Genomic DNA, 109,848 nt, shown 5'->3' on the forward strand with positions numbered 1-109,848 from the left:
GCCAGGGATGGGGCAGCCACAGCTTCTCTGGGTAACCTGTGCCAGTGCCTCACCACCCTCACAGTGAAGAGTTTGTTCCTAATGTCTAAATCTCCCATCTTTCATCTTAAGGCCATTACTCTTTGCCCTGTCACTCCCTGACCTTATGAAAAGTCCCTCTTTTTCCTGTAGGACACAAGAGACATTTTATTCCCTCCCCCCCTTTTTTTTTTCTTCTCCATTCAAGGCTGGGGTTGGAGTCTACCTGTACTGTACATTATAAAACATGCTGAGGAGTCTATTTTGAGTAGAATAGTGCACAAGACAGTATAAAGCACAAGTATTTTAGAATGCAGCATATTATGAGTTCATGAAGGAGGAGACTGAAATTCTTCATATGAATGTTTTTTTATGGTTTGTATGAAGCGTTTTATGAAACACGTAACTTGAGCTCAAAGTGTATTTATTGCACATAATTGAAATACCTCCAGGCACACAAATCTCTGTATGACTAGTTTAACTTTGTATTGTCTTACAATAAATTCTGAAGCTAAAGAAAGGCAATGAAATAGATGAGTTAACTGATTTCATGGGGCACTTCTGATTATCTTTAACTGTGGTTTAAAGTCCTTCCTTTTTATTTTTCTCTTTCACACACATTTAAGCAATCACTGTCCTCTGAGAATAGGCGTTTTCTGGTGTTAAGTGCTCAAACTTATATTCCAAGGATTAAAAAAAAAAAAAAAGGCAAAAATCTAAAGGGGTGCAGGTGTTTTTTTTTTTTTCCTTCAACCAGTTACCTCTTCATGCATCACTCTGTGGAGGGTGTTTTCCACCGAGGATGGCTGGCGTGTTGCATCACACTAGCTACCACTTGAGTTACCCCTGGTAGGCAGTGCCTTCTCCAGTCATTCTTGCAGCTGCAATACAACTTAGCTTTATATTTTTGAGGGTTGGCTTTGACTCATTCATCTAAGTGCTTTGCCTTCATTACTGCTTTTATTACCTCACTTTACTACTGGGAGGTGTCCTGAAGTGAAGGCATGCTGCTTCCTGGTAGCGAAGACTTCCTTGCAGAACAAACACACATCTCTTGCGAAATGTTTTCTGGTGGCCTGTTAGGGAATGTGATTTGCTTGTGATGGCCAGTTCCAAAGCCTTCAGTTGTAGCTGAAGTTATACGTGCATCTCAGTACCACTCTTATTACTGTTTAACTTGCCTAGGTTATGGAGCCACTAGTGATTTAGGCTAGTGATTTAGAGAAGCTGAGCTCAGCAGAACGTACTGCAGCAGTGTTGAGCTGCTCACCAGGACAATGCTTTTTTAAGACCAGATGCATCCACTGTTTTCCTAGGTAGCTTTGTGACACTGTGCTTTAGTTGGGTGTTCCAGTGTGCTGCTGCATAGTGTTCTCTCCTCATCACTACTTTTACGGAGCATGCTATTGGTTGCTCTACAGCTCCTCGCTTAGCCACTGACACAAATAGTATTTGGAAAGAAGAACACAGCTTGCAACCTGGAGCTGTTATGAACATCTGTTCTCACATAGAGATATATATCTGCATAGTTCACTACTGCAGCTGAGTACAACGTATGGATATTATGCCCAGGAGAAAGTATCATTTTTTTCCTTACAAATTCATCTAAAATCTCTGTGCTATGTTACTGCTTGAAGTCCTTTTTAATTAGGACTTAGAGTAAGAATGGAGGCTTGAGGAAGTGTGCAAAACCACTGAACTCTGGCTTAGCCGTGTTCATATTTCGCATAATGATAACACTTCTGCAGAGTTTAGCACAACCACGGTTAGCCAGACACAAGAGTCTTATGAATGGAGTTTCTGTAGCAGTACGTTGTAAAGTCCACACGAATCAGTCTTAATCTATTGAACACCTAAGGAACAAACTAGCAGAAGCAATTACATCAGCTGTTTGTATTGATACGTTAACATTTCCACTTCACGTTCTGCCTGTGCTTGTTCTGTAGTCCAGTTGCTTTTGGTCTTTCTCATTTGCAGGTAAAGATACGAAGACATGTCGATTCATACCTCAAAAAACCCACAAACAAAAAAACGAACAAGACCCCGTACCCAAACAATTTCTTTTTACCTCAGAATCCATTGCTGAAGGACATTCTGGTAAGTAAAGTGCTGACTGAATCTTTGTTTTTATTAATACTTGCTCTGGATAATGCTATCTGATGAAAATTCAGTCAAATCTCCCCCAGTGGAGAAAAGAAAGAACCAATTAATTATTCTGAATAGACTTCAGATTAGTGACAAAATTGGTCTTATTTGTTTAGTGTGAAATATAATCTGATAGGACAAGGGGTAATGGCTTTAAACTGAAAATAATAATAACATTATCTCGTACTTTTTCCATAGCAGAAGGAAAGACAAAAAACCTAACAGTGAGAAATTGAGGGTGGCGTCAAACACTGAAGATTTGCACTGCAGTTTTTTCTGTGTACCTGTATTCTCAGGGTTGTTATTCATTAGGTGAGAATGGCACAGTATGAGACCAGTGATACTGGTCTGTCTGCGCAGCCTGTAGTGACCAGTCCAGCAGCTGCAAGACCACTGAAGCATGTAGCATCATATCTTGAACCACCACAACTGATTGTTTGCTTTAAAACACAGCACTGTTTTAAAGTACATTGCACACATACCTGAAGGCAGTAAATCTTACTGGTTGTTCCAGGTTATGCCATTCCTGCTTGAGCATTGGACCTTCTGATGTGAATCAGTTTCGCAACCTGCAGGACTCAGTTTGCCTCAGGGTTGTTGACAAACTAGCCAGATGACAAACTTTGGAACTTGGCATTACTAGATTTTATACTTGATTACACAAGATTGTGACCACATGATGTTTCTGTCTTTCATTTTATGTCCTTATATCTTCAAATTGTGGTCAGTTTTTACCAGTGAAGGTGCAGTATAATGTAAGTAACTGACCAGGATCCTGATTCTCTGAGTAAATATACTGGCAAGAAATTTCAGGGAGCTAACGTTTGAGCTGGGGGCCAATGCAGCACAAATAGATGAAAAGAAGGTTTTGAGACAAGGAGGCACAAAATGAAATGCAAACCTTTGTAAATAAGTAGAATCTGTTCTAAGTAATGTTAAGTTCAACACTAACAGTAACAATGGCAAATAACTGAGGTGCATGTTTCACAGAAAAAAAAAAATAAAGTGCAGATGGGGAACACAATGAAAATCCTTGTATAAGATAAACCGTTGTAGTTGGCATAGTTTTAGGTCCTTATGACCTTAGTGCAAAAATAAGGGTAAGAAAAACAGGACAGAAAAACAGGACGTGTAGATAAAGAGTATCAAAACTAGCAGGTGTCCAGGATGGGCTGCAGCTAAACTAACTGACAAGTAAAAGGACAGGATAATTATGTCTGCAGTGTTACTGAACCAGTTAAGCTGGTGTAAGCATTATCTAGTGCGCGTGCTTCAAAGACTGCCAGAAGTGATGAAGACTGTTGGAAGAAGTAAACGACCCCCAAAAGATCGCTACCACGCTGTTGTGCGCATGTGAAAATGAGCGTGAAATTATGTCAAGCGGATCTCGGATGGTTAATGAATATGTATGACGTTTAATGAATATGCATGTCAAGCAACAATATAACCACAGCCTGCTTGAGGTTCGGCTGAGACACGCTAGGAGGAGCTATCCCCCGTGTCTCCCAGCGCTGCAATAAAGAATACCTGCTTGTCAACCTAAACTTTGTTGGCCAGCTCCTGGAGAATTCTCCGAATCAATTTACAGCTATCAAGTTAGCTTTTTTGTTGTGGCTGTTTTGCTTATCTCCAAGATTTTAAATTGTTGGACTTACTTTGCAACTGCTTATGAAATGCACAGTTAAATGTTTAGCTTCAGCTTGAGTGGGGAAAACACTGAAACAAAATGTAAAGTACAGAAACTGTTGAAACAGATTGTGAAAATTATGGCAGTGAAGAAGAGACCTGTGCACCTCCATAAGTAAATCTCATGCTGACATTGAGATCACTGAAGCTTGCATGAACAAAAGGGGCACATACATTTTTAGCACTTGTGCTTTGCTTTTAGACTCTTTTAGTCTGTATTTGCACGTGGTAGTGATGGCACAATGGCTCATCCATTCAAAGTTCCAAGTTAGCACGTTTCACTTTTCCTAGCTTTATAGATTGTACTGGAAGATACTACTTTACAGTTCTTATACTAGTATGGATTTTGAACTTAAACTTTCCACTGAATTAAGGATTTTTTGTGGTACAGAATAACTCTACTCTTACTTTATAATTTCATTCTGATGTTTGTTTGCTTCCAGACCAGATTATCTTTAAAAGTGAGCAAGTAATTTAACACAGATATTCAGTTATGCTTCTGCATTAACTTCCTTTGGGCCATCAAGAGAAGCTACTATAGACTGGCAAATATGCAGATAATTATACAGGCTGTGCAAATAATACAGGCACCTGGCTGATACAGACAATGCTGTAGGTCTAGCTGTGCAGTGGTGTGGCTGAACATATTTTGGATACCTTTATTTGTAACGATGGTGGGTGAAGATGGGTTTGGCAGGGACCTTCAAAGTCATCTGGTCCAAGCCCCCTACAATGAGCAGGGACATAGAATCATAGAATAGTTAGGGTTGGAAAGGACCTTAAGATCATCTAGTTCCAAGCCCCCTGCCATGGGCAGGGACAGCTCACACTAAACCATGACACCCAAGGTTCTGTCCAGCCTGGCCTTGAACACCGCCAGGGATGGAGCATTCACAACCTCCCTGGGCAACCCATTCCAGTGCCTCACCACCCTCTCAGTAAAGAACTTCTTCCATATAAGGAATCTAAACTTCCCCTGTTTAAGTTTTAACCCGTTACCCCTTGTCCTATCACTACAGTCCCTGATGAAGAGTCCATCCCCAGCATCCTTGTAGGCCCCCTTCAGATACTGGAAGGCTGCTATGAGGTCTCCACGCAGCCTTCTCTTCTCCAGGCTGAACAGCCCCAACTTTCTCAGCCTATCTTCATAAAGGAGGTGCTCCAGTCCCCTGATCATCCTCGTGGCCCTCCTCTGGACTTGTTCCAACACTTCCATGTCCTTTTTATGTTGAGGACACCAGAACTGCACACAATACTCCAAGTGAGGTCTCACGAGAGCAGAGTAGAGGGGCAGGATCACCTCCTTTGACCTGCTGGTCACGCTCCTCTTGATGCAGCCCAGGATACAGTTGGCTTTCTGGGCTGCGAGTGCACACTGAAGCCGGCTCGTGTTCATTTTCTCATCGACCAGCACCCCCAAGTCCTTCTCCGCAGGGCTGCTCTGAATCTCTTCTCTGCCCAACCTGTAGCTGTGCCTGGGATTGCTCCGACCCAGGTGTAGGACCTTGCACTTGGCATGGTTAAACTTCATAAGGTTGGCATCAGCCCACCTCACAAGCGTGTCGAGGTCCCTCTGGATGGCATCCCTTCCCTCCGGCGTATCAACCAAACCACACAGCTTGGTGTCATCGGCAAACTTGCTGAGGGCACACTCAATCCCACTGTCCATGTCACTGACAAAGATGTTGAACAAGACCGGTCCCAACACCGATCCCTGAGGGACACCATTCGTTACCGGTCTCCAGCCGGACATTGAGCCATTGACCACAACTCTTTGCGTGCGGCCATCCAGCCAGTTCTTTATCCACCGAGTGGTCCACCCATCAGATTGATGTCTCTCCAATTCAGAGACAAGGATGTCGTGTGGGACAGTGTCGAACACTTTGCACAAGTCCAGGCAGATGACATCAACTGCTCTGCCCCTGTCCAGCAGTTCTGTAGCCTCATCATAGAAGGCCACCGAATTGGTCAGGCATCTTCAACTAGATCAGGCTGCCTAGAGCCACATCCAGCCTGGCCTTGAATGTCTCCAGGGATGGGGCATCCTCCACCTCTCTGGGCAACCTGTGCCAGTATTTTACCACCCTTATTGTAAAGAATTTCTTCCTTACAACCAGCCTGAATGTCTCCTCTTCTAGTTTAAAACCATCACCCCTTGTTCTGTTGCAATAGGCCCTGCTAAAAAGTTTCTCCCCATCTTTGTTTTAGGCAACTTTTTAGAACTGAAAGGCCACAATCAGGTCTCCACAGAGTCTTCTCCAGGCTGAACAACTGCAACTCTCCCAGACTTTCTTCATAGGAGAGGTGCTCCAGCATTCTGATCATTTCTGTGGCCTGAAATGCAGTCATTTTTATCTTAGAAAAATCCATCGAGGTCATAGTTACAGCACAAAGGAATAGCTGCATTCCATAAATAGTGGGAGCTAAAATGACGCTTCATCTCAAAAATCTCATGTGATCCTTGATGCGTAGATGTGAGCAGTGAGGCGGTGTGGTGGGGAGGGTTTAGTATATGTGTTAGACTTGACAAAGCATGTAATTCAGTATTGCAGGCAGTTATGCCTCCAAAACTGCTGAAAAGCTGGAGATGGTTAAGAGGGAAATGCTGCAAAAATGACAAGGACTATAAAGTGACTCATGAGAGGTGAGAAATATTATCAGTGTGTCTTGCCAAAAAGAAGACTGTGATGTGACATGACTACATACATAAATTCCTGATTTATGTACTCTGTTAAGAAAAACATGCATTAAAACTGTTGACTACAGTCAGAAAACTTGTGTATTACATTAACGTGTAATTCTGGAAAAGATAGATTTATTGACCAGACACAGAGTCTGCTAAAAAAGTAGTGGGCTGGAAAACAGAAAGCAATTATGACACTCAGTGCAGGGCTTTCTGGGTGAACATTAGAATTTCTGTTTAGTTGTGCAGGCCTTGACTCAAAGTTTCAGGAAAAAAAAAAGAAATCTCAAAGTGTTATGTAAGTACTAAGCCACTGTATTTTACGGAACTATGAAATGTAGTGGAAGGAGATGATCAAACTTGATTCTCTCTACCAGTAGAAAAATATATCTGGGGTTTTCTGGATTTCATTTGCTGCTTTTTTTGTGGTTGCTTTCTGTATGTATTAACGTAAACTGAAAAAATGTGGAGGCCAAGTGGATGCTTGAAACAGTGAAATAAATTATTTAATGATTCTGCACAAAATTTGTAATGAAGTTTCAGGGCTTCTTGTTCCTGGATCCTCTAGATGCTAAAAGTTTTCATGGTTGTGAAGGGCAACTAGGTGCATTACTGCAACAAGCATCTGTCAAAGGGTGGTAATAAATTATGGGCCTTTAGCCTCAGGAAACCCCTGAGCTGAAATTGTTGAGACCAAAGAAGTATTTGGAGAAATAGCACTATACACTTGACCTGTTCCTATAGAATTTGCTGCTGGTTGCTGTGGAGATAAGATAATTGGGTAAGATGGACCCCCCATATGCATTTTAATGTTCATATTAGCTGAAGAATGATTGCATGCAGACCAGTATGTATGCTAAGGCTTTTCACTGAGTTTCCACTATGACTAATCCTTTGTTCATAGAATCATCTTCAGGATCTCCCTGTGTAACAGTAAAATAGTACCAGTAAAATTCTGACGTTTCATCTTTTTTCTGCAGTGCAAAGCCTGTAAGAATTTTGCTTTGTGGAGATACAACGTCCCGGGCTGTAACAGATTGCCAACAAGTCGTGAGACAGAAAGGTGAGCAAGACCCTTCATGTGTTCATTCTAGGTGTGTTCTGCACATGGCCAAAGTCATGTTTTTGTGATCTTTCAGAAAGTAAAAAGAAATGTGCATTCAGACCTAGGAGAAAACTGCACAGATTGTTGATACGCATTTTTCAATGCCTGGTACTGAAGGTGGCATACCTGTAACAGACTTATTCTTGAAAGTGCTAGGTATCTTCTGCTTCTCTGATGCAGAAGAACTAGTGTTTGCACAAAAGTCAGAAGGCAGTTGTTATATCTGCAGGTTTGTACAGTGAAAGCTTTAACACTGATGTTCCTTGTCTTTGGTGTGCATAAACCTGTGACACTTGAAGTTCACACCCAAGGGAATTCCTTATGTATTCTCAACATATTTCCCAAAGTAGCTTCCTTCCAGCAGTTGAACCCCTTATATAACTATTCCCCTTCAGTCTTCACATGTACGATATATGCAGCTTTTCTCTAATTCTATTGAACCCTATGACAAGAACAAATGAATACCAGTTTCTGGCACATTTTCCACATTCCTCTCCCAGCTTTAATACCTAAATGGTTTGAACCCTAGTTATCATAAGCAATATAACAAGCTTTGGTGGGGCAGCTTGTAGGATTACACTTATCCTTTCAGTTTTAAGAGCTCAAGTCTGAACTAATACCACTAACTTGCCTAGATCTTGAGACTGTTAGATAAATATGCTGATTGTCTGCTGCTATTAGCAATACAAAACATAGTATAGGAAGCTTACACACTTAGAGTTAGAAAGGTTTTAGCCAAGATAACTAGATAATCCCAAAAAGCTTCTCTGACAATTTATGAACTCTCAAGAATGTATGAACTAACTTTACAAAACTCCCGTCACTAGAACTGGACTGAAAGCCTTGCACAATTTTAATAGCATTAGAATAACAGTGTAAAGAGATCGAGCATGTTGTCTCTCATGGCAAAGTGACAATGACACTGGAGCAGGGGATCAGGTAATGGGACTTAATTCTAGGTGCCTAGTCAAATTTAGTTTCTGCACAAGCAGTTAGAATTGTGTTGGACCAGAGTCTTTCCTTAAAAGCCATTGTGCAAAGTCTAAGAATTGGCAGTTAACTGTGTGCTCTTTTAATCACCAGAAGTGAAAATAAGTAGCACAGCCTTCACTAGTTTCAGTGAAAGTGGCTTTTCCTGTATCTAGTGGTCTTATGGATAGAGCTACAATTAAGGTTTTTATCAGTCAGTGTCAGTTTCTGGTCTTTCAGACGGTTTTGGTAGCCTTGTTTTTCTTCTTAAGCATCAAATGCTGTGTTATTTTAGTTGTCATGTGTGGGGAGAAGACTGAGCAGTCTTTATGAGCTTCATGTCTGTTAAACCTTTGCAGTAGGTTCTTATGGATATTTAAGGTAGAGTCATTCTTGGGAACCAGATCCTGCTGTGACTCTGATTCTTGTGCATGCAGATACATAAATGTTATTTCAGGCTTCTTATATGCCAAAGTGTATGAACTCTGTACCTTTCTAGGTTTGGGTGATTTTAAAGTACTACATGGCAAAGACAGATGCAGAAATGGAAAGAGAATGTGGAAGCAAGTGGCTTATTTCCTTGTTTTTCAATGCAGTTACCTGTTTTTCAATGCAGGGTTTGGTGTTTGGCTATGCCACTGATGAAAGTGAGGAATGTATGCCTTTAACAGTTCTTCTGGCATACAAACTGACTACAAGCATAAAGGCTCTGGAATGGAATGGAACAGAACATGGCCCTGGGTTACGCCAGATAGGAAAACACAGGTTTGTAATGTAGATGCATAAACCATAAGGTTGTGAAACAATAAAAATAATTTATACTGACTGCTATTAAACCAGAATTCATGTTTGTCAAAATGCTGCTGTCATTTATCATGTTCCAGCATGGTGTAAGTTTCACAAGGTATATTTGCATGTAGCACATGTGTTTTTACACAGTGTTCTATCATTATTTTAGCAGGTTTCTTCAAAATAACTCTTGTCTTTAGCTTATTTTCCCCTGGAGATTAAGAAGATTTACAAATTGCTGACAACCAGCTGGATGGGTTTTTTTCTTTTTCCTGGATCTTTTTTTTCCTGACTAAATATCAGCATTCCAGAAGCATGGACTGGGATAGGGCTACAGTTTCTCAGCTAAAACAGAGCTGTTTTGATTCAAACCTCATGTATACTGTATCTGATAAGCAGTCAGAGCCACTGGCAGCTGTATTGCAGAGCTGAGTGGATGAGTTACTGAGCCTACTGTAAGAGTGGTGCACTTAGGCAGTCTCAAAGACAGTAAGTTATGGGCTGTGAAATCTGCAGGAGAGGAAGGAAAACCATACGTGTGGCATGTAAAACTGTGGAGATATTTGCAAATGTAGTGCCTTCATTTTTTATGTGCATGCTCCAGGAGATGCTGACCTGTCATATTGATCATTGGTTTTCTGAGTGCTCAGAAGACCCTGCAGCAAACCTTACCCCTGTCGCTAGAGCAGGTTGGTGAAAGGCCTGCATTGAGCTGGTGGAGAGGACTGCCACTCAGCTCTGCCCACCCTGTTGCACAAGGGACCACTGGCCAGAGAAGCCTGAGCTTCCAACACTTGGTGTAATTGTTGGCATTTAGGTGCCTCACACATCTTCACACTCCTCAGTAACATCCTTTGCTGTCACAGATATAGCAACAGCCATGAAGACGACATGTCACAGCAGGCAGAACATATCAGGAAGGCACACAAATAGTTACCAATAGTCCAACATACCGATCTCACAGCATGTAAGGAAAGATCATGCCAAACAATTCTCTCTATTGTTTCTTTGGCCCTAAGCTTCACATTGAATTGAAAAGACAGCACTCTTGCCAACATTTCACCTTAAATTCAATGGGAATTTGGTCCTTGATTCAAGGATAACCAAATTTTACCCAAGGAACACCATTAAGTGTTCAAGGCCAGGCTGGATGGGGCTTTGAGCAACCTGGTCTAGTAGAAGGTGTTCCTGCCTATGGCAGGAAGGTCATAACTAGATGATCTTTAAAGTCCTTGCCAACCCAAACCTCTTTTGCATTTAAGGAATGCCACTTAGGTCTGATATGTGACCACCCTGAGCATTCTCTGTGGAAATGAGATAATTTTCTAGCGTAAAATACAAATAGCAGAAACATATCTCCTATCTATCTTTCTTTATGCAGAAAAGATGTTCATAAAATCTTCCCCTCATACATAAGTATTTCTTTTCTCTTAAGCAAAAAGTAGGAAGGACTGTTTGGGTTGTATGCATGTGTTCTGCAGCTATCATATGGTATCGGTCTGAGTCATTCTCTTGTGATCTTGGTGTTTCATTATGGAATGTCAGACAGATCTGAAGAAGAACTGCTTGAGATTGTGCAGAAAAACTTTGATCCGCACCTTGGCGCTATCATAAGGTTTGTGTGCTATTAGTATTTACTAAAGTGAATCATATTTTTAATGCTCTCTTTAACAGTTTAATGATAAAAGTTTCTGGCTCCTAACCTTATGGAAGTCACCTTCATAATAAATCTTTAATTGCTGTCATTTCTGCTCTTCCCTCAGCCATTCATCCAGTATGACATACAAGGGCCAATTCATAAAACTGATCACGCAATGTACTGAATAAGTAAACCTGGTCTTAATTATACCATGTTACATTTCCCAGTAACCTTGGTACTGTGCTGCATTGCTGTTCATTAGCCATGTAGCAGTGAACTTGGTAAAGTAGAATTAAAATTTAACCCTGGACGTAGTTAGGCTTTCTAGTCTGTTTACAGGGTGTGTGAGGATCCCAATCCCTGCCTTATCTGGAAGGCTTTTTCTGAAAGAAGTACTGGGTAAGTATAGTCTCTCTGCCTTTCATCTTCAGATGGTAACAACTTGTAAGGCAGCCGCCACAAGACAGAAAGGTTCTGGTGCCCTGACTTCAGAAGCAATCCCATTGAAATGAGTGGGATGTTATGTGTTGTAATTTGCACTTGCTCATGCACGGAGGCTGAGTGTCACTCTACCACAATAGTGGCAGTATGGTATTTGCTTTTGCTGTTCTGGGTATATTGGCCATTAGCCTAGAAGAGAAAAGAACACCCTTAAGTGACTAGCTTCTTTATGAGGTGCAAGTGTAACCTACCTTCCACTTGAGAAAAGCTGAACACTGATAGCTTGTCTCTAGTTGTCATGCTGTCTTGTGCAGCCTGTTTGAAGTCAACTAAACTTAATTAAAAAGGAATCCAGGTTTCTTAAGTGCTCTCTTATGATTTCTTAAGCCATTGAAGTATTGTTTGCATTTAAAAACCAGAACAAGAATAGCCATGAGATGAGCTGTCTTGAAGTGAAAATACAGTTGTGATTAGAAGCGTCACTGAAGCTACCATACAGTCAAGACAGGACATGAAAACCCAAACCTACTTACATTGCTTCCTGCAGCCAAACCAGCTATTTTCCTTTCTGGAATATTTCTGGACCTGAAAAAGCAGATCTTTCTGACAAACATAATCCTTATGCTTAAAGAAGCATGGGAATTACCCTTTTATGTGAGAGAAGAAAGGGCTGAAAGGATCCTTTTTTCAGAGAAGAAAGGATCTCCTGGAGAGAAGCAGATCATCACCTGTCCTTATCATTAGTTACCCACCTACACTCTTGACCCTAGCATTTTTCCTTCTTTTTCTTCCTTTTGTGACTAACTCATATGTGTCTTTATGTGAACATTAAGGAAGAAAATCTTGCTTGTGTATAGCACAGCATCCTAAGCCCTAACGGTACTGGCTTATCTTCTCAGTCCTGAAGAACTTTTGAATCTTTTGGCTGATTTTCTCCAAACTTGACAGGCTGGAACTTCTTAAAAGTTTAATGAAATATGCAACCATTGGAACAAACACTAGATCTTTCCTCTTCTCAGGAGGCAGCCACACTCTGAGTTCACCCCTTATTAAAATCTGTGATATTGTCATAGGAGCTCAAGCCTGACATAGATACGAGCAAGAACTTGACTGTATGTTCAGAGGAACTACTTTGTCACTTTGTGTAATACAGGTTTTAAAACCTCTGTTCTGAAATGCTAAACCATTCACATTAGCCTTCTTATTACGTGAGGAAAATGCTCATAATGATTCACGTCTTTTTTAAAGCCACAGCTATTAATGTCATTCTAGTGTATTCCTGAGGAATTTTGAGTGTATTTGATGCCAAGGGGAGAAATGTCAACATGTTAGTGAATAGGAAGTCTCTTTTTTCCTTAAAAAAGGAAAGATATATCTGACAAGCTATATCAACATTTTGCTAGTGTGGCCAGCCTTTTGCACTCCTTTTCAGAATGTTTCCTGAACATATATGCTGAGAGATAGAGCTGACTTCTATTTTTAATAGTCTGAGATAATGCAAGGCATTATGACACATTCTGTTGCTAGGTAATGTTTTCCAAGTGTTATCAGTTCACAAGTATAACCAAAACTCTTCTTTGCCTGTGTCATTATGGCAGTTCATCATCATCAGTAATTTGTGTGGCTGTTTCCAGACACTTTCTTTGATTTGGGTGCTCAGAAATGCTGCATTTTAAAAATAGCACTGGAAGTGGTGAAGGCAGTAAGAAGGGAAGAAAACAGGCAGAACCACAAGCATTGTTTACTGGTTCCTGCTAAATATTACCTTGCAATTCTTAAAATCCTGTAAGTGGTGCTGGCTATCCATTTTAATCAACTGTGCACCAAAGTACTTCACGATGCCTTACTTTCCATTTAGTCAGCACTCACATTTCAATGCTTTTGTATGAGGGTCAAGCACAAATGACTGCAGTACCATTGGAGCCTGTGATCATGTTGCACAGAACACTACCTGAACAAAAGACTTAGCTGCTGTACATCATAAATGACCCCATTAAATGTGAGAATGGGTAATTTCTTCACTATCAGAAATGTATTCATTATCCTGTTAGCATCTGTGCTTCTTTCCTTACTTTGCCATTCCTCCACCAATTTTCTCTCCAGCATCATAAGATATGGATCATCTATTTTAAATGTAACTGCTCTTACTTAATACCAGGGAAATGTAATAGACAATAAAGCAATATGGCTTCCCATTCACAATAAGGGAAAAATATAGGCTTCAGAGGTAAGTCTAATCAAATGGAAGTAGTTGAATATAACATTAGTTTTGAGTAAGTTTTAAAAAGCTGCTTCCTTTCACATGAAGACTTATGGATCCACTGCTTTTTTGATAGACCTGAGCTGAAGTGAGGTCACTGTACCTGCGCCTTACCCAGCCAGATCTAGTTAACTCGATCTAGCACAGTAGCGCTGCACTCGGTGTTGTGACTACAAAAAAGGCTTTTTTTTTATTGTAAGGGTACAATGCTTAGATGGCAAGGGATTGCAGAGATTACCATGGAGTAAAATGTCTATGACTCTTCAACAGTAATTCAGTAAATGGTCATATAGTCTCAATTTTACAGCTGTTTCAATTACAGCTAGTATCAATTTTACTGTCTTGATACTTCACTCTCTCAAAGCCAAATAGTGGTTTGGTAAGAAGCTTGTACTTGTTTCTCAGAGGAGAAGACTATTTTGATAAAGCCTCTTGTTAAATTTAATGAGGAAATGATTTGTTCAATGGAGATGTCTCTAAATAACTGCTCATTGTAAAAAAAAAAAAAAAAAAAAAAAAAAAAATAAAAAAAGAAAGCAAAATTTAGGCTTTTCTAACTGTTTGATAGCTGGAGCCTACAGGAGGCACATTGGACTACTGTGTATATAGTGTGTATTTCAGACAGTAAGATCACATTTCTGCAGCACTTTTTTGACCTTGATCCCTGGCTTCCTGTAAACAGACTAGAGGTCAGTGTTACAGACCTTTCCTTCAAGGAGTTGGACAGTCTCTGTCTCAGACTACCAACATTTTTTTCCCCTTGTTGTTGGTTTGTGTCACAAAGCAGCCAGGAGCACCAGAGCAGAAGAAATCCCTAACCACAGGTTGGAAGGGGTGCAGTATATACCCAGTCTCCAGAGATCCTGACTACACATTTTAGCAACTTTTCTAATATCTGGTAAGTTAATTTTATTTACATTTACATTTAATTTACTCTATGCAAAGTTTTCCTCAAGAACAGAGAAAGACATATGCCTTGTTCAAAAAAGCATACAAGCTACCTCTGCAAAATGTGGTGTCTAATCCAAAATCAAAGACAAAACTACTGCTCCACAAAATCAGTGAAGTATTTTTTCCAAATGACTGGCATGTTTTTCCATTCTTATTCCAGAAATTAATCACTTGAACTGGAACCTCAAAAGTAAAAAAAGGTTCCCAAATCAGACACAAGCATTAAGATGCCAGTTACTGGTGAAAGCTTAGTAACTTATAAATTATAATGTAGCCTACATGCAGGGATCAATAAAAATATTTTTATTTCCCAATGTTGCAATTATTGCTTTATTAACCTTGTTATTTTAACTTTAAATGAACAGGTATTTATTTGAAATATGTGGTTACAACATGTTATAAAACTCCCCCAAAATACAGTGGTTTATAATCTGTGTAAGAAAAAACCTGTAACTGTACATTAGAACACAACAGTTTATGTACTGTGTTTTGTGACTTCATCCAAAGTAGCAGGCTGTACAGATATTCAGCTAATATAAAAAAGCTACATGAATGAAAAATCTGTATTGCACAAGATCAGTTGGGTGCAACATGTGGAGGTATTAGTGGCGGTTCTAAAAACTGAATTTTTCAAATAGTGAATTTGGATTGGCGCAGGTGATTCTTGCTGGATTGTGCAAGGCAGAATTAAATGTGTATCTTTCAAAAGGGCAGTTTCACTCAAATGTAGACTAGCCAATTAAGAAAGAAAATTAATGAAACAGAAGTGCCAGCTCAGCTCTGAAAGTGTGTTTCATGTCTTTCTGGCCTCAGAAGAGAGGAAGGGTCTCTGCATGAAAAGTGAAGACATTAAAATTAGAAAGGGCAAACCTGTTATGTTTGCTTTGTATCAAGATTAGCTTTGTGACTCATGCTTTCAGAGCGCATCACAAAATCGGCTGCACTAAAAAGTACAAACATTGGAGATGTATCTAGTCTTCCTTCCAAGATGAACTTCTGAAACAAATTCTCAGCTGTTCTGGACTTAATAAGCTCTATCTACAGCCATGCAGATATTATTAGATATGCCATTTTCCTAGCTATATTTTGATTAAATGCTATTTAGAGAAATGCAAAGTAGAATGCTAATTCATTACTATTTAATTGATTTAATTCATAAGGAGCTGAAAGCAATTACTGGAATGGAAATTAAAGTGTATACCTTTAGTATATGCCAAGAGACAGAATGAACTTTTCATCTAATAATTCCCCAGTTTATACCTGTGCCTTGGCTAGACCTTATGATACAAAAGGAAATCCCTTCTTTACCACCTTCCCCACCTAGGCTTTTGTACAGAATGACTCTTGGCTCATTCTAGGTGAGGCTGTAGAAGGAAGAGGACTGGGTGAGAGTTAAATGCAGACCAGAGCTTTTTCATCAGGAGTTCAACCATCCTGCAGCAGTTCAGTGTGACTGTCAGAACTGGGATGCAAATTAGCAACAGATGGCACAATCCTATTTCCCTTTGCGTTTCGATAGTAATGATGCCAGCGTATAAATGGGTAAGCCTTACCGTCTTTAACAATTAAAGGAAAAATCCATAGACCTCTCAAGCTGCATTAATAAAAAGAATACATCATTCTTTTTTGCTGAGTACTGTTAAAAACCGGAGCACTTTACCACATATTTGTCTTGGCAATAAATAAAAGGCTCAGCCCCACTAATGCTCAGATGCACACATTCAAACCACAGCTTACTTAGTGGTCTGCTTCGTCTTTCTAGTATAGTCCTGGAAATTAAAAAAGACAGGTCAGTAAAATATTACTCAGGCATTCTTTTATATTTTTTGGCCGAAAAGCTGCATCTACATCAAGGCTTTCCTAGCACACCTGCAGTGCCTAATCCACCCTAATTTTCTCAAATGTAATATTCCTGCTTCTTATCCTACATTTTTTGTTATGCTTCCTTCATGTGTAACAGATACTGCTCCTGTAATCTTTCTTAGGAAAATCTCTCACTGTAGGCTATGACTGACTTCTCTGAGCAATTACAAGCAACCAGAGGAACTGCACAAATTTTTAGCTTGAGCTTTTAGTACCAGACCTCACACTTCATGCCTATCTGCATATGACTCCTGGACTGAAATTTTGAATTATGTGTGCTAAGATCCTTTCTTGGAAGTCAAATTAAACCTCTCTTGCATAAGCAGTAAACCCATAAAATTTTAAATACAATGTTTTCACTGATGGAATTTTATTTGCTAATTTTTATACAATTAAAATGTACACACTGATAGAGAATCAAGACAGTAAGTTCAAGGGCATTTCAAGCAGGCATAAGCCTGTACTGCTGCTGAAAGAAATAAATAGTCTTGCTTCCTTGTCATCCTTGGCTGTTTTTTTCCAGCCTTTGGAAGAAAGGCTCTTCCATGTTAAGGTAAATGTGAGGTTTAGCAGTGAGACAGGAACTCTCCATGTTAAAGCTGGTTAGCAAAAAACCACCCCAAACAGCCAAAAAATCCAGCCTCTCCAAAAGAGGTCATTTTAGCCCAAGTCACTCAATCTGTTACTGAAGGTGCAGCAGAAACATCAGTCTTCATTTAAACTGAGTTAATTGAGTTTTAGTTGCTTCATATTCCGTGTCAGCCACCTTTTTGGAGTAAGAAAATTGCTAACATATAATCTAGACCTTCAGACACACCAGCATTGCTTCTGTGGTTCCTTATAAAAAATCCTGTTCCTTTCCCTGTGGATTTGTATGAGTGAGTTGTTGAAGAGGAATATGCAGGTGAATGATAGGAGAAGGGACAATGAGCAGAACAGTGCAGTACGGAAAGCCTAACTAGCACTGGTTGTTTGTCCAAAGTAATTCCAGCCCTTGCCTGAAAAAAACAATTGGAAAAGTCAGAAACTAAAATGGGATTAAGACAGGATGCTCCTGCTCTGAATACAGTCTGCTGTTCTCAAAATGTTGGTGGTAGTACGATTTATGATAGTAAAAAGGGTTTTCTTACATAGGCAATAGAAAAACAGCAGCAGATCTCACAGACTGAATGAAGTTCTCTACAAAAAATCTGACTTTGATAATTTTTTTTTCATAAGATATATAAAAACATGGGAATGCTGTACAAATCTACCAGCTTTTAAGACCACAGTTCTTGACTGGTAAGGGATTGTAGAACAAGAAGTCACAAAATCACAGAGTATCTCGAGTTGGAAGAGACCCATAAGGATCATTGAGCCCCAACTCCCTGCTCTTTGAAGGACCACCTAAAACTAAACCATATCACTAAGAGCACTACCCAGATGCTCCTTGCACTCTGACAAGCTTGTTGCCATGCATCACTTCCCTGCGGAGCTCGTTCCAGCTACCAGCCACCCTGCTGGTGAAGAATCTTTTCCTAATGTCCAATGGGAACTTCTCCTGATGCAGCTCCATTCCATTTCCTTGTGCCCTATGTCCTGTTAACAGTCACAAGAGAGAGATCAGCATCTCCCTCTCTGCAGCTCTCTTTGAGGAAGTTGTAGACTGCCATGAAGTCATCACTCAGCCTTCTCTTCTGCCCCTGTAATTTACACAGTAGCATGGAGAAAAGTGAGTTCTTAGTTTATGGAAGTTGATTGAGAAATACAGCTATAAAATGTTTACCTACTGATCAGTGCAGGAGAAAACAAGCATGGCTACCTGAAGTCTTAAGGAATATGGGAACATCTGGAATCAACTCAAAAGCGATGGCTGGTGGCAGTAACCAGACTGCAATAGAGAAGATACGACTATAATAGCAAAGACATGACAGTATCTGAAGGGGGCCTACAAGGATGATAGAGAGGGACTCTTCATTAGGAACTGCAGCAATAGGACATGAGGTAACGGGTTCAAATTTAAACAGGGAAACGGAAGATTTAGGTTAGATATAAGGAAGAAGTTCTTTACTGTGAGGGTGGTGAAACACTGGCACAGCTTGCCCAGAGAAGCTGTGGCTGCCCCATCCCTGGCAGTGTTCAAGGCCAGGTTCCATGGGGCTTGGAGCAACCTGGTTTAGTGGAAGGTATCCCTGCGCATGGCAGGGGGTTGGAACTACATGATCTTAAAGGTTCTTTCCAACCCAAACCATTTTATACTTCTGTGACTTTCTGAAGGACAGCCTGGCTATAGCAGCATTCCTTCTGAACCAATAGGCTTGCAATCAGCCTTGCTTTTAGTGATCTGTTGCCTCAGGCTTCTTCCAGCAGACAGGCCTTACCAGGAAGTGATCTGCCGGTGCTAACACACAAAGTCCGCCTCACACACAAACGTACAGGGTACCACTCTGCACGGATTGCTGCAATCATCGGTATCCATCTTACCACTGTCCTGCAGCACACCGAAAAGGCACCACCACCACCACCACCACGTCCTCCTGCTCACCCCGGTGCAGGCAGCAGGACTGCAGGAGAGGGGGGGTTGGCCCTTCAGTGCAGGGGACAGCAAACAAGACGGGAGGTCCCGAGGGCAGGCGAACAGTGACAGGGTTTCGACAACGCTTTGTGAGAAGTGCATGTTCTTCCCGAGCGCCGCCAGAGCCAGCCTGAAATGTACTGACACGAGGGACCCCTGTCCCTGACAACCTGCTGCGCGGTAACAGCGGGGCAATCCTTCCGTACGGGAACGACGCCCCTCCTACCCGTGCAGGCCCCACCGCCCCCACCGCTCCTTCGCAGTGGCTCCACTCCCCGCCGCACCGCCCACAAGGCGCGTCGGGAGGCAACTGGGAGGCCTGGGCCGCCCTTTCCCGGCCCCCAGGCTGCAGCGGCGAGCTTTCCCCGCGAACGGGCCCGGCGGCTGGGCCCCGGCTGGCTGCGGCGGCGGGGCGGGCACCGAGAGCGGCCCCATGAGGTCATAAATGACGCAGCGCTCCCGGAAGCAGCCAGGAGCGCAGGGAACAGCGACTGAGGAGGCGGCCTCCCTCTGCCGCTGCAGTCGGTAGCTTGGCGGAGCCGCCCGGCAGCTCTGCACCGCCTGCGCGTCTGCCCCTCAGCCGGGCAGCGCCTGCCGAGACCATGTCGCTCTTCCAGTCCGCCCTGGACTTCCTGGCGGGCCCCGGCTCCCTCGGGGCTGCCAGCCGCGACCAGAACGATTTCGTGGGGCAGACGGTGGAGATGGGCGACATGAAGCTGCGCATCAAGAGGGTCATTGCGGAGGGTAAGAGCGGGCGGCGGTGCTGCAGGCCGCATCCGGGGCCGGGCCGGACCCGACCCGACTCTCCCGCTGCCGGGCTGAGCTGTGCTCCTCTTCGGGCCTCCCGCTCGCGCCGTCCGCCCTTTCTTGGCCGGGAGGGCTTCCTCCCTGGCAGGCCGCGCCCTGCAAGGGGAGGCCCCATGCGGGTGAACGGGCTGCGGAGCCCGCAAGGCCGGGTCCGGCCGCTTCTTCCTGCGCCGGCAGCCGGCCCCTGTGACAGGCTGGCTGCCTCCTCGTAGCTGCTCTATCTGGGGCCACGGGCACGCTGAGGTGTCGCGAGTGCCACGGTGGGTGTTCCCCCTTGACGCGGTGTAGGAGTGGTGACCACTGTTGGTAGTCCGCTTCAGGAATACCCATCGAGAGCCGGTGTGCAGCGTGGAGAGTTCTTCACTTGCTTTGTGGTTTAGAATACTTTCGCCACCTAACAGAACTCTCATATGAGTTCATAGTCCACAAAGGACGTCATGGAAATACAGGATTGCACATATGTATGTGTATATATATATTTAAAATGACAATGTGTCATATCTTGTCGGAGACGCAAATTTGCTTGTGTTGCTCAGGATTGTTTAGAATACTGTGAAATGCAGGAAAAGATGTTAACTTTAAGCAGCAATGTTAGGAGGCTGATCTCATTCTGCATATGGGCTTTCCTGGAGTTAAATGTCTGGGTGGTTTTCAGTTTCAGCGGATTTTTGGGTAGGTGTTTTGGCACACCACTTGCTAGTCTGTTTTAAAATAAGTTCTATGTTTGGTGTGGGCAAACTACTTAGAAATTAGTAGAAATTTGAACCTTCCACTTGTGGTAAGAAGAATTACTTTGTTTATCAAGCAGAAGAGACATTGAAAGCTTGTCTTAAAAGGCTAAAATATGATTTTGTCCATATTAATACAGTTACATAGTTCATTATCTTTGAACAGGTGGTTGAAGTTATTTAGGTGGAGTACCTCAAATTTCTATTCAGAGCTTCTTTTCAGTGTTGAAGTTATTTTTTGTAGTTGCTTCTTGTAATTGTCCTGTATGTAGCTAGTTTAATAAGTAGATTTATTGAATTTTTTTTCTGAGTAGTTTTTTTTTGTTGAAATATTACCACCATAAAGTGACCACCATGGAAATAAAAATGATTCTTAAGATTAGCTGCGTCAGTTAAACTTAGAAAAAATTTGCTTGTGTAAAACAGCAGGACATTGGATCTTCACAGCTGTTTTATCTTCTAAAGGACAAATGATTTGTTACTTCAATGCTTAAACACTTTTGGCATGTGATCTTAGACAAACCCTGGTAGTTTTTACATAGTAAGTAGCATTCAAAATGGGACTAAATGTCAAGTCCAGTTCTGCCTTTAGCCTTTACTTGGAGCTTCTCTATTAAACGTCCAGCCAGAGTTTGTGAGTGAAACGTGAGCACTCAATATGATGTGACTGCAAGGTGAAAGCTGAACGAACTGGCTGGTGCTGCTGATGCTCTGACATTCCTGCCAGGAGTAACTGCAGCAGTTTCCAGAGAGCAACAAAGGAAAAGAAGAGCCGAAAGCTATATTTGAGATGTGTCTGCTGTTTAGTTCTTGGTTCTGAAACAAGGATTTTATACTTTACTTCAGCAGCAGCCTACTGTTACCTAGGATGTGACACAGGCTTCCCAAAATGTCAGGGTAATTATGCCAGGTTAGATAAAGCAAACAGGGACATGCTTTAAGTCTAGCATTCTTGCAAATTTATCTGTAACCACTGCTTTGTGTTCCACCTTTGTCTCAGCATTACAGTTTATTTCATGATGCTTTCAGTGTACTAAGTGAAATAGGGCCTTTCGTCTTTTGTTAGACAGACCATAGCTTGGCTAAAACAAGCTTTAGGATATATTGAGTATAAATATAAGAATGTGTGTGAAATACAGGAGTCTGAACTTCTCCTGATGTCTTCAGATTTTAATTTCTTTAGCACATTATTTTTGTTGCTGATAATTAGTCTTTGAGCTTTGAACCTGTTTGACACCTTCTGATACTTGCTTGTATGACTGTGACTTATAAGCATTCTTTTCCATGCTTATAAATACAGAATCTTTTTTTCTTCTGCATGAGCCCTTTCATGCCCAATTCCTTACCAGAAAGTGAAGTGATACTTTCAAAATTCAGATTTCAGATCCATGGTGAGCTGTGTGTCATCTGCCAAAGCAGAGAGATAGCCTTTTCTGTAAGATCATATGGTCTGCTTGGTTTTCAGCTGGTGTGAACAGAGTCTGTGGATTAGCATTACACAGTATCATATGGCAGCATAAGTTCAGTTGTTCTCACACCTTGCAGCTCTTTCCAGTTTTGTAGTATGCTCATCATCTGTGTTGGTGCAGATATGTGTTTAGCCATGCTGTAAGCTGAGACACTGGCTTCACGAGCAAACACTATTCAGTTGTGTTTCCATGTTTGTTTTGCAGAGGTGCCACACTAGGGGTAGGACCCAGCCAACTGAAAAGGTGGTGTGCTGTGAGAGGAACCTGAGAGCCAGACTGGGGGAGTCGGGCTCAAGGTGATCTCTAGTATTGCTACTACCTCCCAGCGCATGACTGAGCATGTCACAGGATGGACTGAGTGCTACTGGAATATGGTGTTTTGTACTTGGCGTTTCAGTAGCTCACTGCGGTTAAGAAATCTTTAGAGGAAATGGGTGGGAGCCTTTACATTTAATCCTTACTTGCCCTTTGTATGATTACAGAATCATAGAACAGTTTGAGTCAGAAGGGACTTTCAAAGGCTTCAGGTGTTAGGGTTCTTCTGTGTCCTCCGGTTAAGTGCACAGACACAATTTTATTTAAGTAAAATAGTCACTGATTGCATACCTACTTAGTAAATGTGAGTGAATGTAAGTATCTCACACTCTTTCATGACAGAGGACACTCTTGCATGGCCATAAGTCACTTGCCAGTCTGGGTATTCTGTATGCTTCTCCATCACAACATGGGTGTCTGCTCTCACCAAGGCATCTGCATACACATAGCCCAGGTACATGTGATAAGAGTTCTCCAGATGCTTACTAATATGTTTGGTTTTCATACAGTTAGATGAGGGTGCCTTAACTATACTCTGTCAGATCCCTTTCTATTCATGTGAACAGGATGTGCATTTTTCTCAACTTTTTGCTTCTTCAGTTGATACCCTGGAATATCCTTTCCCCTTGTTCAAACATGTCAGGATTCCTGTACCAATCTGTACCAGATGGTTGAGGGACTGAGATGGTCCTTGCTGAGTCAACAGCTGAGGTAGCCTGCATATTTGACCTTGGGAGAGAATGGGGAGAGCAAGCGAGCACACCAGCCTGAACAGTAGCTTTCGGAAATTTCTTGTTTCTTGCTCCTGAAAGCATATTTGCACAGACAAACAATTTATTTTTCAAATGCTAGATGCTGCTGGCTTTCATTTTTGCCTCTGTTGAACAAAGCATCTCTTCTAATAAATGTTATTCTTGTTTACCTGCTGATGGTGACACTTAAAGATGATGGGCATGTAAATAAGGGAAATTTCTTGATCTTCATCAATACTGTGGAAGGAATAGAACCTGGTCACAGGCCTGTCAGTATTTATTGAGAGACTGCCAGTGCCAAAGATGTTCAGTGAATTACAGAAACTCGTTCTTCAATTCTGGGTAGTAGTGCTACTCCAATGGGAGGGTGAATTGATATGAGAATAGCATGTCCTGTGATGTGCACTGTCAAGTTTCAAAATTACATACAAAGAAAGTTGTTTTTTTTAATGATTGTAAAGTGTGTGGTTGTATTAGCTTTGGTAGCTAGCTAACTGGAGAAGCTTGCTTGCTTTGCGCTGAATGGATGTTTAATAAAATTGCTGCTTTTTAGAGGATCAATGAAAGGCAGGATGATTTGGAAACTAAATAAGATACTGACAAAACTGCTTATGTGCTGAAATTATGCAGTCTTTAAATATAATCATATTATTCCTTGAATGTTTCCATTGAGGCTTTTTTTGTAAAAGCAGGCAGCTGTTGCATCGATGTGTGGCAGAAAGTTCATAAATTATTTGATATATCTTGTTGATAAAGTAAAAATAGAAGATATGAAAACAGCAAATATCTATTCTAGAGGTCTTTCCATGAAAATAGGGAACTTAATCTTTATGGTGAGACATGGAACAAAATCTGATACTTTTCAATCTCGTATCATTCTGAAAGGATAAAGGGATCTTCTGAAAGTTTTGTGTTACATATTTGGTTAGGTCAGGTAATGTTTTGAGGGTGTTAAAAATCAGTTGACAACTCCACTGCTGCCACTCAGTGGGTAATATAACGTCCCTACAAATACTTCACTACCAGTAAGCGAGACTTGAATTTGCTTCTTAAGTACTGTTATTGAGTTTTTTAGGTTAAATGGTAAATATGGAACTATCAGTAAGTGTCTTATTTTAGCTTTAAATTTTCCAGAACAGAGATCATACTAACAGGAAAATAATGTTTAAAAAGTTTGGAATATTTATGTCCTGGTAAGCTGTTTAAGTGCCATAGAAAAATTCCCCTATTAGTCCTTTAAATGGCTTATTTTGAAACACATTGTATTGGAGTTATTCAGTTTCTTAATATTTGTGATAAAGGTAATTGCATCAGGAAAACAACTTTATGCTATAATTACTGTTTAAAATTACAGTTTTCATCTTTCTCGGCCACTAATTCAACTGCAGACTGAATATGCTATATTTTTTTAATTCTTGAGTATAATTGCTGTTCTGTGAAGTACCACCTAAGTCTTTGTTTTTATGTGAAATGGGGCAGTGTTACCTTGGTTCAATTTAAAGAACTTCTATAAAACAACTCAGGGTCTTGTCAGTGGAAGGCAGTGATGGCGTGGAATGAGCAACACTTGTCTTCTAGAGCCTATTTAGAAATGTTCTGCCTGCTCATATATGCTATTTGTAATGTGTTTGAAAATTGTTTGTGTTACTGCTTTAGCTAGGTACTCTTTGGCCTGACAAAAATGCAGCAAAAGCTGAGCATAAGTGATGAAATTATAGTTTCAGTGCGTGTGAGGTTCTCCTGCAGAAGAATCAGGGAGTTGATATCCTCAAGAGAACAGTCAGAGATGGAGATACCCCTATTCATGTTAATACTCCAATGAGCAGATGATTGTGGGGTGCTTGCTGGCTCTTCAAATAATAGTTGTATCTCATGAAGCATGTTGACTTTTTAGTGCTGATTTAGGTATGGGATAGCTGAGAGAAGTTCCAGAAAGGGGCTTTTCAGACAGTGCAGAGGTATTAGACAAAGCTGTGGAACTTGTGCAGCTTAAGCATCACTTCACTTAAGACTCTAGATAAATTACAAGTTTATAATACACTGAGTCCATTTAGCCTTGTTTTTAATTCAAGATAATGGGTTTTCCTTTCTCACTACATAGTTTTACTTGTCCCTGTTCCTAGATTTAGAAAAGAAACCCACTTTGAGAATAGACATGGATTTTTCTTCCTCCTGTGGGGGTTAGGACTGTGAAACTTTCAGTTTCTGCATCATCTCCAAGGCTTTTTGATATGGGTTAATGTTAATACTAGTCTTTTATTCTTTTTTAATAGGGAATTTTCCTCTCCATACAACAGTATTTTGCAAATAAGACAAAATGAATCTTGCTTGTGATGTGCCACTTCGTCTAGTTGTGCTGTCAGTAGAAGGATGTTCCAGATGGTTAGGATGAATTTTCTGTATTTGGAAACAGCCAAGGACAGTTAGGATTGAGATCTATGAAAGGGAATTCCCTGAAATTGCACATTTTCTTTCTTTTTTTAGAAGAAAAAGATATCCGTGTTAAGAAATACTACTTATGGTTTCTCTTTGCTTAACTATGCAAACTTGCTAACTTTCCAATATTTTGTTATTTGTGTTACATATAAGGCTGAAGGATTAAGAGTAAAGGAGGTACATGATTGTGTGAAAAGCAGGGAGCAACGAAGCTATGCAGCACACAGTTAGCAACCATTCTTCATGTATATTGATTTCTTATGCTTCTTTTGAGCAACAAGTATGAATGAAAATAGCAGAGAAGAGGAGAAACATGATAAAAAAAAAATGCCTTTCTCAGACTGACAGGAGTCTAAAACTCACCATGAAGCTTTAGTGAAAGGAAGCTACATTATTCCTGAGTCGGAAAGGTGGCTACAGACTAACAGTATTTTAAAAAGCTGTCATGAATTGAAGCCATATAGGTGACTTGTTATAAGCTGCATTCTGACAATGAACCTTACGTCTGTCATTAAAGTATCAAATCTTGCTGCTTTAGACTTAAAGGCTTTTTCAGTATTTTGAGTGTGCACAGGCAATACTAGTTTACCAAGCTTATAGGCGCAATTTTAATTTGTGATTAAATGCTGATTTTCTTGATGGATATAATTCATAAAACTCTGGGCAGCAAAGGGACTATGAACACTTAACACTCAAGTTTCTGCAAACACTGATAGTTTGATTTGCTGACAGATGGTTGAAGTAACTATGGAAGAAGGAGAGCTCACATCAAGTTAAGAAGTTGCAACAGCCTGTGATGTAAAGGATGATGACCTTGTATAAGGCAGGCTTCTTGGAAGTGTGAAAAAAATATGGCAGTCAGTAAGGAAGAAGAGGAGCACCGTGACCTAGCAGCTTTCTAGTTGACGTTGCCTTAGCTGTAGATACAGAGAGGTTTTTCAACACGAAGCATGGAAGAGGGGTTGGAACTGGGTGATCTGAAGTCATGATTAAAGTCCTTTCCAACCCTAACTATTATATGATTCTGTGGAGCAGAACAGTGATGGTTTTTTTAAAGCTAGTGTTTCTTTGGATATAGCAGTTCCTGCTTGCGGGTGATCTCTGCAAGTTTCAGGGTGTTCTACCTCCCTACTTCTCAAGGATTACTGGGAAACGTTCAGACCTTTGAGTCATCCTTCCTATTTGAGACAGCTTCATCTTGTTATTAGGACTTTGCAATTGACACAGATGGATGACTGGACTTCAGGGAAAAAGAGTTTGAGTCAGTGCTTGCAACAGTGACAGAGCATTAAGGATGTTGCTTGTACACTGGTAGAAAAACATCTGTTTGCTTTCATTAAGATGCACTGTAACTTGTAGTTCAGGTTAGAATTACCATCTTTTAATCAAGTTATAATTGAAATGTAAGTACTCAAAATCTATTTGGAAGCAAATTTGGTCAGTATTTGGGAGGGGAGCAGACAAGTCATATCAGTAGCTATAAACAGGAAGTTATCCACACCATCCCTTTGTAATGACTGGTTAAGTGTGTAATGAAACAATGCATTGCAGTAGCAAGAGTTTTATATTGTGGTTGAGGTTCCTGTTTTGGTGCTTCACTAGCTGACAAGTAGGAAAACTGTCATTTCGCTGAAATTCCTTGGCTGAAAAATTTAATGAAGATGGGGAAAAATGGACAGTTTTAAATCCAATTTGATTTATAGTGCAGTGAACTTCAGTGATACGTGATACCTAGGTATATCTTGAGGGGAAAATGCAAAGCTCTTGGTTGGAAAAGAAAACTGAGTCTTGTCAGCTTTAAATTTGACCTCAGCAAAATCTTAATTTGGACAACTAGTATGCAAAATTCACTGGATTTCCATATAATGTCAACTATACTTCACTTAGACTCCAATAGCAGTGCTTTAACCTAAGCACAGCTTGTACTAACTTCCGTTGACAGCAAGAACTTACCATTTTTAAATGGCTTGCATTGTTGAAAATGCTCACTTGCATTGTTAGGTAAAAATGAATGTTCCTGATTTTCAGTTACTATTGAGACCAAAAACCAGTATATATGTTGAAGTAGATACACAACTGAACATGAAATCTTTTTAGATTCCTAGCCAGCAATAAAGAGCAGTGAAATTTATTTTTCTTGTTAGAAATGAGATTCTTTTATATACAGCAAAAATCACTTAAACTTTAGAATCCTTCTTGGGGTAGTTGTAACGTTGTGATTTGAGTGTTAAATCGCAGGCTTTTCCATCAAGAAATTAACTTTTGTAGTTCTCATAAATGTGGTTGAGTTTTAGGCCTGAATTTCAGGATCATTTGTGAACAGAGGGAAATTTCAGGGCAACTGTGAATGTGTCTTGGGGTTTGGGAGGACTTCATGATGTTCACTTCCATAAAGATTTGAAATTTATGTTTTTTGAAGTCTAATAATCTCTTCTCAGTTGGGTAAATATATTATTCTTTTTACTCCCTCATACTGGATGTCAACAAGATTAAACTTAGACCAAGTTGCACGTTATCACTATGTTGTAAGTATTTCTTATATTGGAGGAAGCATTTGTAATTTATCAGACCAGTTGAAATAGTTGGAAAGGTATGAATGCTTCTAGGGCCTTAAAAGTTTGTATCAGCTTGGTAGTTACTCAGATATCTGCTTGAAAATGGTGGATAGAATTGATCTGATGAGTTAATTGTGATGCATAGGTGCTGTTACCAGTGTAATATCCAGAAAGGCATTGGATACTTTTGAATGAAGCATCTTTTCTGAAACACTTTTTTCTGAAAGAATCCCTTGGGATTAGAATCATAGAATCATAAAATCATAGAATAGTTAGGGTTGGAAAGGACCTTAACACCATCTAGTTCCAACCCCCCTGCCATGAACAGGGACACCTCACACTAAACCATGCCACCCAAGCCTTTGTCCAGCCTGGCCTTGAACACCACCAGGGGTGGAGCATTCACAACCTCCCTGGGCAACCCATTCCAGTGCCTCACCATCCTTACAGTAAAGAATTTCTTCCTTATATCCAATCTAAACTTCCTCTGTTTAAGTTTTAATCTGTTACCCCTCGTCCTGTCACTACAGTCCCTAATGAAGAGTCCCTCCCCAGCATCCCTATAGCTCCCCTTCAGATACTGGAAGGCTGCTATGAGGTCTCCACGCAGCCTTCTCTTCTCCAGGCTGAACAGCCCCAACTTTCTCAGCTTGTCTTCGTATGGGAGGTGCTCCATATTTGGAGCATGTATATGTATGTAGGTCAGTGTATGTTTGTAGTAGTATTAGGATGTATGCCTGAAGTCCAGAGTCGACTTGCCCCTTTCCAGCCGTGGTAGAACCCTTGACAGTGTACACAGCTGAACTTGCAGAATAACTGTTCCTTAATTTGGGGTTTCTCTGTTATCATTTTGCTCTTGAGCGCATTCCAGAAAACTAACTTTGCAGTAATTTTGTGTACTAGAAGCATCTAATTTTGTAAATCAAAGCACATATTTTCAAGATGCAGCTTTTGCAGGGTTATTAGAGTAAAGTAAAAGAAATATATACCAAGGTGAATGTAAAGACTTTCTTCTGGAGGGCCAGCAGTACTTCTGCTGTGTAGAAGGTCTGTAGTATCTGTGTAGGACAAAGACATGGAAGCAGTAGCTGTGTGGTACAGTGACTGGTGTACACTGCTGTAGGAGCTTGCAACTTATTGGGACAGTGCAGTCTGAAACCTGGGGCATGCCTCTGGACTCTAGTAGAGAGCTGGCTGGGAAGTGAGGTCAAAACCCATGGATTCCCAGACCCAGGCTCTCTAGAAGGATGACTCACAGCTTATCTTGATTGTTTCACCAGCTCTGTGAAATCCATAAACAGTTGGCACTGTCCAGAACCATGTTTTTCTTGCATATGTTCTCATTCAGAGAGGAGCAAATTGTCTTCAGGTAATAAGCAGGGAGTTTATTCTGTCTCCAGCCTCTTTCCCATCAGTGTGCAAAATGCTGATTGTAACGGCTGATCAGAGCACTTGCACTGGGCTTTGAAAAAGGTAAGAGAACTTCCTGTTGTGGGAAGTACCAAATCTGATGAATGAATTAATCAAAGTAAATAAATAAGCACAATGCACGTATGGGTAATGTATGGTGGACTGAACTGCAGCCCTTGCTGTCTCATCTTCAGTATTTTCATTGATACTCTAGCTCTTCCATGGTGCACTAGTTACTCTCTTCTGTTTGTCCTCCGTGCAGCTGGGATCTTGGTTTTGCTCGTTTTGTGTATTATTCCCTTTTAGACACCAAAAGCAAAGGCAACATCCAGGAATCTGTGATTTATTTGTTTCATGTTGCGGATGCTACTGGCAAAGTGACAAGGTGTGTAGCAGGAGTCTTGGAGAACACTATGATGGTCAATTGCCCTGTAAAACTTTGGAGAGTACTTCTTGGAAAGCCTTGTATTTGATGGAATTGCACAAAGCAAATACCGTATTCACTTCAGCCTCATGTTAATATTCCTCATCCACAAAGAAGGTATTGGGTACTGAAGTGACTACTGACTTGCATCCTGCATCTTTTAAAAAATAGTGGCTTGTCAACTTGTTGCTTGTCTGTTGTGGTTCATTCTTCAGTTATTCTATTCTCTTAGCCTTTTTGACAAGTAAAATTTTGTAGTTCATTGACATCTTCTATGCTGTTCTCCAAGTTATTGCTAGAGAGAGCATTGCAGTGTAGTTTGTAGAATCATACAATGGTTGGGGTTGGAAAGCACCCTAAGATTATATAGTTCCAAACCCCTGCCATGGGCAGGGGCGCCTCACACTAGACCATGTCACCCAAGGCTCTGTCCAGCCTGGCCTTGAACACTGCCATGGATGAAGCATTCACCACTTTTTTGGGCAACCTGTTCCAGTGCTTCACCATCCTCACAATAAAAAGCTTCTTCCTTACATCTAACCTGTGCTCTCCCTGTTTAAGTTTTAACCTATTACCCCTTGTCCTATAACTACAGTCCAATGGAAATAGAATTTTATTAAAGGAGTAGAAAGACAAATCGTTGAAGTTTATCACTTTGGTTGGTAATCTACTAAAGATACTGTGCAATAGGCAGAGCAAATATGCAACACACTGTTGGTGTAATGACAAGGATGACATTCATGGAACAATTTAAAGTGATCCCAGGATCTTTAAAATGGAGTTGAACTGAACAAATACGTTATTTTGATAGTTAGATTAACCTAATTAGCAATTGAGGAAACTTAGCAGACTTATCTTTTTCTTAGTCATCTTTACCTTCTAGAAGTTTGCACAGTGTTCTTGAGTTAACTCATAGTGTTAGATGAAATAAGTATTCTGACAAAAGCAGTTGGAAGGAAAATAATGTTGTATGGAATGACAGATAGCAATTTAGTAACAGTAACTTCCCTTATTCGAAGCATTTGCTTCAGTCCTTGAAAACGCTTTCAGCTTTTAATATGAAGCCTGAAGCATGGCAATTACCCTAAAAGTATGAGGAGGTGTATGTTAAATATTTTATTTCTCTTGGTTATTGCTATTTTTATAAGAAGCTTAATACCAAATAGTTGTTTAATTAAAATAATTAGGTAATATTTGCAGAACTGAATCTTGGTATTATAAGGACTTGTACAAAAAAAAAAAGAAATACTGCATAGGAAATCTGCACATGTAGACTAAAAAAATGCAGGAAAGTAACAAATTCACTGTGCTTCTAGCATGTATAAAAGAAAAGAAGACAATATTTTAGCTCTTTTATGTCGGTTACCTATACTCTTGGCACGTCATTGAAAAACACATTCTTACATTCAGAGGATATCTAAATTCATGTGATAGCTCTGTTAGACTAAAAAAAAATTATTTACTTGAATGTTGAAATTAAAACTGACTTAATGTCCCTTCTTCTTGTAGGCGGCTTTGCTTTTGTCTATGAAGCTCAAGATCTTGGAAGTGGCAAAGATTATGCTTTAAAGGTAAAATGTACTTCAGGTTTATAAGGTCTGTCTTTTTGCATGATGCTTTAGCATGGTAGTTAATCTTTGATGCATAGCACTGAACAAGTACTTTGGAAAAATCCAGAATGATAGTGATGTTTGTAGCACACTGTACCTGTTAGGACCCTGTGTTTGATACCAGAGATGGGAGCTGCTTTGTTGGGCACCACTGCTGTTTGTCTTCATTTGGTCTAGAAATTCATGACCCTGCATAAGCATTTTGGGTGAAAAGAATCTTTCCTAATTAACTGAAATGGGGTATATTAATAGTTTCACTCATCAGCAGGAGATTTAACTCACTGGCTAGCCTCTGGTTGTACTTCCAGAGTAAGCTTCATCAGTATTAAAAATAATGATCTGAACTTTGACTCATTGATCAAATATTCAGTCTGGCATTTCTGAAACACCCCTGGATTCATGTTTTTGAAGGCTTATAATAATCATGTAACAGCTGAAATACTGAAGTGTTATGGAAAGGACAAAGTGAAGTCGTTGTGTTCACCATAAAATGGCTTCATTTTTGGAGTAGCGATCTTCTATAACTGTATCAGTACAAAGACTTCTTACCTTGGAGGAGAAGCGAAAAGGGTAGTAGTAAGAGAAGTGGGAGAGGTAAGATTACAAACAGTAATTACTGGTTTTTTCCTTTTTGTACCACATCTTGCAGTAACAAAACATGACTAAACCCATAACAGTATGTGTTCAAAATCTTATCTAGAAGTAGCCCCATTTAAAAATTACAGCTAAAAGGTGAACCATTACTGTACTTCCTCTGTTTTATAAAACTGGTACTTTTGTAGCAAATACTCAGATTGATTCTAGTCAAGTGTTGGCTCTAAATCCAAGCTATGTTGGTAATAATAATGCTTAATTTTGCTGCTGATTACTCAGGTACTATTGAAAAAGTTAGGTTACATAATTTGGACACGTTTTTGCTGGTATAGATTGAAGGCTGTTTCTAGAGATTTGAGGCAGGAAATGAGTTTTTACTTGTCAGTGCACAATGCTGTAGCCAGGAGACCTTAGTATTTTATACAACAGAAAACTCTCAGAGCAGTTAGTTCATGAGTGTTGAAGGTTACAACTGCTCAGCTATCACTGAACAGGTAGCTGGAAAACTGGGTGTTTTGTTCATGGCAGTATGTCCAAATGTACAATACGCCTACTTTGTTTACTGTCCCATCACATTTCCTTTGGTTTTTGACTGTAGCTTATCCTTTGTATTGTGAAAAAAACCCCAAACTATCCATGCAGTGTTTTTCTCTAAGTTTTAATAACTATCTTCTCAATTTTTTCTGTTTTCTGGCAGCGATTGTTGTCTAATGAAGAAGAAAAGAACAAAGCCATCATTCAGGAAGTTTGTTTTATGGTATCCTTTTCTGGAACATATTTTAATGTTTTGATTTAATTGCCTGCTAGCAAACATTTCTGAGAAAGAGGACTGCTCTACACGTTCAGTTCTTTCCATACCATACACTGCTTAAAAGGATAAATATTCTGAGGAAGGTTTTGGCCCTGGTTTATCATGAATCTGGCATCAACATCCAGCAAGTTCAGTTCTTCAAAAGTTGCAGGAACTTAATATGTGCGGATAACTTTCATAACTTGTGTAGACTTTGTCATTTACTTTGCCTAGCAAAAAATGAATTTCTTATTTGGGCTTTCTTGCATTCTGGTGGCTGTGTTCAAGAGACATCTTAGTTAATCAGATGATACTTAGATCTTAAGTAGACTTCCCTCATTTGCACTGGATTTATTGCCTTTTTGACTACATGGAACTTTGCTTTTACTTTCCAAAGTTTTTTTAATTTCTGCCTCAGGTGCATCTGGCTTAGAAAGTAATGCTGAATGTTAATTTAGTAGAATATGTGCGTCAGAAACAAGAAGTGAATGATTCTCAGGGTTGTTGCTCTCCTCTTCATCTTCAGGGAAGCTAGATGGTAGGGTATAATGCAGTCTTGGTGAGTTTTCAGTCCATAAGTTTAGTAAACTGAATATTTGCTCCCCAGCATCTGCTCTAAGGCCCTCAGTTTGTTTCAAGAGTCAGTGAGTAGCTGTAGTATGCTGCTGTTTTGTTTCCAGTCTGAGTATTCAGCTTCATTTTGAGTTACCATGCAAAACCACTTCTCTTAATTTAAACTACTTAAATATTTTTGTATGATTACTGAAATGTTTGGCAAAGTCTTACACTAAACACCATTCACTGGAAGTATACTGGGAAAGAACAGACTATGAAAGCAATATAAATTTTCTAGGTACTCTGTGTTGTCAGGAGTAAAGAACTGAATGTACTGTAGATGTTTTTTCATAGCTTGGGCTCATTAAAGCATATGTACAGCATGAGTGAGGGTTAACTGTTGCTACCTTTCCAAGTTATAACTGTGAAATTAAATTGATTCTTGTGGCTCTGAGTAAGAGGTTGTGAAGACATGCATAAGTTGTAAACTAGTACATTGGATTCATTCTAATTTGATGGATCCAACTTGCCTTTTTATATGGCTTTGTTATACTTATGATGTCTTTGCTCTTTTCTTTTTAGACTTGGTGAATGCATCTTGTAAATGGTGTGTTTGCCTCGGGCATGAGTATCAGTACATGACCAGAGTGATGCATGTCAGGGACATCACAAACAAGAGTAATGCAATGTAACTTCCACTGGCAGGAACTGAGATCACTTAAATTTTATTCTTTTACCTAGTTCAAGAATGATACCATGAAACATGACAACGGTTTTAGTATGAAAAATTATTACTCATGATGGGACGATAAATTTCTTGGTCTTTCAGAGCTGTTATTTGTTTTGAACTTTATTTTCGTTTCTTAAAATTCAAGCATAATATACTTACTACTTCCTTTGAAAGGACAGGTGTTGGTACAATAGCCCTTAATCAGTCAGCTAGAGAAGCGGCTAATAAATAAAAGGTCTCTCTGGTACATATGTTAATGCCTTGCTGTCACTATTAGAAGACAAAAATAAGTAACTAGGTGTGTTACAAAGTCCAGTTTCCTCAGCCTTAATCACAAGGATTTTTTTAATGTTTTATTTTGACTTTTTATAAAATTATCTTCAGTGGCTTCCACTGAAGCCTATTTTTTTAGCTGAGGCATGATTCCTTGCTCTACTTAATATCTTTATTACAGCTGTAATGCTTTTTGTGGTTTTAAGCTAACTTTTCAGATGAGATGTCTGTGAACTGCTGTATACAATTTTATCAGTAGACTTGGCAGTCTTCCTTGAACACGTTATCTCCAGAAAAAACTTTCAGGTCATCCCAACATTGTCCAATTCTGCTCTGCTGCTTCAATAGGAAAAGAAGAATCAGACACAGGGCAAGGAGAATTTCTTCTGCTTACAGAGCTGTGTAAAGGTAAACTTTTATTTCTTTCCCAACAGTACGTGTTGTTTTCGACACCTGTTTGCACCACAGTTTAGAAGCTTCGAAAGCCTCTTAAAGGTAGCATAGTTCAGTGGAGCTAGAGTTCAGTCTCGTCTCTTATGAGATAAGGAGCATGTTCTTTGAGACTATAGTTCAACTTTATCTTAAATATGGGGTTAGTATTAAGTTCTTTAAGACTAGTTGGAGGAAGGAAGAGGAGGAATGGTTCCTTAGAGCACATTTCCTTTGGTCACTGCAGTCAGTGTAGATTTACAATTTTCAGAATATCCATCTAATATTCACAGCTCAAGGCTGTAAGTCTTCCTTGATGAGAAAAGTATTTGCCTATTTGTGCCAGGCTTTCAGAATTTGTGGTGTTCTGTGCATGCTTATGTGAATTTCTCTCATTTCCTGTAGGGCAGCTGGTGGAATTCTTAAAGAAAGTAGAATCCAAAGGACCTATTTCCTGTGACACAGTTTTGAAGATCTTTTATCAGACCTGCAGAGCAGTGCAGCATATGCATAAGCAGAAGCCTCCTATTATCCATAGAGACTTAAAGGTGTGTTGCAGTGTTTAAATAAAGGCTGAATTTTTAAACACCAAAGGAGCTCATCAGGCTGAATCAGTGTTAAGACTGTTGTTCAAGTACAGTGGACACTCTCAAAAGTGGTGCTTTTGCCTTGCCAAGACGTGCTGGATGTCAGTGAAGGTCATGACTGAAATACTTGCATCTCTTTCAGCATCATCATCCTGTGCTTGTGGTTAGTACTAGTTGTACTGTCTGAACAAGCTGACAGAAAAGTAGTATATCATGGTTTTCTGGTTAAGTTAGTCTTCAAGTAGTTTGCTTTTGATAAAGTAACCAGCTACAACTTGTGTTGCAGAGATGAGTGGGTTTTCTAAACAGAAGAGAGGTAAAGCTTTGAAGAAGAAGAGGGGGCGATATTGGATTCTCTGTAAAAGATTACATAGCCTTTTGAGAACATCTAAGTAAGCTGTTAGTTTTAGAGCTAACAACAACTTGCATTGCATTTTAAGGCTTGGTTTTAAATTTAATTTTAAAATTTGATAGGCATAATTCATGACAGACTTATCTTTCTGTTAGCCTTTACAAAAATGCTATAGGATTATGCTGTAGAAAGTGTTATCCTCTTAAAAACTTTGGTGATTTGAGAGAACTTCATCTGTGTTTGAATTTTGAAGGCAGCACCTTTACATCCATGCTATATAATAAATGAAGGAGACCTAATCATCAGTGGGATTCTGGTGTACTACAAGTAGATTTAAACCCAGTGGAGGGAGGTGGTCTTTGTAAACATAAGCAAAATAAGATTTTTATTCCTCAAACAGTGTCTGAATTTGATGTGTCAGTTTCCTGCTTGATGTGATACCAGCTGAATATAAAAAAGGAGAATTCATTCCTCCTTAAGTAAGCACGTACTTGATTATTTTAGGGAAAGGAAAATGAAACCACTTATTATAAAAGTAAATGTGTGCTAAATGTTTTCGAGACTGATGAAAGCTTTGATGTTAGGCAGTAGTATAACCTCTTAGTATCAAAATAGCTTTGAAGATGGAGCACTATTTTCCCCCATGTCCCCTGGTTTTTTTTCTTGGTACCATTGAACAGACTTCTGCCTCATGTAAAAGAAATTTTAACCAAGCTGTCATAGAACTTTCTTGGTGTTACTTTCTAGAAGAAGATCTTTTCAACACTGAAGTTTCTGTACACCAGCCCCTTGTAGACAAGTGAATTTCTTCTCTGAAAAAAGGGTAACACTCTACAGATAAATACACAATTTCTACATAGCCAGCTCCATAGAAGTTGAATGAATGCTATTAATTCAAAGTCTGTTTTTTCTTGTCAAGTAATGCAAGTTCCTGACAAAGATAAAATATGGAAAAAGGTAGGAGTTTGGTTTCGTGTTGGTTTCGTGTCACCAGGGCTCCAGGGCAAGATTGAGTGATAGTTGTGCTGCAATAGGCAGAGACCTTACTATAGCCAGAAGCCAAATAGGGGTCATTTAACTGTGCTGCCCTTTCAAAAGGCTGAACTAAGGTCAGCAGCATAAAAATCTTTGGTCAAAGTTTTGAGCATGAAATGTAATGTAGCTGTTGGGGAGGGGTGTTGTAGTTTGGAGTCGTAACAGTATAAGGACTCATGAACTTCTACAGTACAGCCTAAACACAAGTTCACCTTTGTAGTGGTGGCTGTTTCTGTTGTCCTATGCTTTTATTCTCTTTCTTGTCAGTGTAATGCGTTCTTTGTTCCTCAGCTGCTTTGGATGCAGTTTGTACTTACAGTGTGTGTGTACAGCACTGTAAGAACCCAGCTAGATACTGTGTTGTAAAAATTCTAAGCTAGTTAGAGGATGGTTTGTAAAATGCCAGTGCTTCTCTGGTATTTTAATTGTCTGAATTTTAGCTTTTCAGGATTTGCTATGCAGCACGCAGCTAGTCTGCATAACACAAGTCACAGAGCCTGTTCAGATCTCAATAAGCGGCTGGAATGTTTTACGTTACTAGCAACGTTTACCAAAGCATGAAAACCAGAATGTATCTGTGCAGAAGCTTGATCTCTGATCTTAAGTATGACCATTTTTAGTATCTAAATTTTATGTTGAATGCCCAAACACCTTTCTTGTTGTACATGGAGATAAGCAAAGGTTATCCAACAGAGAAGGGAATTCAGATTGCTCACTGAGATTGATACTTTAACCATCATTAACAAAGCTTGTGTCTTCCTATAGGGTAGTCAAAATTAATTTTATGGTGGAAGAATTTGGAAGGGGCATGTGTAAGGCAGGCTAGTAGTATGTTCTGAAAACTGAGGTTTTACAGAAGCACATCCAGAGTTGTGGTTTCAAAGGGAAAGGGAAGACAAATCTAGTTACCTGAAGTGTAGTGTTGTAATGTTACTAATATACCTTTTGGCTTTTACACCTTTACCTGACTTCATACAGAAATATAAATTTTCTTTTCAGCTTCTTTGTGATTATGATCCCTCAATACTTCTGCCCAATACCTGCTTTTGCCATCTCCTGAAGTTTCTTCACTATTTCACTTAGCAATCACAGGAGGTGGGGTTATATGAAGTAGAAAAGGGAGGGATGATGAACTACTCGGGCAGCACATGGTTCTCAAATAGCTGGTTTCTATCTCTACAGTGATACCAGTGTCACAGCTGACTCTTTCTGGGGGTCTCCCAGTAGCCTGCTTTTCTACTAGAACGTTCGTGTCTTATGTCTACAGGAGTTGTAGCGTTGACTCCATTGCAGTTAAACTAAGAGTGCTCAATTTTATGCATTAAAATGTTCAGGTTCAAAGACACTGCTTCTGCAAGTGGTCCTGTGAAGAGCTGGCTTCTTATTATGCACTAATGAAATACCTTTCTTTTTGTTGTTTTTTTTTTTTTTTTTCTCCTTGGGATTTATTTTCTGATCATTTGAACATTTCCTGCTCATCGTGTTTTTTTGATACTTCCTTTTCAAAATTGGCTAGATTGCTACCGTATACATGTACAGTACTGTCTGAAATCTTTGTGCTCCTGTAAACAACATGCAGGGCTAAAGCGTGTATTTTTATATATATGCACAGGAGAGTTGATGTTTAAAAGAAATGCCTTTTAGTATACAGGGAAAAAAGGCATCCTTGATTTATTATTACACTTCTTTTTTTGAAGGTCGAAAACTTGCTTATTAGTAACCAAGGGACAATTAAACTTTGTGACTTCGGTAGTGCTACAACTATAGCTTACTATCCTGACTACAACTGGTCTGCACAAAAGAGAGCACTGGTTGAAGAAGAGGTAAGACTATTTTAATGTGATTAATCTTAATATCAACAGTGGATGCATTTAACTGTTGCTATTAGTCTGATATTGATTAATGGAAATTCTAAGACAACTGAAGATGGTTTCAGTTGTAATGTTGTTTGTAAAGCTTTGATTTTGTATTTGTGTTGCCAGAGTTCAAACGCTGTCTGCAGCTATAATCAGAGCTCTGTAGCTGTATGTACAAACACTGCTTCAAGTAGAGCAGTGTCAGTTCTGCAATCTGGTGTGAAAATAGAAGTGATTACTAGAGCTTCTTCTAATTGCGTATTTAACAGAAAGTGAAAAATTGGTTATGCCTGAGTGATTCCCTCCTTGTCTGTTTTTTCAGTTGAATGGTTTAAATAAGTGAAAAGTCTGCTCAGTGGAATATGAATAGACACTATGGCAGTGCCTGTAAGACTACAGTGACGGTGTCAAGCACGCACTGTGTTTTTGCAAGGCACATTTGTTCTTAGTTTAGAGTTTAGGGTAATGCTGGTAAGTCTAATGTAATATATCAACTGGACTCAGAATTAAGTATGGAGAAATACAGTGACACTTAAAATTCATGTACACGATTTCTGATACCATAACTACCCCTATAAGTCGTCGTCCCCCCCCCCCCCCCCCCGTTTTGGAATCCAGCATCATTGGAGAGCAACCTATTGATTCCTGGAGAAGAAATGATGATGTTGTACTACTGTCTTGTATAGCCATGCAAAAATATGGTAGAAAAGGTCTCTTGAAGGATTCCTTTGAACACAGCTTAACTCTTTGGATGTATTTACTCTGTCATTAAATGTGATTAAGTCAAAAATACACATTGGAGCATGAATTCAGTACTTGGTTTATTGGCTTTTTTTTTTTTTTTTTCCTGTATTTGTGTCCATCTCTCTTTCTGTCTCATGTAGAACAGTCATTTTACTTAATGTACTTTGCAATTTGGAAGGACTCTTGAATATCACTATTACTTTTTTGAGTACTGCCTTTATATGGCCTTATATCAAAGCTGTTGTGACTATTGCAGGATTCAGTCGATGGCTTCTGTCATCAAGTATTTCTGAAATTAATTTTCAAAGTGAGAATGCTATCCATTTTATATGGGGAGCTGTTTCCTTGGTTGATTGTAATTAGAGCTTGTTATTCAAACATCTGTTTCAAGAAATTCTGTCTCCTGCAGATCACAAGGAATACAACGCCAATGTACAGGACACCAGAAATGGTAGACTTGTATTCAAATTTTCCAATTGGTGAAAAACAGGATATTTGGGTAAGAAATTTTTCTCTTGGTGTATCATAGCTGCTAATGTCATGCTTAAACTGAGTTTGCAGTCTTTGTGTTAATTCGATTAAATAAAAACACTGAAATAAACACGGGATAGATTGTCTTTCATCAAAATGAACTTTAACGATGAACTGTCTATCTAAATATTAGGAAAATATTTAGAGATGAGTATTTATATGTATTAAGAGATGAATATTAGAGGTTTTCTCCCAGATCTAACTTGTTTTCCACTGTGAGAAGCAATACTGAACTTCGTATTTTAGTAGTATAGTTGCCTAGTTGAAGCTTGCCATCCTAGATCCTGAATACTTTCAGTCCTTAGATTTAAATTCTTGCCTTTTGTGCTCTGCCATATATGTAACCCTGGGACAGCCTATTGTGGAGTTAAAGATGCTTGTGTCTAGGTACTGCATCTAGATGAAATACAGACAGTGAGGATGAGAGTAATGCAGAGATCATTCATGCTTTTTGTAGAAAAGATGATAAATTGTTAACATTCACTAAAAAATCATAAGCAGATATTAGATAAATTCTAAGTTCTGTCTTTCAATTGCGTAATACGGTAATAATGCTGAAGTATTGCCCAGTGGCCTCATGCATAGGGTCTTAGTTTATTGTATGTTTTTTACAGAGGCAGGTGTCAAGTTGTTCAGCTGTTACCTGTACTGGCAGTGTGTTAAAAGACAAATTGAGAACATGTAATACTGGTGCTTTAAAAGTTTTCATTTCTAATCTCAGAACTTAATTCAATTTCTTAAATTAGCTACAATATACTGCAAAAACTGTTACTCAGCTTCTCTAGTTGTTGATGATTTTCTTCTGGCATGTGAAGAAGCACCAAGAAAAATACATTTTTCCGACCATTTGGTCACTTTACATGTGCTAAATCCTGGAAGTCTAGGCCAAGATTACATCTAGGTAAACATAAAGGTAGAAATGTGTTTAAGAAAAACCTCACTCAAAAGGCTACAACTTACATTTTGTTTAGAATAATTCTGCATCCATTAGTATTAAGATGGTGGTTGTCTCCTGCTGTGTCTTTGGAAGATCTCCTCCATTTACTAAGCCTTTGTTGGAACATGTTGTTTTGTGTGTTTTCCATTACACGCTGGGTTCAATGAAAATATGCAAAGTATCTGGCAATAGAATATTGCACTGTCTAGGAAAGCATAACTGATCTTGTAGTTTGTGGTTAGGATAAACAAAATAGCCTTCTGTAGAAGGCAAGTGGAGTGATTAACGCTCCTGGTTGTGGTCACTTTGCTGATCACAGTGTGAGCTTGGATGGCCCTTCATACATTTTCGCTCTTGCCAATCTATGAAAAAGCAGAAGAGTAAGATTTGGAATACATTAGCTAGGGAGCAAAATTTCAAAGTTGGGTTCAAAAAAAACCCACCCCTCCCAAAAAAAAAAAAAAAAAAAAAAAAAAAAAAAATCCAAAACTAAAAAACCACCTCCCTGAAAAGCCCCTCTCTGCCCCCCAAAAAAGACACAACAAAAAACCCTAAACACAAAAAAGCAGGAGGGGTGGAACCAAGCCAAAAAATCACACAAACAAACCAACCTTATAGTCAGTGCAAGACATCTAGCAGGTAAGCTGAATTATCTCTTTACATTTCATGTAGTTTAATTCTTTTTAGGAAGTATCCAGGTGGAATCACAATTGGTGTTTAAAATATTCAAAATGTATCACTCCTGCAGTCCTGCAATGCGAAAGTTAAAGCACAGGAAATGAAAAGCATTCTCTAGCAATGAATGCAAAGATCAACTCTAAGTGATCTGTTCACTTCCTGTGTGTTCAGCTGACTGCCTTTGTGTTTTTCTGCCCCGTGTGGCTGTGGATGCTGTCTTCTGATGTGCATGGTGTCGTTTTGGACTGTGAGAGAGTTGTTTCATTCCTCCAATTAAATTATGGTCTGCCTTACTTCTTTGTAAACAGGCATTTCTGTAGCAGAGTAGTATTTCCTGTACTCTGATGCTGGATTAATTAATGTGGATTTACATGATGCTTCAGTGCATACATTATGGAGAGCTATATATCAACAGACTGACAAAAATCTGCTTGCTATACAGTAACACAGAATTAATTATATGCAGTTTATTTCTGTCCCTGGATTGAGACACTCATCAACTAAATATCAGACCTTTGTGACTTCAATAATGTTCAAATATTTGAAACTCTTCTTGGGATAAATTGGCAGTGAAGGAGAGTTGGAGGTTGTGCATGCAGAAGACTGGAGGCAGTGAGCAGATTTCTTAGCTAATGTATTCACTGCCTTGTCTTGTTTGTGGGGGCTATAAAAGTCCATATGCTGAAGCAACTAAGCTGGGGTTCGGAAGCACTTTGAGGGGGAGTTTTCCAGTCCTTTGTGTAAACATTTGGAGGCATTGGATGCTTTATAATAGAACTCTTATAGGCCAGATGGAACACAGTTCTCTTACTGTGTTATTACTGTGTAATTACTGTTATTACTGTTTAACTGCCATATTTATCTGTTAACTTCTATGAAAACATAGAATATATATCAATTTACATTTTCTTAAGAAAGAGATGAAATTATCTTAACTAAACCATAATACCTAGACTATTCTGAGATTCAAGTTCAAAACTGACTTCTGGGTGGTTGTTCTTTTGTCAGGACGTATGTCTCAAGTTTGGATATACCAAGGTATTTGAAAGTTCCCAGGATTGTTAGTGCTGGTTTTGTGATCTATGAGACTTGAATGAACCTGTCTGAAAATGTTCTTAAACATTATTTGGTTTAAACATCGAGTGGCCTTCTGATTTTAGGAAGTAAAGGGGCTGTCATTTCAGGCTTATTTTCTTAAAATCTTTGCCAGAACAAGTGTTTCAGAGACTGTCTGTCACCCCGGTATCATTTTAACTGATTAACATTTAAATGCTTACATAGCAGGTGCGTTGCATAATGAGTTAGAAATACAAAAGACTGAATTCTGTCTCCACAAATAAAATGAGTCTCCTTAAAATGCATGATGAAGGTATGAAAACTTCAGAGCCTGTTTATAAGAAAAATCTCTGTTCTTGAACATGTTTGGTATTGCAGGACAACTCATTTTCCACATATGAATATGTGAAATTAATAAAATGGATTTATTATAATTTTAAAAAAGACAGGAATAAAAGAATCCCTGAACCTGAAAAATTCCATAAATGGGAAAAAACACACAAACCTGTTTAGTAGCAGAACTGCTTCTTGGAGTTCTCTAATTGACATGCCAAACAAATGAAGGTTTCACTAAGTGTTCTGTCTTCAGAAAAACATCCAAAGTGTGAAGCTGAAAGGAGTTCTAAATTTCTAAAGGAGTGTGAAGCTGATCTCTAAAGCTCTGGGAATATATATAGTTGCATAAAGCAGCAGTTGATGATTGAAACCTGAAATTTGCAAGCAGCATTAGGAAGCTTAATCAATTTCATAGTCTAAAACTCTGCTTTAAATATTACTGCCTGAATTAAAAACAGCACAAACAAGAACAACCAGCCAATAGGGTCATGAATCAGAAAGAATGAGAAGAGTTTATAAATTCAAGTTATGATAAGTTTTACATAAAAAAGGTGGGTATTGCAGACCTTGTTTTGTTCCTGGCTATGAGAACCTCCCAGTTTCCTCTAGGACTGTGGTGCTGTCTCATTAAGATAAAAGATAAGGTGTAGAGGTTCAAGATAAGGTGTTTCTTTATCATTGGGTCAATATCCTTGTATAAAGTAGCAACACTCCTTTGAGTGGTGGAGGAGGAAGAAGGCAGAAGTGTGCTCGTGCCCCTGTCCAGGCTACAGCTGCCGAAGGCAGGAGAACCAACAACTGTGCTAGCCACCTTCTGTTAATATGGGCAGCCCTGCCTCCCTGCCTGGGCCTTACACCAAGGTTTTCCATTCCATGCCTCCTTGATGGTTGGGAGACGCCCATCTGGGACAATAATGCTGGTTACCACAAGCATTCTGCCCACTTAGGTGGCCACTGCTTCACTAGGGCTAGTGGCAGGAGCTCAGTCCCACGGTACCCCGTGCAAACAGAGCTCCCTTTTTGCCTTGGGGAACTTCCAGGTGTAGACCACCATGGGGTAAGAGCTGGTGTTACCTGTTCTGCAGACTGTTGGCAACTCTCTAGCTTGGTGGCAGAGGAGGAAGAGGAGTGCAGTGTGTTGGGCCTGGTGGTTTCCCTGTCTTGGATGTCCAGCTATAGTTAAAAGTAGCCCACTGTCCATCACTGCAGGCAGGCCCTGTCTCTGTGCCTGCGCTTCCCTGTCCTTGCTTATCTGGCGGCTCGTCTGCCAGTCTGGGCTCATACAGCCCTTTTTATAACATCCAGGGCTGGCAGTATCACCAGCTGCCTCTGCGAGTGTTCTGCTTGCTGCAACACCACCATGACATCTGTGTAGTGTTTGCTGGGTGAAAAAACTGGATGCCAAGCCTGTTAAGTGGTGGTGAATGGAGTTAAATCCCATTGGTGGCTGGTCACAGGCTGTGTTCCCCAAGGCTCAGTACTGGAGCCAGTTCTGGTTAGTATCTTTGTCAGTTAGCTAGACAAGGAGATTGATTATTGGTTTGCAGATGATACCAAGTTGGGGGGAAGTGTTGATCTGCTGGAGTATAGGAAGGGCTGTATCAGCAATAGTGTGGCCAGCAGGGCCAGGACAGTGATCATCCCCCTGTACTGGGCACTGGCGAGGGTACACCTTGAATCCTGCGTTCAGTTCTGGGCCCCTCACTAAAAGAGAGATATTGAGGTGCTGCAGTGGGTCAGGAGAAGAGCAATGAAGTTGGTGAAGGGTCTGAAGCACAAGTCTTTTGGTGGAGCAGCTGAGGGAACTGCAGTTGCATAGCCAGGAGTAGGAGATTGTAGGAAGGTAGGTGTTGTTATTGCCTCCCAACTAGCAAGCTATAGGACAAGAAGAAATGCTTGAAGTTGCACCAGGGAGTTTAGATTAGAGGTTAAGATATCTTACTTCCCCAAAAGGGTTTTCCGGCATTGGAAAAGCCTGTCCGGGGCTGTGGTTGAGCCACCATCTCAGGAGGTTTTAAAGATGTATAGTTGTGGTTCTTAGGGACATGGTTTAGTGGTAGACTTGGCAGTGTTAGCGTAATGGTTGGACTCTGTGATCTACAGTTTCTTTTTCCAGCATAAATGATTACACAATTCTATGAAATATTTCTGTTTAACTCTGTGTAGGCTCTGGGCTGTATCCTGTACTTGCTGTGCTTTAGACAACATCCATTTGAAGATGGAGCTAAACTTCGCATAGTCAATGGAAAATACGTGATACCTCAAAATGACACCCGCTACTCTGTGTTTCATGATCTTATTCGTAAGTTTACAATGTTACTTAATTTGGTGTCTTCATGGATACATTTTATTAATGACTGTTGTTAAACATTGTTGACATGGGATGATGAAAAAGCTTAACTTCTTGGTTTGTTAAAAATTTTAATCCATTATAAAAAAAAATTAAAATTTTAAATGAAATTTAAAACTTGTGGTTTTTAGTTTTGTTGCCTGTCTTGCTTAGGATCTGAATTAGTCCGTAGGAACAACTAGTGTTTTGATTTAGTTTCTTTGAATTTGTGTTAGAAATTCTATTTTCATTAAGTTTTCAATAGATTACTAGAAACTTGAATATAAATATGTCTCCAACGCTAACAGGATTAAAGTTACTTCTGATGTTAATCATCAACTGATCCTAAAGTATATTCTTTGAAATACTCTTAACCAAAATATTTTTTTTTTTTATGGATACCCGTTATGACAATTACATTTGGTTATGGATTTAGCAATTGCTTTACTCTGTTTACATGCTTGATTACTTACTGCACTGGAGTGCCCTGAAGAAATTAATGTATGCTGGGAGAAAAGCTCTGAAGGATTTCTTACATTGAATCTCTTTTTTAGGTTCTGCTTTGAAGGTGAACCCCGAGGAGAGACTGTCAATCACTGAACTTGTGAATCAACTGCAGGAGATTGCAGCAGCTAGGAATGTGAATCCTAAATCCCCCATCACAGAGGTAAAGATGTCTCATAAAGAGCATTACTGATTAGGTCTCCTTTATCTCATCTTCTATCCAGTAAGTGTGAGTTTAGTAACAGATGTCAGTAGGTGACCTGTTCCTTAGTCTTTTGAAAATTTCACACTAATTTGTTTTGAAATTCAATTGAATTGATCCTCATGACTTCTAGATTTGAAAACTTTTGAAAAGGTACCTTTTAAGGCACAGAGCTTACATGACATGCAAGGAAACTAGTTGTAGTTATTATTTGTTGAAAAACTTCTCATGTTCTTGGATCATTCTTTAGTATGCAAGTGCTCTGTTTAACATGCTGCATTTAATCATAGTTGCATAGAAAATGTAGTATAGGAAGGCTTTGCCTATACTAACTTGAAACCCACTTAAGTATCTTCTGTTCAGTGCTTAATTTTCACAAAACTGCATGTGAATCAATTAGTTTATCTGAACTTCATGGCTTTTTCCTGAGGTTCAGCTTGCTTGTTCTTGCCATGTAAAAGTAATTTACAAAGCATAATAAGTTGGCTAAATTGACAAGAAAATATTTATAGTAACTGTTAATCTTCTCAGCTCCTGGAACAAAATGGAGGCTATGGAAACAATGCTCAGCCTCGAACATCTGTGACCTCTGTTTCACAGAGCTCTAAGCCTGCAGGGCAGCTCAACAATATGTACAATGCAGGTAAGTGCAGAAAAAGACAACATCTTAGTATAAACCAGTTGCATAACTTCTGGGGATAGGGGGGAAATCATTTGGGGTTTTTAGACATCTTGCACAAGTACTAGCTATTTTGCATTTATATTGTTGTCTCTAACTTTGTTTTATTTTTCTCAGGGTTTGGTTTTATGTTGATGTATATAAAATTTGAATTTCTGAAGTTCATTGCTGGGCAAGATAAAATTTGGTTTCCTATATAAAGTAATTGAAACTAAAATGCATTATTGACTTGTGGATGTGAAACAAGTCAAAACTTGATGAAAATGCAGATACAGTAAGCGGTAATATTCTCTAGAACAAGAGCAGTGGAGAAAGTAGACTTTAGGCTATAAAACCAAGTAAAAGTGGATTATTTTAAAGTCCAAACTTCTCAATTCAGTGAGGCAATGATATTTTAAATTGTATTCTGTAAAGTGGAGAATTTAAGATGAGTTTAAGTTCAGACTATTAAAAATCTTTTAGAAATACTGTATTTTAACTGAAAATGTGTTACTTTAACGGAAGTTACTGAAACCAGTACATATCGTTTGTGTACAATATTGGATCATTGAGGTAAGAAAGTGACAGTTGTCTTTGCTTTCTAAGAACTATTTAATGTCAGTTACAACTTAAAAATATAGCAGCCATTCTGTGGCTTTTGGTATAACTGTGCTTAAATGGGCTTGGTGTTTAACTTCAGAAAGTCCAGTAAAGAACTGCAGAAGCAATTGCAGGGATTTCACTATGGATCACAGTAGTTCATTAATGTTAAGGAGTCACTGACCTGACATGTATTTATTTTAGCCTGCAAAAAGCATGTCTGAGGAATAAATACTTCTGTAAGTATCTGGGGTCCTTCTCTCCCTGTTGCTTTCTTCCTGAAGAGACTTTTGATGCCCCTGTGATAGTTTGAAGTGTATCTGACCGTGATCATAGTCTAAAGCTGTTTAGTATTTTCACTTCCAAAAAACTAATGTCTGACAGCCTCAAAAGTAAAAAGCAGCATCTTAAACTTGGTTTATTTGATATCTAGTCAGTAGTTTCAGAAATAGCTGGTACTGCCTTGAGTGCAGCTAATTAAGGGAGTATTGTGCAGGTAGGGCCTTCAGGAGTTGGTTGCACCATAGGACATCAAAGGTGAGAAGTTGTTGTGGTTCCATCTGAGGAAAAATAATAGTTGCACTAGCAATACTAAATAGTCAACCAAAACATGTTTCCTCAGCGACACTATTAACAGCTGATATGCATTCTGTGAAAATAGATATTCCAGGGTTCATTCAGTTGAAGCTAATTGCACTTAACATAGTAGAGAAAATGAGAATTTGGTAGGCTTATTTGCATCTGATATCTTATTAAAAAGCAATTTCTGTACCCATCATATATATTACATGTGGATATGGAACACTTCAAATAATGTAGGTGGTATCAAAGGATTTAGTTTGAGGTGTCCCTGCCCATGGCAGGGGGGTTGGAACTTGATTATCTTAAGGTCCTTTTCAACCCTAACTGTTCTATGATTCTGTGATTATTTCGTACTATATTCAGTTTTCCTTCTATCTTGATATGTCTTGCTTGATATACTGAATTGTGAATGAGACAAAGGATATTAATGTTCCAGGGAAACTTCTAAAATTTGGTAATATTTATTGTGGTGATGTTACCTATCTATCAATTTCTGTGGAAGAATCAGGCTTCCTAATAGGATTATGATCAAAAGGCTGTCTGGCCATCTGTTTTGTGCAAGAATGAGTACTGTTTGCTCTATTCAATCACATTAATAGGGATGTTGTGCTTGAAAAGTAACTGAATTATGACAGCTGCTTTTGAAGCCGTGCATTAAAATGTGTCTGCTGGGGTTGCTTAAGTAGATTTGCTAATAATAAGCTACACTTTAAGAGATTGATACTAAAAAAAAAAAAAATAAAAAAAAAAATAAATCTGCTGCACTGCCAATAAATGCTTTACTTTCAGATTTTTTTTACCTTGTTTTGTCTTAAATGCAACAATCAATTACAATGTGTTAAGTAGTTTGCTCAACCTCCTGACTTCAGGAAGTACTGTGTTTTGCATAAGTCATAGTTAAGCAGAACTTTAGAACTCTGAGGCTTACAACAAGGTGTCGCCTGTATCTGCATTCACTCTCAGATTTATTGGCAACTTGCTTTAGTATGGAGCCCATTCCAGGATATGACTTCAAGTACAATTATTTTTATTCAACTATAGGCCTGACCGTTGCGGAATGTGACCAGACTTATGGAGGGTTCTTTGATATTCTGAGGGGTGGAACAGAGCGATTTTTCACTAATATTAAGGATACATCTTCTAAAGTTATCCAGTCTGTGGCCAAGTGAGTAAAAAACCCCAAACCACCAAACTTACATTGTGATGGTAAGACTTCTAAATGAAGGATTTGGAGCTTACTCCAGATATGATCAAATTCAGTATCATTTTCTAAGTATAAGCTAGCTGATAGCTAGCTCTGAAATTTTATGAATGATATAAATACCAGAGTTTCTTTAGCAATTATATACTAGAAATGAGAATGCTGGGAGCAAAAGCCTTTCCAGAAGTACTACTTTCTCTGCTGCATTTTAGGTACTAAAGCTTGGAAGAGATGAGCAGGTGGGGGCTGGAGCAGGGTGGGGAGGTATGGACTCTCATGGTTCAGAATGAATTGAGTGAATTATGTATAAGAGAGGCAGAAAAAAAGGTGGTGAAAAGTACAAATAAAGGAAATGGAGGCAAGAATTAGAACTGCAGGGAAACAGTGTATGAGTTCTTCTGTCCAGTTTAGTTTGCAGGTGGAGTCCTATGCCCTCTAAAGCAAAGTGAGAGAATCTGCAGTTTGTCTTTTTTGCCCTATATTGCATGGAAAAAGACTCTCACTGTTTTGATGTATATGTTCTCAGATATCTCATGTGTGATTATTTTTTTCTAATCAGATTTTCAATCCTATTCCAAATGTTTCTAGTACCTCTGTGTGATCAATATTAATCTATGATTCCTCCATTTGTCATTCATAATACTTTATGCAGTGTAAAAGTTTTTTCTTAATTCTAGAAAGAACAGGTAAGTCACTACTGAATACCATGGCTGAACTAGAGCTTCCTAAGGAATATTGCACCTTGTCCCTCACTGTACAGTCTGTGGCCCTTTAATTGGGATACTGTGCTGTGGCTTGTGAAGTCTATTGCTTGCCACGTTTTTCTGCCACTGAGTATAACTTGCGCATAGTGCACTCTAAAATGTTTGTAATAATTGGGTAAGTTAGATCTGTAGATGTTACACCTCTGAGCCAGTTCAAGTGCATTTTTAGCTGTTTGCTCTTACACTTAAACTGTTTAAGCTTACTGTGTGTGGGTTAGAAAGATCAAGTCCTCTGTTTTGTAAAAGTCACAAAAGCTGTTTAGCTTTGGTTTGTCCTTAAGCTTTCTGCAGAAACTTTACAGTCTGGGAAAACTACGATGACTCAAGGCAAGACAGGGGAAGTACAAGGGGAATGAGCTGTTGCATGATGAAAAGTGGTGACTTGTTAGCAGCTCAGCAGAACTGTGGGAATTCCATGTATGAAATAACATGATTAGCTACAACTTTTAAGCAGCTGCTCTCCATTTTATTTCTTTGGCATGTGCTGTCTTGCAGGCCTCTGGTCTTTACCTCCTTGTACCTGCTACCTTCTGTGGAACTGATCTTCTTCTCCCTTCCTTTTCAGTCCTACTTCTGTTCCTTTTGTGGTATCTTGTTAAATGAAATGTACTTTGTCGGTAAAACATGGAATGTTCTGCAGATTCTTTGCCTTTGATGGCTCTACTACTTATAAACTTCAAGGTACTTAATTCCTTGTCTTAAATCATGCCAGTTTTGCTTAGATTAAGTTCCACAGCAGAGAAATTGCTTTTCTTCCTTTGTGGCATATTAACACTTAAATTCTTCTTTACCTCTGACAATGTTGTAAGCCTTATTTTCCCATGCCTGTGTTCCTGTATTAGATCTTATTCTGATACTGTGTTTTGTTTGTACACTACATACTTCTGAAGCCCTCCTGCACTTCCACTTCCTTGTGTTCTTGTTTCCGCATGACTTTATGGATTGTTGTGCCTCCAACAGTCAGCTATGTTTGGAGAAGTTTCCTTTTCTTGCTCCTGTAAGTGGCATCTTCCTTAAAGGCCACTGGAAGTTTTAATTACTTTTTTGAATTTCTTTTCGTGCAATTTTCCCCTTTTCTAGTGGTGGATAAGCACTGTCTAAAATTGAATATTTTATATGGAATGGCTTATTCTTTGCCTGAACTTTATTTTTATCTCTTACTTAACAGGTGTGTGTGGCTTTTTTGCTTTGTGTGATTTCCTTTGGTTGCATAGTAAGTGTAGTGTGCAAGGAATGACATAGTAACTGTACATCCAGCTGCATTTGCAGAGGTCATCTGATAGCTTCTGAAGTATAGGACATTGGTTACTTGCTGTCTGAGAAGATGCTGTTCAGTTCCCATGCTCTTTGTTACTGTTCCTTGTTCAAATTATGGGAACTGCCCGAAGTCCTGCATCTCTTAATTCTAGAATTACTATGTGACTCTGAATTGCTGGTTAGTGTTCTGTGGCTGAACTATGTGCTTGGCACTTTAGTTAGAATCCCTTTTTTGAGAAAAATGGGAAAGCATGATTGAGGTGAAACTTGAGGTTCTTGATTCCTGCAGAGACCCCCATGGCAGTATTGTTTATACCTTACATTTGTGTGGGACATTAGGAACTGTTGGAATGTTCTAAACTGTTTCAAACCTTACTTAGTGTGATTATTTACATTTTGGTAGTGTTTGAGCCTCTGTGAGGAATGTGAGTGCTATTGAAGATATCTTAGTGCAGCTCTTTTTGGAACTTACTAACTATTAGTAAAGGAAAAAAAGAAAAGTAATTTTCATTCCTTGATATAAGGCTTTTGTGTCTTTTGAATCTTAACTCTGTTTGACAATTCACTGAAATGGCAGGACATGGAATTAACATGAGCAATACTTAATGTTATGTAGGACCTAAGGTAATCCCAGGTTCTTTAGCATTCACTGTGCTGTTAAGAGTCCCACCACTGGGCTTATACATTCTTAAGCTATTTGTGTTTTAACCGAGCTGAAGTGTTAATTCTTTGTTTGCATCTACTATAGAATATATCTGTTTGTCGTGATCATTCTCTGCCTTTACAAACTTGTGTTGTGGCTACAGCCAGTACCATCAAGGATGTGAGAATACCTCTTCTACAGTTGCATCCTTGACTGCCTTTCCAAAACTCTTCAACCAGCATGAGACGTAGACATTCTGGACAAACTAAAATGTCTCTTCCCTGTGCATTTTTTCCTCACCACACTTAAGCACTCCATGTGTTGCAGTCTGTCATTTCATCAGGTAGGCGCCTTCCTTCTTACTTATCATTGCTTTTCTGAATGTGGAGTTATTTCATTTTTCTGCAGACTGGCTTCTTTCTTGCTGAATACAAACTACAAGTGTGGTTAGTGTTCTGTAGTTCCTACAGAAAATATTGTGGAGTTTGTTTTTTTTTTTCCCTTTCCCATGGCTGCCTTGATTCAAATTTTGGTCTTGTTTACACTAGTAAGTGATAAAGCCTGAAAACTGGTATGTCACAGGCTTCTAGGAATAGGAGATTGAATGAGGGCCGTCTTGATTGTCCCCCAGGCCACCTCACTTGCAGATTCAGGTTAGGCAGAAACAGTTTATAGCTATGTGAGAGAGAACACAGAGCAACAGAGGTTTAGCCCTCTCTTGATAAAAACTGACTTAAAAGAAAATACTGGGTGTATACACACCTAGAGCCGATATGCACTGCTCTGTGAAGGGGCCTGATATGACAGAGCAGCATCTGTGTAGAAGGGAAATTTGTTCCAGTAGATGTACCTGTTTGTGCCTGATATCTCAGCCTGCAGCCATGTGGCCTCAACATAGCTCTCTTCTGTTCGTCTTGTTTTTGATGCTGCTATGCCATTGACCAGCTTTTATGCTTATTGAAGTCTGCATCCACAGAGGTTACAAATGCCCTGCCAAAAAAAATACCAAAATGTTTGAAATATCCAGTCTCCACAGGTGTTGAAAGCAGCATGCAAAAGTTAGGATCAGTCTTGTTTTGCTTTGTCAGAACAGTGTCTTTCATTGAAGAGATGATGATCTAACAATCTAGCGAACAATTAGCTGCCTTTTCTTGCTAGCTTTCATTGCTTCTAAGGTGATGTTGCTTCTGGTTTGGTGCTAAATTAATGTTTTATTTCATGGATCTTTGTGTTGCTTTAGGTAGTTGAATGATTAATGCAGTTTTATGAAACAAAACCAGTTGGGAGTGGATTGATGTGGATTTCAGTGCTGCATTTCTTCCTGGCTTTTAAAAATTAAACTGCAAAATTGTGGTTTTTAGCTAATGAATAGATATATTTCTAATCTTGCGAGTGTAGAGATGTCTGGAGGAAGATTGCTTAGTGTTAGAACATTATTTAAGTTAAGATGATGGTTTGTGTGCTCACACTGTAGTTGTGCTGCTTAGTCTGTCATTCTTTCTTGTTTCCCATCTTCAGCTGTTAGTAACACAAGGTAACTATACACTATTGTAGAATTTTGTGCTCTGTGCTAACTAGTTGATGTTGTGAATTCTTAATTTTAATTGAATTTTTAACTTTATTTGCTGGAATGATTTTTTTGTTTAATATTAGTTATGGTATTTAGTGCAGCTGTTCTTTGGCAGGATTGATAATGCCGACCATTTACACAGTGAGAAGTTTTCAACATCTAATTAAAACTTCTGATTTTGTTAAGGTGTTTGGTCTGAAAAATGAGCGTATGTTTTTTGCTAGTTTTCCCACTAGACTTCTCACTAAATACCACGAGGTTGCCTAGTATCATCACAAAAGTGACTAAATATTGGTGTCCTAAAATACTTTCTTGTTTAATTAATTAGAGCTTTAAAAAGCATACTGTTTTCCGTATAGATTACAAGCCAGAAATACTCCGTGCAATCTTTCAGTTTGTTTCTGTGCTCTTCTACCCTTATCACCTGCCAACAACATCATTAAGTAAATAAAATTTCTGCTGTTAACAAAATGGAAGACCTTATTCTGATTTATAGTTATGAGAATGTTGTAACTAAATAGGTAGGAATGCTTACCAGTTACACACTAATAAGAACTGTTGGTTTAGTTTGGTTGGGTTTTTTTAAACTTCCTGCCACTTAAAGCAATCTCTGTTACCAGTCTGACATGAAACACTTCTCTAAAACCAGAGTAGCTTACGTTCAAGCCTTTTACTAAAATAGCTTTGAAATAAAGTTCAAGGAATAGTAATTTATGGACAGGGTCACATGGTTGAGGAGACTTTTGCTGTTTTGCAGTTTAGCAGCTACATTTTAATTCTACATTCTGATGCTTTTCCAGTTGTTAGACATACAGTTCTTTTTCTGCAAAACGGCAAGCTTGAGTTGGCTGTGCTCTGATGTAGACATACCAAGCTGTACTTTTTCAGCAATGTGTGAGATCCATGGTCCTAATAATTTTAATTTAGACAAATGTAAAAAGCAAATCTGAATTTAATGGTGTTGCTAGTAAAAAGTCAGTATGTGAAAGTGTTCCCAAAGGAATGTGTGAGGATTGTTGGTTTTTGCTCTTAATAATTCTGTGCTTCTGCTTTTAGTTGCTGCTTATCTTCAGTGCTGTAACACTGAGGTTATAATGGTTCTTTGTTCTCAGGCTATTGTATTAGATGGTTCTTTATATCAAAAATAGTTGATATAGTTAGAATCATCTGCATGTTTTCTTGCTTGAAGCTGGTGGGTGTAAGCAGCAAATAATGGTTGACACTTTGCAGTCTTACGGAGGACTATGCTCATCACTAATTTTAGTAAGAAATCATGATTAGCTGTGAATGTAAATTTCTGCCTTATTTAGCTTGTTTGCCACAATGTTACAGTTGAGCTACATGATTAAGTTATGTCCTTCCAAAGATGAAAAGATGAAGAATTTTGAAATAGTTGTTACTTGGCCATTTTGTCTACCTCCTAATGCAAGACTTTCCAAGGTTGCTTTTTTTTTTTCTTCTTGTGATTTTAATTCCCTTAAGGCCTTGGGTTGTCACTGGTTAATAAGACACTGATTATGCTGTTCTGTGTAAATACTGGTTAATGTGCTTCTCAGAACAATTGTTCTTGCTTTATCTAAAATCCTCTTCCCAATCCTTGTAAATTCAATAATCTTTTACTGAATCCCTCCAGCCTCCTTCATTTTTAGTAGGAAGCAGTAAGGAATGAAAGCATATGTTTCAAAATTTGAGCACGGTATTTAGGTCTGCTCTTTCAAGCGGTGTCTTGAAACTTAATAGCGATACAAAATTTTTGCTTTGATAGTGCCTCTGCATTCCTTAAACATGCGTCATTGGGATGTCTAAACCAAATTCTGTAGGTGAGGTTTGTTTTTACTTTGCCAATCAGGAGTGCAGACCTCTGTGATTATGCTTAAGAGTCTATGTGATTGTACTCAAGAATATTGGCCTGCACTGGGGCTCTTCATTCTTTTTCTCAAGGTTTTTTTATCCTGCTACGTAGCAGATACCCTATAAACAAACATTATCGTGGTCTTAAAATAGTCAATTACTGGCATAATGTGAGTGATGAGGTAACAATGGAAGGAATGGACCTAACTATAAAAAAAATCACTGGGAGAGTGTTTCAGAAAGACTGCTCTTTAAAACTGTGCACAAATATATGAGAAGGATGAGTAATGATTAATGCCTTGCTCACTGTGGGAGTTTTGGAAGTGAATTTTTTGAGGAATGAGTTGAATGAGGATTAGATATTCAGGTATCCTCTGTTTATATGAAATCCAGAAAATGGGCAGCATGGCCGACTGACCCAGATAGTAACACGCCAGAGTTACATAATTTAACGTATAATGTTTCAACAAATAATCCTTGTTTTAAGCATAATGTTTTACTCTGTTAAAGATGTTAATGCATCCTCATTGGACTTTCATACTGTTACCTACAGTGAATGTTTATCAGTAAGAGCAGGGGCTAGAGGAATGAGTTAAGCATTGAAGGCACCTGTATAAAATCCCCAGAGATGGTTTTTTTGCAATTGATGTAAATGAGTAACTGTTCAAATGCATGTCTGTTCTGGAAACCCTGAAGTGGGAGGTAGCAAGCTTCAGGTGGAAGAAGTGAAGCATTCATGGCAAGGGGGTGTAGCATTAGAGACCTGGGGTTTGGAGTTTCGGCTTGAATGGATTATTTCCCGGTATTAACTTCAATTTGTTCTGTTTCAGTTATGCGAAGGGAGACTTGGATATATCATATATCACTTCCAGAATTGCTGGTATGGTGACCGTGTGTGTCTTAAGAGTAATTTGATTGCTCTTAATATATGAAAAATGTAAATACTTCATCTGATGTTGTTCTGTCTTCAGTGATGTCCTTTCCAGCTGAAGGTGTAGAATCTGCCATCAAAAATAACATAGAAGATGTGCGGTTATGTCTGGACTCTAAACATCCTGGCCACTATGCTGTGTACAATCTCTCTCCAAGAACGTACCGTCCTTCAAGATTCCATAATAGGGTTTGTATAGTTACTGTTTTTTTCTGTAAAAGGTCTTTCAACACAATGTCTTGGTTATGCATTCAGTTTTTTATTGTGAAATATGTTAAAGTAGGCTATATAATCAAAAAGATGTCAAAAGAATTAAGTATAAACGTGAGGTAAAGAATAATCTGTATCTGCTTGCCTTTACTTTCAGTCCAAACTTAACTGATTAAAGACTAATCTTTAACCATACTGACTAAAGCCTGTGTTTCCTAGGCTAGTAATATCTTTGAGAACATGAAATTTTTCAGGTCTAAATGGAGAATACTTAACTGAAAATGTTACTAAAATGTCAATCTCTTCTAAATCCAGAGGTTTTCCTTTATCAAAAGTGGTATTCCTTTGACTGATTTACAGAACACGTTTACTGGGCTTTCTCCCTTTCTTTCTACATACCATTTGACTCCCATATGGCTCAACCCTATCTTGACTGCTTGGTGCTACGTTCTGAAATATTGGTATAGCTTAGATGAACCTCCATAAGCCTTTCTGGCTATTTCTCTGATACTAAAATGAAGACCTCTGCCTAATTCAGTAACAGGGTAGTGAGGATCACCTGTTAGGTGCTGACAGTGTCTGTTCCTAAGTACACCTCAACTGACTTGTAAGTATCTCAACAGTGGAGGCTGTGGTGTGAATTGTCTAGAGCTGGACACATTAAACCTCACCTTAAATATTCTATAATGATCATAACCCTTCCTCACAAATACTGACTGCCCAGAGGAGAGTGTAGAAACATTATTTATTACAGGGAACCCCTTTTGGGTCTTATTCTGCAGAGTCATCCTTAGCATTACTTCAGTTATCTAAGTTCACTTAAACTGTCAGGCTGAGGTATGCTTAATGTATTGTGTCTAGTGCTTGTCATTCCTTCTTATTTATTTGTTTTTCCTTGTAAACCTCCCGTATGATTAATTTGGAGCAGGTACCTCAAAACATAATCTTCAGCAGTACTTTTTAGCACTAGATGGCTGAAAAGTCTACCGAGACTGACAGTGAACTGATTTATTCCACATCATACAAAGGTATCAGTCTCTGTTTATGGAATGATAAATTCTGTAACTGAGAGATCATTTACCCAAGGGATAATTTTTTGGTTATGCAATGCAAGTCTAAGGTGCCTATACGCTGATATTCCTGATGTATTGGGACTGTGAGTGGTTAATAGGAGAAAAGCTAAATCAGCCAGTGGTCTGGAACTGTTCTGGTCTATATTTATCTTTGTCATTCAGTTTGTCTTTGATCTTTATTTTGCTGGGAAGTAATAGTAGTTCGTAACTTGTCAAAACATTATAGGTTCCTGTCCACTTTATTGGCTAGGGGTATTTAGCGAATTCCTACAAAACTTTTTTTTTTTTTTTTTTTTTTTTTTTTTTTACTGGAAGACAAAAGCAGCTATTTTACTTGGAAAACAGTCTTTATATTGGGGAAATTTTTGCTATCAATCTATTAAATCCAGATGCACAGTGAACAATACTGACGTGAATTCATTATCAGTGCTGAGTGATGGCAGCCATGTAGGAAGCTAAGGAAGCTTAGTTTTTCTCTAGCGCCTGCAAAAGATGATTATGGCAAGCCTTAAACTTTATCAGAGGAGACCAGCTTCTGATCTTCTTAACTCTGATACTTTTTTTTTAGTAGGTATTTATGAAATTACGTTTTCTTGCTGCATGTTATCCATATGTAACTTTTACAAATATCTTTAGCCTAAGCTAAAGTAGCATTTTGAGTGGAAGTTGAAGGAAAAAAAAGTCAGGTTTTCTTGGTTTTTTGTATACACCTGCTTTTCTAGACTGTTTGCTGGGTTGTAGCTGCAGTGTTGCAATATGATTTTCACTGCTGTTGTAATATTTGAAGTGTACTGAAGCCCACATTGAATCCTGTAGGGAACTGGAATATGAGGATCTCCTTGCCTTAGCTTTTATTTATTTAGTGATGACTTTGCTTAAGCTTTCACTGACAAAAGAATGTTCAACTTAAGTCTCTTGCAAAGTAACACTTATAAAACTGCCTTTTTTTTTATTTTCTTTTTTTTTTTTAATTTTTTTTTTTTTTAATAAAAATACCAGAATACAGTGGAAAAACTGTAGGGGACTTTGTATCTCAGGCTTTCTTTCAGTCTTTTTTCCTCAGCTTGGCACAAAAATAATCCAGATGAGAATCTTTTGTGATAATCAGTTCAGGTACTTAATCTCAGAGTAACCCTCATAAACTGCATTCTTACTGGACTATGATTTTAAGAATATAGACTCTCAGCAGTAAAGATGATTATTTGACAATGTTTTGTAGCACTAATTGCAGAAGGAATATTACTGAACTGTTGAGGCCCTTTGAATAAAGGATAAATGTAAAGGCAAACAAAGTCTTTCTGGTTTTGGGTTTTTGCTTAAGAGTATGTGCACACATGTTGAAAGATCTTTAACTATCTGAAATTTTCTTAGAACAAGAAATAATCTGAGTTCTTAATACTTCTAGTGCAGGACACTATAGGCAGGACTGGAAGCATATTGCATTTCGTTCTATAAAGTGTGAGACTACTCTTGTCTTGCTTAATTTCTACCTGAAGGTGGCATTAAATTACAGAATTGCCTCTTATACACAGCTTGTGCTATGTAAATGTTTGTGACTGTGATCTCATCTCTCACCTCTGTTTCTTTCTTGCTGCAGGTTTCTGAATGTGGCTGGCCAGCAAGACGAGCACCAAATCTTCAGAATCTCTATAGCATATGCAAGAACATGCATTTATGGCTGAAACAAGACCAGAAAAATGTTTGCATTGTGCACTGCCTTGTAAGAAATAGATTTAAGTCTGAAATGCTTTGCTCAATACTTTAAATTTTGAATAAGGATGCTAGTATCTATTAAGTTTGTGAGTTTTATTGGCTATCTTTACTGTGACACCTGGGTTTGATTCCATTGTACTGTGTTTTTAGGAAATATATTTGCATAAATTTTCTCCTTAGGCAAAGGAGAAAATACATGCTTACTTACATGTAGCATGGAAGGTACTATATAGGTGGGACTAAAGCAAAGTAGCCTTTGGGAGAAACAATCAGCTATACTATTTCAGTGTTCTACTTTTTTGTTCATGCTTTATGAATGACAGATGGGTGTACACTGCATTTCCAGCTACTGTCGATTCAGAACCAGGTAGAGCTTCCTCATCTGTGTAGAGGTTTGCAGTAACACAGTGAGTTTAGATATTTCATTTTAATTTGAGTCATCCAGTTGAGAACAAGAAATTGAAAACAACTTTAAATGGCAGCTCCCTGCTTCAGCTACAGTTAAGTCCTTCTGGACTGGCAATGACTGGGGTCTAGTTTTAACTGGCATCGTGTTCTACTGATATCACAAGACTGTAGCACATATGGCAGGGACTGGAGTAACTCCTGGACATCTGCAGTAATGCTTAGCTCTATGTGATTATTTGGGGCCCTGCAGTGGTAGTAATCCTTGAAAATTTGCACAGCTTTAAGAAGGTGTGAGTAGAAGATTTATCTTGATGGAACTTAATGGCCAAGACTTGCAAATGGGTATGCTGCAGCTCTTTAAGTGTGCTTCAGATAACTGTTTGACCCGTGTTTAAATGAGCCAAGTTAAGATAATTATATACATACTGTGAAAGGTTATACTTTATTTTTTAAAGGTTATTCCTTTTCAAAATAGTTTAGACACCAAACTCCTCTAGCTTTTTGAGGCTTTGGGACAAAACTTATGCTCAAAATCTAGATTTTTCTGATAATTGGGTTTTTTATTGCTGCCTTAAGGACTATTTGTGCCTGAAGATTGTTTGATTTTGTAGCCATTATCCATCATCCTTGTAAAAACATATGTGGAAAAAAATCAAATTCTTATTGTCTTATCTCCGGGAGTATTTATTTTGCTCCCATTCTGCAACTTATCAAGCTTCTTTCTGAAGTGCAAGGTTCTGTCATCAGTTTTGTTTACTAATGTGTGAGATACTCTTTTTTTTGAATCCTGCATTTCTGGTTGTAAGGAAGTCTTTAAAGTCTTGTAAAGTTGTTGGCTGACTTCATGTCATAGTTGCAAAGGGTTTGCTGTGACTTGCTTGCTGACTTCTTTGTATAACGATTTCTCTTCCCTCCCTGTGATGCTTGAATTTGGAAGTGGCTTTGTAATGCAAGTGTACGTAGGTCATTGCTTGTTATGCTGATCAGTGTTGTATTTAATATTTTGTCATAAGCGTAAATGTTTCAGTGTAGGAACAATATCTTTGTTCCATCTGTGTGACATGTAACTGGGCAGGTTCCAGCCCATAGAATCAAAAACTAGTTTAGTGACTTCTGGAAATCATTTGAACTGCTTTTTAAATATCTAGCTGGAAGACCTTCTTTTCATTAATCTAAGTAATGGTTGGAATAGAAGCCTGGCTTTGAAGGAAACATATTAAAACTGATTGAAGAAAAACTTCTCTTCTTCCCCACCTCCACACTTACATGACAAATGATTTACAAAAAAACCCTGTTCCATGCAGCTAGCGAAAACCCTTTGGGAGATCTTGTTCTGTCAGCCTTTACCTCTCCTGCATCTTCAGTCTCTTATATAACGTAAGGGTAGTCTCAGATGTGTGTAGCTGTGGTCCTTGCAGAAAGTGTTCTTGTTTCCTTCACTTAGTCTGTGGCAACTTATTAATGTTGGGCAGTTACAGTCAGAAGACTGAAGAGTTTAGAGTGGCTTAGTTCTTCTGAATCTTAGGCCTTCTTCTGTAACAGAAGTCCATGGTCATCAACTAAAACCAGCACTGAACTGGGGTTTCCGATAGTGTTCAGGAAACAAACTTGAAGATGTGTTAGTGATAGTAACATGAAGGCAAGAACAGTTTTAAGCTAAAGCAATTATTCCCATTTGAGTAAGCAGATATGTAGTATCTTTTGTATGTTGAGGAAATCAATAAAACTTTCCACATTCAAATACAGCCTTAAAATCCAATGATCACATTAGACCTTGGACTTCATTACATTAAGTAAGGAGATAGCATGTTCTTCAGTAACTTCTGTAATGCTTTTTTCCCTAGGTTTAATAAGAGTTACAACTTTTTTTTGTTGGGTTTTTTTGTTTTTGTTTTTGTTTTTTTTTTTTTTTTTTTGTAGGATGGAAGAGCAGCATCTGCTGTTGTAGTTTGTTCTTTTCTGTGTTTCTGTCGCCTGTTCACTACTGCTGAAGCTGCAGTTTATATGTTCAGTATGAAGCGCTGTCCTCCTGGCATTTGGCCTTCTCATAAAAGGTATGGTAGCAGTCTATAGGATATCACTGAAGCAAGTAGTTACACAGTTGTGAATATGCTACTATTTTTACAGGATGCTTTTTAGGAAGATGTATTATTTCAATAGTGTCTGTGTTTGAATTGCTAAATACTTGGAAAAATGGGTGTATCATGAGTAGAGAAAGTAGTTCTGAATTTTGTGAGCCCTTAAGTTACCCATTATGTTCTTATTAAAAGTGAGTCAAGTATAGCCTGTAGTGAAGAAATGTTAGGAATGAAAACAAGGGTATGTCATGCTTTTGAATGATCTCAAGTCTTACACATGTGAAAGAGGATTTTGTCTTTATTCCATGTTTGCTAGACTTACAGTAGGTTTTACTCTGTCAGAACATTGCAAGTTCTGTGAAAAGACCAATTTTTTTTTTCTGTTTAGGTAGGAATGCCTCCTGCTTTTCAAAGGAGTGCATGCAGAAGGGATTTCATATACTTTGGCAGATGCTTTAAACTGATTCTGTGATTTAATTTGATTGATCTTAAAACAATGAAGTCTCAGTAGCAACTCTGGTTGTGCGGGTGACTACTACATAAAGAATTAGATTTAAGAAGATGAATTAAATATAGGTGACATTATGCTGTTGTACAGATTTACTTTGAGTATATTTAATGGGTCCTCTGAAAGGCAACTTCTACTAATGAGGATAAACTTAAAGCCAGTAGGAAGCCTTGACTTACTGACTTCAGAACTGTGCAACTTTGATCTGATGTGTAAGGAAAAATAAATACTTCCCCTAGGTCAGTATTTTAAGGCCTTTGGAAAGAGTAGATAGTTTGCTTCACAAGTGAGTATATGTCAACCTACAGACCTAAGTCAGTATCTGGAGTTAGTTTTGAAGGTGAGACATACATGGAGATGAGTTCATACGGAGTACTGTATTCAGTTTTCTGGGCAGTATATTTCTGTTGTGATGCAGGCTTTTGTACAGAAGCTGTTTCTTTCCTTACATTGAGGCTGGCTAGGGATCATAAATATTTCTCCATGTTTCTATTTAACTTTCTTTTCATGAAATTCTATGAAATTTGAAAATAATTTGCTGGAAGTGCTGTTAAGTGTTCTTGGTGTTTTATTGTTATCTGTCAGTGCTCAGTGGCTGGATATGAGTGAAAGTAACTTGATCATGAATTCACCCATTTTAGAATTTGGTTCTCTGACTAAATTAGTACCTTTTGGTTTTGGCAGATACATCGAATATATGTGTGATATGATGGCTGAAGAGCCCATTATTCCTCACAGCAAGCCCATCCTTGTCAGATCAATCATCATGACTCCTGTTCCTCTTTTCAGTAAGCAGCGTAATGGTTGCAGGCCTTTTTGTGAAGTTTATGTAGGTGATGAGAGAGTAACCACTACCTCCCAGGAATATGACAAAATGAAGTAAGTACAAGTTATAATTTGTGCTGAAACAGCATGTTCCATTTTTCTAGACTAACTTAAATGCGAAGTCCTTACTGTGAGAAGAAAGCATGATTTTGGGTGTGCCAGTTGAACAGAAAGCTTCTTTAATGTATGGAACATCTCCTCTGTCCCCTTTAGCTGATACTGAAAGGTAAATCATGGGGAAGAGACAATGTGGTTATAATAGCTTGGATGTGTTCCTGCAGAAAGTGCAGGAAGGATGATGATGTGTGGCATAGTGGGCACTGGGAGGCAGAAGTGAGCAAGACCTTTCCTCCTGCTCCGCATCGCATCGTATGAACTAGGAAGGTTGATCCCTGGTGTACATGTACTGAACGAACATCATGCCTCGGTCATGGAAACAGTAAGGATCCCCCAGGCATGTTAGCTGCAAGGGGTGTGCTCATTAGCCTCTGTACAGCTCCAAAGTCTGCTACTGAAAATGGGTTCTATACTAATAGAACCCAGAAATTGCAAATGGTACTAGCAGTACTAGGTGTAGATAGTAATAAGCAGAGGAAAGATGAGAGAATACCAGGGTTCTTCTAGTGTTCCTAAAAATCCAAGCCCTATATGGAGTTTAATTAATTTGAAGACAGCAGAAACAGAAACAGTTGTGGGGTGTTTTATTTTTCTCTGCTACTGCCCCTTGGTGGGACTCCTGACATATCACAGCAGTGCAGCTACAGTTTCTCTCTGCACCTTTCTTTGTAACAGCTGTCTTTATACTATCCTGTCTCTTGCGTTTCTGAGCAATCCTTGAAGATATTTCTCTCGTATTTGATTTGAGAACTACAGGTCTAGATTTGTTTGGTGCTGTGCTGTAAGCAGCTGTTAATGTTGTTATTTTTGGAGCAGCTTTTAAGTTTTAATCATTTAGAGCTAATTCATTCATAACTGAAGCAGTTTTTTATGGGTTGATATTGAGGACCTTAGAGAAACCAAACTAAACATAAGGTAAGACATGCTGGTTTTCTTGTTAAATGAAATTAACTGTCGCTGTGTCTTTTCTTCAGGGAGTTTAAAATTGAAGATGGGAAAGCAGTAATTCCGCTAGGTATAACAGTCCAGGGAGATGTTCTCATTGTGATCTATCATGCCAGGTCAACACTAGGAGGCCGACTTCAAGCCAAGGTAATGATAAATTTAACAGCCTACATGGAGGATTTGCTTTTTCTAGTTGCAGTTTTGTATCATACTTGTATTTATGATCTCATTAAGGACATGGATTTATTTGCTTTTCTTTGTCCAAAGAAATATGTGAGGTTGTAACCTACTTGGGAATTCAGCCTTTTCAAGCCTAATAAGTGTGTCCATTCTTAGTGCTCTGCAAGTAGATGCTTTCATAAGCATTTCTGGAAATTACTTCAGTAGTGATAGTTGATTATACTTGCATGGAAAGCCTCTAGCCATTTTTTGAGGCATCGTTTGTTATCTCTTAAGTTGCACAACAAGAACTTTTTAATTCTGTTCACACAAACTGCAACCAAAACAAAAACACCACTCAATAAAGAAGTAAAATTCCAGGGACTGTCTGTAATAAATGGGTTAGAAAAATCCATGTGGTTCTGTACTCTTTGTAGTCCATGTAATCTTTGTACTCCTATTTCTAGAGCTAGGTTGAGGTTTTTTATAGCTGATTTTCTTGCTGGTTTTTGTTCTCCTAGTGAGAATGCATGTTTCCTTTTTTAATTCAACTGTGGATGCAAATGTACTGCAAGATCACAAAACTTGTTAATGAAGCCTGTCTTCAAATTTCTAAAAAAAAAGCATGTTGGTGGTTTTTTTTTTTGTGTTTTTTTTTTACTCCAGATGAGTAACCCAAATTAAACTTGGAGATCCATGTAAAAGGTAGGAAGGGGTAGTGCAAAGTTTAGGTTAACTTGGAGCATTATGAAAATTGATCCAGAAGTTCTTCAGACAGTTTTCATACATATGGGGCAAACAAGCATAATCATACATATCAGCTATTACTGAAATGAATAGTTTTCCCTATGTTTTTTTCTACTTTGTAGGAAAGTATTTTGTTGTGTTGCAGAGGTACAAGACTTCCTTAATGTTCCCAGAGTTTTAGGATGTTCTGGAAGATCTGGTCCTTAAAACTGAAAGCTCAGTGAAATGGTTCTCTAATGTACAAAAATAACTAGTACATTTTTCAAGATCATCAGTGAGGAAGGTATACAACTGATGAAAATTCAGCCAAGGTTGGCTTACACTCCTTGTGGAACCTCCGTTTCACTGATGATAGGTTTTCTTCGATGTGGTTTTTCTGGCATTTATTGACTGATTGGAAAAGATTAGAATTTTATCATCTATATGCTATGACACATATTACATCAATAGTGTTTTTGATGATCCTGGTTTGGAGCTTTGATGGAACAACATTCAATGTGTCCTTAGTTTTATGTACTTTAAATTGCCCCTTGAACCTCTCTGCAGAAATGTCATGGAGATCAACAACCACGTTTCAATATTGCTCTTAAGAGCCTAGATCTGGGCATTGTGAATGTTGCCCACTTGCTCACAGTCACTCTGCTTCACAGAGGGAAGATTTAGTTAGGATTAGTCTTCTAGGAAATGGCTTGCGTAGCAGAGGATTAAGAAAACTGATTTAATAGGGTGTTCAGGTTTTCATTTGTAGTTCAGGGTAGGGATGAATGAATCAGAGAAACTCTCTTCAGTATGTCCATGCCTCTGTTGTGTCCAGTGTTGGGTTCCTCAGTACAAGACTTGAGATGTGTCCTCATGCGTGCTGGATAGAGGGGAAAGATCACCTCCCTCAGCATGCTGGCAATGCTTTGCCTGTTACTTGACTTCTGGTTATGATGTTCAATAAATGCTCATTTACAAGGAAAGCTTCCATAGTTTAGTTTTATTATATTGTATTTCCTAGACTATTATTGTATGAGTTGCTTTGTTAAGGACTGGCAAGACTGTTCCACGTGTGTTGTACTAAAGACGGGGAACAAATAATTGTGGATTTATCCTTTTGCTGTAATTTGGATTTGTGCAAGACCAGGAGATACATTAATCTTCTGCAGGAGCATTTTCTGGACTCTTACATGCTGATCAGGCATAAGAAAGTAGCTTTTTGTGTCAGCAGAAGAAAGAGTTGGGAAAACTGAATGGTTATAATGAATCAGTTCGGAAAAGCCCTATAATCTGACTGGAATGAATGGCTGACTTGAGAATTTTCAAACCAGAACTCTTTGCATGGCTTGTGAAGTGTCCTTTTAAGTGTGCTGTGTTTAAACTGTTGCAAATTGACTACTTTATATATAGAATCATAGAATAGTTAGGGTTGGAAAGGACCATCTAGTTCCAACACCCCTGCCATGGACAGGAACACCTCACACTAAACCATGTCACCCAAGGCCTCATCCAACCTGGCCTTGAACATCGCCAGGGATGGAGCATTCACAGCTTCCCTGGGCAACCCAGTCCAGTGCCTCACCACCCTCACAATAAAGAATTTCTTCATTATATCCAGTCTGAACTTCCTCTGTTTAAGTTTTAACCCATTACCCCATGTCCTGTCACTACAGTCCCTAATGAATAGTCCATCCCCAGCATCCCTAAACCCCCCCTTCAGATACTGGAAGGCTGCTATGAGTTCTTCACGCAGCTTTCTCTTCTCCAGGCTGAACAGCCCCAACTTTCTCAGCCTATCTTCATACGGGAGGTGCTATGATATATTTATTGATTAGTATTTTTCTGAGTCTATGTTACTTAGAAAAGTAATGAAGGTCACACAGTTTCAGCTTCTAGAACAGCGTCTGGAAATACTTAGCAGACTTCAGTTGCCTGTTTGAGGTTAGTGATGAGATGTATATGGTTTTAAGGTATTTTGCTTTCTTTATGGTAGTAATTGATTTATCTACATTCTGTCCTAAACTGAATTTAAGTCTCACAATAAAATGTACATGGAATTAAACAGCGGCAAAACAAACACTTTAAAATATTTTAATACTGAAAATATTTCGTGTTATATTAAAGGCACAACACTGTGTGTACTGTTCATGTGTATTTATAGTTTCCCTGTATTTCTTGCTTTCAACAGATGGCTTCAATGAAGATGTTTCAGATTCAGTTCCACACAGGTTTTGTGCCCCGAAATGCCACCACAGTGAAATTTGCCAAGTATGTTTTTGCCTACAGGTTTCTGTGGGAGACTGGAAGAAGTTTTATTTAACTGTTTAACCTGCCAAGCCAACATATGGCAGGGCAGGAATATAGTCAATGTAGAAAGTAATGACTTTGACTGCAATAAGATTCTTCTGTTTTCTTACCCCAAGGAAACTAAAGGTTTGTTCATAATACAAAAAAGTTCTGTACCAAAATACCACCCATTTAAACTATATGGAACAAGTAAACAAATACAGTGTGTTTTAAGCCTTATACTATTTTTTTTCTTTTTTTGACATTTTGTCTTGGACTTCAGTGAGTTTAATCAAGTTAGCTGTCAGTACCAACAATCTACTTGTATACATCTTTGCAGGTATGATCTGGATGCCTGTGACATACAAGAAAAATATCCTGATTTGTTTCAAGTCAATCTGGAAGTAGAGGTGGAGCCCAGAGACAGACCTAGCTGTGAGCAGCCACCGTGGGATAACATGAATATAAAGGGACTGAATCCCAAGATCCTTTTCTCCACCCGAGAGGAACAACAAGAGATTTTATCCAAATTTGGTAATGATTCTCCTGAAAAACTATATAATATGACAAAGATTCTAATGTACTTAGTGTTGAAGGATTTTATTTAATTTCTGATGTTTCTCTAAGTGAAAGAATTCTAAAAGGTGGGTTTTTTTGTAAATATGAGTTAAAAGTTTGCGTTGCATGAAAGAGTATGAATTATCTTTCAATAATGGATTATTATTATCTTTGTCTTTCTTCCACTGTCATTACATATGCTGGCTTTAAAGCTATGAATATGCTACTGGCAGGGATTGTAGCAAATGAAATTGTGATAGCCAGGTTTTGTAGGCAACAAGTCTTGAAAGAACTATATTTGGCTAAACTGACACCATTATCTTTTCACTTAAAATCATCTGAGCATTCCTCACAAATGGTCTTCACTAAAAATGTTTTTATTGAGGTCTTTATGTACAGCAAAGTAATGCTGTAATTCAGTTCCTAAACTTCTTCTAATGTGGTCTAGTAGATGTTTAATTTCTTTTTTTTTTTTAATTCTACATATTCTGTGATTCATTTGTAGATGCCTTCATTAATTCCAGTTAATATTGTTCAATATCTTTGTTCTCCTGGTATCAGTAATTAGCTTTGACATTTTCGTTAAAGCCCTTAACCCTTATCTTTGCTTCCAGAATAAAAAGCATGATGGAGATTACTGTAGTGATTTTAGTATACCATACATAAGCTCTTACTTTCTGCCCCTTAATATGGTACATCTTAATTACTTTTTTTTTTTTTTGCTACAAGGTGGTTGCTGCTCTTACGTGCTTTTTTAGAATCATATGTTTGGTTCATGTTATGATTTAGGTGATTTTCTATTTAACTTAGTTTATAGGGATTTAAAAAAAATTTCTGAACATACCTCACATCTCGCTAAAGTTGTTTCACTGATAATGCAGATCTCTAAAAATAAATCTTATTTTTAAGTCATTTTCATTTTCTGATTTATAAATGAAATATAAGAGTTTCAAATTCCACTGAAAATACTTCTTAAAACTAGTGGGAAGGGAATAGGACAAGAACAAGTGCTGTGAACAGGTTTTATAAAACTTGCCTTATTAAAATGTAATTTCCAATATTTCATTAATCATGATCATTCATACCTGTTTTCTAAGGCAGACTATATTTTTCAGCATCTCGGTAAGTGATAGCTGAGTATGTGAAAGGAAGGTGAAGTGTTCTGCCAGTTTAGATTTAGACACATAATTTTCTCCCAGGCATTCATTCTATTCTTTTCAAAGAGTGGTTCTACACTTACTAATTTAGGAAGTCTTCTTACTTGCCATGAGGAAGCCTTCTTCTTGAGAGGTGATACAGTAGTAGGTAAAATAAGAAATGTGAGGAGTAGTTAATCGTAGCACACAGTGTATTAATTCATTTTAGATGTTTAACAGCTCCGTGTTCTTCTCTGGCTGTATACTCTGGGGTCTCCCTATAGCTGCATTTGCTCTTTTCTGATATTCTGTTCCTTATTGCAGACATTGTTCACAGCACTTGCATATTTTAGGGGAAGGTTGGTACAAGTGAGGTGTTAATTACATTTCCCTGCAAACATAAATAAAATATTTCAGTGTTTTGCTATGAGTCTGATTTAATTAAATGTTGTTGTTATGGTTTCACCAGCTTTTGAAGTTGAAACAAAGTTAATAATGCTAATTTCAAATAGGAGCTGGGAGCATAACTTTGGCATTGCAGAGCAATGGATACTTTGAGACAGTTGTCTTGCTGTAGTCTAGGCAACTGCTAGGACCAGGATTGAGTTCTAGAAGTCTCTGTCTAAGGGTTTTGGTTTAAAATCTATGTTACAGGGAAACCAGAGCTGCCTAGACAACCAGGTTCAACTGCACAATATGAAGCAGAAGTATCTCAGCTAGAGCAATCTTCAGAAAGTGCACCTACTGATACAGAATCCCCACACAGCAGTAGTACTGATGCAAATAACTTCTTTCATTCTCTGGACTGGAAAGGTACATGTTTTCCTCTGAAGTAACTATCTGTCATATTGTTGCCTTGTACACCTTCCAGTGAGTGCTTAAGCCTTCTTATGCAGCAGAGTCACTATTTCAGCAGAACATGAGAAAAAGCTACTTAAAGAGTGAGCTCTGCAGGTTCCCAGGTGGCCGTTCCACTTCAATAAACAGCGAGTAACAATTTTTGGTATTGTGTGTAGTTTAAATTCTAAGCTGAATTTTTCTTCTTCTCCAGTAATCTTAACCTCAAAAGTCTGCAAGGAAGCCTTTGTATTCCCATAGCTCCACTTGCGATGGCTGAGGAACAGGAAAAGTAGACTAACCAGTGGGCTCTGTATCAATGTGTATGGACTGAGAAAACTTAACTTTGTGGTGTGTGTGTAAGCCCTCCTTCTGGGTTCTGCTTTGATGACAAAAATGTCAGTAACTGTTTCTGCTGTCATTGAATGCTGTCACTGAGTAAAGCAGCAGTTAGTGTGTAATCTTGTAAGCCGTAAGTGGTATGGTGTTCTGAGATGAATGTCGAAGTCAGTTTCGTTTTGAAAAAATCCGCAATACCTGTCCTTGCAGAGTAGCAAATTTGGTAGTGAGCTGCCCGTTTGCCTGCCTTGTACAAAGAGGTGGTAGGCAGCAGTTAATTCTTTTTTTATCAATTCTTTTGTGAGCTTTAATTAATTAAGGATTGACCTCACATGATCTTACCATTTAAGTCTGTGCTTATTCTAGTTGGCAGAAGAATCCTGGTAGTCTAAACATGTTTTTTCTTTTTATTCAAGAAGGGAAAAGTCCAGAAAGTGGAATAGAGGACAGTTCATCTAAAAACGATCGTGTTCAACTGTCTGATGATAGGGAGGAGAGTGAGCCTTCAGATGAGGAATTCGCTACATTTCCAAGTGAAGAAAGTGCAGTAAGCATTGGTGAAAAAGACTCTATTACTCCAGAAGGAGAGTTGCTTTTTGAAGCCAGTTTTGAAGCTCCATCTGCACCAGTACAAAAATCTTTTCCTGAAGAAAATGTAGATTTACTGGGACTAGACTCTGATATTTCAGTACAACAGAAACAACCTGTCTCAGAAAAAAATTCTTCATCAAGTAATGCGGACTTGTTGAACAATCTGTTTGTGGGTAACGCATCACAAGAGCACACTGGGGATCTTCTTGGACAAGGAACAGATTTCTTTTTCAGCAGTCAGTGTCCAACTGCTACTCAGGGTACCTCTTCAGCAGCAGCCATGTCTTCAGGTATGTAAATTTAACATCAGTACTCTGGCTGGCCAACAGGTGAAAACTGCTGCTTGCATTGTGCTTAGAAAATGAGTCCTGTGTTTTGATTGGTACAGTGAAGACATGGGTCTGTAGGAAGAATCTGCATAGAATAGATGCTTCTACTGCATGAAGGAGAGAAATTGCTGTATGTTATCTGGGTATTTTGTTATGTTGCCAATATCCTATTAGCTGTAAACTGTGTAAACAGAAAAGAATCAAATTTAGAATTTAAAGGAGATTCAGTGTTCTTAAACAATTTCCATACAAACATCATTATATAAGCAATAGCATTAGATGTAGTACAGAGCTGTGCTGCTTTAAGTCAAATGTCTGTGTGGGATTTTTGAGTGTTAATCATTTAAGACTGCTAGGGAGCTGGAAATCCTGTAGATTACTGCTCAGACCAGTAGCATACTGCTAGAAAGCATTTTCTTGCTGGATTTACTGATGTTGTTGGCAGGTCTGTACCCTGAAAGACAATGTTACACACTGCTAGGTATTTGGTATTTAAAACAAGGTGTTTTACTTTAGAGGTTCTCTTCCTCTTTCCAGTGGATAGCTGAGTCATTGTCACACGACTAAACTTTTGAGACTAGCAATTCTCTGCCTGCCTTGAACGGATTTGGAGGATATTAGTCAAAGAATCTGGGAAACTTCCAAGGTTTAGTTTATTTGCACAAAGATAATTTATTTGGTCTAAAAACTTTAACCTACATACACCTGAAGAGTATTTTTGTGGAGAATTTAGGTTATTTCAAATATTACTTTCTTTTGAAGCAGTTCAGTATTGCTTTTCATCACTGTGGTCAATGTGAAATCAATTTATCTTTCTTCTTACATTCTCAAAAGCCTGTAAGAGAAGCCTTATGGCTTTTTTTTCTTTATGCCTTTCTCCGTGAACCACCTGGACAGTAGTCCTGTATGTATCTAACTACTTTTGAATTGGATAAGAGATACAGAAGTAAGAATATTTGGCCACTGTGGTATTTTCATTTTCACATCAAACTTGTACTTGAGGTTTTGTGTACATGCGGTGCTGTAGTAGATAGCTCGATGGCAATTCAGGGTTTGTTTTTCTGAAGTGATACTGAGTCTTGGACAATGTGATCATCACACCTGAATGTGCTAGCACACTGTGGCAGGATTATTCCTTCTCTTCAGCATCTAAGTGAATCTGGCAGGAGTCCCTGGGCTCTTGACGATTTTGATCCTAGGGGGCAGCAGAAGCGGGAGGATCACAAGCCGTAATTCCAGCTGACTGTCACGTGTTGTCTCATGCTATAAATACTCTTCCAATTACTTTTTTTTCTTCACTGTGATCACTAGAGACCTGTTGAAAGGCTTGCCTCTGTTGGCTTTCAGTCTTGGGTTGACATGCTTTCTGCCCCAGAGTCACCAATGCCTTCGAGTCAAAATGGTAGTATGAATGTTTTACTTAATATACTTTTTAGTAGTTTAGTAGTCTGTTTTGTTTAAACTCTCCAGAGATTTGACATTATAAAGCATTTAACAAATGTAATTCTTCTATTTTATGCAGCCAATCACTCACTTAAGGTGTCTTACGTGGATGATGAATAATGTTATTGAATGTATGCAGTCTTGATAAGGATTTGTGTTTGAAGACATAGCTGTGCATATAGTACATGACTGAAATACTTCTTGTATCAACATGAAAGTACAGATGTCTAAAGGAAGGGGACAGGTGGTAACTGCCATGAAAAATTCTCAGAAAGCTGCTGCGGTTATCAGCATGAGCTCTAACTTTTGTCTGTGCCCCCAGAGGACTAAGGCTTTATCAACTTTGTTTGTTCTAAAATTTGTTCTGTTTTTGTTTTGTTTTTGATTTCCCCCTCCCCTTATTTTTTAGCTGATCCTTTTGACCCATTCACAATGTCATCACGTTCAGACAATCAAGCCTTGTCTGGTCCAGACCTCTTCGGGGACTTCCTTCATCCGACTTCAACATCTACATCTAGTACAGTTCCTTCTGCACACAGTTCACTTCCGCCTTCTTCCAGCTCAGATTTCTTGAATTTAGGTAAGTGTGCTTCTGGTGTTCTGTTTCTCAACAGTTTCTGCTGTTTTGTGCATTTGCCTTTCAGCTTAGTCAGGGTGGATTAGTGCCTTAATAGATCCACTTGTTGTGACTACTGTTTTAATTAGTTCCATGTTCTGGGAATGTGGATATGAATGCACGAAGTAACATATCCTGTATAATGTCATGCTAATATTTATGATGAGAGGATTTCTAGCATTGCTTCTGTTAGGAGCTGTTGTTTCCTCTGTAGCTCTTAGAGCTGAGGGTATACAAACACCTGTGAACTTAGTTTTAGATAGCAGATTGCTAGTTTGCTTGCATTCAGATTTTAAAGATTTTCTAGAAGCTTTGGAAGAGAAATGAGCAAGTCAAGTTATAGTATAGCCAGTTCTTAAAATGCAAGCTGAGGATTGCTTGGACCTTCATGACCTGAATGCAATCTGGTAATATACTTATGGAGTATGTTATGTAATACATTAATCTTGTTTCGCTTAATTTCTCTGATGTATTCTTGGTGAAGCCTTTTCCTCATGCATTTATTTTAACATCTATTAATGTAAACAAAAAGCTTTGGTATATTTGGTCTTCCCGTATCCTATCCTAAGCACATTATTTCCAAAGTGTTACTAAATAGAGCTGCTAAGCATACTCATTCTTTAAAAAGAAACCTTGCAAAAATAATGGAGTGGTAGAGCCTGAGGTGCTGCTTTTTAAATGTGTCTTTCAAAGAAAAGCGTGGGTCTTCCTCATAGGAATGGGAAGCTGTAACAGCTCTTCTTCTCTGCTGCTCTTTCATCCCCACACTGTTCCGCTGCTCTTGCGTAGGCCCTTTTCATGAGATAGTCTTTCAAGAAGATGGGTCTCTAGAATACAGTCCTTCAGGAACAAACTGCTGCAGCATGGGTCCTCGAGGGGCTGCAGCTCCTACCAGGAGGCTGCTGTCACATGGGCTCTTTCCATGGGCTGCAGCTTCATCCAGGGCGTGCCACCTGTGTGGAGTCCCCCATAGGCTGCTGTGTGGATATTTGCTCCGCTGTGGTCTTCACCATGTGCTGCAGGGGAGTCTATGTTCTGGCACCTGGAGCTGCTCTTCCTCCTGTTCCACTGGCCTTGGGGTTTGTAGGGCTGTTTCTCATCCTTTTCTCACTCCTGTCAATCCTGGTGTTTCCCCAGAGGTGCCCCCATTTTGGCCGAGGGGCTCTGTCCTCAGCTGTGTGGGTCTGTTGGGAGATGGCTGTGTCCAGCACAGAGCAGTACAGGCCTCTCCTCAGAGGCTACTGCTACAGACCCCCACATATAAATTGGAGGTAGTTAGGAATGGTGGTATTGGATCCCTCGACCTGAATCCAGGAGCGTCTTCCCAGAGCTTATTGTATGTGGTTTTGAGTTGCCCCTCCTTGTTGGACGGTTGGTCTGCTTGATCCTGCAGGGTGATGCAGTCTGAGTGTTAGCTACAGAGAAACTGGATTAAAAGAAAGATGCAGTATTTGCCTGGCTGAGGTGAGGGCTTCCTCTTCAAAAAATGCAAGGTTAGCTAGCTGATTGCCTGCTTTATAATGTATTTAAGCAATTATATTCCAGCTGTGGTTGATTCTCTTGAGGAGATCCCACTTTTGCTTCCTTTGCAACAATTTTGTTCTATCGTATAAATAGTAACAGCTGTATTTTTTTAGTTGTGTACTTCCATAGTTGCCAGTTTTATGCAACTTTTAGTTAGGACACTGTTGTTGTCACTGCATGAGGTTACCAAGCAGACTTTTTTTTCTATTCATTAGAGGATTTAATCAGTATTGATCTGTGGAGTATCATCTCAGCCAAAATCTGCCCCACTGCAGAGACGGGGACCTCTGGAGATTAACTAGTTGGCCTGCTCAAAGCAGGGTCAAGTAGAGCAGGCCGCTAATGACCATGTGTTTGCCAGTTTTCATTATTTCTGGGAATGCAGACTGTACAACCTCTAGGGAGTACCTGCGCCAGTGTTTGACTACTTACAGAAGAAACTGTTTCGGTTTGTGCCCATTGCCTCTCTTGTCCTTCCACTGGGCAGCACTAAGAAGTGTCTGGCTCAGTCTTTTTTTCTGCCTGTTAAGTATTTATGTACATTGATAAGATCGCCCATCCCTAGTCCTTCTATTCTCCAGGTTAAACAATACCAGCACCCTCAGCCTATCCTCGTACCAGAGGTGCTCCAATCCCTACATCAGAGAACCGTTTTATGTACCAAATTTAAATTGGAAAAAGACATAAATGTGAATTTCTACTGTATAAATATGTACCTGCATCCTCAAGGAGACCACTGTCAATGTTCAGCTGTTAAGCTATTGTTGGAGCAGGAATAAATGTCTAGGACAAAATTTCAGTGATAAGTTTTCTTCAGGAGTAAACAGTTGCTAAACAGTTATAGGTACCAGGAGAAAAGCTGATTCAGTGAACACAAGTTCAAGAATTAGAATTCAAGGTTTGTAATTCTCATTGTGGCTTGAAATTTAAAAGCACAGGAGTTTTGAAATGTATTTTCAATTTGTAGCAAAGATAGATCTTAAAGAATGTCCAGTCTGTTAAGGAATTCTGTCATCTAATATGAAAATTCTGAGCATTTGCTGCTTAATGGCAGTGTGTTAACAAGGTAATTTAATTTTCTTTGAAAAGCTGTACTAATTTGACAGAGAAGCTATTAGGTGGAATGACTGTTCACTTCAGAATTGGTAACCTGCTCTTAAGTGGCCTCACTTGCAAAAGCAAGCTATTGTCAGAGGCTGGAGGAGTATCCACTTTTCTTTAATAGGTATCTGTTCAGTGAGCATTTTTGAGAACATTTGACTATACAAGTAGCAGGTCATCTCTAAAAGTTGAGTTAGGTATGTATTTCCCTGTATCAGAATGATCTGATCAAAAGACAGCAGGAGATGTGGAAGGTGATCAAAAGAAATTCAAGTCTTCTCCTGAGTAGAAGTTAATTTCTGTGACAACCATGTTCTCGGTCAGGCTTTAAACTATGTTAAAAAACCTTGCATCATACTAAACCAGCCTCTTAGTTCACAGAAAATCCTGTTGTCCTCTGTGATTAAAGGATTTCCTGTAGAGATAAGTTAAATAAAGAAAACCTTATGTGAAGTTATGTGTAGGATATAGTAAAACGCAGGTCTCTTATCTTGGGAAGAATGGAAAGTGTCATCAGATTACCACCATCTTACTTTTAGTTTAGTTTGGCTTGAACAGTGTTAGTATAGGACTGTGCCCTGACCTCAGGTGGCTTGCTGCTGTATGGATAAGGGTTATAAATAAGCACGGTAATGAAGAACTTAAGGGACAAACAGGAATGAATCTGCTTGTCCAATATCTCAATTGCTTCAATTTCTGGAATATTTAGCTATGCTTCATGTTTTACCCTTTCTTGAAATACTCTGCTCCTTTACCTTGATGTGTCTGTATGAACTCTAGTATGCCAGGTTACAAAACCAAGGGATTCTGCAAGTAGTCTTGTCATGCCTCATCAGAATATGTATAATACCATTTCTTAATGTTAAAATCTATTGTAATGCCTAAGTTGTACAACTAGAAATACTATAGCGTAATAATAAACAGTTCCAGGAGGAACATCTTCTCTGTTCAGTATGTTCCTGTACTCTATTGTTTCAGATTTTTCTGATGGAAGTGTAGTGGATGTATGTGAGCTTATGCTATTCATAGTGCATTTAGGAGTGTGCATAGCAGTAGACTACTCCTTGCTTTGTTCAAGGTGGGGGAAGTGGTGAACTGGACTGCTCTTACGCCAGTGGTTATAAAACACCTGATTACTCTAGTGTATTCTCAATCTTTCAGAAGGCATTTAGCTGTAGTTTACTTTAGTCTTACTTCTCTCAACTTGGTTTTACTGTAGTTAGTTATGTATACGGTGGTTCATTTTCCCATGCCCTGTAAAAACCTTGTAATAGCAGAGATAATAAGCTAAAATTATTTCTAGATTAAAATCAATACTAATATTAATTCAAAGCCTGCTTAATGTTTGGAGTGTCATCTGGTACAGCAGATTTTTAAACTGATGAATATACACTTTCAGATACTTTGACGTTTATAGCCAGTGACACTGCTGTGTAGCAGATAGCTGGGGTCCTGAGTACTGAGGCAAATACACTGCTGTTTTGTTGATAGTTTCAAAGGCAAGGAGATGAAGCTTAAGTCTGGAGAAAAGGCTAAAAATTGTACTATACCTTCAGAAGACTTTGATGGCTACTCTCCATTTTAGTCTATTTTCCTTTACATGCAGCGGAGGGGACTCGGCTGTAATATGGGCTCTTGGCAGACATCTGTTGCGCAGTATTTGATGTGTTCTCTTTGCAGCTGTAAGATCTAAGTATAAATAGGATTAGTGGATTGAGTTGGTGGAGGAGATGTTTAATTTGCTTCAAATTGTTTCCTCAAATTAGATAAAATGGCTTCTGTGTTTTGGTATCAATATTCAGAATGTAAAGTTGAGAAGCCAAGAGAAGTGAAAAACCATGATGTAGTAGTGAAAACATCCAAAAGCGTCAGAATAGCACTATTTGTGTAAGGGTGGCTGGGTTAGCTTTCCAAACTATAGATCCTCAAAATGTCTTAGAGCTCCACTAAACATACTGGTTTTGCTGAAATACCACCTCTCCTTTATCACTGACTGTTGTCATGGCACTTAAGGGGTAGTTACATTCAAAAGCTGTCTTGCTTCACTGAGTCTCTGAAAGCTGTGCTCAAAGGGAATGCACGGAGCTGGCCTGAAGCTTTTGAGCGTTCCATACTTAGGACCTCTCACTCTGAGGATGGCTTGCCTCATACTATGTGTGGGAGAAGGTGGAATAATTTGCAAGCATCAGAGGTGAAAGTTTTAACTCTGTGTTAGATGTGACTCTTTCTAGAAGTTAGTGGAAGCAGCCTTGCATCCTTTGAATGCGACGGTTTCATTACCTTTTTGCAGTTGGCGTGGTGGTCTTGTGTTGCATGCAGAAAAATGGCTTTTTCCATGGACGTAGTGATTCTCAGTCTTTTCTGAGAATCTGTCACTCTTTCTGTATCCTGCTCTTCAGTTGCATGCCTTTGTTCATGTATTTAACCTAAAGGGGATGTTAGTTTGTCAAGAGCTCCGTTTGTCGGATGAGGCCTTAGGTAGGCAAACCTGCGGTTTGAAGTAAGCTGGTTCCATCTCTGTACCACCCAGACTGCTGAGTGATATGGAACACCAGTTCATGAGGCACTGCTGACTTCTGGTTACTTACTGCGTTGTCAGGAACAACAGCGTGCCATCTGTTAGCTAGTCATAGTTCATAGTGTTGCTGGTGCATGAAAATATCCTTTCTGTGAAGTGCATGGGATGTTTCAAACACAAATGAAGGGATTCCAGTGGTAAAACCCTTCTGAGGCCTTTTTAAGACTGTGTGACTGTGATATGGAGAAATTTAAGCAAGCCATGTAGCTGGCCATTATAGCTGACAATATGGTTCACAGTTCTGTTGACTTTGGCAAAATATCCATTATTGTAATCATTTTCTTAGAAGAATAATCAAAAGATTGTTTTTTCCACTGTAGGAAATTTGACACCAGAGCCACCTAAAATACCATCTTCTACGAGCCACCCAGATCTTTTAGGTGGATGGGATTCTTGGGCAGATTCCTCAGCATCTGTCAATGTAGCGTCACCACAGTTGAAGCCTCTTTTTGAAGGTATTATGAAATTAAATCTTTACGTTAGAAGTAATAAGGAATATTTCAGACTTGGTCAGTTTAATCACCTGAAACTGCTTAACATGTCCTCATGCCTTTTGTTGCTTAAAGGACTCTCTGCTCTTGTGCTTAAATGCCTGTTTAGTAAGGCACTTTTGTAGTTTTTGAGTTAAGTTCAAAGCAGAAGAACCAAACAGTTTCAGTTGTCTATAGAATCATAGAATAGTTAGGGTTGGAAAGGACCTGAAGATCATCAAGTTCCAGCTCACCTGCCATGGCCAGGGACACCTCACACTAAACCATGTCACCCAAGGCTCTGTCCAACATGGCCTTGAACACTGCCAGGGATGGAGCATTCACAACCTCCCTGGGCAACCCATTCCAGTGCCTCACCACCCTTGCAGTAAAGAATTTCTTCCTTATATCCAATCTAAACTTCCTCTGTTTAAGTTTTAACCCATTACTCCTTGTCCTATCACTACAGTCCCTATAGTAATGGTGATTCTTGTGGTAAAAGGTGTCATGGAACAGAATGCTGCGGAGGTTTACACAAGGTGTTGTGGAAATAGTACTTTTATTCATTCTCTCAATTTCCAAATAACACCAAGTACGTAATATGTTTTCTTATGCAGGTCAAGCTTTTACCACAGGGAGCCAGTCCAGTGTGTCTTCAGGTCTGTCTTTCAGCCAGGCAAAATCTCAAGACTTTGATCCTTTTGCTGATCTTGCCAATCTTGGATCTAGTCTTCCAGGTAAGGTCTTGCATTTAAGAGACTATGCTTAATGCCCTTACAGTTTGATTTGCTTCATGTAACAGTCAATGTAACTGACAGCTTATATAAAGGAAAGTGTTTTCTTGAAATTGTTAACAACCAGCTTGAGGTAGTTGCCGAGAGTGGACTCAACAAGACTGAATCTTTACAGAGATTTTGTGAAACATCCAGAGTAATATTTAAGAAAATAACCACAGCTGTGATTTAGAAACAGTAGAAATATTTACTGCTTTCAGAATCTAGTTGCAGAAGGTAAGAGAAACAAGGGGTTGCTGATCCAGTAACTGAACATGAGGTTTCTTATCAGTATTGATCTATCTGTGAAGGATATAAATGAAAACTTAATTAAATTGTTAGTTACAAAGTGACAGTTGTTTTCATTTTATTCAGTACTCTTCTTTGAATTCAGTATGCTTTCATAGCTGTGCTGCTCAAATCTGTTGTGTTTGTGTGAACACAAATCAAGCCCGTACTTGCTCATGGTATTCCTGTGCATTATGAACATTTGTCAATTTGCAGTGGTGTGCACAAGAAGTTATGGAAGATGAGACACATTGTAGTTTAACATTTGTCCCAGGATGTTACATTTACCCCAGACTCAGAAATTAGCCCTGCAGCATTCTTAAACAGCGGAAAAACTAAGGGCAATAGAAAGAGCACAGGTCCTTGCATTTCAGGACCTCACTGCCATAATAGCAAATGGCTGATTTGTTGCTGTTTGATGTGACTAGCCACCAGAAATCCAAGGAATGATTTGGAACAGCCTGTAGTTGCTTAGTTGCAGAATTGCAGGAGTGTTCTTTTCCTTTAGCCTGAAGCTCATAGAGGGTTTTATCCTATTGCCTTGGCAGTTACCATTTGTATTGAATTGATCACCCTCTTGTTGAAATAAACACAAGGTCACATACAGTGTTTGACTTCTTAGTGTTGCCTGTGTGTAATTACTCACAAAATTCTAGTGTTGAAGCAGTACCAATAAGGTGGCTCAGTAGTAAAAAAATCTACATGAACTTTCTAGTTCAATAATTAAGGTTAATATGAACATACTAAATCTGTAGTGTAGCAGTAAGAAAGAAATCATCTTTGACTTGGAGATGTAGGTATAGCACACACTGAACCAGTGAAAGAACCTGTACTGTTTTTAGCAGGATTTAGATCAGTTCATTAGTTCTGTTAGTTAACTTTCAATAGGAAAAGTAACTCTGTTTAAAATTAGCCACATTCGGGCTTGAACTAAATCTTCTGGGAATTGTAAGAACGGGAGTTTAGACTGTTGTATTTTTTGACGGACTTTTTTGGCCTTCACATACAAGTCGTTACTCTGGAAGAAGAGTTATGAGAGTGAAAGCTACTTATATTGGGAATGCTATGTAAACAGAAAGCAAACTATAGCTAAAGGTAGTTAGTAGTAGTGTATTAGGCTTGTCGTAGGATGCCAGTAGTGTTCTGTCATAGTTTTACACTCTTCAAGGAATAATCTTGTAGCAGAAAGTAGGAGAGTGATGCTGAAAGTTACTGATGATAGTGAGGCATTGGCTTGTCTTACAGGAAGAATTGGTTGGCCTTGAACAGTGAAATAATGAATGTAGAATTCCTTGAAAGAGTAGTAGAATTAGATTGTTTTTTCAGTGTATGAGGTCATATACTCTGACCAGTATCAGGGATCTTTTTTCTGTAAATTTCCACAAATTAGAAGCGAACAAAGTCTGAGTTGACAATGCAGTTGTGTGTTTTCATGAAAAAACAGTGCAATTCTAGATTTTATCAGGTATTGCATTGCAATAGTAAGTTTTAATCAGGTGTGGCATTTAGAGGCTTAGTATGGTATCCTGTACATGGTCCTGGGGACCATCCTCATGTGTAAGCTATTATGAGTGTGAGCAGCAGCAGCCACAAAAGAGAGCTATCAGGAGAGCTGAGGAGCTGAAAGAGGAAACTGAGTTCACATTGCTAGGTATACACAGATAAGCTTGGGTGCTTTCTGTCTGAGGCTCTAGGGTTAATAAAAGGGGGTGGGAAGTAAAAACAAGTTTAAACTAGCTTGGCATGTGTTTTAGGTGAAAGTCAGGTTAATCATCATCAGCTGATTAATAATGTATGTGGAGATGCAAATGCTAATTCTCCTTCCTCCAAGAAATAATAAGATGAGATCATAAAGTTGTCATTCAAGACCAAGTGATAAAGACTTCTCTTTTGAAGTGTTACTGTTTCATTCACTATACTTTCTGGCAGGCTTCAGGTGTGTAACCTTATTTGACCACTAGTCTTGAATTCATGTTCGTTTTTAGGGAATTCTTCTAACATGGAGAGGTCTTAATCTGTTTTAGGATGCCGTAAGTGTGTAATATGTTTCTCTTCCAAAAAATTTAGATGTATCTAAATTCAACCATGCTATTTTTATCCTGTGATGGATACATGCCACGTATAAGCAAGTTGTCAAGGGAACTGAGTTTCTAAGAGTCTTTCCAAAGGAAGTCAGTCAAGGGCAATTTAATGGTAGCTTGGTTTATAATAAAAAAACCCCACCAAAACCATGCTTATTCTTATCAGTGAGACAAAAAGCTGAAAAATGAATTTAAAAGGATGATTTGTTTGCATTTTGCTCTATTTGTTTACATTTCTTAGCAGCTTCACCTGCTACTCTGGAAGAACACACAGGGCCTTTTCTCTGTTCTGCAGTACTCAGTGTTATTCATACTGATTTAATAAAGGGAAATGGGATGCTAAAAATTTAGTCCATATTTGTTGATAAAGGCCTATAGATCACATCAGGGTGATTACAACAGTGTCTCTTGCAGGCTTCAGTGCTTTTTTGCCCATGTGCAATATCCCCTGCTAGTGTTGCTGTAGAATAACCTCATCTTTCTTAAACAGTAGTGCAAGAAATCACTAGACTTCGAAAGCATTCACTTGAAAACACTATTTATCTTAACACTTTCTTGATCGTATGATTACTTTTTCCGTGTCCTCTGCTTATTAACAGATGTTGAAGTGTAATGAATTCAGTAATGGCTCTAGCTCCTGCCATCCAAGTTACTTGTTAATGAGACTCCTAACTTCATTTTACACTTTTCTGTTACACTTTCTCTTGTATAGTGATATCACTGTAGTGACACTGTAGTAACACACTATGGTAGATGTCAAGACAAAACTGTCTGTCTTGTGTTAAACAGGTGACAGATACTGAGCTGAACAAATAATTTAGCATTTATTGTTAGGTTCCTCCAGTAGTGGACTCTTGACTGGTGGCTTTGGTCAGAAGACTGCTCCATCTCAGAAGGTGGGAAATCAGTGGCAGAAATCCACAAAACCACACAGTACTTCATGGCAATCTCAGCCTAAATCCAGCACAGCAGCTAAACCAAATTATACAGTAAACTTCAGTGTTATTGGAGGACGAGAAGAAAGAGGAGTCAGAACCCCAAGCTTTGGTGAGTTTTCTGAAACATTACTTATAATGGTGCTTGTGATACACACAGTAAAAAGATGCAACATTCTTCCTAGCTGAGGAATAGTAGCTAGTCTTAGTTTAAGGTTAAACTTACTGGAAATTCTTGTGTTTCAAACAGTGGTGAAATGGGAGCAGGCGGAATCAGTTTTAGAACCAGTCCTGTAAGATGTTCCAGCTGAACAGGCAAACCTAGAGGTATAGGGATAGACAGGGGCTCATCTACATTCTTGGAAAAAAATATTTTTCTGGTGTGTTGATATTAGGATTATGCCTCCCTTTATTTAATTAGCATATAAATGAACATCAGGTACTTCCAAAGGTTGAAATTATTCTTTTGATCTGTATCTGGAAAGAGATGGGCAGGATGGAAAGGCAGGGGGTGTGAGCTGCAGCACAGGAGAGTCTGATTGGAGAACAGGGAAGAAAATATCAATTTTCTTTAGCATGATGAAATGCTGAAACGATGCAAGGGTTGTTGTGATTCCTCATTCTTGAAAACGGGTGGGCCTCAACTGGACGACGAGTCTCCTTCTCTGGAGACATTCAAAACCCGCCTGGACACATTCCTGTGTAACCTCATCTAGGTGTTCCTGCTCCGGCAGGGAGATTGGACTAGATGATCTTTTGAGGTCCCTTCCAATCTCTAGCATACTGTGATACTGTGACAGGGACCTGAGAAATTGCCTAGTTGTCCCTGTTTTGAGTGGGGACTGAACTAGGTGACATCCAGAGGTCTCTTCAGAATTGTTATTCTACAGTTCTCTGAAATTTTTTGGTTCTATAATGACTATTGATACTGATATTTCATTGATATTTTATTGGTATTTTTAAGTTTTGGCATACTTAAATGTTGACTGCATACTTCTGACTAGAGTATGAAGTATATGGTCACTTGACAAACTGCTGTACGGAAGTTAAAATTACTTTATAGTGGAAAAATGGAACCATTTCCAAAATCATGAATAGGTAGATGGGTACTCCCTCTAATCTACTCAGGTTTTTTTTTGGGGGGAAAAAAAAAAAAAAAACACACAAAAAACCCAAACAAAAAACCCCCCAAAAATCCCAAAAGACATGCAAATAGTCAAACGCAGCTATTTGTTTTGCTGGACTGAAAGCACATCAGTGATCCCTTTATTCCTGTCCTTCTGTTAATTTTGTGGAGTTTATCAAGCCACTAAAGAATATTTATCATGATAGTGAGAAATGTCATACAGGTGTATGTAAGTGCAATGTATTTCCCCCATTAATATATTCTCCTATGTAACTTTTCATTCTCCTTCCATAGGTCAAAAGCCAAAAGTTTCAGAAAATGACTTTGAGGATCTCTTATCTAATCAAGGGTTTTCAGCTAAATCTGATAAAAAGGGACCAAAGACCATTGCTGAGATGAGGAAACAAGAAATGTCTAAAGATATGGACCCCTTGAAACTCAAGGTTTGTTTAAGAGTTTTTTAGTTAAATAAAATCTCAGCTTAAGCTTAAAACTGCTGATACCAGAAGAGAAGATACAGTGACTAACAGCAAATTGATAAAGCAGAATGAAATTTTATCTGTATTTAAATCATATGACTGTAGAAGTTAATTAGCATGAACAAGAGTCAGTTGGCAATGAAACAGCAGTGGCAACAACACAAAAATTATTAGGATGGGATGCAATTTTTTGTTTGTTTCAGCTAAGCTTGGAGAATTTAAGAACCTGTTTTCCTGTCAGAGCCCATTTCTTGTAGCTAGATATGGCTGATAATACAAAACTACTGTTTTGAAAAACAGGCAGGTGAGAATAGCTGTCTCCAGGGTGACCGTTAACTTGCATTTACCATTAACAAGTGCTGCTACTGTCCAAAGAAATTACTAAAAGATGCAGTTCTGGAGATGAGCTATAGAAGCAGTCTGTGGGGTGTTACCTGGTAGGCTGTTAAGGTTTTTTGATGTATTACTCACTCACTGATAACATCACATATTAGTATATTTTCAGTTTTGTCAGAATCAGAATCAGAATTACCAGGTTGGAAGGGACCTTCAAGATCATCGAGTCCAACCCATGCCTTACACCTCGACTAAACCATATCACCAAGTACCACATCCAATCTCTTTTTAAACACATCCAGGGATGGAGACTCCACCACCACCTTGGGCAGACCGTTCCAATATTTTATTATTCTTTCTGTGAAAAATTTCTTCCTAATATCCAACCTGTACCTTCCTTGGCGCAGTTTGAGACTGTGTCCTCTCGTTCTATCAGTTGTTGCCTGATAAAAGAGACCAACCCCCACCTGTCTACAACCTCCTTTCAGGAGGTTGTAGAGAGTGATAAGGTCACCTCTAAGTCTCCTTTTCTCCAGGCTAAACAACTCCAACTCTCTCAGTCGCTCCTTGTAGGGCTTGTGGTCCAAGCCCCTCACCAACCTCGTAGCCCTCCTTTGGACGCGCTCAATCATTTCTACGTCCTTCTTAAACTGAGGAGCCCAGAACTGGACACAGTACTCAAGGTGCGGCCTCACCAGTGCTGAGTACAGGGGAAGAATAACCGCCCTGTTTCTGCTGGCCACACCATTCCTAATGCAGGCTAGGATACCATTGGCCTTCTTGGCCACCAGGGCACACTGCTGGCTCATATTCAACTGGCCATCCACCAATACCCCCAGATCCCTTTCTACCTGGACACTATCCAGCCACACTGTCCCCAGCTTGTAACATTGCAAGGGGTTTTTACGGCCAAAATGTAGGACTCGGCACTTAGACTTATTAAATTTCATCTGATTGGATTCTGCCCATCTATCCAACCTATCCAGGTCTCTCTGCAGAGCCCTCCTTCCTTCCAAAAAATCGACACAAGCTCCCAGCTTAGTGTCGTCTGCAGACTTACTGATGAAAGACTCAATACCCTCATCCATGTCATCAATAAAAATATTGAACAACACCAGTCCCAGCACAGACCCCTGAGGGACACCACTGGTGACTGGTTGCCAGCTGGATGCAACACCAGTCACCATCACCCTCTGGGCCCGGCCATCCAGCCAGTTACTGACCCAGCAAAGAGTGCTCCTGTCCAAGCCATGAGCTACTAACTTCTCCAGAAGTATGTTATGGGGGACAGTGTCAAAAGCCTTGCTGAAATCCAAAGAGACAACATCCACAGCCCTTCCCACATCCACCAGGCGGGTCACCTGATCATAAAAGGAAATCAAGTTAGTCAAGCATGACCTGCCCTTCATAAACCCATGCTGGCTGGGTCTAATACCCTGGCCATTTCTTAAGTGCTGCTTAATAACACTCAGTATGAACTTTTCCATTAACTTTCCCGGCACTAAGGTCAGACTAACTGGTCTGTAATTACCAGGATCTTCCCTCCTACCCTTTTTATAGATGGGCGTCACATTGGGCAACTTCCAATCATCTGGAACCTCACCAGTGAACCACGACTGTTGGTAAATGATGGAGAGTGGCTTTGCAAGCTCATCCGCCATCTCCCTCATCACCCTGGGATGGATCCCATCTGGTCCCATTGATTTATAAATGTTCAGATGCCTCAACAATTCTTTAACTTCCTCTTCTTGAATAACAAGAGGACCATTCTGCTCCCTAACACCACCTACCAACCCCAAAGTACAGTTATCTTGAGGGCAAGGTGTCTTCCTACTGAAAACTGAGGCAAAAAAGGCATTAAGCACTTCTGCTTTCCCCTCATCTTTAGTTACTAAGTTTCCTGCCTCATCCAATAAGTAGCAAAGATCAGTCCTACCCTTCCTTTTACCATTAATATATTTATAAAAACTTTTTTTATTATTCTTTACGGAAGTTGCCAATTTAAGTTCAAACTGAGCTTTGGCCTCCCTAATTTTCTTTCTACATGCCCCAGCAGCCTCCTTAAACACTCCCTGAGAAACCCTACCCTCCTTCCAAAGATGATACACCTTCTTTTTATTTCTAAGTTCCTTCATAACCTCAGTACCCATCCAGGCTGGACGCTTGCCTCGTCGACTCATCTTACGGCACACAGGAACAGACTTTTCCTGTGCCCTCAAGATCTCTGTATTGAGGCACACCCAGCTTTCCTGAACTCCTTTATTTTCAAGGGCAGTTTCCCAAGGAATTCTCTGAATGAGTCTCTTAAACAGGCCAAAATCTGCCCTCCGGAAGTCCAAGGTATAGGTCTTATTAATGTTCTTCCTGATTTCCCTAAGTATTGAAAATTCTACAATTTCATGATCACTGTGCCCCAGGCAACCTTCAACCTTCACCTCACCCACCAGTCCATCTCTATTAGTGAACAACAGGTCTAACATAGACCCTCTCCTGGTAGTCTCGCTCACCAGCTGTGACAGAAAGTTATCCTCTACACACTCTAAAAACTTTCTGGACTGCCTTTTTTGAGCTGTATGAAATTCCCAACATATATCCGGTAGGTTGAAGTCGCCTACAAGAACAAGGGCTGAAGATCCAGAAACATTCTCCAGTTGCTTATAAAACAAGTTGTCCACTTCTTCTTTCTGATTGGGTGGATGATAACAGACCCCCAATAGGATATCAGCCTTACTGGCCTTCCCCTTAATTCTTACCCATAAACATTCAACTTCATCATCATTAATTTCAATACCTATAACATCTAAGACCTCCCTAATGTAAAGGGCCACCCCTCCACCCCTTCTCCCTTTTCTGTCTCTTCTGAAGGGCTTGTAGCCATCCAATACGATGTTCCAGCTATTTGACTCGTCCCACCACGTTTCTGTGATGGCAACTACATCATAGCTATATTGTTGCACCATGGCTTCCAGCTCCTCTTGTTTATTCCTCATACTACATGCATTAGTGTACATGCACCTCAGCTGATCCACCGATTTCACCACTGACCCAGGCTGATTACCCTTAGTCCTGCTTCCAGTCAGCCCAGCTGCATCCCCTTCCCCCTTCAAACCTAGTTTAAAGCCCTTTCAATGAGTTCTGCCAATTCATGAGCAAGGATTCTTCTACCCTTAACAGAGAGATGCAACCCATCCGTGTCCAGTAGGCCAGGTGCTGTAAAAGTTGTCCCATGGTCAAAGAACCCAATGTTCTGCCGACGACACCAACCCTTGAGCCACTTGTTAATAATGTGGGCTCTCCTGTTCCATTCATTAAATTTTTCTGCCACCAAAGGGATCGAGGAAAAGATCACTTGGGCTCCTGCCCCATCAACCACCTGACTCAGTACCCTAAAGTCCCTTTTAATTGCCTTAACACTCCTCCTTTCAATCTCATCACTGCCAGCCTGGAGTATCAGCAGTGGATAATAATCAGAGGGCCTAATCAACCCAGAAAGTCTCTCGGTGATCTCCCGTATCTGGGCCCCAGGAAGGCAGCAAACCTCCCTGTGGATTGGGTCCTGCCGGCATACGGGACCCTCTGTTCCCCTTAGAAGCGAGTCTCCCACTACAACTACCCTTCTTTTCTTTTTGATGTTAGAAGTGGTAATTCGTCCTACAGATAAAGCATAATTGAGAGGCTGTCGTCTGTATGGTGCTTTAGAAAATCTTGTAAAATAATTTGAGGGATGCTGAAACCTGTTTTCACAGAGTATTTTACCTGAAGAGAGTGTGCAGAGCTTGCCTGGATACTTTTTAACACAAATCACAATAAATGGAAATAGAGATTTTTGTTTACCATACTGATTGCCGACAGAGAGCAGAGATTTTCATATTATGTAAAGCAGTGTTCAGTGAGGACATTGTATTACCGTATCATAGAGGCTTGAATAGTGTTTTTAAAGTCTGTGAAATGGCCAGTTATTCTAATTGAGTTTCATGGGGGTATCTGAAAAAACACTTTAGTTTGTGCACCCCTGTAGGTTACTTAAGTAAATATTAACTACTAATATATGTGACCTGCAAATTTCATACAGATCAGGGAAGAATTTTAGTAAATCAGTGTTGTGCCCTGACAAGGAATTAATGTAATCATAACAGATGTTTTTGATTACTCTGTCAATTCTCTGTCATTATTTTTGCAGGGTTTTCTAATGTGTAACCATCTCAGTAATTTCTCTTGCAATGACTCAATATCTGCAATAAACTAATAATAATGAGTTACACCCTAGCGGCAGATGCAAAATTTCACTTTGGGTGGCTAATGATCTGAATGCCAGAAAAAAGAATATAGTGAGACACTTGGACCTGGGGTCTAATGCAGCAAGACAACTGTACTTGAGTCTTGCTCTTGTAGTCTTGTACGTAGTGAAGGTTATGTCTCTGGACAGACTGAGAATGCTTACAGTGCTGTATTCATTGCTATATGTTCTATTTTTCCCAGATTCTTGAATGGATTGAAGGAAAGGAGAGAAATATCAGAGCATTAATATCCACTCTTCATACAGTGCTTTGGGAAGGGGAAAATAAGTGGAAACCAGTCAGCATGGCAGATCTAGTAACTCCTGAACAAGTAAAGAAGTACTACAGGAAAGCGGTGCTTGTAGTTCATCCAGATAAGGTGAGTGTGTTCCTCTGATCTTTTTTTAATTTTTTTAGAAGGAATACAAGCTGCTTTTACCACACCGTGCTAGTCGCTGACAGCTGCTGCAAACTTGCTTCTTGATCAGCATCCTAGATGCTCTTCACATTGCTTCCATTGTCTGCTGAATTTGGTGTCCTACTGCATTCAGGTAGTACAGGATTTTGCTTGTCATCCTGAGACAGCACAGAAGTCAACAAATAAATGTTAACAAATTAAAGATCCCATAAAGTCAGTTATGCTGGGTTCTGACTGCTGACAGGTTTAATGCTGATTAGTGGAATCTGCTTTATTTATGCCAGCTGATACTTCAGGTGTTTTAGGATTATTCACCAGTATATGAAGACTCAGAGGCTGCCACAGCAAAATGCTTGGAAAAAACCTGATGAACTTCCTTTACTGGGAACTAGAAAAGGGAACTTTACTAGAATAAATTAGCAGTTGAAAAATACTTGACGAATGACATTCCAGTTGTCTTTTAAAAATACTTAATGCACTCCATTGCTGCTTGTTAGTCTCCGAACATATGAAGGTAGCTTCTTGTTCTGAGTCATTGTTCTAGGATGTGTTTTAGATATAAAAATAAGTATTGAATATACCTGGCTTGAATTTTCAGGCTTGCCTTCACTGGTGGTTCAGTCAGCAGTAGTCGTAAGTCCTGTGTCTTATACCTGTAACAGAGAAACAAGACATTGTTTGTTCTTTCCTTCCCCCCTGTCTTTTGCTGTTCTTGGCTGTGTGGCTTCCTCCACCATTGTAGGGGTCTTCCTGATGCTTTCTGTAAGTCCCATAGCATATCAGTGCCAGAACACAGGTCTTTGAGGCATTTTCTTCCTCTTTTTTTTTTTTTTTTTTCTGCCACTTTGAGTCCACTTCAGCAGTTCCTGAAAGTGTTTGTGGACTGCTACAGTTGGCAAAAGCCAAACAGCCGAAGAAAGGGAAGGATACTGGAGAAGGCTCTGGAGCTTCCCTTTTGTGTTGGAAAGAACCTGTAAAAATGACCACTCATCTTGTGGGACTGGATCTTTACCAATCACAGGAGTTGCGTTGGCCCACAGGCAGGGCTGCTATGTAATAGGCTGAGAATCAGGACTGTATTATCTCTGAGTATGGAGGCAAACATACAGGAAGTGCTATGTTGTTGAGTCTTAACATCATTCACAATCACAGAATCATGGAATAGTTAGGGTTGGAAAGGACCTTAAGATCATCTAGTTCCAGCCCCCCTGCCGTGGGCAGGGACACCTCACACTAAACCATGTCACCCAAGGCCTCATCCAACCTGGCCTTGAACACCGCCAAGGATGGAGCATTCACAACCTCCCTGGGCAACGCATTCCAGTGCCTAACCACCCTCTCAGGAAAGAATTTCTTCCTTATTTCCAGTCTAAACTTCCCCTGTGTAAGTTTGAACCCATTACCCCTTATTCTGTTACTACAGTTCCTAATGAAGAGTCCCTCTCCAGCATCCTTGTAGGCCCCCTTCAGATACTGGAAGGCTGCTATGAGGTCTCCACGCAGCCTCCTCTCCTCCAGGCTGAACAGCCCCAACTTTCTCAGCGTGTCTTCATATGGGAGGTGCTCCAGTCCCCTGATCATCCTCGTGGCCCTCCTCTGGACTTGTTCCAGCAGTTCCATGTCCTTTTTATGTTGAGGACACCAGAACTGCACACAATACTCCAAGTGAGGTCTCACGAGAGCAGAGTAGAGGGGCAGGATCACCTCCTTCGACCTGCTGGTCACGCTCCTTTTGATGCAGCCTAGGATATGGTTGGCTTTCTGGGCTGCGAGCGTACACTGAAGCCAGCTCGTGTTCAGTTTCTCATTGACCAACACCCCCAAGTCCTTCTCCGCAGGGCTGCTCTGAATCTCTTCTCTGCCCAACCTGTAGCTGTGCCTGGGATTGCTCCGACCCAGGTGTAGGACCTTGCACTTGTCATGGTTAAACTTCATAAGGCTGGCATCAGCCCACCTCACAAGTGTGTCGAGGTCCCTCTGGATGGCATCCCTTCCCTCCAGCGTATCAACCGAACCACACAGCTTGGTGTCATCGGCAAACTTGCTGAGGGCGCACTCAATCCCACTGTCAATGTCTCCGACAAAGATGTTGAACAAGACCTGTCCAAACACCGATCCCTGAGGGACACCACTCGTTACCGGTCTCCAACCAGACATCGAGCCATTGGCCACAACTCTTTGTGTGTGGCCATCCAGCCAGTTCTTTATCCACCAAGTGGTCCACCCATCAAATTGATGTCTCTCCAATTTAGAGACAAGGATGTCATGTGGGACAGTGTCGAACGCTTTGCACAAGTCCAGGTAGATGACATCAACCGCTCTGTCCCTGTCCATCAGTTCCATAGCCCCATCATAGAAGGCCACCAAATTGGTCAGGCAGGATTTGCCCTTAGTGAAGCCATGCTGGCTGTCACCAAGCACCTCGTTGTTTTTTATGTGCCTTAGCATGTCTTCCAGGAGAATCTGCTCCAAGATTTTGCCAGGCACGGAGGTGAGACTGACTGGTCTGTAATTCCCTAGGTCATCCATTTTTCCCTTCTTGAAAATGGGGGTTGTATTTCCCTTTTTCCAGTCATCGATCAGCAACAGATTTTTCTCCAGGAAATCCCATCCAGAAAGAGTTATCTTAAGTAATGTTTAAATTTTACTCTTGTACACTATTGCATGATCTGCCAACAAACAAAAAAAAATTAGTGGATTTGGTCATTAGCAATACTAACTAAAACTGTATATGTGAAGCTTGGAAACTGGTTTTAGCTAAGTTTCAGTTATTTATAAATTGTACTAATAGTTTGAAGTAATGTAAGGAAACCAAGGCTTTGGCTTTGTTTAAAATACTCATGGTAAACTTTGGGTAAGATTGGAGACAGCTATGTGTCTGCAAAATTTTATTAACGCAGACGCCTAAAGCTGTCGAATAAGATGGCAAATATAAAAGTGGTGAGATATTTCCTAAGTCTCATAATTCCTAATATTTTTGTGCTTCTAATGTGTTTGTTTTCAGGCCACAGGACAACCTTATGAGCAGTATGCCAAAATGATCTTCATGGAATTGAATGATGCATGGTCAGAGTTTGAAAATCAGGGATCAAAGTCCCTTTTCTAGAACTTCACTTCTTACACAACTGCTTCCAAAACATGGAGCTGAGCGTTGTTGTGACTTTATTGCGTCTTCCAATTATGAAGCGCTTTTTCCTGATTCCAGCACAGTTTCTAATCATGCACTTACATGTGGTGAGATGTGGAGTAAGATGTACAGTACAAAGCATTACATAGATGCATTAAGAAAACAGCTGCTCAGTGTTTGGAAGAAATCAGTCTGGGGGTAAAGATTTCCTTTCAGTTTTATATATGGTAAAACAGAATTTTAATGAAGCTCTGTGATTTCTGGGATACTAATTATAAATCATTCCAGTTTCATTGATCTGTTTTACCTATACATTCCCCAATTTGTCTGTTACTTCAGTAGTTTTGTGATTCAATTTTGATGTTTGGTGCCTGTCGCCTTATTCAAAGTGCTTTAGTTATCAGCAGTGAATTTGCTTGGCTTATCTCAAACCTGAAGGCGTATATTTTCATCTGTGTTTTATGTAATCAATCTGATAATCATTCTGTAAATAACATTTTTTCTGACAATACCTGTGTTCCTTACAATAAAGTAACAGTTGTTTAGCCAAAATCCCCCAAAATCCTAAATGTGGGAAAGTCAGCCAGGGTTGTTCTTGATTTTTTTTTTTTTTTTTTTTTTTTTTTATTTTTATTTTTATTTTTTGTTTTATTACATAAGAATCTAGAAACAAATCATGACTGAAGGTCTGCATGACCCTGGTGTTTTGTTATTTATTATGAACCTTTGGAAGGCAGTGCTCTGATCAGTGCTTATTTCCTAGTTCTTGAAATGGTGTCTTTTGCTTCCAATTTCAGTAGAACATTCCTTTCATTGCAGTTCAGATACTTTGATAGGAATAGCGTTATTCTGAAACTTGAAGCACAAAACATTTTGCTCTGCTTTGATTTGTCTGAGTAAATACTACGTGGCTCATTGTCATCAGGAGAGCATATAAAGTGCTTTAACACATTTTGCTGCATGTCTGAACTTCTGTATTTTGAGATATGCATGACATCAGTGTATGTGAAAACATGGAGTATATTGATAGGCTGTTGTATTTCTGCTCACCTACCTTCCATGCACCGGCTAGTGCAAGAGGAGTAGAGGCACAACTTGATAACAAAACTTGCCATGTTTTCTCATCCGTATGCCTATTCAGAAGGCAGTTTTTCACTAGTGCTGGGGTGAATGAATACAAATGACCAATGACTGTTATACTCTGTGTAATAACAATGCAATTTCGTATCATGTTTGAAAATGTTGAAAATTGATGTTGTGGTATTGAAGCTTTGGCAGCAGTCTCTTGAAGCAGTACAGTTGGACATTCAAGGGGATATTTTTATTGTCTTGCCATTTTGTACATTTTGCATGCTTAACTGAGAGAGAAGCTGTACCATTATAAGAGGTAGCTGTTCAGCTGAGTAACATCTGAACAGAAAACGTGAGATTCTAATGCCACCTCAACAGTTTTAAATCTCAGTAGGTGTCTTTATAAAAACAGGTGATTTTCTGTGCGATTTAGAGTAAGAGCTAATCCTTTTTTCCTTGGGACGCTTCATTAATTCTTTGTATGTGTGGTCGGCATCCATGGAAATTTAAGGCTTCTCCTGGTAAGATAGGTTTGTTGGTGACCTGCATGGCTTTTTAGAGTTCTAGGGCAAATGATGTCTAGTAATAGGTTTAAAAAGACACAGATATTTATATAATGACTGTGATTGACGGCAATCCTACATGCAGCTGAGAGATAAAGCATTTCTGAGGGAGCTGCTTTTAGTAAGAAAGGACTACTTTGAAAGCCCATATTCCTTTCAGCATGTGTAGGCAACTTAATTTTGAGGGACACATTTTCAGTTGCTCTTTTCTTGACATACGTGTTTAAAGAATTAAAACTGAAAATTGGAAGAAAAAATCCTTCCTCTGCTTTGTATGTTTGTAGCATTTTCTGAATGTCTACATTTCTCTTGGTTTGATTTCTCTACTCTTGTTTGGAAAACTTTCTTGAACAGTGGAGAAGACCCTCAGATGTGATATAAGTGAGCAGGGAAACATGAGTGCAGGTATTTCATCTGAAACTCAATATCTCTTGAAATTGATTCTCACTTTTTTTAAAATTATAGAACACCTTGAAGTTTGGCTGTGGATTCTTCCAAGAGCCATTCAGTAATTACTGAAACTTCAGTCAGGTTGACAGGACCCCTTGACTTATAGCTTAATCAGCTGTGGTCCTCAGTGATGGAACTGGCCAATTTCACTGTCCTGCTCCTTTCTATATATTTGAATTTCGGTGCTAGGAATCTGAGAGGCTCATTTGGAAACTCGTGGAATCTTGACAGTGAAACTATTCTGGTTTTTGTGTAACTGTCATTTAGAGGGGTGGCATACAAGAATGTGCAAAAAGTTGGATTTTAGTAAGGCCTTCCAAGCAAACTTTAAAAAAATCAAGTGATGAACATAGTGAACTGGTATTTTTTTTCTTTAGAAGGTAAAGCACCACTAAAGCTGTTTCCATAGTGTAAGGCTTGCGCTACGTAGTATAAGGCTTTTCAGCAGTTTCTCATGCTCTGTACTTCGTTGTTGATTGGTTGCTGTATCAGATAGGATGACATTCAAAATATTACACATCTTAACTGTAGTTGTATCCTTAATGTCCACAAGCTGAAAAGATTTTAGGATAGGCTACAGAAAAATTGATTAAGCTGAAACCTGACTAGGTACTATGAATTCTTTCTGAATTTAAAGTGTATGTTTTCCATTCATGCTTATTGCACAGCAAAATTTTGAAATGCTGAAGTGAAGTCATACCCTGACAGCTGGCCTTTATATCTGCTTCTGCTGACTGGAAAGCTTGAGGTTGAGGTAAATGTTGCCAATAATTTGATGTTGTGTTCACCAGACCTCATATGTGGCACCTGAATTTCTGTGTGAAACACCTCCTTGACTCTTGCAGTAAATCATGGTGCCTTTTGGCCCATGTTTGTAGTTCCTCTGCCTGTTAATGACAACTGACTAATACCATGTTGTCTTTACAGCCTACCAGGATGCAGTTCTTAAGTGAGTAGGTTTACCATGGTTAATCGAAGAAAAAACCAATGAAACATAGGTTAAGGGAAGAGTAAAGAACATCCAGACGCTAGCCTAAGTCTCAAATGTTGTTTTCTAATTCTCTCTTCACCTGTTCCTACCTACCTCTGCTAAAACTGAGTGTAGACTAGTAGAAAGAACCCAGTTTGTCATCTGCTTTTTCAGCCCTTTTAGAAGAGCAACTGACTGGCTATGTACAAGTGGCAGTACTGAATGCTTGGCTTTTTTGTGGAAGTTGCTATAAAGCAGGGCTGACAAAATAATACAGCAGATTTACACCAGTTATTTCTGAATTAAGTCACTTGTGACATATTGATGTGAGATCTGGAGAGCCAGGCAACTTGACATTTAAAATGGAGATCTGTGAAGAAGTGGTGTTGAGTGTGTGTGGCTAGAACCTGCCAAAAGAGAAGTGATGTGTTTTGACCATATTGGAGGAAATCAGTTGGTGTCTTTAACCTTGGGCATGCCTGTTTAGTGTTTCCTAGTGTGGTCAGGTTTCCTTGAGCTTAACAGCAGGGAAGAGAAAGAAAATGAGTAGTTAAGCACCTGCATTCATACTAAATCATGGGGTTATGCTCAGTATTGTTAGTGGGTAGCTGTTCTCCAAGCCTGGGGTCACCAAGCCTGGTAGGAAGACTCTGTGTTTTCAGTCGAGTAAAGTTCAGAGAGCTTGCTCAACAAGGGTAGCTTCCTTCAACAAATACAGAAGTAATACAGAATTTCCAAATATAGAATGGAAAACCTACAACAATGCTGATGAAGTTCATGTCCTTGTGACAGTGGCCAAGTCCTTGGGGTTGCCACTGTGATGAGGGTCACTAGCGCTCATGAAAAATGCCTTGTTTACCTCCATTTCCTTGCTAGTACCAGAAAGCTCCTCCAGTGTTGTTTTGCCAAGCACAGAGTAATGGTTCTTTCCTGAATGCAGGCTACGTCTCAAAGCTGTGTGAACAGGATTGATAATATATTGCACAAACCAAAGCAGAGTTTGAGCATAACTGAAGTCTCAGCTGCCCTTTGGGACTGCTGAGTTATGTGCACCATTCCACCTCGCAAAGCCCAGACTGCAGTTTCCCCAGCAGCAGCAGCAGCAGTATATTTGTGCAGTCATTGCCCGTTGCATTCTCTGCTGCTCACAGGAATTTTTCAGGAGTAGCATAAATACAGAAATCTTGTTGCTCCTTAGCTGTGTCCTTAATTGTCTTGTAACTGCAGTGTAACGAATGCTTTGTAACTTCACATCAGTCTTGTACAGTTGCCTGTGCTTTATGAGTCAGTTGGCATTTTCTTTCAAGAACTTGCAGGTGAGTGACCTGCAAAAGCTGTAGAAGAAACGTACTATTTCTGACCCCTTGAGCCTGTCTGTGGTGCAGAGTAGCTCTAGTTACCAGGGGCCCAGAGACCACGAGTAGAGACTGACTCAGTTGATCTGTGGTTCTGATCTTGATGAATCATGCAATGCTTGCTTGCTCTGTTTGGGTGAGCTTATTGTAGGCTGCAGTTTAGACTGCATTAAGCTTCCAACATACGCTCCAAAAATACAAAGTCATTTTTATGAAGGATACATGTTGTCATGGAAGCTTTTATTACCAAAAGAGGATTAAGAGGCATTGTGAGAACTCCCAAAACTCTTTAGTGGAATGTACTGTATATTTGCAATGTAGACTTCTAGAAGCGATTGTCATCTCTGATAAGGTCTTAACTTGCTCTGAGGTCCTTATTGTATTTACCTGTAGTTGTGATTGTACTTTCTATACCTGTGATTTTTCTGGTTTGGGGATATGTGGAAGGGCAGAACAGATCTTCAAGTCCTGTTTTTTGCCATCTTTCAGGAAATGTAATGTACTGAGTAATTTTGCTACTAGTGAAATTAAAATTATACTTTTATGTATATAATGGTAATATAGTCAAATTAAGTCTTGTTTAAAAGTAGATTTAATGTTTGGCACAATGTTCTTGAACAGAATATTTTGCTTTGAAATGTATTATGACTTAACCAGTGATCAATTAAAACAAAAAAAAAAACACACTTTGTTTGTTTCTTTAGTGATGGAGAAATGACCAGAATACCTAAAGCATTTCCATAGCCTCTTTCAGAACAATGTGCAAGTGCTAAAGATGTGGTTCTCATTAGTATGTTGAGCATGACTGAACTTCTTAGAAACCAAGTGTCTCTTCAGAAGTCTCTTCTGCTGGAGGGGAGTCCCTGCAGTGTGCTCTGTGTTTAGTAGCTGAATGTCTCAGACTGCCTTTATCAGGCTGCAGAGGGGTTCTTGCATGGGACTTAGTGCAGTGCCACACTGTCCCCCAAGGGAAGCTCTTGCACAGGTGTGTGAGAAGAGCAGAAACTACTGGACAAGACTTAAGGAATGTGCAGCCTGCGTGGAGGGAGGGGAGTGAGACATGCAAGGACTACAGATCTGAGAAACCTGTGAGGGAATGCTGGGGAAAGGGGGAGTTGCTGCTGGGACAGTACTGACGGTGCCCAGAAGCATCTCTTGACTCAATGCTCTCAAACAAGAATGGAGTGGGAAGCAGGGTCTTTTATAGCTTGGAACAAGCCACTTGGTGGCGTTGAGAAAGTTTCCTTAAAAACATGAAAACATAGCTGTTCAGGATTACCATGCAGCATCCAGAAGAGAAGGGTGGAAAATGGAGTATATGGGAGAATGGATGGTCATGACCAAAGGAGGATGGGTGGGATAGGCATGAGGCAGGAAAGAGCAGTGTTAGCAAGCTGAGGAGTAAGGCGAAGTTCTGATAGGGAAGGGCCTTTGCCACTGGTAATGTTTTTTCATATTCTGCTTACTACTTCAGATAGTCTCATGGGTTTGTAAGAACTTAAGGTGGGTCTTACAGCATTTCCTCACTGAATTGTCTTTCTCCCTGTACCATGTACAGAACATGCTGCTACTTTTGTTGTTAGGCTATTTATTCTTAATGTGCAAAGCTGATGGAAAATGTATTGATACCTACTTCTGGTCCTTTGCTGCAGCAAACAAGGGTAATACTAGTCTGTCGTTGCCATACACAGAGCCTCTGGCTATGCTGATGTGTACTTAGAAAGACTGAGTCGGGAGTACAGTCCATAGCAGATGAAAATCCTGCAGTGTCCAACTGGCAAGCATCAGTAAGTAATTGCGACAGGTAGGCAAAGTGTGTGAACAGCGTGGCCCTAAGTTCAGTCTTAAGCAGAGCAAAAAACAATGGCAAGAGCCAATGGGGGTGTTACAAAAAGGAATACTGTGTACTGTGGTGTGCAGAGCAACCTGTGGCAATCCAAGCCAAAGCTTTCCAAGTTTGTGCTGTAGGCAGCTGCTCCAGATGCTGGAGTGCTGAAGAGGATATAATTTGTGCTGCCTCAGGAACACCTCTGCTGTGAGCGTGAGAGGAGAACTTCTGGCAGGTTCTTCCCCTTGTATTGCAGAACTGAGCAGTACAAGCTGTGAGAGATTCTTTATGTCCTGTAATCTGTAAAGCAGCATTGGCTGCTCTCCTGGGGTGGCATCTGCTCCTAACCAACAGTCTGGGCACACACAGAATGATGGCTGTAAGTTCTCTGGTGTGTAACGCTGACAGCAGAACCAAGGGTTAAGTAGTTATCCTTGTGTGGGTGTTTGGGGGCTCACATTTAGTAAGGCCTCACTTGGCCATTATCAGTCAGTGAACTTGCTTGCTTCCTTGTGTGTGGTGCTGGTGAGCAACAAGACAGCATCAGCACCCTGCAGGTTGCACTCTGAGGAGATGGGATTGCCAGTGCACGGCCTCCCTGCCAAACAACACACAGTGTATTCATCAGACTTACAATGTGCAAGATGAAACCTGGAGAGAGACAGCTCATCTAATTTGCTCAGGAAGGTAATTTGAATGGCAAAGGTCTTCAAAGGTTTAAGATTGCAGCCGCTCAATCTGTTTATTTCTCTTGTACAAAGCAGACTGAAGTACACTGAGATTTTTTTTATTTTTTTATTTTTTTTTATGAGCTTAAACCTTGTGGCTTAAATCGTGTGGGAAGAGGAGCGCTGTGTTTGTGCAACAACTTGTGTAGGAAACAGAACGGAACTGCCTCAATGAAAGGAAGAAAACAGGAGGCCTGGTTGTATTTGGTACTTGTGCGCTGTGAAGTGCTGAGTCTTCCCTAGTACAGTGTTTGAGCTCAGTGCTTCCACTGGGCCTGCTCCTCTCCTGATCCCTGCTAGCTCTGTCCTGTCAGTTTCATTTTGAAGCTCAAAAACGCTGAGTGATGTTCACAGCCTTCCCAGTGGCTGTTAATAGTGTCTGACCCAGAGCCTTCCCTCTTGTCTTTGGATCCAAGACTTAAGCTCCTCTGGGCTTCTGGAGGTTCCACAGCAATGGATTCACCACACTTAATGTGGAAACTGACCTTCAGCAAAGCAGAACCAGTCCACCTGCAGCGGTGAGCAGCTGTGATGTCTCATGGCTCCCCATTCCCTGCTGCATGCCTGCTCTGCCTGCATCCCAGCTGAGGTTCACGCTAGAGGCAAGTAAGGTGCAGGTTTATTATAGGGATGTATGAACCCTGAGAACTGGACTCTCACACGTTCTCGGTGAATGGAATTAGGATGTAGAACCAGTGCATGTTCAGTACATTTCATTCTGAGAATTTTTTTGTATATTATGATTAAACTTGCCTCTCCTGCCCTCACTGACTCATGAAACCAGGGATGAATGCACGGGTATTATTACCAACACCTTTTTTCTTTTTACAACTGTCTTGCTTCACCATGGAAGCTGCTGCCCCTTTTCCTTCTGCTTCTCACTAGGCTTCCTACCAGCATGAGCCTAACACCTTTTAGACCTGGAAATACCTCATCTGCTTCTGCACCCACCTGCTGGAGCTGCTCCCCACATGTGCAGGGTAATGACCACTTTGGACCTCTGTTTCTTCTCCAGTGTGGGGGGCATCATGAGGAGCACATCTCCCACGGGATCTGAATCCATCTGTAGTCCCTGCTGGAGCTGGCAGGGAAGCGTGTCCGAGAAGCACCGAAGCTGTGCCATGCACCACCGGCGCTTGGATTTGCTGCCCTGACTGAAGCACCTGACTGCAAGTGGAATTGTTCAGAGAACTACATTTACTTGTTTTGATCGCCATCTGCCGGCAGGAGCACATGTTCATACCCATTTCGCACCCCTACCGCACAGCGCTGTGGGGCTTTTTACCCAAACCTCTGTGCCACGCTGATCATTTTGTATGTGTTTGTGTATTTTTGTATGTGAAAGCTGCAGAAAAGGGAGTGCTTTTGGCTGTCGGCATTCACAGAGCTTGGTGATGCCCGGGGCAGGGATCACGGCTGTCTGTGGGGCTGGGGCTGAAGCGCAGCAGAGGCGCACAGCTCATCCCCTCAAGCGCGCTGAGGACAGCGCTGGGCACCGCTGCCTTCCCACGGGAAAGGTTCCGAAGGATGCCTGTCTGCCCTGACCAGCACTAGACTCAGGGTGGCGCCCTTGGTACGTGCTGTAGTAGAAAAGACCGATCCCTGTGCCCCATCACGGATGCCGCTAAGTTCATCTGATGATTCTGTTAAATACTTCAGCCCAGGTGCTGAGTAAGTTCTGCCTCCTGTCCCAAGAAAGATGCCAGCAGCTTCAGAGTTGATTTGTATTTATTTACCCTTTCGCAGGAAGTTATAAAATTCAGGCTAAGCAACAGCAATTCACAAGGAGTTGATACGATCAAGACCTTAAAAAGCGAACTGATTTTTACCTGGAGGAATGATCAAGCATCTTGTGTACAGTAAATAAAATTAGATGAGCTTCAACTTCTAATTCTGCTGCTGTCAAGTGTAACGTGTCTGCTTCCGCTGAGGAATGATAAATGCGGTTCTTTAATTTCAGCGCTATGTAAATAATATTAGAAGATTATTTGTGATGCTGGAAGCTCAGTATGTGATCGAAGATGAGCATAGGCTTGGAAGAACCATTGCTGTGATCCGTGATGGCATTTAAAAATACCCATTCTTTTCCCATAGATAAACTGAAATGCAAATGCATTTCCAAAGGTACTTTTCCTAGCACAAGTATTTGTTGCTTGTGCAGAAGCATGCAAAGAGGAGATGGCAAGAGATCATACACTTATTCAGGAATGCTAAATTAAGTTCCAGGTCTGCAGAACACTGGGGGACCTTTTCATCCTTTAACTGGAGAAAGGCTGCATCCCTTTGAACGATCCCCACTGGACAATGCATAGGAGAAGGCACGCATCCATGTGCCGCTCCCATTTGTGCCCTCCTGTGAGACCCACCCTGCTCTTTCTCCCAGGAAGCTGCTAGAGTTCAATATGAGCAAAACCGAACATTTTTCTTCTACCCTTCTTTGGAAAATGGCTTGAGCCTTAAGAATGAGAATCTCCTGAAGCCTGCACAGGGTTAATTATACAATGGTTACTCAGGTTTGCTGCTTTGTTGTATATGACATGATGATTTTTAGGAAAGGAGAACCACAAAACTTTTGCTAGCAGAGTTAGGCAATAGTACACCCCCCCCCCCCCCCCCCCCAAACCTCAAACCCACAGGACCAGAGCCGACACTGGCCGTTAGAGACAACTTTGCTGCTGCAGCTAAGACAAGCTAGATGGTATGTGTATATCCTACGGTAAGGTGCGGGTGATGCATCTTAACTTTGTACAGATGGCCGAAATCAAGCAAAAATAGCTTCAAACCCTATCAAAGGGCTTGTATAGTCCATTAATATCATAAAGTTTGAGGTCTATTATGAGGATGGCTGGGCTCCAAGGCTCCAGTTTCTAGGTGAGAAGAGGTAAGTCCAAGTCCTTTTAAGATCTGAAATTTCAGAAGTTCCTGTGTGCCAGTGATGTGTCTGTGATGAGCAAACACCCACCTTCCCCTCTAAGGAATTTCTAATGCTTAGGAGGAATAAAGTCCTTCAAACAACCTACAATACCATGGACTTTGCAATGAGAGGTTAATACTTTTGATTATTTAGATAGCTTCTGAAATCTCTCAGTTTGGTGCCATTATAGTGCAGGTCTTACAGGCCTGCGTGCTTCCTATATTCAGGTGTTTGCCTGTGTCTGAAGCAATTTTTGCCCTTGTTTTACATATCCAGTTGTTGATGCTGAAGCCGTTCAGTTTTGGTCCAATGAGCCATGAACAACAAAGCAGCCTGGTGCTCTTGGCAAACATGCAGTGAGGCAGAGTCTTGTTTTCAGATAAGCAGAATCATCTGCTTATTGATCTCTCTGCAACCCCAGTGTTGGAGTCACCTAAAATAGCGATGACTTTTCTCGTTATGGCACTTTTGGAAAGCTGGAGTGGTTCACTTGGCATCACGTGTAACTGCAGCCATACCTTCACTTAGGTTTTTAGCTAAACCTTGGCTTTCTGCAGTGCAGACCAGCGGGTACCTCGCTTGGGCAGATGTTCCTCCTTGGTGATTATGGGTGCTGTGCTGCCAGGGCTGTGCCTCTGAGCTGTGTGTCTGTGGGAGGCCATAGGTAGGCCTTTGTGGAGGAGACAGAGGGTGTCTGTGGCATTATCAATGTACTGTCTTCCCAGCAGAACAGCTTAGTAAGGAACTTATGTTCTGCAGCTCTGCTTTTTGCTAAAGGGCAGAATAAATATTGAAGTGCTAGCAATATCCAGCTGAGCTGTCTGAATAATCCTCTCAGCAATTGTGTAACAAAGAGGTGAATTCTGTAGATCAGCCGTTTACACTGATCTGTAATTCATCTCTGTCAAATAACACATCCACTTAGCATCTTTGCTGATTTCAGATATGCCAACATGGACCTTTCAGCCCTAGGGATGTAAGGATGAGATGACACGAGCTGTTTGCCTCCTCTCTACATGCAATGTCACCATGTGCGTAGTCAACAGGATTAGGAGCATCTTCTGCTGTGCGAGCTGCTGCTCGCCAATTGAACCACAGGGCTTTGTGTGAGTAGAATACACAGGCTGGTGCTTGCGGTGTGCTGGTTGGTAAAAACACCTTGCTAGGCAGAACTGAATCTGCTCCTGCCGCTGCAGACTCAGCACCAAAGTCTGACCGAGGGAGCTGGCTCAGCATCGCTGCAGGGAAGACTGTTGGCAGGACCTTGCTCTGGAGCTTGCAGGGGCTGCTGCTGCAGGGGGCACGGTGGCTCTGGGATGCTGGGTACCTGCTGGGCCTCTGCCTCCAGGGCAGGTGTTTTGGAAACACGGCATGTGACATCCGGGGATTTGCACACTGCTTCCCCAGGGACACTGGCCTAGATCCACCTGCCTTGCACAGTCTGGGCCCCTCGAACAGGGTCTTGGTGCATTTGCTGTTGTGGCTCCAGGGCAGATCAGACCTTGCGGTTTCTGGGAAGCTCCCTGATATGATTGCCTGTGATGCGGTGAGCCTGAAGCTGGCATGGCCGACCAAGCAAACACAGGTTTAATAGTTCAGCATCAGAAAAGGGATCTGCCCTTCTCCATTGACTCTATGACATGGCAAAATACCCTTTGGTGCCATTGGGCAAGGGACAGGGTAAAAGGAACTGGGTGCCTTCGGCCAGCCCTGTACAGGTACACACTCTTCTGCTCCTGCTGCATCCTCCTGACATTCCTCATGCTTGGGCAGGAGATCAGAGGAACCAGCCCATTGCTGTGTGTCCTCTAAATCCCGTAGGTCCCATGTCCCGTATGTCACAGAGAGGGAGGGAATCACTGCTCCTCTTCCTGTCACAGCAGCTGGAAAGGACGGGATACACAGCAGTGGGCTGTTTCTCCGTATGGTCCAAATTTGCACTTCCTAAGTCTTGTACATGCCCTTTTATAACAGATACTCTTCTGCCTAACACAACAACAGCACAAGAGGCTCTGCTGTTCAGCCTGGTCATTCCTCAGTGCTGTGAAGGGGCTGGTGCTTCCCCCAGGCTCTCCTCCTGCTCCCATATGCCTGACGATTGCTCTGAGGGCAGGGCACCTTCGGAAGCTTCCCACCTTCTGCCTAAGGAGCTGCTGGGCCTGAGGTCTGAGGTCTGCACCTAGCACCAAGTGTGCTTTGGCCCCAGAACAGGTTTTATGTACTTACTTTGGAGTCCTGCTGCTCGTCTCATGCAAGATAATAAAATAGTTTGGGCTGGAAGGGACCTTCAAAGTCATCTGGTCCAACCCCCCTGCAATGAGCAGGGACATCTTCAACTAGACCAGGTTGCCCAGAGCCACATCCAGCCTGGCCTTGAGTGTCTCCAGGGATGGTGCAATCACCACCTCTCTGGGAAACCTGTGCCAGTGTTTTACCACCCTTATTGTGAAGAATTTCTTCTCATCCAGCCTGAATCTCCTCTCTTTTAGTTTAAAACCATCACCCCTCATCCTATGCAACAGGCCCTGCTGAAGAGTCTTTCTCCATCTTTCTTATAGGACCCTTCTAAGAACTGAAAGGCCACAATCAGGTCTCCCCAGAGACTTCTCTTCTCCAGGCTGAACAACCCAAACTCTCTCAGCCTATCCTTATAGGAGAGGTGCTCCAGGCCTTTGATCACTTTTGTGGCCTCCTCTAGACCTGCTCCAACAGGTCCATACAGAGCCCTGAGGTGGTGGTGAATCCCATCAGCTGGGGGGTTTGGGTGGTGGGAACAGGCTGACAGCATGTCCTTTCCGTCATCCACACTGTGCTGTCCGCATGCTGGAGTGCACAGAGACTTAATTTGCGTGTGTTGGGTATGCAGAGCATGTTGCCATATGCATGGCCAGTTTTACTGCAAGGAAGGCTTTCGGGGCTGTGAAACAAGGTAAGTCAAACAGCATTATGTTGGTATCGGTTCACAAAAGAATTCAAAGTGAGGGTTCCGCATAACAACAACAACAACAAGAAATGTATTAAGTCCAGTGTTAGGTGGTTCATGAAATAATTAGCGTTTCCAAGTGTGTCCTAATTTCAGACAAAAGTGAAAATTCAACAAGATGAACAGAAAATGACGGGTTACGCTTTTGGAACAAGGCACTTTAATTGAGCCAGATGGGCCCAGATGTTTCCTCCCACTCCCTGACTGACATGATCACCTATTCAGAGAGAAATGTGGGAGAAACTGTAACAAAGATGCAAGAAGAAATTTCCACAAGTAATGATTACATTAAGGGGACTTCAGGCAGCCCTTACTGCTCCAGTGAGGCTAATTGTGTATGAAAATAGGAACATCTGAAGGCTGACTTAAAGAGGTGTTTACTGCTGCTCACTCTTCAGTTTGCATTTTGATCCAAGAAAGACTTTATAATTAGTCCCCTCTCTCATCAGTTGGCTTTGACCCCAGGTTTCCCCTTGGTCATCTGCCCTGCCTGTTCCTATTAACGCAAACACACCTCTTCTCTCTGTTTCAGCTTTCCTGATGAGCCTTCTAACAGCGACTGCTTTTCTTCTGATCCATTTGTAGAGTTTCATCTTGCAGTTGCACCTGAGAGGAATGGCGTCAGGTGCAAGTGCTTCATGGAGCTGTCCTTGGGCAGCCCTGACTGCACACTTCTGCTACTGGATCCTCCTCTTCGTCCTTCCCCTTCTCAGCTCAATCTCCTCCCAGATAAACAACTCCCTCCATATTACTATTGCTCCATTGGCTCCAGTTTTGCAACTTCCATACCCAAGTTTGGTATTTCTGATATATTTATCCATACCAACTCTGCCCTCTATGCTATTACTGATTCAGTTCCCAAGCCACTGCTGGCCTGGAAAGAATTGTTCCCTGGAAGGCCCCCAGATGCCCTCTTCCTGTGAAGTTCAGCCACTTCTCACATCTCTGAATGGGCTGTGAAACCAGCCAGCCATCAGAGTGCCTGGAAATCCCCATCTTCTTCTTCCTCCACCACCACACTCTGTCCTGAAAGCTGGCCCAGTCCCCTGCAGGGCCACCTCTCAGCACTGTCCACAGGTTGTCAGTACTCCACCTTCACTCCTCTCCATCACAGCAGGGACAGAGGAGACACAGCAGGCAGCCACCCAAGTCATCCCTGCCATCACCTTGTAGAGAGGGCAGGGGAGGGGGTGACTCCTGAGAAACAGACACAACTCAGCTGCCTTGTTACTCAGTTTCAATTGAAGCTTCTGTAGCATCCTGATGTCCCCAGTTCATCTCTGGAGACACTTCTGGAGACCAGGCAGAGCGCAGAGTCCCTCACATGTACTCCTGGTTGGATGGAGGTGGGGCCATCCCAGGTAGGTTTCATCTTCCCTTCCTTGAACAGTGTGCCAACCCAGAGCTGGGACTGGATCTGGAGAACTGCCCCACTCGTGTGAGTCCCAGAAGCTGCAAACTGCATGGGGGTATTTTGCCAGGGCTGCCTGTGGTGGTGCTGCTGGGAAAGGGAAATAACTGTCTTCGGCACCAAGAAATTCTCCTGAAGGAAACCCCTCTGGTCTGGGGGTCACTTGTCCTCTTTCAAATGCTCTCAGTTAGGAAAAGGGACTCTCCTGCCTGATCCAGCCTCCAAAGTGCTCCGCTGCCAGCCTTTGGGTTGGAGCAGTGGCTCTTCAAGTCCCACCACACCTCAAGGAGCTGATGGGCCTTGAGCCGGGACCTCTGCCTCTTCAGAGAGGTTCGCTGGGAGCTGAGAACCCTTCCTCCATGAGCTGCATCCCAGCCATCTCAGGGGCAGAGGATTGTTGATGAGCATTACAGTAATTAACCCTGCAGAGCAGCATTTATCTCCCAGGTTCATGTGACCCTGCTGGGAACTGATTCCTGCTAGAGGGTTCTTCCCCAGGCTGGTGGAGCAAAAACCTCCAGGGATACCCACTGCCGCCTCCTCCTCCTCTCTGCTTGGTGCAAGTGTTTGACCAAGGGATTCAGATTTGCTTTACAGCCAGACAGAAGCCTGTCTCATTTGGCTAACCCAGGGCAGTGTGTTTCTCACCTCACACCTAAAATCTTGTTACAGACTGGCAGGGGAGCAGGCACAAACATAGTGCCTGAGGTGTTGCTGGAGGGGTGTGAAGCTGCTGCATCAGTCACCACAATCAGGTTCTTCTTGAGAGGGATTCTCTACATGAAAGCAGCGGAGAGTGGGACAGCACAGATCAGCAAACATCCCTGCAGAAGCTTGCTCCTCTTCAAGTTGGCAGCTTTCTTCCAATATCCCATTAAGCACTGCGGTCAGTTGATGTTCTGGTGCTTTCTGTGGGGGCCTGTCTGCAGGTCAAATAGTGAAAAGCCGTACTGACAGCATAACAGTCTGGGACAAACTGCCTTGTAGTTCCCATTCATCAAAACCAAAAAGCTTAGAGCTATTAGACAAGTCTTTAGCCCTGCTCTGGATCCCCCTATGTGGATTAATCACTGACAGCCCCAGGGAGCAGAGCTAATACTCATGTTCAGTTATTTCAAGCAACACTACAAGCCAAACAGCTGTTAAAAAACATCTTAAGAAGACAGTAAACTCCTCACCACCTCCTCACAGTTGTTACGTAGAAGCTTACAAAATCTGCTTTCTGCTGATGGGAATAAAGAGGCTTTGCTTTCCCCTCTCTCCAGTAGGTTCCTGCGTAGGAGTTAGTTGCACAGAAACACAAATTACACAAGCTCCTGGCCTGATCTTGATGTAGGAAAACTACACGGTAACAGATGTAGTCTATCTGGACTTCTGTAATGCCTCTGACATGGTCCCCCACAACATTCTTCTGTATAAGCTGGAGAGATATCGATTTGATGGGTAGGCTGTTTCAGTGGATAAGGAATTGGCTGGATGGTCAGTCACATCCAGAGGGCAGTGATCAATGGCTCAATGTCTGGATGGACATCAATGACAAGTGGCATCCCTCAGGACCTGCACTGTGGCCAGGCAATAGGCTCTGTTTTCTGGCAGCCTAGAAATGGGCAGGAAAGCATCTGTCAATATCTGCACACTCTAGTTTCTTCCAAAGGAAATAAATCCCACCACTACTGGTAAAGGAATCTGGCTCCCTGACTGGGTATATATACAGGCTTTATTTTTTTTTGGGAAGCAGAAACAAGAATTATTCAGCATTCCCTAATTTCCAAAATAATTTTATTTTTTCATGAAATGTACAAGGGTCAGATCTTCCTCTGAAAACAGCTGATCTTTGCTGCTGTCACAGCCTGTTCAGGACATGCCTTCACACGTGGGAGAGGTGACAGGTAAAGCCAGAAAGGAACCTTTTCTTTTTGCTTTTTAATCACTAAGGCCAAGTCACTGTAGCAAGTGCTATCTGGTTATCAGCAATACAGAGCGAACAGAAGCCCCTATAAATAAATGATGACTAGCTCTTGGCTTGTGAAAGGAAATGCCTGCCTTATCACTGTGGCTGGGATGGCTCCCAGTAATGGCTCCAGTTCAGTCCTGGGAGGACATTTACCGTCAGCACGTGGGATACTATCAAAATGAACACGTCACAGGTCCTCATCTCCTCAAGGGGGTGCACCCTGGTCGACCACCACACTCTGCAGAGCTGGAGATGTTGCGGTGCCCCTGCTGCTCCAGAGTGTTGTGGCAGAAGGAGAAGGGCTCAGCTGCAGCCTGGAAACACTTGTTCCTGCCAATGCAGCCTGGACTCCACATTACCAGGAACCGTGTGACTCAGAGGAGCCTGCTTGGTTTTGAACTGTAATCCTGCAGTCTAGTGACTGGTGCATGGAGCTACGGGCTTGAACACACAGTCGCCTTAGTAATGGGCTCCTGAAAATGCTGCCTTCTTCCCACCTTTCCTCCCACGTTTCCTTTTGCTGTAGAAGCTGGCTCTGCTGACCAAAGGCCTTCTGGGGAAGCCAAGCTTCTGAACAGGCTCAGCCCTTTGTATATTTGCAGGGGCATGAATCCCACTTCTGCTGCCACACACAAGCCCTGCACACTGCGCCAATACCTCCAATGGCTGAGCCCTGGCCTGGCACCAGATCGCACCAGTGAACCAGGAGGTTGGGTCCCAGGCTAAGGCAGCCACTGGCAACCCTGTGAGGGCTGTCCACATCTACACAGTTTAAAGGGATGTTCTCCTACCACCTTAAGCCCAGGCATGAACCTCTCTCCACTTCAAAGGCCCTGGAGAGGAAACTAGCTTTAAATGTATGATCAAAGGCTACCGAGCAGTTAGCACTAACAGTGTCCTTGAGCAGTGCTGCTGCAGTGGGCTGGGAGAGGGACCAGTGAGTGCCTGTACAACTGATAAGTATGAGGCGGTTTGCATATGCCCTTTTGAAGGAGTTTGTGGGGCCAGGGAAAGCCCCTTGCAGGTG

At 40.3% G+C, this 109,848-nt stretch overlaps 1 protein-coding gene across 6 annotated transcripts; it reads left to right on the forward strand.

Moving 5' to 3' along the window:
• The first annotated feature begins 19,559 nt into the window (after window positions 1–19,559).
• On the forward strand, window positions 19,560–97,668 carry GAK (cyclin G associated kinase). Of its 6 annotated transcripts, none has more exons than XM_080636586.1 (28): window positions 19,560–19,847; window positions 31,509–31,570; window positions 32,901–32,960; window positions 34,845–34,959; window positions 35,386–35,528; window positions 38,652–38,777; window positions 39,964–40,053; window positions 45,259–45,394; window positions 45,976–46,088; window positions 46,659–46,770; window positions 49,009–49,132; window positions 56,084–56,133; window positions 56,225–56,373; window positions 59,065–59,187; window positions 61,509–61,642; window positions 62,859–63,053; window positions 64,091–64,208; window positions 67,135–67,214; window positions 67,573–67,766; window positions 69,581–69,739; window positions 70,519–70,983; window positions 72,875–73,045; window positions 78,605–78,739; window positions 79,372–79,491; window positions 82,731–82,943; window positions 84,252–84,400; window positions 89,252–89,428; window positions 92,472–97,668. In XM_080636586.1, exons 1-28 carry the CDS (start codon window positions 19,706–19,708, stop codon window positions 92,571–92,573), a joined length of 3,957 nt encoding a protein of 1,318 aa, XP_080492712.1. In that variant the 5' UTR covers window positions 19,560–19,705; the 3' UTR covers window positions 92,574–97,668. The 6 variants fall into 6 exon arrangements, with proteins under 6 accessions (XP_080492712.1, XP_080492713.1, XP_080492714.1 ...); XM_080636587.1 differs by having other exon boundaries at window positions 70,522–70,983; XM_080636588.1 differs by lacking the exon at window positions 92,472–97,668 and adding an exon at window positions 89,467–89,601 and having other exon boundaries at window positions 89,252–89,380.
• Window positions 97,669–109,848: the final 12,180 nt, after the last annotated feature.

This window comes from Psittacula echo (genome assembly GCF_963264785.1).
Source record: "Psittacula echo genome assembly, chromosome: Z".
In the NCBI taxonomy this organism is placed as follows: domain Eukaryota; kingdom Metazoa; phylum Chordata; class Aves; order Psittaciformes; family Psittacidae; genus Psittacula; species Psittacula echo.

Coding starts and splice junctions, on each gene's coding strand:
- GAK (XM_080636586.1), top strand. CDS start 19,706: ATGTCGCTCTTCCAGTCCGCCCTGGACTTCCTGGCGGGCCCCGGCTCC. Junction 45,395..45,975: donor TGTGTTTCATGATCTTATTC/GTAAGTTTACAA, acceptor TCTCTTTTTTAG/GTTCTGCTTTGAAGGTGAAC. Junction 78,740..79,371: donor GTTGAAGCCTCTTTTTGAAG/GTATTATGAAAT, acceptor TTTCTTATGCAG/GTCAAGCTTTTACCACAGGG.